This window comes from Oncorhynchus gorbuscha, linkage group LG20, assembly GCF_021184085.1.
Source record: "Oncorhynchus gorbuscha isolate QuinsamMale2020 ecotype Even-year linkage group LG20, OgorEven_v1.0, whole genome shotgun sequence".
Taxonomy (NCBI): domain Eukaryota; kingdom Metazoa; phylum Chordata; class Actinopteri; order Salmoniformes; family Salmonidae; genus Oncorhynchus; species Oncorhynchus gorbuscha.
Window position 1 is genome coordinate 20,538 of NC_060192.1, and position 123,115 is coordinate 143,652.

The 123,115-nt window shown below is 41.9% G+C and overlaps 4 protein-coding genes and 6 non-coding genes across 14 annotated transcripts in view; 3 read left to right on the forward strand and 7 right to left on the reverse strand.

Moving 5' to 3' along the window:
• The window catches only part of LOC124007456 (alpha-N-acetylgalactosaminide alpha-2,6-sialyltransferase 6-like), a 13,970-nt gene extending 2,668 nt beyond the window's left edge, over positions 1-11,302 (forward strand). Inside the window, exons 3-8 of one of the 4 annotated variants that reach the window (XM_046318033.1) lie at positions 778-984; positions 7,140-7,552; positions 7,831-7,938; positions 8,159-8,230; positions 8,345-8,554; positions 10,588-11,302. In XM_046318033.1, the coding sequence (XP_046173989.1) occupies positions 778-984; positions 7,140-7,552; positions 7,831-7,938; positions 8,159-8,230; positions 8,345-8,531 (987 nt within the window). In that variant the 3' untranslated portion in view covers positions 8,532-8,554; positions 10,588-11,302. Of the gene's footprint in view, positions 1-777; positions 985-7,139; positions 7,553-7,830; positions 7,939-8,158; positions 8,231-8,344; positions 10,440-10,587 lie in introns of those variants that run through there. The other 3 variants (XM_046318032.1, XM_046318034.1, XM_046318035.1) reach the window with 3 other exon arrangements.
• Positions 11,303-31,118: 19,816 nt separating this feature from the next.
• Positions 31,119-34,874, reverse strand: LOC124007007 (60S ribosomal protein L7a). Its single transcript, XM_046317239.1, has 8 exons — positions 34,840-34,874; positions 33,935-34,055; positions 33,555-33,704; positions 33,129-33,269; positions 32,849-32,928; positions 32,461-32,591; positions 32,090-32,159; positions 31,119-31,258 (listed from the first exon to the last, which is right to left on the reverse strand). Exons 1-8 carry the CDS (start codon positions 34,840-34,842, stop codon positions 31,154-31,156), a joined length of 801 nt encoding a protein of 266 aa, XP_046173195.1. The 5' UTR covers positions 34,843-34,874; the 3' UTR covers positions 31,119-31,153.
• On the reverse strand, positions 32,236-32,303 carry LOC124007567. The gene has a single exon (XR_006833948.1). It is a non-coding gene; the product is annotated as a small nucleolar RNA SNORD36 (small nucleolar RNA).
• On the reverse strand, positions 32,681-32,757 carry LOC124007600. The gene has a single exon (XR_006833979.1). It is a non-coding gene; the product is annotated as a small nucleolar RNA SNORD36 (small nucleolar RNA).
• On the reverse strand, positions 33,011-33,078 carry LOC124007599. The gene has a single exon (XR_006833978.1). It is a non-coding gene; the product is annotated as a small nucleolar RNA SNORD36 (small nucleolar RNA).
• On the reverse strand, positions 33,395-33,463 carry LOC124007569. The gene has a single exon (XR_006833950.1). It is a non-coding gene; the product is annotated as a small nucleolar RNA SNORD24 (small nucleolar RNA).
• Positions 33,795-33,863, reverse strand: LOC124007570. The gene has a single exon (XR_006833951.1). It is a non-coding gene; the product is annotated as a small nucleolar RNA SNORD24 (small nucleolar RNA).
• Positions 34,135-34,211, reverse strand: LOC124007588. The gene has a single exon (XR_006833968.1). It is a non-coding gene; the product is annotated as a small nucleolar RNA SNORD36 (small nucleolar RNA).
• LOC124007008 (mediator of RNA polymerase II transcription subunit 22-like) lies at positions 34,857-37,921 on the forward strand. Of its 2 annotated transcripts, XM_046317240.1 has the most exons (4): positions 34,857-34,998; positions 35,244-35,392; positions 36,327-36,407; positions 36,737-37,921. In XM_046317240.1, exons 2-4 carry the CDS (start codon positions 35,270-35,272, stop codon positions 36,953-36,955), a joined length of 423 nt encoding a protein of 140 aa, XP_046173196.1. In that variant the 5' UTR covers positions 34,857-34,998; positions 35,244-35,269; the 3' UTR covers positions 36,956-37,921. The 2 variants fall into 2 exon arrangements, with proteins under 2 accessions (XP_046173196.1, XP_046173197.1); XM_046317241.1 differs by lacking the exons at positions 34,857-34,998; positions 35,244-35,392 and adding an exon at positions 35,412-36,215.
• A 16,300-nt stretch (positions 37,922-54,221) lies between these two features.
• On the forward strand, positions 54,222-90,791 carry LOC124006822 (ubiquitin carboxyl-terminal hydrolase 20-like). The gene is made up of 26 exons (XM_046316999.1): positions 54,222-54,366; positions 57,040-57,136; positions 57,553-57,606; positions 58,009-58,071; positions 58,186-58,338; positions 58,832-58,940; positions 59,520-59,589; positions 59,812-59,925; positions 61,987-62,065; positions 62,852-63,071; positions 63,108-63,356; positions 63,513-63,665; positions 63,986-64,098; positions 64,367-64,539; positions 65,658-65,752; positions 65,873-65,906; positions 66,015-66,060; positions 72,248-72,428; positions 72,697-72,823; positions 78,476-78,645; positions 78,962-79,043; positions 79,272-79,380; positions 80,699-80,801; positions 81,401-81,469; positions 83,802-83,965; positions 88,084-90,791. The coding sequence occupies exons 2-25, from the start codon at positions 57,056-57,058 to the stop codon at positions 83,957-83,959; spliced, it is 2,805 nt and encodes a 934-aa protein (XP_046172955.1). The 5' UTR covers positions 54,222-54,366; positions 57,040-57,055; the 3' UTR covers positions 83,960-83,965; positions 88,084-90,791.
• The last annotated feature ends 32,324 nt before the right edge of the window (positions 90,792-123,115 follow it).

Here is a 123,115-nt window from a genome sequence, read left to right on the forward strand (position 1 = left end):
CGGCAGGGACTGGGAGACTAGTCAGTGTCAAGGGAAAGATGGATGGAGCAAAGTACAGAGAATTCCTTGATGAAAACCTGCTCCAGAGCACTCAGGACTTCAGACTGGGGTGACTCTTCACATTCCAACACGACAACGACCCTAGGCACACATCCAAGACAATGCAGGACTGGCTTCGGGACAAGTCTCTGAATATCCTTGAGTGGCCCAGCCAGAGCCTGGACATCTCTGGAGAGACCTGAAAATAGCAGTACAGTGACACACCCCATCCAACCTGACAGCGCTTGAGAGGATTTGCAGAGAAGAATGGGACAAACTCCTCAAATACAGGTGTGCCAAGCTTGTAGTGTCATACCCAAGAAGACTCAAGGTTGTAATTGCTGGTGAAGGTGCTTCGACAAAGTACTGAGTAAAGGGTCTGAATACTTATGTAAATGTAATATTTTAGTTAAAATATAGTTTTTTATAATAACAATTTAATCAATTTTAGAATAAGGCTGTAACATAACAAAATGTGGAAAAAGTGAAGGAGTTTGAATGCACTAAGTCACCAGTTTGCCCTGCAAATGGGATTTGAGCAGCTTTTTAACTCGAAGTCAGATCGACAACAAAGCACTAACATTGATCTCGGCACCCAGAATCGAATACAGTGTACACGCTGGCCAGTTAATTTGATTTTGTTACCTTCCTGTAACAGTCTGTCACTAAAGACTAACAAGCAACACAGCAATAACTATTGATGTATATCATTTACATGTACCCCCCCATCTTTTCCAGCAAGGGCAGCAGAGCCAGAAGATGGTGATCTTCGGAGCCATCTTCCTCCTTATGACCCTCCTCATCCTCTATAGCTCCAACAGTGGCAATGACATCAGCCCCTTATACAGTCCCTTCAGGGCGTCCACGCCTCATCACGCCATCAAGGTCACCAACCTCAAGAAATGGGCAGGGAAGGAGGGTTATGTTGCTGTCTATGGAAACAAGGTAACTCTCACTCAGGGTTGGAATTACAGAGAAATTCTATGGAACGTCTATTTAATCTTGGAGACCTGGTCAAGAAGGCCACCCTAATATAAAACACATGGGAGCTCAACCAAAAATATATATATATTTTTCAACATATTGTACATAGGGCAGAACAAGTATTTAATCAGAACTTGCAGTACACTACAAACCGGTAGTGGAGAGCGGGGCAAATTGAACCGTCTAGAGAAATATAGTTTATAGGTTTCTAACAAAGATATCTACATATTTCAGGATGTTGTGTATCCCTCAGGAATTAATGTAAACATTACAGGTAAGTTGAGCTGTGGAACAGGATAAGTTCAGCCGCCTAGAAGTGTCAGTACTGAATTGAGTATTACCACTACCTTTTTAAATCCATGTATATCTTTATTTCCCAAACAATTTAACACAATCCAAACCACTTTCTGTCTTTTTAATAGTTTGAAGCATATTTTAACACTTGCTTACTACGTAACAAACACTTTGTACTTGGCTCAACTTACCCTATGGCCATTGGCTCAACTTACCCTATGGCCATTGGCTCAACTTACCCTATGGCCATTGGCTCAACTTACCCTATGGCAAACATTTACTATATTAGCCCACACAGTTACAAGTCATACTTGAGTAAAAGTAAAGCTACCTTAATAGAAAATGACTAATTTGAAAGTCACCCAGTAAAATACTACTTGAGTAAAAGTCTAAAAGTATTTGTTTTTAAATATACATAAGTATCAAAAGTAAATGTAATTGCTAAAATATCTTAAGGATAAGTGTAAAAGTATAAATAATTTAAAATTGCTTATACCACAATGTTTTATGTATTTATTGATAGCCAGAGGCACAGTCCAATGCTCAGACAATTTAGAAATCAAGTATTTGTGTTTAGTGAGTCTGCCAGATCAGAGGAAGTAGGGATGACCATGAATGTTCTCTAGATGTGTGATTTTGACCATTTTCCTAAGCATTCAAAATGTAACGAGTACTTTTGGGTGTCTAGGAAAATATAAGGAGTAAAAAGTATATTATTTTCTTTAGGAATGTAGTGATGTAAAAAGTTAAGTATCTACTTAAGTACTTTACACCACTGCAAGGATGCACTTTCATGCTAGGTTTAGGACCTCATATTGAAGCTTATAGAGACCCCAACAGATGTACAGAACAATCTTAAAATGATCTACTATAGTTTTTATACAAGCATCATAAAACCTCTATCAAATTTTTGGGACCTAACTTGCTTATCACTTTTTCCATGTGATCTTATCCTTCACAGACTCTATGGAATGATGACCTCTTCCTAAATATTTGGTCAAATTATTACTTTTATCTATTAACGAGTGGCTCAATGTAGCCCTTTAGCTCAATTTACCCCACTCTCCCCTACAGTAAGCTTACCCACCATAATAGTATGGTTGTAATAATCATATGAATATGCAGGGCCCCCTTGTAACAATCAGTATAACATAGAAATGTACTCTCAACCACAAGCCTAAAAACATTACTATTTGCTTCCCCCAAAGGGTTAAAATAATCTGGGTCAAGTCAGCTATTTTTAGGGCACCTCCAGTAGTCTAGGTGTAATTTGACCCCTGTTCCCGCTCACACTTGCGGCATCAAGTTGTATCGGTGGATACATTCTCTTTTTAAACACTGGTTAAATGTAGCTATGTACTGCGTGATTCATAGACGCGATCATGCACAGCCCAAAAACAAAACATGCATTTATTTTTAGGAACATCCCAAGTCCAAAATGAAGTAAAACTTCACTGTCCCGAGTGGAAAGCTGTTGCACAGTCCATACAACTGTGTTCATGTAGCTGTGTAGAATTGTGGTGTGCTTGTTTACAGTACATGTGCAGTGTATGTTCATATTTGTGCATGGATCTTTCATTAAATGAGTCCCTTCTGTGTCGTATAACTTGGTGGTTCAACTCAACACACATGTTCAATTTAATAATCCAAATGTTTTCCCATCTCAAGAGATACAATAAAAGAAAAGAGTGCCTATAATGTGCCAAATAAAGTAGCAGGGTTGACTTAAAATCAGCCACAAATCCCCTTGTGACAAGGGAATGGAAGCTTCCCAGCTAGCACATTTGGTTCCTTGGAAGTTGTGGGAATGTTTTTTGGTTTCCTGTTGGTTCTGGGAACGAAGCCATACGTTTCCTGACCGGTAAAACATTTTTTTTAATACGTTCTGAGAACGCAAGGTAAATTTCAGCTGTTCTGGGAATGTACATTTTTGGGAGGTTTCATTAACGTTTGAGAATGGAAATTAGAGGTTGTTTTGAAGGTAATTAATGTTCTGAGAACATGTTTCAGTAAGACTTGTAATAATACTGCTAGCTTAATAATACTGTTTCAATGCTGGCTTAGTTTGGGTTAAGTGTTTTGAACTCCAAGCAGAGATAGGACACATGGAAATTAATTTGCTTTGGCATTAATCTTAAACTTCATAACTTTTTTTATTGTGTTCTCTATCCATTGAATTAGTCAACTGAGCCACCAGGATGGAGCATGCCATCTTTATTTAACTCATACAAAGCTGTTAATTTTTGTCTATTCAAACAGACCCTAATTTCAAAGGGAAAAAAGCACTCATTAGGATCAGGTGTGGCTGAATTTAGTGGGCGTGGCCAACACACATGAACACACTTAACAAGAGTTTTATTGAAGCTGAGAATGGAATGTAGGATTTTAACCTTTTTGGGATAGGGGGCAGCATTTTCACTTTTGGATGAATAGCACGCCCAGAGTGAACTATTACTCTGTCCCAGATGCTAATACATGCATATTATTATTAGTATTGGATAGAAAACACTCTGAAGTTTCTAAAACTGTTTGAATGTCTGTGAGTATAACAGAACTCGTATGGCAGGCGAAAACCTGAGAAAAACCCAACCAGGAAGTGGGACATCCTGAGGTTTGTAGTTTTTCAAAGCTTGGCCTGCCGAATACACATTGAGATATGGATGAGGTTGCATTTTCTAGCGCTTCCACTAGATGGCAACCGTCTTTTGAAATTGGTTTGAGATTTCTACTATAAAGGAGGGGCTCATGAGACCTCTTGAGTCAGTGGTCTGGCAGAGTGCCTTGGTCTCATGACGCGCGCTCCCGACAGGGTTACTTCTCGTTCCAGTGCTTTTCTGAAGACAAAGGAATTCTCCGGTTGGAACATTATTGAGGTTTTATGTTAAACATCCTAAAGATTGATTCCATACATCGTTTGACATGTTTCTAAAGGACTGTAACGGAAGTTTGAGTTTTTGTCTGTATGAAGTGCCTGCGCCTCATGAAGATGGATTACTGGGCTGAACACGCTAACAAGTGGCTATTTGGATTCCTGGGAGTGCCTTCTGATGAAGATCATCAAAGGTAAGTGAATATTTATGGTGTTGTTTCTAAGTTTGTTTATTCCAAAATGGCGTATATTCCTTTGGCTGTTTTGGGTCCTGAGCACCGTTCTCAGATTATGCTTTTTCCATCAAGTTTAACAAATCTGACACAGCAGTTGCATTAAGAAGTCTAGCTTTAATTCTGAATAACACTTAGAACTTTTGTCAATGTTTATTATGAGTATTTCTGCAAAATCACTGGATGTTTTGGAATCGAAACATTACTGCACGTAAGGTGCCAATGTAAACTCAGATTTTTGGATATAACTATGCACATTATCGAACAAAACATACATGTATTGTGTAACATGCGTGTCATCTGAAGATCATCAAAGGTTAGTGATTAGTTTTATCTATTTCTGCTTTTTGTGACTTATCTTTGGCTGGAAAAATGGCTGTTTTCGACTTGGCTATGACCTAACATAATCATATGTTGTGCTTTAGCTGTAAAGCATTTTTTTTTATCTGACACAATGGGTAGATTAACAAGATGTTTCTTTCATTTGTTGTATTGGACTTGTTAATGTGTGAAAGTGACATATTTCAAAACAAAACAAATTGAATTTTACGCGCTGCCTTTTCAGTGGAATGTTGCGCTAGAAAGGTTAAATAACATTCTTAGAATGTTCTTTGAATGTTACCAATGTTTTTATGGAACTTTCTCAAAACATGACTTTAAATAGAACCATGAGAGAACGCTATGCTGAAGTACTGAAATTCCCACCTACAGCGCATTCGGAAAGTATTCAGACCCTTTAACTTTTTCAAAATGTTACGTTACAGCCCTATTCTAAAACGTATTACAATTTATTTTCTCATCAATCGACACAGTACCCCACAAAAAAAACAGAAATATCTCATTTACTTAAGTGTTCAGACCCTTTACTCAGTACTTTGTTGAAGCACCTTTGGCAGCGATTACAACCTCAAGGCTTCTTGGGTATGGGTGCTACAAGCTTGTCACCTGTATTTGGGAGTTCCTCCCATTCTCTGCAGATACACTCAAGCTCTGTCAGGTTGGATGGGGAGCATCACTGCACAGCTATTTTCAGGTCTCTCCAGAGATTTTCAATCGGGTTCATGTCCGGGCTCTGGCTAGGCCACTCAAGGACATTGAGACTTGTCCCAAAGCCACTCCTCCTTGGCTGTGTGCTTAGGGTTGTTGTCCTGTTGGAAGGTGAACCTTGCCCAAGTCTGAGGTCCTGAGTGCTCTGGAGCAGGTTTTCATCAAGAATTTCTCTGTACTTTGCGCCGTTCAACTTTCCCTTGATCCTGAATAGTCTCCCAGTCCCTGCCACTGAAAAACATCCCCACAGTATGATGCTGCCACCACCATGCTTCACCTTAGGGATGGTGCCAGGTTTCTTCCAGATGTGCTGCTTGGCATTCAGGCCGAAGAGTTCAATCTTGGTTTCATCAGACCAAAGAATCTTGTTTCTCATGGTCTTATAGTTATTTAGGTGCCTTTTGGCAAACTCCAAGAGGGCTGTCGTGTGTGTTTTTAATGAGGAGTGGCTTCCATCTGGCCAGTCTACCATGAAGGCCTGATTGGTGGAGTGCTGCAGAGATGGTTGTCCTTCTGGAAGATTCTCCCATCTCCACAGAGGAACTGGAAGTCTGTCTGTGACCATCCAGTTCTTGGTCACCTCCCTGACCAAGGCCCTTCTCCCCTGATTGCTCAGTTTGGCTGGGTGGTCAGCTCTTGGAAGAGTCATGGTGGTTCCAAACTTCTTCCATTTAAGAATGATGGAGGCCACCGTGTTCTTGGACTTTCAATGCTCCAGACAATTTTTGGTATCCTTCCCCAGAGCCTTACCTCGACACAATCCTGTCTCAGCGTTACAATTCCTTCAGCCTCGCGGCTTGGTTTTTGCTCTGACATGCACTGTCAGCTGTCTGTCTATGGGTTTCTTAAAGCTTGTGAGGGGCAGCTGTCTATCTATGGGTTTCTTAAAGCTTGTGAGGGGCAGCTGTCTATCTATGGGTTTCTTAAAGCTTGTGAGGGGCAGCTGTCTATCTATGGGTTTCTTAAAGCTTGTGAGGGGCAGCTGTCTATCTATGGGTTTCTTAAAGCTTGTGAGGGGCTTGTGAGGGGCAGCTGTCTATCTATGGGTTTCTTAAAGCTTGTGAGGGGCAGCTGTCTATCTATGGGTTTCTTAAAGCTTGTGAGGGGCAGCTGTCTATCTATGGGTTTCTTAAAGCTTGTGAGGGGCAGCTGTCTATGGGTTTCTTAAAGCTTGTGAGGGGCAGCTGTCTATCTATGGGTTTCTTAAAGCTTGTGAGGGGCAGCTGTCTCTATGGGTGAAAGGCTTGGCATGTTATGCTCGACCCACTTAATTTTACACCACAAAACACCAGTAGAAACAGCTCACCTGCTTTTACACTATGATGTGACTATTAGATGTTTAATGTTTAATTTGAATCTTTCAAAAAATATATATTATAATGAGAGTTTTGGGGGCTACGTGGGTTAAAATCTTCCAGATAAATCGGAGTGCACATAGGGACATTTTGGCAAGTCATTATTCATATAAAAATCAGATGTATTGCATTTCGCTTTGTGGTCTATATTAAAGGGCACTTAATTTAATATAGCGGGCTTTTAAAATCCAATATTGGTGCACAATGTCTACTTAAATATCAAATGGATAAACGGGACTCATTTAATGGAACGACCCGCATGAGAGAGAGAATTATATACTGTATATATTTTCTGACATTTATCCATTCCCTCTCCAGAATATGACCCTGCACTGCCACCACTGTGCTCTGGTGACCAGCTCCAGCCACGTACTGGGCAGCGGGGCCGGACCGGAAATCGACCACACCCAGTGCGTGATCCGCATGAACGACGCCCCCACCACAGGGTTCGAGCGTGACGTGGGCAACCGGACCACTCTCAGAGTGGTGGCCCACTCCAGCGTGTTCAGGGTGGTCAGGCGGCCCACCGAATTTCTCAACCACACGGACCATAACTCTGCGGTCATATTCTGGGGACCGCCCTCCAAGATTGGGAGAGAGGCTAAAGGAACGCTGTACCGTCTGATCCAGAGAGTGAGCATGACCTACAGTAACCTGTCCAGCTTCACAATCACGCCCAGCAAGATGCATAAGTTTGATACACTCTTTCAGAAAGAGACTGGGCGAGACAGGTGGGTGAAAGGGATGAAGGTGGGGATGAGGATGGAACAATGGGGATGATGCTAAATGAATTCAGTTTCATGATATTTCAATTCAATATGGGAATTCAGCTTCAATTGATGAATCAAATTCTAATTGAATTCTAATTACATTTCTTAATGATGATGATCACAACATGAGGATTTTCCTGGAATCTAATGATAGGGGCATTTCTATCAAGAAAAACAAAAGCTTTCTTAATATATATTTTTTTCTCACTAACATTTTATCCTACGGTTTCCTTCCAAAGAGCGAAGTCTCAGTCCTGGTTGAGCACTGGCTGGTTCACCATGGTGATTGCCATAGAGATGTGTGACAATATTGAAGTGTACGGGATGGTTCCACCCAGTCACTGTGGGTGAGTATGAACAAAGGCTAAACATAACGCTAAATCGCTAATAGCAATCTTATCAATCACTTAAATCAAACTATTACATTGTGTAAATCCTAAATGTGTTCAGTGAGCAAATGGTTAATCTATAATACTGATTTATTATGAAACCATTGTCTGCAATTGACAGGATTGCTTTCATATACACAATGTAATATTATGTATTATGATTGTGTTTCTATGAAAGAAGCATGGCGAAGACTTTTGGGTCGAAACGTTGCACTGTAAAACAGCGAGGGGAACATTCGACAGTGTGCGGGTATCTATCTTTCTTGTCTACAAAGGAGCCATAGAGTAATTGCTATCCATTATGTATGCGGATTGTCTTTGAGCACATTGTCAATGCAGTCATTTGTAGCACCCCTTCTCCTAGAAAAAAGCCCCAGCCCAAGAAGATGCCCTACCACTACTACAAGCCCAGGGGCCCAGAAGAGTGTGTCACCTACCTGCAGAACGAGAAGGGCCGAAAGGGGCCTCACCATCGGTTCATCACGGAGAAACAGGTGTTCGCACACTGGGCCAAGCAGTATAATATCAGCTTCACTCACCCCACATGGTGAGATGACTGGTTCCTCTCACAAAGGTATGCCCCCTTCTCTGAATGGTAGTCATTTTTCTTGGGAATTACTGTAAGCCCTGTGATGACTTGAAGGAAATACATGAAGTATTTATTTCACATATGAAGCTGTGGGCTTGGTTTGTAACAAATAATATAAATTAGAAATGTGTTTTTTATTTTCCAAAGCTAGCTACAAAAAAAAGGTTTACAATCTAAGTCTTACAGGAGTTAATACTGTTTTTCTGTGTACCGTAGAAAATTAAATTCCAATGAAATTCCACACAGAAAAAAACTGAAAAGTCCTGGAAACCTTAGATTTTTTTGCTTTCTTTTATAGCTAGTTTGGTCAAATAAAAAACACATTTCTAATTATAGGGCAACTGATGTTTAATGTAAATATAAACAAACAAAAAATATTTTTACATGTTTCTAATGTTTGTTTTAAAAAAGTCCCCAAAAGCAAATGTTATAATATAATATCAACTTTCTCATACTGAGGGGAGATTGTATTATCCTAGACGTTAAAGGAATTTGTTTCAGAGACACATGCTTATAGACAGTATGGCTCAAAGTAAGTGACATGTTTGTTGCATTACGTTATCCAATCAAACCATGTGTGGCTTTCACTTAACACAGTAAAAATACCAACATTAGAACACGTTAAGCTTACATTTATAGCACTGTAGGTTGGCTCGTGCCAACCCAATGGAATCATAACATTCCTGTTGAATGTAGGGGTGTGTGAGATTAAGGCGTTCACACAACTGTGCTGTACTGGATGCAGAGTTTATCCTGTCAAACCATGACACAAACGAACATTGTCTCGTCATCTTGGACCCTTTACCTCTGTGACATCCTGAGGCATGCAGCTGTTGGAGTCTGAACGATCCAAAAGAATGTATTTCGTTATTTATTGTTAGCATTGTGCTGATTGACTTGTTATTCGTCATGAATGTTCTGTAATGTGTCTTGAGAACAAATAACATTTGAAAAAAGATGCATGTACATGACGTTTAAATTTGCATGGAATCCCATACACAGGGGATAGTAGAAACACAGGACAAAATGGAATCCCATACACAGGGGATAGTAGAAACACAGGACAAAATGGAATCCCATACACAGGGGATAGAAACACAGGACAAAATGGAATCCTATACACAGGGGATAGTAGAAACACAGGACAAAATGGAGTCCTATACACAGGGGATAGTAGAAACACAGGACAAAATGGAATCCCATACACAGGGGATAGTAGAAACACAGGACAAAATGGAATCCCATACACAGGGGATAGAAACACAGGACAAAATGGAATCCTATACACAGGGGATAGTAGAAACACAGGACAAAATGGAATCCCATACACAGGGGATAGTAGAAACAGGACAAAATGGAATCCCATACACAGGGGATAGTAGAAACAGGACAAAATGGAATCCCATACACAGGGGATAGTAGAAACACAGGACAAAATGGAATCCCATACACAGGGGATAGTAGAAACACAGGACAAAATGGAATCCCATACACAGGGGATAGTAGAAACAGGACAAAATGGAATCCCATACACAGGGGATAGTATAAACACGGGACTAAATGGAATCCTATACACAGGGGATAGTAGAAACACAGGACAAAATGGAATCCTATACACAGGGGATAGTAGAAACACGGGACAAAATGGAATCCTATACACAGGGGATAGTAGAAACACGGGACTAAATGGAATCCTATACACAGGGGATAGTAGAAACACAGGACTAAATGGAATCCTATACACAGGGGATAGTAGAAACACACCTGCTGACCTGATACAAAAGACAAGGAGTACCACCAAGAACATCTTATGGTTCTTCACTTGTGCTGTGATCTTCTATCCTTGAATAAAAAAATGCTGATGGTACAGAATGTCCATTCATTTGATCCCAGAAGTATATAAAAGGTGTGAACTATTAGTCCTTTTGACTTCCTTTCAGTGATGGTTTGTCAGTGGCCACTTCCTGTTACGAACCTTTGGCCTTGTCTGGAACTGTGGCTGCGATTTTCTTCCTCAGGCTGGACATGGAGATCAAGATGGCCTCCTGTGGAAAAAACACCGGGTGGATAAAGACGGGTCAGGTTGAACTCCCAGCTGATATAATGAAAGATAACAGGCCCTGAGTTTTTCCTTACCATGTATAGAAACCAGTGGAGGCTGGTGACTTGAAAGAGTGAGGAGGATGGAAGACCCACGTTTATAGGCTTGGACCGAACAACAAAGCGCACTTGAAAAATCATCAAAGACAAATGTATTTTAACCGAAAACGTTTATTAAAGACATTTATAGTAAAATATTATGGGGAATAGGAATGAGAGCATCTTACACTGTTGGGAAGGGCAGCAGTGATTGTATGAGGCATGAGTAGGTGTTTGGAGGCTTGACTTCAGTGCAGGACAGGGTTGAGGTGTTCAGAGGCTTCAGTGCAGAAAAAGGTTGATCATGGATGGATGTTGTTGGAGAAGAGCCCAACTCCTCCGCTAAGGACAGGACAGGATTTGACTGGGAGGACAAAAAAACACAATGAGTTCGTTCGTCCAAGCAAGGAGTAAAATCACATTGATGTGTTATAATGTGATTGTGTTTGTCTATGTGATTGACTCTTCATAGTAATTGAAAGACCATGTATAGGGGTACTCACAGTGCTTGGAGAGGAAACATTCAATGTGCCAGTGGATGAAATGGTTCTTCAGAGGAGCACAGGGCTGTCCTGTTTAAAAAAATAATTATTAGGCAAGTCCGTTAACAACAAATTCTTATTTACAATGACGGCCTACCAAAAGGCCAGGAAATAAAATTTTAAAATATAAATATAGGACAAAACCCACATCACAACAAGAGAGACAACACTACATAAAGAGACCTAAGACAACAACCTAGCAAGGCAGCAACACATGTTAGCAGCCCAAAACATGGTACAAACATTATTGGGCACAGACAACCGCACAAAGGGCAAGAAGGTAGAGACAATACATCACTCAAAGCAGTCACAGTGAGGTTTGAGAAGGAAGGGAAGTGAGACTACCACTTGCTGGAAAATATGTTGTGTTCAATTAACTAGGTAGGCCAGACCCAGCTGCTATAGAGAGCAATAGTAATGGCATCTTTTGTAGGCACAAACTCCGCCGTGGTTCGTTGGACAAATCCCATGGCAAAATTGTGAAAACAAGGTCTGTGGTAAACGCAGGCTTGAACCTTGTTTTTCACAGAATTTAAGTTAAATTTAAAAGCAAATGCTATAATGGTCATGTTAACTGATCTCAGGAAATGTATAATCTCCTAAAAGCCAATTTTATGCTAGACCGTAAATGTGATCAGTGCCATATGGATGGTGTGAAGCAGGCGAAGACCAGTACTAAACAGCATGCAATACTAACTGTACAATGCGTTGGGGTTTTTTAGGCTCAATCTGTGTCCGGGAAACTGGCCCCAAAAGAAAAGTCATTTCATCTCAGTAACCATTATTGTATAAGTTACTTTTTGAGGTAGTGCAATAAGAGCAAACGCTGAATTACCTTGTAGTGGTCGGAGCCCTTCAGAGGTGAACAGGGCTGTCCTGTTCTGCAGAGGGCAGAGGACAAGGGGCTTCAGTTCTTCAGAGGACAAGGGGCTTCAGTTCTTCAGAGGACAAGGGGCTTCAGTTCTTCAGAGGACAAGGGGCTTCAGTTCTTCAGAGGGCAGAGGACAAGGGGCTTCAGTTCTTCAGAGGGCAGAGGACAAGGGGCTTCAGTTCTTCAGAGGGCAGAGGACAAGGGGCTTCAGTTCTTCAGAGGACAAGGGGCTTCAGTTCTTCAGAGGACAAGGGGCTTCAGTTCTTCAGAGGACAAGGGGCTTCAGTTCTTCAGAGGGCAGAGGACAAGGGGCTTCAGTTCTTCAGAGGACAAGGGGCTTCAGTTCTTCAGAGGGCACAGGGCTATTTTGTTCTTCAGAGGGCCATGGGGGGGAGAGAGAGAATACAGTATTCGGCATGTATTAAAAACGATGGTTATTTAGAGACCGATGGTGATGTTGGTTTACCATAGATCCTACCCCAGGCCTTTTTCTCTAAGGAGGGAATTAAAGAATAATGACAGTATTGTTCAATAATAACGTGTAATATGTATGCAATTCGGTACTAAAGATTTTTAAAATGTCATTTACATTGAATGAAATATCCGGCTGTCTCTCTCTATGTACCTCAAAAGGTTGCTGTGTGTGTGTGTGCGTGCGTGTTTGAACCAATGTTTTTTTCCTCATCAATTCAGGAGTAGGGGGCTATATGTACATGAGGATACCCAAATAACAGTGTTTTTTTCCCCCTGAGCATCTCACTGAAATATCTGGCTCTCTACCTCACTTGTGTGTCCCGGTGTCAGATTACGAGCTGGGTTTACACACACACAGAGAATCTTGAAAATAATCAAAAAGCCTTCTTTTACATGAATACAGTCTTTCCTACAACAGACAATTATAAATATAAACATTTAATGGGTTTTAAAGTGTAGTACTGTGTGGTATTAATAATAAATGTTCTATACATTTTGGGGGGTTAAAAAAACACTGGCATACTTAAATATTGCATAGTAAAAATTGTTTAAATAATTATAATTATAATGTTTAAAAGGTCTGTACTAAAGATTTAGAATTAAATAAAGCATTTTAAAATGGTATCTTACCTTTAATGAATGGAATCTCTGTCTCTTGCGCTCTCTCTGTCTGTCTTGGTTTCCCAACACAAGAGAAAGGATTCTGGGAAAGGTGTGTGTATGTGTGTGTGTTTGAACCAATGTTTTTTTCTCATCATTTCAGCAGTAGGGGGCTATATGTACTGTATATAAGGATACCCAAACAACAGATGTTTTTTTCCCCTGGGTGGGGATCAACAAGACGTTTTACACCCCAGGAGAGCACCACACAAATGTTCGCAGTCACAGTCAATCACATGGACAGTAAGAGGCTCCTGCCATCCTTTAATAAACACATGGAGAATTTTGAAGGCGAGTTGAAATTACAATCTAAACAATGCCTTTTTTATATATCTAACTATGCGTGTTAACTTGTACAATATATACATATTATGGTTTTTAATAAGGTGTATATATATATATATATATGTATATGTTTCAAATATTTAACAGTAGTTATGTGGTTTTGCAGATATTTTAAAAGTGGATGCCATTCAATTTTCAGGTAATTCATATTCTTACTACTGTATATGTTGTTTTTATGTCAATTGTATGTTTTTTTAAGAGAACCTATATATTTTGTATAAATGCATTTCTATATTATTTAAATGTATATAGGATACCCTACATTTACCCAGCTGTGACCTGCAATAAATTGATTTGGATCATCAACCAGCAGAAGTTCTAATTATAGAAGACGATGATTTGGAGGAACAACCGATTAAAGGTGTATCTTTACTCGGTCCTACACCGTCAAGATGATTTAGACGTGAGTCAAAAAATACAATGCGTAATAATCTTTATTACATTAAGCATTAAACTAATTGTGTACACTATTTTAAAAACCTAATCTTGTGTTTACAGCTGACAGCCCCCAGACAAGAATACCCCAAGGCATTATGGGCTCTACCATTGAATGACTTTGAGGGTATTGAAAATGACAATATTCTACCATTCTGTACGGCCGGCTTCGCCAAAACTCAAAACAGCCCAAGAATCGAAGATTTAGCACACATATACACACCTCCAAGAAGCCCCAGCCCTTCGGTATATAATTCTGCGCCTACACCATATCCTAGTCCTGCACGGTTCCACAGAACAGCAGTTCAAATACACAGAACAGCATCACCTCTGCCCGGGAAGGTCGACTGGTCTGATATGATTGGATTCAAGAGCCATGTGGATATGGTATGAAAAGTTTTTTTCAGACTCCAACGATACCTATACAAATCTTGCAGAGTCTATACATCAAGAGGACATCAGGATAGGAAACGCATCATCAAGAATTCTTCAGGAAAACAGGCATCAAACAACCAAAGGAAAGTAAAAACTCAAGGCCTAACAATGAGAAACAGAAACAGGGAGTTAGGTGTTAAATGTTAAAATGTACGCTTTTCTCTTTTAGTACTATTATTGGTTATTTAATATAATATATATTTAATACACTATTTTGTATATATTTTTCTTTCAGACTTCTCCCAGGCATATACAAACATAGAAGACCCAATAGACCAAGAGAAAGAGGAGGAAGAGGACGCTGATGTCATACAGAGTAAAACATCTAAACCGGTCGATGCTGTTAATGTCAAGGATGATTGATGTTTCTGATTAAGGGTTGAGCTATGATGAGGATGATGTGTTGATGTATGATGCGGCTAAACAGCTTGATACAATCAATTCTGAGGTAGAGCCAATACTCATTGTAGATAGCGTCAATGAGGACACTGATCCTGAAACAGAACTTCAAGATAGGGTTCTCACAGCCTTTTACAGGGCTCTAAAAGCCAGAGAGGTCCAGCTACACACACACACGTATGGTTGCTTTATTAAGAGGTCAGTACAGCCAAGATATATCCTTCTGGCATAAAACCATGTTACGCTTGTTAAGCATCAATCTGATTTTAAAAAACGCCCAAACAAATGATAAAAGCCATATGTAACATGGATACTTCTAGAATACCACCAGAACTGATCTCCTTAATTAACCAAATTAACGAGAGAGCCCCCCCCCCACATCAGCCCTCACCTCCTATAACCCTTACACATGAACGCCCATTGTCACAGGTGAACTTATATTCTTAATTAACCAAATGAATGAGAGCACCCCACCTTCAGCAGCTACACACACCTCCTATAACCTGTACACATCATCCTTAATTGACCAAGTGAATGAGAGCACACCGTCTTCAGCCCCCCCCCCACACACACACCTCCTATAACCTGTACACATCATCCTTAATTAACCAAGTGAATGAGAGCACACCGTCTTCAGCCCCCCCCCCACACACACACACACCTCCTATAACTCCTATACATGATGACAATGAGCAACCACATGATGATTTTGAGGAATTATAAAACTGTGTTTTAAATCAGGGGGGGGGGCGGTAATGATACAATGGTCTGTGTTGTGTACCTCAATAAATGGAACAATACAGCGATTCGTCAGGTTTTAAAATTCACATGTATCAATCTGAGCCATAATTATGCAGTCTTTTATGTGATGATGTTGGATACTCTAGGATAACTTTTAGAGGGCTACCGGTTTTTGCCAAACCTCGTGATGTCTTACAACTTGAAATATGTTGTGATACTGTGTTTAGCAGACTCTCTTGTTGTACCTAATGGCGAAGCAGATCTTGAACAATTTATAGCCCTGCTGGAATGTTTTTTTCAATCTAATTTATCCATCATAGCTGATAGGACCTTAGAACTTGCTGTACAAATAGTCTGCCAACCCCTAGGCGGAGGGGGTCAAAGAAGAAAAATTGATAGTCTCATGCAATCTGAAATCATAAAAAATAAAGCAGGCTATCTCATAAACGTTAACAATCCTGGTAATTAGTTATGCTTTGCAATAGGTCTATCACATTTACTCAACCCTGGATGTACTGACCTAGAAGCTTTACAAAAGGCTAGTGAGCTCCAAAAGGCTGAAGGTCTAGGTATACAGGAGGCTGAACATCAAGATTGTAGTTTTGTGCCATATTAGAGCTAATTCAGCTCTCTTGAAATTCCAGAACAACCCTCAATCTCATCCTCATATTCTGTGCTTTTCTGTGAAAAACAACCATTTTTATGGTATTACCAACATCAGAGCTTTGTGTCCATCATGTCATGCAGGCTACAGCCGACAGGGGGCACTCTTGTCGTTATAACAGTTCAGTGTGTCAGGATGGAAAAATGTCCGATGCAGCCCTTACACCCAACACCATGTGAGGATTGTCATCATACATGTCATTCTGCCTACTGCTGCGAAAAACACAACATTGAAACATGGCACCCCAAGGCATGTAAATCTGTAAGCAGTTGTAACATTAACAAGAAATATCCAAAATGCCATTGCAATTACAAACTTAAAATAGACAACCCCCAAACTCACTTATGTGGTATCATACGCTGCCCAATCTGTAAAGGGCTTTGAAAAGCAGAGACACTGAAGTGATTCAAGAAGTGGAACATGAGTTCTATTTGGCGAACATTCAGAGGGATATGATTTATGACTTTGAGAGTAATCAGGAATCAGAGATTCATTTGCCTATTTTTGTATCTACCATGACTTTGAAGGGTGAATAGTGGCTGGCAGAGGGCCCCAATTGTGCACTACTCTTTCTGAAACATTTCAGAAATCCCCAGCACAAAACTTTCAATTTGTAGCTCACAATTTTAGAGCCTATGATTCCTATCTTCTTTTGAATCCCTTGATACAACAAGGCGTTGCACCCAGGGTCAAAGTTCAAGGTAGTAACATATTGTGTTTTGTAGACTCCGCCTTCAACCAGAGATACATTGACAGTTTCTTACTCCATGACCCCTGGAGTTGTACATGTGCATGAAAACCTATCGTACGACCTTTTTACCTCCAGCATCTACAGCTATTCCATCGCCTGACAACTACCGCCGACAATTCAAGTCATACTCTAGCGGCTCCGTTCAATGGTCGGAGTACTTATCCCAGGCTAAAAACATTTTTATTCAACATAAAAAAGGGGGGGGGGAGATTGGACCCTACCATGTAGATGGTTACACACATTGACGGTGTTGAGACTGTATAAGTACAACGGTTGTTTCTTCCACGGTTGTAAATCTTGCTTTGTGGCCCAGGCCATGTGTGTTGTACCAGGAGTTCCAAGACAGAATGGAATCTGTACAGGCTGCTTATGGGGTGAGCGTTACGGTTATCTGGGAAAGAGTTTTGGGGGATATGTACCAGGAGTTCCAAGACAATGGAATCTGTACAGGCTGCTTATGGGGTGAGCGTTACGGTTATCTGGGAAAGAGTTTTGGGGGATATGTACCAGGAGTTCCAAGACAATGGAATCTGTACAGGCTGCTTATGGGGTGAGCGTTACGGTTATCTGGGAAAGGAAGTGGACAGAACTGTCTGATCCTCATGTCCTTTCCACCTTTGACATACCCGAACCCCTGGAAACCCTTCAGGCCTTGTATGGAGGTCATACCAATGCTTTGGCATTACGGTATATAGCGCAACCGGATGAGAAAATTGGATATGTAGATTTTACATCCCTTTATCCTCATGTAGTGAGTTCCTCTTGTTATACTATGGGTCATCCTGAAATTATTCACCATGATTTACCACAAAACTATTTTGGTCTGATAAAAGCAACTGTTTACCCTCCCGAGGGCTTGTTTCTGCCACTGTTGCCTTACAAGGGACCTCAATGAAAACGTTTCTTTCCCCTTTGTCGCACCTGCAGTGAAAACAACAACCAGGAAAAGCCTTGAGATGATTCAGACCCATACACCCATACACTGGTCCGAGGCCCTGATAGGTGTATGCGTCACTGCTGAATTCTCTAAGCAACTGTTATAGAGAAGGGGTACCGTGTGACCAAAATCTTTGAAGTGTGGAATTTTCCCAGGAAATCAGACACTCTTTTTGAAGAGCACATCGAGACCTTCTTGAGATGCAAGCAAATGGCTTCAGGGTATCCTGCATCGGTCACAGATCAAGAGCAAAGACAAATGGCTTCAGGGTATCCTGCATCAGTCACAGATCGAGAGCAAAGACAAATGGCTTCAGGGTATCCTGCATCGGTCACAGATCGAGAGCAAAGACAAATTGCTTCAGGGTATCCTGCATCAGTCACAGATCGAGAGCAAAGACAAATTGCTTCAGGGTATCCTGCATCAGTCACAGATCGAGAGCAAAGACGAGTCCATTCAGGACTATCACGACAGAGAAGGTATACGTTTTGTCCCTGACAGAAGAGAGGTCAACGAAACCAAAAGAAATTTGTTGAAAATGTATTTAAATTCGCTCTGGAGAAATTATCCCAGAGAGGTTATATGTTGACAATGTTGATTATTAAAGATCCCGAAGAATTTATGGAATTTGTTTTATCGGACCAATATGAAACTTCATATTCTTCATTCTTGAGTCAAGACATTGCCCTGGTGCAATGGAGACATTACAAGAAGTGGGTTCTACCCCCGGGTAATGTAAATGTATTTCTTGCATTATCTACCACGGCTTATGGTCGACTTGAACTATACACCCTCGTGGTGCAGGTTCAGAGGCGGGTTCTTTACCACGACACAGACTCTGTGGTCTATGTAAGAAAACCTGGTGATTGGAACCCCCCTCTTAGCAACTATCTGGGTGGTTTAACGAGTGAACTTGAAGTTGGTGACCATATCATAGAGTGGTCATCCTGTGGTCCCTAAAGCTATGCTTTTAGGACTAACGACAATCACGTGGTGTTGAAAGCCAAAGGCGTGACTCAAAATTATGAAAATGCCTCCCGTGTAAACTTGGGAATCAATCACACGCTTTGTCAGGGGTTCATAAATGACCAGGAATAGTGAATTAGACATTTTTAACTCCTACAAAAAGATTTTTAGAGATAAAAATGGGTTGCATCTATGTAATGCCCCACTTACTAAAATATTCCTGAGTCTATGACGAGATTGCTTGTACCTGACGGGACCACCTTGCCCTTTGGCTACTGACTTATGTTACAAGTCCTGTATGTCTTAACCCTTAAGATATAATGGCTTTCCAGATGTCTAGATGGGACGCCTGCGTGTCAGGTAGGAGCAAGAGGTTAAGATATAATGGCTGCGGTAGAAGGTTTCGATCCCAGGTTGCGACTACCATTTACGGCCTTAATCGCAGGCCCATCCAATAGTGGTAACACTGGTTTTGTAACAAGTATTTTACAGAGTTCTGATGAACATGTATTATCTCAGAAACCTGACAATATTGTGTGGTGTTATTCATGTTATCAGTCTTTGTAAGATGAGCTGTTGAAGAAAATAAAAATCACGTTTGTTGAATGGAACACCCACATCCCTGTCTGACGATGAACTTTTATCTCCTTATAGAAACAATCTGCTGGTTTTGGATGATGTGCTTTTATCTCCTTATATAAACAATCTGCTGGTTTTGGATGATGTGCTTTTATCTCCTTATAAAAACAATCTGCTGGTTTTGGATGATGTGCTTTTATCTTTTATCTCTGGTTTTGGATGATGTGCTTTTTATAGAAACAATCTGCTGGTTTTGAATGATGTGCTTTTATCTCCTTATATAAACAATCTGCTGGTTTTGAATGATGTGCTTTTATCTCCTTATATAAACAATCTGCTGGTTTTGAATGATGTGCTTTTATCTCCTTATATAAACAATCTGCTGGTTTTGGATGATGTGCTTTTATCTCCTTATAGAAACAATCTGCTGGTTTTGGATGATGTGCTTTTATCTCCTTATAGAAACAATCTCCTTTTATATAAAACAATCTGCTGGTTTTGGATGATGTGCTTTTATCTCCTTATGAAACAATCTGTGGTTTTGGATGATGTGCTTTTATCTCCTTATAGAAACAATCTGCTGGTTTTGGATGATGTGCTTTTATCTCCTTATAAAAACAATCTGCTGGTTTTGGATGATGTGCTTTTATCTCCTTATAGAAACAATCTGCTGGTTTTGGATGATGTGCTTTTATCTCCTTATAGAAACAATCTGCTGGTTTTGGATGATGTGCTTTTATCTCCTTATAGAAAAACAATCTGAAACAATCTGCTGGTTTTGGATGATGTGCTTTTATCTCCTTATAGAAACAATCTGCTGGTTTTGGATGATGTGCTTTTATCTTTTATCTCCTTTTATCTCCTTATAGAAACAATCTGCTGGTTTTGGATGATGTGCTTTTATCTCCTTATATAAACAATCTGCTGGTTTTGGATGATGTGCTTTTATCTCCTTATAGAAACAATCTGCTGGTTTTGGATGATGTGCTTTTATCTCCTTATAGAAACAATCTGCTGGTTTTGGATGATGTGCTTTTATCTCCTTATAAAAACAATCTGCTGGTTTTGGATGATGTGCTTTTATCTCCTTATAAAAACAATCTGCTGGTTTTGGATGATGTGCTTTTATCTCCTTATTTTGGGATGATGTGCTTTTATCTCCTTATAAAAACAATCTGCTGGTTTTGGATGATGTGCTTTTATCTCCTTATAAAAACAATCTGCTGGTTTTGATGATGTGCTTTTATCTCCTTATATAAACAATCTGCTGGTTTTGGATGATGTGCTTTTATCTCCTTATAAAACAATCTGCTGGTTTTGGATGATGTGCTTTTATCTCCTTATAAAAACAATCTGCTGGTTTTGGATGATATAAAAACAATCTGCTGGTTTTTGATCTCCTTATAAAAACAATCTGCTGGTTTTGGATGATGTGCTTTTATCTCCTTATAAAAACAATCTGCTGGTTTTGGATGATGTGCTTTTTGCCGGCATGAACCTCCTGAAATAGCATGAGCTTTGAGTCAAAATCAAACCTGTCAGTGTTTTACTTTACATTACATTACATTTAAGTCATTTAGCAGACGCTCTTACTTGGTACAAAATGTGTTTCACCAAGGTAAAAAAAAAAAAGCCGTACCATTAGTTTGAACGCCAATTACTTGGTTTAGTTCAAAACTCTAGAGACAAACTACAAATAAACATTCTAGCCTAGCAGATGTACACTGGAAGGAAATCCTACTTTATGGAAAGGTATGAGTACGCTACCAAAGCACCATTTCCTCATTTCAAATCTGGATTTAAAATCAAATACTCCAGAACACCTGAGGCTCCGAGCAGGATTGTTTCCGTGGGAGTGGCCGACAGTTTACATTCCGATTTTTTTATTTAAATTTGTCTCTGTGTTTAAAAAGAAACCTACTGCTCTTGAGATCCCTAGTTGGGGCTACCCCTAAAGAACGCAAGGCCATCTTGGGTCATTGTTCTTCAGATCTCATATTATCACTATGTGAGATTGCTTTGAATCTTCTCAAAGGCCACATTCCACTCACCCTGACCCAATTAAAAAAATTAAAGAGACAAAAGACTGCCATCAAACTCTTTTCCAATAAAAGGGCCAGTCTTCAAAAGAAAAGACAATCTGGCGGTTTTCTTCTACCTTTAAGTAGAGCCGTGCCCTTCATCACCAGCCTTATTTCTGCCAGATGTGGGGGTTGAACACAGAATGTGATGGCCAATAAAATGTACTAAGTGCCTCAACAAGAGTTGGATAGACTTACACAGCAATTACAAGGTCCTGAAATTATCAGATAAACAGACGAAAATGATTTGGATATGGCCATGAAGGATATTTTGAACAGAAGAGGTTTGAATCCCTATGATAAGGTCCAAAAATACACAAACCTCATGCAAAGGTATTTGGCACTTGGTTAAACAAGGTGAGAGAGAGACCAACCATTTATCGCTTTCCCTACCAGAACCCTTAAAGGATGAAGAGCATAGAGAGAGCAATGTCCCTGTAATGCCTAGACCAGAGATCTTACCGGTTGAAGATAATGTTATGCATAACCCGTTGACACATGTTCCAGCACATAACAGGAAAAATGTTAGATCCATTATGAACTAAATAAAAGACTCAAAGGGGGCCGCTACTTGGAATGACAAAGGAGAGTTTATCTTTCAGGGGGATGTTGTCAGTGGCATATGATGGACTTGCTTTAAAGTACCACAGGATTGCTGATGACAGAAGACCTCCTCGTGGCATCAGTTTCTTAAAGCCCTGGCAGTCCTCACCATTTCACTCTCAGGTCTACCAAACTATAAGCTTCACCAACAGATTGTTGAGGAGAGAAGACCTCCTCTTGGCATCAGTTTCTTAAAGCCCTGGCAGTCCTCACCATTTCACTCTCAGGTCTACCAAACTATAAGCTTCACCAACAGATTGTTGAGGATAGAAGACCTCCCCGTGGCATCAGTTTCTTAAAGCCCTGGCAGTCCTCACCATTCCACTCTCAGGTCTACCAAACTATAAGCTTCACCAACAGATTCAAACTTTAAAACATACACTTCAAAGAGCTACAGCTCTCCTAAAGATGTTCTTGGAACCCCTCCCCCCTTTGAAAGGGCTAATAATAACACATTTATGGGTGAGTCTTCACCCCTGAGCGCCTCATGTTTTTTCATGTTTTTGCTCAATGATCCTTAATATCTTAACTAATAATAATAATCCACTAAGACTTGTCTTTGAGCATTCACATCCAAGATTAAATCAGAGCATGTATTAACAAGCTAAAGGTGAACGGAAACACATTTCCTGCCTGAGGTTACCTTGGGACACCGCAGACAGATTTCCTGAGGTGTCATCATCGGGTGATGAATTGAAACCATACACTTATACTCTGCAAAATAATTTCTGTCAATAGGTAAAGAGAGATCTTTTAGATGCCTCCCTGTAGCCAGGAATAGATTGTAAAATACTCGCACAGATGTTATTGAATTGTGGTTCGAAGACCTTAGCGGGGAGCTGATGTCCATCCTGACAGAGAGCTACATACTCTGCATTGAAATGCTGAAAATTAAAGTATTTTTTAATGTAAACTACCTGTACTAGAGGCGTGATCAACCAAGCCTATAACAATGTAGCGGGGTAATGGGCCTAAAAACAGTTTTTTTACTGCAGATTCTACTCCCCACGGCTATGCTGAATGTTTTCATGGTAATTCTTTGGAGAGGGTAAAGAGAATTTCCTTTCATCAAAGCCTCATCAAAGACCCAGAGTTCCCAAAGTTCATCAAAGACCCAGATGAAGTGCTGGAGATACAGACACGTTTTAATAATAAAAAAGTGTAGCCCCCAACACTTTTAAACTAAAGTCACCGTCTTAGGCAGACATCAGACAAAACTCCTCCTTGGCCCTTGTTAATTTTAGCCTTAAATCAACCGAATTTAAGAGGAAACATTCTTGAAAGAAAATGCCAGAGTGTGTAGGCCCTAGAGTGTATAGGCCCTCGAGATTCTGTACAGTAGCGAGCACTTGCCTCCAGTCCTTTGTTTTCACCGGTGGTGGGATCTATGTCTTCCATAGCTGCTCCTGCAGTATCCTTGTCCAGCCCAGTGCTGAATAGTGTCTTCGTAGTAGTTTAGTAAACATTCCATGATGCCCCTATAAGGATAGGTGGCACTGCTTTGACTGATAAGATGTTCACCCAAAGTCACGTTCACTTGGGAGAAGATGGTGGCCAAGGGGTAATTAATGAGGCTCACCTTGGCATCATTTGCAATATTAGTACCATGTCTTTTGGTCACTTTGACACGTAAATGTAATAAGGTGTTTTTGAGGGCCAGGTAGTTGTCACGATGGCCTGGGATGAAAAACTCTATAGGTCCATTGTCTGTCATGGCAGAGAGTGGGGTTATCTCCACATAACAGGACCTATCTATTGAAAATTGGGTTAAGGGGGCCGTGAAAAGATTGAGCTCTGTCTTTATAGTGTTAGAGGACATGTGGTATGAAAGAGCCATGTTGGTTGTTATTTTAGTATTAGTATTCTTTTTGCAGTTTTTGGTCGAGACCTCCTCACTTTACGTCGTCTTTGACTTACTGGGTTTCCTTCAATGGTTAATGGACTTACTGGGTTTCTTTCAATGGTTAACCTCCAGGTTTCTTTCAATGGTTAATGGACTTAATGGGTTTCCTTCAATGGTTAATGGACTTACTGGGTTTCTTTCAATGGTTAACGGACTTGCTGGGTTTCTTTCAATGGTTAATGGACTTACTGGGTTTCTTTCAATGGTTAATGGACTTACTGGGTTTCTTTCAATGGTTAACCTCCACTTTACATGGTAACCCGGTAATCCATGACCCACTTGGTCAACATAGTATGAGACATATCGGTTAGGGTCGAGATGGTGGTTGTGTTCCATAACCATTTACACACACACACACACACACACACACACACACACACACACACACACACACACACACACACACACACACACACACACACACACACACACACACACACACACACACACACACACACACACACACACACACACACACACACACACACACACACACACACACACACACACAGTCACCAATTGTGCAAGTTCTCCCACTTAAAAAGATGAGAGGCCTGTAATTTTGGTTGTGTCCTCTAAAATTCTGGCCTTCTAGGCAGAGTTCCTCTGTCCAGTGTCTGTGTTCTTTTGCCCATCTTAATCTTTTCTTTTTATTGGCCAGTCTGAGATATGACATTTTCTTTGCAACTCTGCCTAGAAGGCCAACATCCCGGAGTCGCCTCTTCACTGTTAACATCGAAACTGGTGTTTTGCGAGTTAAGTGCTGAACAAATATTTACATTGACTACGTCCGTCTTGGATCACTCATTAATGTCTTAATCGAAATTACGGATTGCCTCAATTGTCAGTAAAACACACATTATATTAATGGCAAGTCAGCCATATAAGTTATGTTTTTATCAAATGGCAGTAAATGTGGCTGATTGAACTGTTTGTCTGCCAGACAAGACTCTGCTGATACCCAGGTGTGGCGGTGGTAAGGATTCACTCCATGGTGCTGAAAAGAAAGCTCTGCTGTTGGGCAGTTTTATGTAGAGCAGTTTGTGGGCACAGTTTGTCACCATTATAGTGCAAGTAATGTATTTTTTAGTGTTGTGTTGAATAGTGGCTTTGCTGGCATGCATCTAAAAAATATATATATATATCTTGACCCACCAAGATTTACATGCTAAAATCGACACTGATTATAGTGACTCTAGTGAATAGACTGGACCCTGGTTTTATGGACACTCAATCAATTGTTTTGCTTGTACAGTGCTAGATATGTACTGTAGTGTCCAGTAGCTCCATTTTAAGCTGTTTGATCACAGTAAAAGTCCAGCAACTCTTGCTATGACCATGCTTTTTGTTCAAACACACTTTTTTTGTATAGTAAGGACTTTAGTGAGAAAACTACTGGACCCTGGTTTTATGGACGCACAATCAATCGTTTTTCCTGTACAGTGTAATTTGTTTGTGCAACACAACAAAAATACAGCAATACTTTCCTTAAACATTACATTTTAAACATTGTATCCTTGAACAATAACGCCAGTTAGTTAACATTAACCATACAATCAAAATAATGTTTTTAAATGTTCATTATATTGTTTCGGTAGCCTATTATTATTATTATTATTATGTTCTTTACATTCCTTTATTTAAGCTACAAACATTTCAAAATGTGCTCCACCTTCTAATATTTGTTATCTTATACAAAGTAGTAATTCTCTTCAGTTGAGATTTGTCCCCCATGTAGTTATAATATATATATATATGTATATATATATATTTTTTAAACATGATGCACTATGCAAAGCTGCAAAAATGATTCTGTATCATACAGTTTTAGCGCAAACTTTTATTTGGAAGGGAAAATCTATAAACCAGAAATCTTGACGTTGCTTCAGGGACACTAATATTTCCAGAGATACTTTTGAGGAGATGGAAACTCTATTGAAATCGCATTAACGCCCATTGTGTATGTTTCCTATGCGTTGTCAATGGTCATTCTGGGCTATTTTGGGACAAGAAGAGCTATCCTTCAAGGGCTGTATTCCAAACACTTAAAAGACACACCCTCTCCCCTCAGCCCTCAAATTAAGTGGACACTCCTGATGACGTGTCATGTCTGAAGAGTTTACACTTGCAGGGTGAGGGAGGAAGAAATTAATTTGAAATGGACCGCCCTTGCCCGGAAATTCATCACTCGTTCGTCCCGCGACGATTGTGTTTTCAGCCGGTAGCTTGTGGGTGCTTTATATGTGCTACAGTCAATTATGATTGCATGTCTACCTGTAGTAACTATATAATTATTAATATACACCTTCTGTATGATAACTAGCAAATTACTACGCTAACTAACGTTAGCCTGCCTAGCTGGAACTTCTGAAGGAACATTTTTTATTTCTACAATTTTCAGAATCTAACCAAACAAAACATTACTTTTACGAGACGTGTTTATGCCGTCATAAACAATTTTCCTCATCAATCTCATTGACAAAACCCCATAATGTCAAAGCGAAAACAGGTTTTTAGAAATGTTTGACAATATATAAAACATTTGAAAAAACATACCTTCTTTACATAAACATTCAGATCCTTTGCTATGGGACTCGAAATTGAACTCAGGTCCATCCTGTTTCCATTGACCATCCCTGAGATGTTTCTACAACTTGGAGTCCTCCTGTGGTAAATTCAATTAATTGGACATTATTTGGAAAGACACACAACTGTCTATATAAGGTCCCACAGTCAGAGCAAAAACTAAATCATGAGTTTGAAGGAATTGTCCGTAGAGCTCAGACAGGATTGTGTCAAGGCACAGATCTGGGGAAGGGTACCAAAATAATTCTGCAGCATTGAAGGTCCCAAAGAACACAGTGGCCTCCATCATTCTTAAATGGAAGAAGTTTGGAACCGCCAAAACTCTTCCTAGAGCTGGCCACCTGGCCAAACTGAGCAATCGGGGGTGACCAGGGAGGTGACCAAGGGAAAGTTCTTGGTCAGGGAGGTGATGAAACCAAAACTGAACTCTTTGGCCTGAATGCCAAGCAGCACATCTGGAGCTAACCTGGCACCATCCCTAAGGTGAAGCATGGTGGTGGCAACATCATGCTGTGGGGATGTTTTTCAGTGGCAGGGACTGGGAGACTAGTCAGGATCAAGGGAAAGGTGAACGGAGCAAAGTACAGAGAAATCCTTGATGAAAACCTGCTCCAGAGCACTCAGGACCTCAAACTGGGGCGAAGGTTCACCTTCAACAGGACAAAGACCCTAAACACACAGCCAAAACAGTGCAGGAGTGGTCTCTGGACTTGAACCCAATCAAACATCTCTGGAGAGACCTGAAAATAGCTGTACAGCAACACTCTCCATCCAACCTGACAGCGCTTGAGAGGATCTGCAAAGAATGTGAGAAACTCTCAACTACAGGTGTGCCAAGCTTGTAGCGTCATACCCAAGAATACACAAGGCTATAATCGTTGCCAAAGGTGCTAAAAAGTATTGAGTAAAGGGTCTGAATACTTATGTAAAAATGTCTAAAAAGCTGTCTTTGCTTTGTCATTATGGGCTATTGTGTGTAGACTGATGAGGGAAAGAAACAATTTAATCCATTTTAGAATTAGGCTGTAACTAAATGTGGGAAAGGTCAAGGGGTCTGAATACTTTCCGAATGCACTGTATGTGTACATGTGTACCTCAGGCAGCAGGTAGCCTAGTGGTTAGAGCGTTGGACTAGTAACCGAAAGATAGCAAGACCGAATCCCCAAGCTGACAAGGTAAAAATCTATCGTTCTGCCCCTGAACAAGGCAGTTAACCCACTGATCCTAGGCCATCATCAACAACGACAGGTAATGTTTGTTATGTGAAAAGTTGTATTAAAAAAGAAGCTTGATAAACTAGTAGGCTAATTTCCCTGCCAAGCAGATACAACTACTAGTGTAATTTTGGATGTGAAGTGCATTAGCAAAAAGCTTCATCCTTCCTTTGAACAAAATGTCATTTACAACTTGGCTGAGTATTATATCACCCTGTCACAGGCCAACCCAGTCAACACCACCTCATACGATTACCTAATGCAGTTGTTCAAGAGATGTTCCATTTGCAGCCAAGCATGAAGCATGGAGAAGACCAGCAAGAGGGCTCTCATCAGCATCATGCAGACATACCCCACAGCGAGGGTATCTTAGTGGTGCTGGAGAGGATGGCTGCCGTTTTATTGGCTCTTAACCGCGCAATTTTTTTTGTTTTTTTCGCATTGTTTGTACATAATGTTGCTGCTACCGTCTCTTATGACCGAAAAGAGCTTCTGGACATCAGAATAGAGATTTACTCACCTCGTCATTCGCTGGAGAAAGAAACTGAAATTTAGAGGAAAGAGATCGGGGTGCCTTGTGAGGATCAGGCAACGAGTGGCTAATCTGCCTTTGCCATACGAAACTGTCAGCCGTTCAATCACTGGAAAATAAGTGGGACGAACTGAAAGCACGTATATCCTACCAACAGGACATTAAAAACGGTAATATCTTATGTTTCATCGAGTCGTGGCTGAACGACGACATGAATAACATACAGCTGGCGGGTTATATACTATCAGCAGGATAGAACAGCAGCCTCTGGTAAAACACGCAGCAGCGGCCTATGTGTATTTGTAAACAGCTGGTGCACGATATCTAAGGAAGTCTATAGGTTTTTCCTCGCCTGAGGTAGAGTATCTCATGATAAGTTGTAGACCCCACTATCTAACTGGGGTTTATCTGTATTTTTCCATAGCTGTCTACATACCACCACAGACCGATGCTGGCACTAAAACCACACTCAATGAGCTGCATACCGCCATAAACAAACAGGAAACCGCTCACCCAGAGGCAGCGCTCCCAGTGGCCCCGGAACTTTAATGCAGGGAAAATTAAATGAGTTTCACCTAATATCTATCAGCATGTTAAATGTGCAACCAGAGGGAAAAGAAACTCAAGACCACCGTTACTCCACACAGAGACATGTGTACAAAGCTCTCCCTCACCCTCCATTTGGCAAATCTGACCATAATCTATCCTCCTGATTCTAACAAGCCAGTATAAAAGCAGGAAGCACCAGTGACTCGGTCTATAAAAAAGTGATCAGAAGAAGCAGATGCTAAACTACAGGGCTGTTTTGCTAGCACAGACTGGAATATGTTCTGGGATACTTTGATGGCATTGAGTTTACCACATCAGTCACTGGCTTCATCAATAAGCGCATCGATGAAGTTATCCCCATAATGATTGTATATACACAATTCCCAACCAGAAGCCATGGATTACAGGCAGCATTTACACTGATTTCAAGGGCAGTGCTGCCACTTTCAAGGAGCAGGACTCAAACTGGGAAGCTTATAAGAAATGCCGCAATGCCCTCCAACGAAAACATCAAACAGGCAAAGTGTCAATACAGGACTGTCACATCTGCTCCAGCAACGCCCTCTGCTGCTCATCCTGTGTCTCCTTGGTCTGCCACCACTCCCCCAGTACTCTACCCCCTCCCCCTCTGTGTGTGTGTGTGGGCGAGACAAGTGTGCTGGAGTCAGAGCAGATCCCCACCAGCTGCAACCTGTTCCATAATCAAGACCTCTACAAATACTCAGCCCTGCCAGATCGTAATCTCTGCTCAGTCAGCCTACGTTTATAGCCGTTTGTTACTATTCAGATCCTGTTATTCTGTTGAGCCCGTTTTCCTTGGCTGATGCGGTTTTCCTCTCCACTACAGTTCTGCCCACTCCAACTCTAGTCTCAGTCTCGTCATCCTGCAACTCTAGGGGGAGGTGACATTCATATTGCACTGTACAGCTTTACCTAAGGTTTGGGGATCAATGAAACAGTCTACTCAATACCCAATATATTTTTCCCAACATCCCCCTCAGAGTTAGACTCCAAAACATGTGTAAATGTGGCTCAATTCAGTTCTTTCAGAGTCCCACAATCAAATCTACGACACAAATGTACTCTGGGTGTCACTGAGTAGACAGACACCATGTCATTGACCACAGGTAAGGTTGTACAGAGAAATAAGTATGCCCGTAATTAAATTCTAAGTCCAATACAGCCAGTGTGATTTCAAATTGTCTTTTGGTTTTATATAACATTTAAAACTCATTTAGCATGATCTATTCAATGTCATAATTATAACATTTGTATTCATTCGCGTCAGTCAATGATACTTTTATTTTGAAGGCTAACCGCAAAGTCCACTATTGTGGCTAATCCTTATTGTGGCTAGATTCACAGATGGGTCCGACCACCACCATTGATCAAATAAGAACAGTCTTCTAAATTAGGGTTATTTTAAGATGACACAGCTAGGTAACTATAGCTACTGAAAAAAAGATTGTCGTTTTGCTATCCTTTTGGAGAACATGCATGCAAACAGCTAGCTTTTTTATTTTTATGACCAGCGCAGAGTGCGAGACACCTTTACCAGCGTAATAGCATACGTAATCGATGAATTGTTGTGACTTTTGAAATACGAGTGACAGTGAAATCAACGTGTGTTAACTACGTAAAACAATAAACACTTTAAATTGTGTGACGCGCAGTCATTCAGGCCGATTGGTCAAAAAGCTTATTTGACACGCCAGTGTTATTTGAAGCATATTTTTTGACATGCAAAGACCCAAATGGCATTTCATACTCGCCTACCTCTTCCTTTTCATTCAAGGGACGCGCAGCTGTAAGTTAACTGGCAAACTGCCATGCCACTCTCCAGCTGTCTTTCCAGAGCACGCGCTGATACTGTGTACTTTGTCTCTTCGGTCGCATGCTGCATTCGGTTATGTGAATGATTGGCTGAGCCACTTGTTCACATACAGCCAAATTTCTCTCATCAGATCTACACGAATTCCGTAGTTCACATTTTGCATTCAAAACTGCGAATTTCGCTGAAAGGGGACTAGTTTGCATTCCTTCAATTGACTGATTTCCTTTTCTGAACTCTGTAAAATTGTTTAAATGTTTTGTTCAGTATACACACAATCCAATCTGACAAAAGACCAGACAAAAACTTGCATATTTCTTGGAACATTTATTTTGATAGCAAACAGTTTATCCGAGCTTGGTGGCCAGTTCCTTGGCCTTTGCCTTCTCCAGCTTTGTGATGCGGGCGGTGGACTTGGGGCCCATGATACCACCTCCCCAGTGACGACGGATCTAGGAAAGGAAGCACATTGTCATGATTTAATTCAGCCTGGTGGGGAATGGCATAAGACATTTTAGAGAAAGGTGACTTGTGTGCCTCCAGATATGTAGCAACAGGATATCGCAATATTTTTGACAATCGATATTTGACTCCAGTTATCAGTTTGTAAAAAGGTAGCGCTAGCTAGAGCTAGTCTGCTGTGCCAAAAGGCTGGTATTCTTAATCCTATAGCTTGTTCTCAATCCCACAAAAAAAAGTGAGCCAACATGTTCAGCACTACCATTTCCCCAATTGATCAGAACTCGTTTTCAGGTCCTCTGTCTCCCTGCAGCATACAGTGAGCAATACGTTTGGAACATAAAAATCACAATACATTTTGTATCGGCGCCTAAGTATCATGTCTGCACAGCAGACTAGCTCTAGCTAGCGCTATTCCCTCTCACCCCCCCCCCCTTTAAGATTTAGATGCACTATTGTAAAGTGACTGTTCCACTGGATGTCATAAGGTGAATGCACCAATTTGTAAGTCGCTCTGGATAAGAGCGTCTGCTAAATGACTTAAATGTAAATGTAATGAAATTGTATCGCGAGGTTCCTGCCAATTCCCCGCCTTGAAGCCACATACAGAAATTAACACATGCAAAGGATTGTTAACAAAAAAATGTGCATTAGTGATCCTAGTGGGTGTCAATATCCCTTTTAAGAGAGCAAATATGTCAAGTCATCTGCAAAACCAAAATGTGAACCCACAAGATGATCCATTCCATCTTCAAGACACCAAAACATACTGGCTTGACTACTTGTCAATATTAACAAAGATGGTGGGCAGACCAGCCACTCACCTCCTCGTATCTGTCATTGTAGTTGGTCTTGATGGCTTCCACCAGCTTGGCAAGGGCACCTTTGTCCTCACTGAAAAGGTAGGAACATGTCATCAGTGCATCGTCACAAAGAACATTTGAGCGCCAGTTAACACTGCACACAATCCTTTGGTTCACGGTTAAAAAGCTCACAAAGCAACATGTTCAGTTGAAGAAGTTCATACATCATCGCCAAAGGATTTAATCAATATTATAAAGCACAAGCACAAATTCCTAGGCCTTAGTGCATCAACACCAAATTCCTAGGCCTTAGTGCATCAACACCAAATTCCTAGGCCTTAGTGCATCAACACCACTTTCACAGATGTTTGGCTATGCCACCTGTTACTTACGGGTTTGTCTGTGTGAAGGCAACTGAAGTACAGGTCTTTCTGTGCACCAGTCGTCCCAACCTGGCCTTTCCCTTGACAATGCAGTAAGGGACACCCATCTTACGACACAGAGCAGGCAGGAACACCACCAACTACAAAGGGGAAAAGAAAATGTCAAGTATCTATTCTTTGTGGACCAAACACTTGACTGTGCTTTTGTTTCTCAACGGCAATATTAGTCTTCGCTCAGAATTAAAAAGATTGTACGTTTTGATCCACATTGAGGATTCAGGTGAAGAAATTCAAGCATCATTGCAAAGAACCACATTAGCCCACGAATAATGATCAAGTCTGAAACAGCTCACCCATAATGAGCAAAATAACCATAGAATAGTGAAAGGAGTCCTACCTCAATAGGGTCCACATCGTGGGCAATGACCACCAGCTGGGCCTTCTTGCTTTCCACTAGAGTGGTGACCGTGTTCACACCTATGGGAGAATTCAACATGGATATCAAAAACATGTTCAACCACAAGTTCTGTTGAACTAGTCAAAAACAATTATTGTGGCTGATGCTCAGAGTTAAAAAGCTCAAACTACATGATTGTTTCAGGTGAAGAAATTCAAACATCATTGCATCAAGGCCAAAGTATGTAATCTAAAAATGACTTCAATCCCTCATGCCTCACCTGCACGGAGAACAGGAGGCCTCTTGGTTGGGGCATCTCCCTTTCCAGCAGCCTTCTGCTCAGCGCGGGCCAGCAGCCTCTGCTTCTTCTCCTGCTTGGTCTCCGGCCTGTACTTGTGGGCCAGTTTGAACAGCTGTGTGGCTGTGGAGATACAGAATTAGTACATCCCACTGGATCTGAGGAATTGCTGAAAAAATCTGCAACTCAAGTTGTCAAAAGTTAGGGATCCAGCCGAATAGCTTGAGGGTCTTTCAAGTACAGTAAGGTGCATCAGTGATCTTGGTGGGTGTCAACATTGCTGTTCAGTTAGCAAATATTCTTTCACATCATCTGCAAAACCCACAATATTACCAGCCATCTTCAGAAACAATTCCCCCATGTCAATACACAACTCAGCAATATTGATAAGCCCATGCACAGACCCACCCGTCTGGCGATCCAGTGCCTGGGTGAACTGGTTGATCGCAGGGGGGACCTTCAGACGCTTGTACAGGATGGAGCGCTGCCTCTGTAGGCGAATGTAGCGGGGCCATTTCACAAAGCGTGTCAGATCACGCTTGGGCTGGATGTCCTGACCTATAAACATGGGGGGGCTGGGGGTTAGTGCATCTAATCACTTTGGAATGAATAGAAAATAGCCTGAAGCCACTATAATCATGAAAGAAGTGCATCGGCGATCTTGGTGGGTTGTCTGCATTGTTGTTAAGATAGCAAATATTCTTTACATCATCTGCACATGTTGACATGGGAAAATGTCTTAACAGTTAGTGAAAATCTAATAGAAATCCCAGGTTGACTTTACTCACCAATGCCATAGTTCTTTGGCCTCTTCTCGAACAGGGGATTGACCACTTTCTTGGCCTCGTGCTTCTTGGCCACTGAAGGGGCGGGTGCCACCTTCTTCCCCTTAGACTTCTTGCCTTTAGGCTTTCAAAAACAGGTAAGACTGGTCAGCATAACGTTAAACGGTTAAATACATCTAACAGAATATAACTCGACTGTGGCTTTGGCTCAGGGTTAAAAAGCTCGTGTTTTGAATCAACATAACAGATTCAGTTCAAGAAATTCAAAGCATCATTGCAAAAGCCATTAATAAAAACGTCTGTGCGAACAGACATCAACACTAGCGTCTTCGGAGGTAACGTTAGCTACGGCTACCTAGTTAGCACATTTGACTACCCAGCTCTCAAAGACATACAATGGTTTACTTGACAACTTCCAATTACTTGATCATTTGATATCCTTCACTACTACTGTTATGGACGATGAGTTAACGCAATCTGGGCGCATGGAACAGGCCGTGAGACCCGTAACCTGAACTGACGCGAAGTTAGGCCTTCGAGACTAGCTACGTTGCAATAGTCCTTTAGTCCCACATCCAACTATACATTTTCCAAGATGCGTAAAAAGTGTAATGCATGATTTAACGTTTCCATAAACTGCATTTCAACAAGTTCCTAGACACAGATGGTGTTAAAATAAACCACTCTGTATGGGTGGTGTTCCTGCGGACAACTTCCAAGTGCCAAGTCTTGGGAGATTTCGGATAAAACAGCAAAACATTATTACCATACCAATGTGAAATGGGTGCTTTGTTTATGTACGACAAGTAAGAGTAACTTTTATGACACAAAAAACATTTAAAAAATAAGATGGTAAGGGATGAAAACATGTATCTTTTCCCCATCAACCGAAATATCCATACACTCACCATGTTGGATCAGACAGAAAGGAAGACCTATGCATTGTGGGTAATTTAAGTTCCGCGATACCTTGATGTGACGTCATTAACAATCGACGGCAAGGTTGTTTTTTTTAACGGGATGTTTCTGTTTTTATAAATAGTTATATTTCAACAATGAATTTGAAGGTAAGTGAGATTTCATGAATAATACTAGACTATATATAGTGTGCACAATCATAGGATATGCCTAAACATATTTGGTTCATGCATTTCTATGCACATTTTTGCAAGTGGAGGAAGTTAATACACTTGTGATAAACTAACGTTACTAACGTTAGCCTGTGCCATGCACTTGCCGTTTTATTTTTCTGGTTAACAACATAACTTTATGATCGTATGTTATGTTATTTATATTATTTATGTGCTTATAGTGGGTTTGTTCACATTCCTGAATACTATGGCAAGCCAAAGAGCGCTACCTCAAAGCAAGGAGAGCCTTCTTCAGAACTACAACAAAAGACTGAAGGATGACATTAGGTCCATTCTAGACAACCTCACAGAAATCATCAAAACTGCAAAGGTAGCTGTAACATTACGATATTTTTGTGTGTGTGTGTGTGTGCGCGTGTCTGTGTGTGTGTGTGCGCGTGCGCAGCATGCAACCTGTGTAAAAAGTACAGTGAAATTCTTACCTTTTAGAGTTCTTTCCCAAAAATGCAGTGACAATAATAGTAATATTATTATAATAATATATATAATAGAAAATAGAGTAGCAAATACAAGTAAAAATAAAAACCACGTAAAAACTATGATGAGCGTTAAAGAGAGTATGTACTGGTCAGTGCCTGTACCTTATTCAATGTGCAGGGGTACTGGAGTGGTTGAGGTGGGTTTATACATAAAAAGTGACTGGTAGTAAGGATATACATGTGAACAGGCCTGAAAAGTTACTGTTAGCAAGAATATATAAATACTCATGGTAATATACCGATGGTAGAATATACATGTAAACATGAGTAATAGTGACCAGTAGCAGAATAATCATTGGACAGCTGCATAATGGAGTAATACATCTAATCAATAATAATTTTAGCAGCAGCGTAGGTTGTGTTTGAGTTTGTATAGACCTGTTGATGGTCTGTGGGAGAGGGAGAGCAGTTGTGGTTAGCAATTTTACCATGTTATGGCCAGGGGATTAAAGCTGTTTAGGAGTCTTTCTGTTTGTACGAGTCTTGATGCACTGGTAGACTGGAGCATGGAGAGCATGTCCCGGGTGGCTGGAATCTTTGGCAATTTCTCAGACACCACCTGGCATGTACGTCCTGGATAGCTGGGAGCTCGCTCCCAGTGGTGCCCTGGGCTGTCCGCACCACCCTCTCGTAGGGCCTTCCAGTCGCAGAGTGGTGAGACATAGTGTGTGTTTGTCTGTGTGAGAGAGAGAGAGAAACAGAAAAAGTGTTGATTTTTTTACTGAAAGAATGACGGTCCAACCAAAATGTGTTGTTTTGCTTCAGGTAGAGGATGAGACACAGGTCTCTCGGGCTACACAGGCTGAGCAGGACCACTATGAGATGCATGGCAGAGCAGCCAACATAGTAAGTACATTCATTAAACTATACACACATACCACACAGACTGCCTTGAAACTAAACAAGCTTGTCTTTAAACCCCAGAGTGTATATTCATGACACTAGTAAAGTAAATGATAAACCCAGAATTTAATCCGGGCTCATATTCATTGGGGCATGAAACAGAAGACATTTGAAAATCTTTTGAAACTACTATGTTGGTAGTCCTTCCCTGTTTCAGTCAGTGCTTTCCCCATTAGGTGCATTAGGTGCATTAGGTGCATAATGAACATGAGTGCATGTTACAAAGCAAAAGCACCAGTGATAATCCCAGTGCTTTGTTGTTGTGTCTAAAGGTGCGTGCGGGCGAGTCCCTGATGAAACTGGTGTCGGACCTGAAACAGTTCCTGATTCTCAACGACTTCCCGTCAGTCAACGAGGCCATCAGCCTGCAGAACCAGCAGCTGCGCTCGCTGCAGGAGGAGTGCGACAGGAAGCTCACCTCTCTCCGCGACGAGATCGCCATCGACCTGTACGAGCTAGAGGAAGAATATTACTCCTCCAGGTACAAGTAGGCTCATACTGTACAGTCGTTGATCATTTGGCCTACTCCATCATGCCCTATAGCCCCAACTTAGCCCCTACATTATAGCACCTATACCCCTCACCGCCGTGCCTTATGAAGGGTTGCTCTTACCCCACCACCTCAGTCATTAGTTTGTTATTGTCTTTGTGTGTTGAGTCAACTTCATGAGAATATCTAAATGCCCGGGTTCAATAGATGATTGATCTATCTATGGTCAAAAATCAATTGCAGTACATTTAACGAAAGAAGTGCCTTGTTTGACATGCCTCTGGAAGTTTTTATCCTCATGTATGATAGATTGTAGGTCTCTACATGGTAAATGTTACACTCAATCATAAGTGTGGAGTTTCTACTGTATCTGGTTGCTATATTCTTCCTCAGTTCTTTGTAATAGGCAAATGGAAGTGATGAATAAGAGAACATGCATAGAGAGGAGGAAAGGGAAATGTCAGACAAATACATGTTAAATGCTTTGTAGCATATTTCTTGGACTCTTATGAAGAACAAAAACTATGATACAATCACAAAATCACTGGAAGATTATTTATATCCAATTGTTGTAGTTGTTCCTCCATTAACATGTCTTTATAACCCCAAATATAAATTATGGATGTATAGGTCGATTAACCATTGTATAATCACACCAGCCATTTGAAGCTTTCTATGTTATTAATTTTCTATAGAATGTTTTTTTGACTGGAAAGTGCTAGACATGTCTCAAATCCAATCTCTTATGAGGGTTCCATAAACTTGTTTGAACAGAATCCAGTATCTCTACCGATTCCATCCCTAGCTAGCCGACAAGTTACCAAGCCAGTAACCGTGCAAACTGTGTTCACAAAGCATACATTGTTGCACGAACATCAACTATGGCATTATGTCTATATCAGTCACCTACATAGATCCACCCTTAAACCCTTTTTAAACTTTGAAAAATAAACTAGAGACAAAACAATGTAGTTCGTTGTCTAATTTGTTTAACTGTGAGAAATCTAGCTGTCTCTCTGGATGCTGCTTTTAGGCATGCAAGGTGTTGGGGCCACTCTTTTTCTCTGCCTTTGCATTTCCTGTTCTTACCCCTGCATCAGGACCTAATACACTTCTGGGATTATGGTTACAAAATTAGGTGATTTAGGTGTTTTAAGCACTCAGTTCACGATGACCCAAAGCTAGTCATTGACCCTTTGCTCCAGGTCATGTTCCATTGATTGTGTTGCATTTGGAAATGGAAAAAATACAAGCTATGAACGTGTTCCATCTTTGAGATCGCATTGAGGCTGTTAATAGCGAAGACGGACAGGAATGAAGACACACTTATATAGGGATATCATCACAGCACCAGATAACATTTCTCTGTGATCCTTAGAGCTTAAGCTTGTCCTTCATACTGCTGTTTACTGACTTCTTGTGTGTATCATACCTGTCTGTCTCTTTTGTGCATGTGTGTCTGTACCAGATGTGAGTCTGCCCCTTCCTCTCTGTGCTTTGCTGATTCTATGCCCCCCTATGGGTTTTGTCCTGGTAAAGCTACAGTCAGTGGGACAGTACGGACCTGCCTCTGTGCGAGGCCTACCGGCACCGGGACAGTTGGGCGTCCCCGGACGGGGGTGACACATCTAGGTCAGCCCAGGAGGGCGTGGAGGACACAGACGGGCCCACCTCACAGGAAACTACCCCCAAACACAACATAAACGGTCACGGGACCACTGGCGCGATAGATGAGCCCTAAAGCACTGGAGCAGACCATATGGATGGGCACAAAGACGGGTTGGGTGACAACGTCAAAAACACTATGCACACACATCGATGTGGCCGGAAGGCATGCATTTTTATGATTCTAAACGGTCAGATAGCTAACAACAATGACAAGAAGCTTCCAAGTGGGGAATTGTAGGTGGCTTGTTTAATCTTTTTCACTAGCTACAGTTCAAGTCGGAAGTTTACATACATTTAGGTTGGAGTCATTTGAAAACTCATTTTTCTACAACTCCACAAATATTTTGTGAACAAACTATAGTTTTGGCAAGTCGGTTAGGACATCTACTTTGTGCATGACACAAGTAATTATTCCAACAACTGTTTACAGACAGATTAATTTCACTTATAATTCACTTTATCACAATTCCAGTGGATCAGAAGTTTACATACACTAAGTTGACTGTGCCTTTAAACAGCTTGGAAAATTCCAGAAAATAATGTCATGGCTTTTGAAACTTCTGATAGGCTAATTGACATCATTTGAGTCAATTGGAGGTGTACATGTGGATGTATTTCAAGGCCTACCTCAGTGCCTCTTTGCTTGACATCATGGGAAAATCAAAAGAAATCAGCCAAGACCTCAGAAAAACAATTGTAGACCTCCACAAGTCTGGTTCATCCTTGGGAGCAATTTCAAAACGCCTGAAGGTAGCATGTTCATCTGTACAAACAATAATATGCAAGTGGGACCACACAGTCGTCATACCGCTCAGGAAGGAGACGCGTTCTGTCTCCTAGAGTACTTTGGTGGGAAAAGTGCAATCCCAGAACAAAAGCAAAGGACCATGTGAAGATGCTGAAGGAAACAGGTACAAAAGTATCTATATCCACAGTAAAACGAGTCCCATATCTACATAACCTGAAAGGCCGCTCAGCAAAGAAGAAGCCACTCCTCAAAAACCGCCATAAAAAAGCCAGACTACGGTTTGCAACTGCACATGGGGACAAATATTGTCATTTTTGGAGATATGTCCTCTGGTCTGATGAAACAAAAATAGAACTGTTTGGCCATAATGGCCATCGTTATGTTTAGAGGAAAAAGGGGTAGCTTGCAAGCGAAGGACACCATCCCAACCATGAAGCATGGGGGTGGCAGCATCAAACATGGGGGTGCTTTGCTGCAGGAGGGGCTGGTGCACTTCACAAAATAGATGGCATCATGAGGAAGTAAAATTATGTGGATATATTGAAGCAACATCTTAATACATTAGTCAGGAAGTTAAAGCTTGGTTGCAAATGGGTCTTCCAAATGGACAATGGCCCCAAGCATAACTTCCAATGTTATGGCTTAAGGACAACAAAGTTCATGTATTGGAGAGGTCATCACAAAGCCATGACCCCAATCCTCTAGAACATTTGTGGGCAGAACTAAAACAGGTGTGTGCGAGCAAGGAGGCCTACAAACCTGACTCAGTTACACCAGCTCTGCCAGGAGGAATGAGCCAAAATTCACCCAACTTATTGTGGGAAGCTTGTGGAAGGCTACCTGAAACTTTTGACCCAAGGTAACAATTTAAAGGCAATGCTGCCAAATGCTAATTGAGTGATGTAAACTTCTGACCCACTGGGAATGTGAAGAAAGAATGCAAAGCTGAAATAATTATTCTCTCTACTATTATTCTGACATTTCACATTCTTAAAATAAAGTGGTGATCCTAACTGACCTAAGACAGGGAATTTTGGCTAGGATTAAATGTCAGGAATTATGAAAAACTGAGTTTAAATGTATTTGACTAAGGTGTATGTAAACTTCCGACTTCAACTGTATGTGACCAACAGCTGTAACGATGTATTTGAGAGAGAAGTGCTCATTGGGCAAATGTATTTGTGTTTTCAATAAACATTTGGAGACTAAATGTAGTTTACAACCCTTTCTGTTTTGCCTTATAGTTGCGCACAGGTCGGTTTGGTTGCTAAACAAATCAACCCTTCTATTGGAACAAGAGAATGGACTTCTCCTTCCATCCCTGCGTATAACTATGGCTCTAACAACACTCCAAACTGCACAAACATCACACATATTTTATGAAATCAATCATGGTAATCAACTGTAACAGTTCATAAATGCTGTAAGATCTGTAGGAACGTATTTGCAATTTTAGTGTTGTTCATTCATGAATAGTTGGGACAAGATTAGATGTAATAATACAACTAGTTTGAAGACTTAATTAGCTGGCCTAAACACCTTAAAATGTGTCCCTGGATATCTAAGATGATAAAGGTTTTGTATTTTGCTCTTTCTGGTGTTAATATGCCCGTTATGTACATTGTTGTTGATATTTCGTTAGGTGAAACACATTTCAGTTAACTCAGTGGCAGAGATGTACAGTATTACTAGATGCCATTTTCTTTCGTTCTGTTAAAACATGTTTAAATGTATGACTATAGGACAGCATGTCATGGACATGTTATTGGATTTCTTTTGCAGCATTATTTTTGTAATTTTGCAATTTCAGTTAGTACGCGTCTGTTAATTCCATGAAGGATTAGACAAGTCAATAAAACATCATTATAAACTCAAGCTTCGGCCTCTTATCTTTTTAAAAATCCCAGACATTTCTGGAAAAATCTGAAAATGTATACTGCTACAACGAAAATACTTTTATTCTAACTTTGACACAAAAATTCTAAAATAGCATGGGACATGTATTGTAGAAACCAAGGATGGAATGACACCATCACATAATTCAGATTTATGACATTTCACATGCTATCTGCAATGGTAAAATACAAATATAGACAATACAAAACATTGATCAAGTCCCAGACAATATAACAATGCTGGAAACAAAAAGGAGAAGGGGCTAAAAAGACAAAGGTGTTCACGAGGAAAACAGGCAGACTTGTTTTCTGAAGAACATTTAGGGCTGGCTTCCAGGACACTGATTAAGCCTAGTCCGAGACTAAAACGCATGTTTAGTAGAGACTTTTCAATCTCCAGTCCTAGGGCCAATCTGTCCCCAGTATCTGTGATTCCTCTTCTTGAACTTCTCGCAGTGGTAGTTATCAGTGGCCTTCTCGTTGTTGGACCTCTTGCGATGTTTGGGTGGTTCCACAGCTGGGACAGACGAGTGCAGATTGACAGTTGGCTTCTCTAATAGGTCAAAATATGTCAGCTAAAAATATAAACATCTCTTCATTTCAGAAATACTGTGTTATCCTATCTGTGTCAGCAGTTGATTCTCTCAAAACGGTGTGTGAATGTTTATATAGAGTACCAGTTAAAAGTTTGGAAAAACACCTAATCATTCCAAGGTTTTTCATTATTTAAATGTTTTGTCTACATTGTAGAATAATAGTGAAGACATCAAAACTATGGAATAACACATATGGAATCATATAGTAACCAAAAAAGTGTTAAACAAATCTAAATATATTTTATATATTCGAGATTCTTCAAAGTAGCCACCCTTTGCCTTGATGACAGCTTTGCACACTCTTGGCATTCTCTCAACCAGCTTCATGAGGTAGTCACCTGGAATGCATTTCAATTAACAGGTGTGCCTTGTTAATTTGTGGAATTTCTTCCCTTAATGCGTTTGAGCCAATCAGTTGTGTTGTGACAAGGTAGGGGTGGTATACAATAAATAGCCCTATTTGGTAAAAGACAAAGTCCATGTTATGGCAAGAACAGCTCAAATAAGCAAAGAGAAACAACAGTCCATCATTACTTTAAGACATGAAGGTCAGTCAATCAGGAAAAGTACAAGAACTTTGTAATATTCTTCAAGTCCAGACGCAAAAACCATCAAGCGCTATGATGAAACTGGCTATCATGAGGACCGCCACAGGAAAGGAAGACTGTACTGACCTCGCTTTCTGGATGATAGTGGGGTGAACAGGCAGTGGCTCTAGTGGTTGTCGTCCTTTATGATCTTTTTGGCCTTCCTGTGACAGGTGATGTAGGTGTCCTGGAGGGCAGGTAGTTTTCCCCGGTTATGCGTTGGGCAGACCGCACCACCCTCTGGAGAGCCCTGTGGTTGTGGGCGGTGTAGTTGCCGTAACAGGTGGTGATACAGCCCGACAGGATGATCTCAATTGTGCATCTGTAAAAGTTTGTGAGGGTTTAGGTGCTGTTAAACCTTTTTCACCACACTTTGTCTCTATACTGACGTTTTGCCTGTTTGATTGCCTTGTGGAGGGAATAACTACACGGTTTGTATTCTGCCATATTCCCAGTCTTCTTGCCATGTTTATAGTTGTAGTCGGAAGTTTACATACACTTGGGTTGGAGTCATTAAAACTTGTTTTTCAACCACTTCACAAATGTATTGTTAACAAACTATAGTTTTTGCAAGTCGGTTAGGACATCTACTTTGTGCATGACACAAGTCATTTTTCCAACAATTGTTTACAGAGAGATTATTTCACTTATAATTCACTGTATCACAATTCCAGTGGGTCAGGAGTTTACATACACTAAGTTGACTGTGTCTTTAAATAGCTTGGAAAATACCACAAAATGATGTCATGGCTTTTGAAGCTTCTGATAGGCTAACTGATATAATTTGAGTCAATTGGAGGTGTACCTGTGGATGTATTTCAAGGCCTACCTTCAAACTCAATGCCTCTTTGCTTGACATCATGGGAAAGTCAAAAGAAATCAGCCAAGACCTCAGAAAAAAAATTGTAGACCTCCACAAGTCTGCTTCATCCATCCTTGGGAGCAATTTCCAAAATACTGAAGGTACCGTCATACCGTTCAGGAAAGAGACGCGTTCTGTCTCCTAGAGATGAACGTACTTTAGTGGGAAAAGTGCAAATCAATCCCAGAACAACAGCAAAGGACCTTATGAAGATGCTGGAGAAAACAGGTACAAAAGTATCTATATCCACAGTAAAACGAGTCCTATATCGACATAACCTGAAAGGCCGCTCAGCAAGGAAGAAGCCACTGCTCCAAAACCGCCATAAAAAAGCCAGACTATGGTTTGCAACTGCACATGGGGACAAAGATCGTACTTTTTTGAGAAATGTCCTCTGGTCTGATGAAACAAAAATAGAACTGTTTGGCCATAATGTCCATCGTTTTGTTTGGAGGAAAAAGGGGGAGGCTTGCAAGCCGAAGAACACCATCCCAACCGTGAAGAACGGGGGTGGCAGCATCATGTTGTGGAGGGACTGGTGCACTTCACAAAATAGATAACATCGTGAGGAACGAAAATGATGTGGATATATTGAACCAACATCTCAAGACATCAGTCAGGAAGTTAAAGCTTGGTCGCAAATGGGTCTTCCAAATGGACAATGACCCCAAGCATAGTTCCAAAGTTGTGGCAAAATGGCTTACGGACAACAATGTCAAGGTATTGGAGTGGCCATCACAGTTTTGTGTGAATGCTGCCATCTATCCACAGTTTCTGGTTAGGATAGGATTTAATAGTCACAGTGGGTACATCTCCTATACACTTCCTGATAAACTCAGTCACCGTATCCGTATATTGGCCAATGTTATTTTTGGAGGCTGCCAGGAACATATCCTTGTCCACGTGATACAAAACAATCTTGAAGAGTTGATTCCGATTGGTTAGACCAGCATTGAATAGTTCTTAGCACAGGTACGTACTACAGTCAACGTGTTGATAGAACTTCGGCAGACTTTTTCACAGATTTGCTTTTTTTAAATCCCCAGCTACAATCAATAGGATATGTGGTTTCCAGTTTGCATAAGGTCCAGTGTAGTTCTTTTAGGGCCGTTGGGGTATCGGCTTGAGGGGGGATATACACGGCTGTGACTATAACCAAAGATTAATTCTCTTGGGAGGTAATACATCGGCATTTGATTGTGAGTTATTCTAGGTCGGGTGAACAAAAGGCCTTGAGTTCCTGTATGTTATCACAATCACACCATGAGTCGTTAATCATGAAACATGCAACCCCGCCCTTCTTCTTCCCGGAGAGATAATTATTACTGTATGCGCGATGAACTGAGAACCCAACTGGCTAGACGGACTAGTATATCCCGAGAGAGCCAAGGGCTATTTGGCCTCCTCCGTAAAGATGATGTTCTTTATCTGAGGAATAAAGAAATAAACAATGCTCTTTATCCAAGCCGTGGGGGATCAAACAAATCCAATCAAATCTGTCACATACACATGGTTAGCAGATGTTAATGCGAGTGTAGCGAAATGCTTGTGCTTCTAGTTCCGACAATGCAGTAATAACCAACAAGTAATCTAACTAACAATTCCAAAACTACTATCTTATACACAGTGTAAGGGGATAAAGAATATGTACATAAGGATTATGAATGAGTGATGGTACAGAGCAGCATAGGCAAGATACAGTAGATGGTATCGAGTACAGTATATACATATGAGATGAGTATGTAAACAAAGTGGCATAGTTAAAGTGGCTAGTGATACATGTATTACATAAAGATGCAGTAGATGATAGAGTACAGTATATACGAACACATATGAGATGAATAATGTAGTGTATGTAAACATTATATTAGGTAGCATTGTTTAAAGTGGCTCATGATATATTTGACATTTTCCATCAATTCCCATTATTAAAGTGGCTGGAGTTGTGTCAGTGTCAGTGTGTTGGCAGCAGCCACTCAATGTTAGTGGTGGCTGTTTAACAGTCTGATGGCCTTGAGATAGAAGCTGTTTTTCAGTCTCTTGGTCCCTGTTTTGATGCACCTGTACTGACCTCGCCTTCTGGATGATAACGGGGTGAACAGGCAGTGGCTCGGGTGGTTGATGTCCTTGATGATCTTTATGCCCTTCCTGTAACATCGGGTGGTGTAGGTGTCCTGGAGGGCAGGTAGTTTGCCCCCGGTGATGCGTTGTGCAGACCTCACTACCCTCTGGAGAGCCTTACGGTTGTGGGCGGAGCAGTTGCCATACCAGGCGGTGATACAGCCTGCCAGGATGCTCTCGATTGTGCATCTGTAGAAGTTTGTGAGTGCTTTTGGTGACAAGCCGAATTTCTTCAGCCTCCTGAGGTTGAAGAGGCGCTGCTGCGCCTTCTTCACGATGCTGTCTGTGTGGGTGGACCAATTCAGTTTGTCTGTGATGTGTATGCCGAGGAACTTAAAACTTGCTACCCTCTCCACTACTGTTCCATCGATGTGGATAGGGGGGTGTTCCCTCTGCTGTTTCCTGAAGTCCACAATCATCTCCTTAGTTTTGTTGACGTTGAGTGTGAGGTTATTTTCCTGACACCACACTCCGAGGGCCCTCACCTCCTCCCTGTAGGCCGTCTCGTCGTTGTTGGTAATCAAGCCTACCACTGTTGTGTCGTCCGCAAACTTGATGATTGAGTTGGAGGCGTGCGTGGCCACGCAGTCGTGGGTGAACAGGGAGTACAGGAGAGGGCTCAGAACGCACCCTTGTGGGGCCCCAGTGTTGAGGATCAGCGGGGTGGAGATGTTGTTGCCTACCCTCACCACCTGGGGGCGGCCCGTCAGGAAGTCCAGTACCCAGTTGCACAGGGTGGGGTCGAGACCCAGGGTCTCGAGCTTGATGTCGAGCTTGGAGGGTACTATGGTGTTGAATGCCGAGCTGTAGTCGATGAACAGCATTCTCACATAGGTATTCCTCTTGTCCAGATGGGTTAGGGCAGTGTGGTTGAGATTGCATCGTCTGTGGACCTATTTGGGCGGTAAGCAAATTGGAGTGGGTCTAGGGTGTCAGGTAGGGTGGAGGTGATATGGTCCTTGACTAGTCTCTCAAAGCACTTCATGATGACGGAAGTGAGTGCTACGGGGCGGTAGTCGTTTAGCTCAGTTACCTTAGCTTTCTTGGGAACAGGAACAATGGTGGCCCTCTTGAAGCATGTGGGAACAGCAGACTGGTATAGGGATTGATTGAATATGTCCGTAAACACACAAAAACACACACAAACAAGATTAAGCTTAAAGATAGTAAAAGAGATCAACAAACACCAAAGCTGTTGTGGTTTTCAGTCACTGGATTTGTTGCAGTAAGATTATTGCTGACATTAATACAGTTTCAACAAGTGAAAAAGAAAAACTACACCAAGCTCCAAAATCTGGGCACTACCACAGCCGTAGAAACATTTTGAGACAACTCACTAAATGCCTAGGTCAACCCCGGGGATCCCATTTAGCATTTTATTGGACAACATCGCCTGTCTCCTTGGTCCGGATGTTCTCCGGCAACTCGTACAGGAGGTCTTCTGTGTTCCTTCAACTTTCTGTTCCTCCACTACCGCCAAGCCCTTCTTCGGCTATGTCTCAATGTACTTCATCCTAGCCAGGAGGACATGGGGAGAGAAAATGCAAAAATATATAGCTTCCAGATATAGAACTTCAAAATTCTGACCAGTAGAGAAAATAGAAAAATACAGAACTTTGAATATATGTAACCTTAAAATTGTGACAGGTAGAGAACATTATAAAAATGTATAGCTTCCTATTGTGCCTAATTCAACCAAGGATGATTGTAGACTATAGAACTAGGAATTAGAATACTAGAATGGACATGATGAACCTTCTTATGATGGCATAATAGACAGCCATTTTGGTCAGGGAGTTGGTCAACCATGGTTTGCCAGTGTTGTGATAAGATATTGTGTAAAATTAGGAATATGAAGAATTGACCTGCACTGTTTGTTTGCTAGCTAGCTAGCCAGTTATACAGGAATGATGCTATAAATGTTTCAAATTAACTGCCAATATGCCAACATTATATTCAAACAATGCAGTCAATCCACAGCCAGACACTGGCTGAAATCAGCTGAAGATTGGATTTACACAAGTTGTAAGTGTAACAAGTACCGCTATTGTATCATATAACAGCACTCCAATAGCACATTCCAAGAAAATAACAATTTAGATATTTATGGTATGTTTACATATATTATAGAGGATATTTATACAGAAAATGGGTATGAAACCTATATAAACTGTATTTATAATTTTTGACAATTCTAGGTTGACAATAAATCCATTACACAATTTCTGATATCACATGCCTTACTTTTATTTTCCGCATTAAGTAAAATCAGGATTATGCTATTAATTCCAATAAGACTGGTTTGGATTTCTTCCTGACCAATATGGCTGCCATTTCATCCCATTCTGGAACTTTGAGAGTTTATGACATAGTCCCTCTAGTAATTTATCCTAATATTGGGCGCATTTGAGTGGCTAAAGCAACCAACTAGACCAAAGAGGAGTGAAGTCGGAGGTAAATCTGCAATTGACAAAAGTCGGACACAAATGCCTTTTTTCCAACAGAAAAGCTCAGATCAACATGGCAGTGTTACAATTGTTTATAATAGGGTTTCTTTATAATGTCTAAAAAAAACAATTATCCAACACCCATTCACAAACTGAAATTATGTGTGTACATTATACAAGCAATTCGTGAGAGAGAGCCTCAATCTCATGTATTTATTCACGGTAGGCTACACATGGTTCTCGTTTCAATCCAGGGATGGTGTTACGGACGGGCCAGGCTACCGGATCTCCTTACCCGTCCAAATAAGATACTGAAATATTTATCATTTATTTGACCGAGACAGAAAGAAGCATCAATCTCTGTTAAAACATCCGAGCGAGCGAAACAGCGCCCCACTGTCTCGTTATGTGTAGCCCATGTATCTGATGCTGTCTGGACCAAAAGAGTATGACATGTCATACTATTTATGGCCAGACCGCACCCGATACATGGGCTACACATTGAGTTGCGCTGTTTCGCCCGCTCGGATGCTTTCTCCAGTGACATAGTTTCAGCAGAGAGGAAGAGGCGAAGCGAGAGGGCTCACTCTCGCCAAAATCTGTCCAGAATAAGACAATGCGTTTTTATGGGCATAATATGCTAACCTAAGCTTGTTGCCTGCCTTCCGGCCTTTGAGACAAAACTCTCATTGTTAGGGTAGAGACATGAGCATCTTGTCATTATATACAGATCTCTGGTTTCACCCTTTTGCGAATTGTAGATTAAAGTTGGCGGGTGCACAGTTAGGATGCTGGATTGCCCTAAATTAAATGGATGTTTCGCCAAAATAATATAATTACTCCTGTCTAAATAAAATAATAAAAAGTACTTCACCAGGAGCATGACTTAGCCACAGAGGATCATTAGCCTATGCCTATTTGGGAAGCACGTAATTTGGGTAGTGCGCGTGGCAATAGGTCTAGCTGATTGAGTTGCGTCTGTCAGTGAAAAGCGTCTAAAATATGTGTGAAGATATGTGTCTTGAGTATAATATAAAGTTGCATCAAGAAGAAGAGGGGGATATGCTGCGTCTTAAGAAGAAGAGAGGAGGGGTTATGGTGCGTAATGTATGATTTCTGATTGTCTTAACTCACCACTTACACCACTAATAAAATTCGCTTCATTTTTTCTTCACTTCACACAAATCAACGAAGTCTGTTTTTTTTATCCATTGCGAATGGATGTATTTGAAAAATCTTTCCAACACTCCAGTTAAGGTGACCACATTTAAAATACCCAAATGCGGGACAACAGGAGGATTTTGCAGGACAGTGTTGCCTACATGACGATTTTTTGGGGGACATCACTATGGCCTTCATGTATTTTGTTTCAATCCATGCACATTCTTTTGGTTGAGTTTTGGCCTAATATTTGTTTATGTTATGCAGAATACTAATTAATTATTGTGATCTTCCAAGACATTGATTCAGCTTTGATCTAAATTTGACTAAACAAGCATCATTGTGAGAAGTGGCGGAGCAACACCCAAGTGTGCTCCTATACAGAACGAAGCGCACCTATAAGCTTGTGCTTTGCCTTGCGCAAAATTTGTTGGTGCAGAAACGAGAGACCACATGTGGCTGTTTGATGAAAATCAGGGAATATTTTGCCAATGAAACATTTCTGGTTGGTCTCAAGGAATGTAAAACAGTTAGGGAGACTTTTAAAATGGGATTGAGTGAAGTAGCAGCAAATATGTTGAATGAGCAACTAATGAGCACGGAGAGCCTCACAAATTACCTTATATTTCAGTCTAATATGGCTATTTAGGCCAACTGACTTTTGTTGCTCTGTCTGAAGCACATTTGTTGAAAGTTGTTAGAACTAACGCTTCGAACACACCGACAGCGTTTATGCATTTTGGTACACCACAATTACATTCATTTCCAATGAAACGCTGCGTTTACCTTACAACATTGTGTTACAGTGCGTTCGGTGTGGTTGTATTTATCGAACGCATATGTTAACGTATACGTCGAACTGTATGCGTAGACGGCTTTACAGAAATGTTAGCAGAAGGTTTTGTGTATGCAACTTTTGTACACTACATATCGAGATGATGCTGCATACTATTTTTCACAAAAACAGGAACTAACTGTCCTCCCTAAATTCTGGATATTGGCCTACGATCTCCTTGTCAACAACGATATAGGGACCTACTGTATATATTTTCATACACGCAATGGGACTGCAAGAGACAAGTTGGAATGTCTGACTGAAATATGGGACAAATCATGCTTTTTTTCTAAATTAGTGGTTTGAATTTGTTGATAAAATATGGGACATGATTGTTTGGTTTTGGGATGCAGGTCAAAGGGCCAAAAGAGGACTGTCCTGCACAATCCGGGACATGTGGTCACCCTAACTCCAGGCCTCTATAATCACCAATCCTCTGTGTGAAAGAGCAAAATATCATGATCTGATGATCCCATATATCCAGTAGAAACCTCGTAAAAACAGCTATTTGTCCCAGATTTGGCTAGTTTATACAATGTTGCAAGTTCGCTAGCAACAGCTTTGGGCTGGACCCATGATACAATGTTACACTTCACTAGCAATAGCTCAAGTCAAGACAGATAGAAAGGGAGACAGAGTAGAGAGACGAATGTGATTGAATTAAGAAATGTAATCAGGATATGTTCTACTGTTTTTATTTGTCGGCTTTAGGCCTACGTATTTTTACTTGATGATGGAAGTTATAGGCCTACTGCTGCATTGGCTATCTCTGAGTCCTATGCTCTCATTTCTTTAGCCGCCAATGGATCACAGTGTGTATCAATGTGTCTGTTCATATGGCTTGTGCTCTAGCCATTGTTGAATTTTTACTTTTAGATCATAATTTTACTTCAGATTTTTATGATTAACCATGTGACAATGATTTTGAGAAACTCAAACATTATTATTGAAAGGAAACTGTTGAAGATAGGATGTTGAAGACAGGAAGACAGGATGCACCTGCTAAAATCGGTTTCCTATTGAACATACTTCTTTCCAAAATAAATATTATAGTTTCATTACATTTTAGGGAATCTGAGGAGAAAATAGAAATGTATTTTGACTTTCAAAAATTAAGTGAATATTTAATCATTATGAAACCTGTGCCGGTGGACAAATATTTTGATGTGGGGCGCCGTCCTCAAACAATCGCATGGCATGTTTTCGCTGTAATAGCTACTGTAAATCGGACAGTGCAGTTATATTAACAATAATTTAAGCTTTCAGCCGATATAAGACCCTTATATATACCTAAATGTTTAAAATCTATAATAATTATGATTATTTATTTGAATTGCGCGCCCTCCAGTTTCACCGGATGTTGTCCCACGCCGTGTTATTCAGAGGGGCGTTCGACTACGCTCCCATTGGCTAGCTAGCATTATCTCACTCACAGGCTATCAGCGAAGAGACAGTGGCTTTAACAATTAGAATTAACAATTGGAAAATGTAATTTAACAATTAGCTGACTACCGTAATGCAGGCCTATTTTATTATCATGTTTGAAAATAAACACATGGGCAAATGTTACCAGAGTTTCAATGAGTTGTAAAAATGTCTCAGAACTCTGCTGAATTCCCTCAATTGAAGGTCAGCTAAGTTTACTACTAGCTACTTAACGTTACTAGCTCTGGTTTTGAAATTGTTATATTATCATTGGTAGTCTATTATCAGGTTAAAGCATATGCTTATTATTCATAATATCTCAAGTATTTATTAGCTAATCATTCAGTCGAATACGCTATGCTACAGCCATTGAATCTGTCTGAGCATTAAGGGATGTTATTGGCTAGCTCTGTCCACGAGATAATGTTATTATATTTTACAATCTTGAAATACAAGGGCAAATGTTAGGGATAGGGGGCAGCATTTTCACATTCGGATGAAAAGCGTATAAAAGCGGATGAAAAGCGTTATCAGTAGTATTGGATAGAAAACACTCTGACGTTTCTAAAACTGTTTGAATGATGTCTGTGAGTATAACAGAACTCATATGGCAGGCGAAAACCTGAGAAAAATCCAACCAGGAAGTGGGAAATCTGATTTGCCTATCGAATATACAGTGTCTATGGGGTCATATTGAACTTCCTAAGGCTTTCACTAGATGTCAACAGTCTTTAGAACCTTGTTTTAGGCTACTGTGAAGGGTGGGAGAATGAGAGCTGTTTGATTAAGGGGTCTGGCTGAAGGCCATGAGCTGATCCATTGCATTTCTAAAGACAAAGGAATTGTCTGGTTGGAAAATTATTGAAGATTTATGTTAAAAACATCCTAAAGATTGATTCTATACATCGTTTGACATGTTTCTACGAACTGTTATATAACTTTTTGGACTTTTCGTCTGAACTTTGACCTGGACTTGCCCGCACCTCATGAGTTTGGATTTGTGAGCTAAACGCCCCCAACAAAAGGAGGTATTTGGACATAAATGACGGACTTTATTGAACAAAACAAACATTTATTGTGGAACTGGGATTCCTGGGAGTGCATTCTGATGAAGATCATCAAAGGTAAGTGAATATTTATAACGTTATTTCTGACTGTTACTGACTCCACAACATGGCGGGTATCTGTATTGTGTCTGAGCACTGTACTCAGATTATTGCATGGTTTGCTTTTGCTGTAAAGCTTTTTTGAAATCTGACACAGCGGTTGCATTTAGGGAGAAGTATATCTATAATTCTGTGCATAACACTTGTATCTTTTATCAAAGCTTATGATGAGTATTTCTGTAAACTGATGTGGCACAGGAAAAATTGTACATTTCTAACATTTATGGTAGAGATTTAATTAATATAACTATAAACTATGCACATTATGATTTTCATTAATACGCGATGCAGGTGTAACAGTATAACTTTAGACCGTCCCCTCGACCATACCCGGGCGCGAACCAGGGACCCTCTGCACACATCAACAACAGTCACCCACGAAGCATCGTTACCCATCGCTCCACAACAGCCGCGGCCCTTGCAGAGCAAGGGGAACCACTACTTCAAGGTCTCAGAGCAAGTGACGTCACCGATTAAAATGCTATTTAGCGCGCACCACCGCTAACTAGCTAGCCGTTTCACATCCGTTACACAGGCGTCAGTAGCGCTTTGAACACACCGACTGTGTTTTTGCGTTTTGGTACACAAGAAGAACATTATTTTGGAATGCTGCGTTTGCCTTGCAGCATTGCGTTGCAGAGGCAGTTGTAATTAATCGAACGTATGCATCAAATTGTATGCGCAGACTTCACAGAAAGTAGCAAAATGTGAATGTTGAATTTCTGTTGCACACATGTCCAGTAAAAAAAAAATTGGGATTACATAATAAAACAGTTTGATTGCATCATTTCTTTACATATTTAATTCATTTATTTGCCAAGTAGCATACATAACAATTTATTGTGAGAGCCTATAATACAATTTCCCTCCAAAATGCATAGTTTTGGAGGGAAATGCAATAATAAGTAGTCAAGAAAGCAAAGACTTGGCTCTTTCAACAATGAGACCAACGCTAAGGAAGGTGGTTTTGATCGCGCTGTTGGGCTGGGACCAGCCCTGTAACACGGAACCCAAACTGGTTGCGTGCATGCGCCATCGTGCATGCATTTATTTTGTCCCCCCACAACAAATGTGATTACGACACACAGGTTAAAATATCAAAACAAACTGAACCAATTACATTAATTTGGGGACAGGTTGAAAAGCATTAAACATTTATGTCAATTTAGCTAGCTAGCTTGCACTTGCTAGCTAATTTGTCCCATTGAGCTAGCTTGCTGTTGCTAACTCATTTGTCCTGGGATATAAACATTGAGTTGTTATTTTACCTGAAATGGACAAGGTCCTCTACTACGACAATTAATCCAAACATAAACCGGTCAACCGAATAATTTCTAGTCATCTCTCCTCCTTCTAGGCTTTTTCTTCTCTGGACTTTATATTGCAATTGGCAACGTTCATAAATTAGGTGCATTAATGCCACCGACCTCGTTTGTCTTTCAGTCACCCAGGTGGGTATAACCAATGAGGAGATGGCATGGGTATTTGCTTCTATAAACCAATGAGACAGGAGAGGCAGGACTTGCAACGTGATCTGCTTCACAAATAGAACTGAATTCTATTTTAGCGCTTGGCAACGCAGACATTCGTTGGCGTGCGTGATTTCTACATTTATTTTGCAACGCACGTGATGCTAGCGGTGTAGTCAGCCTGTAAAGCGTTGGTATCATGTCATGTCAGGTGGCACCGTTGCTTAGGCTTACATATGTCCCTTATCACCCCCCATAGCTCCTGTTCTTGCTGACATTGTGCATAACAACACTGACGTAAAACCAATCTGTACGACGGCAGCACCAGCAGCTAACAGTAGTACAATCACTAGTTAGACGTTAACTTACTGTTTGGCTATCTTTAACGGAAGTTTTCCCGTAAATGAACTGTTCTGACATCGCCTGGTGTTGGTAAATATAATTCCGGCAAAGCATGTATTTGTTGTCATCCTTAATATATGATGCTAGTCTGGAGAGGAAAACAGGGCCTTCAAAGTTTGCAACAGAGCTGTTATTTCGGTGGCTCTGTGGCCAAACCAAAGTGCAGAAAAATGTTGTCTCGTCTTTGATTTAATTCCGAAACAATATGCCTATGTTGGCTGATATGCGGTAGCTAGATGATGAATTAATTGATCATCAATTTCTAGAGTGCGCAAGGAATGTCAGGCAGTTCGCTACAGAGTTGACGTTCTATGACTTCAATCACTTTCTGACTTCACCCGTTTTGATTTGAACGAAATGTTTTTCATGCATGTTTGCCCGGCCATGGGAATAGTGGTCAGAAAGTTACTTTTTGGACCGGAATGCCAAAACATTCATGAGTTCGAGATGCTCAAAGTTGACCCAATTTGGTAACAACAGATTGTACACCAGCCCAATAATGGACTAAAGGAGACTGATTTTATTCCTTATAGTCCAAGGACCTTTTATAAAGCGAATTGGCTGGCAGTCAAATACTCCGTCTACAGTGAATCGATTCTCAAGTGCCAATTACCGTACGGTTCTAGAAACATAAAGGACACTATTTGCATCTTACATCAAAATAATTTCACAAATGCAAAATATACACTTATTGTATACTGTTTTAACACAGTTGCAGCCAATAGTATTTTTCAGCGACATCACTGTTGTTGCATTCCGTCTTCTGTTTACACACAGGTGTTCGAAGACACTAGATGAGTTTTGGGGGATATGTGTTGAATCCACTGTGCCTCCATCTTGGCACTCCCTCACCGCCTTAAAACAATATTTTGGAAGCTATAGCAATGCATTTATTAATGTCTACATCTGTTTTTTCCAAATGTATTATATTACAGACACCTTAATACATACTTTTAAATTATATTATGTGAGCTAAAAACGTAAAACTATCTAAAAACATCATTTCAAGTGTAATTTTTTATTTATTACTGATGTACATGTCATTTTGTCCTTAACATTTAATTGAAATACTGTTCCATTACTTCCAATAATTTCTATGGAGGACGGCTCATACTGGGAATGGGCATAATGGCCGACCGGTGGTGTCAAAGCCTCTCAATGGCCAATACATAGCATCTACAATCCCCGGGTTTATATACAGCATTGGATAAACAAAGACTTTTGGTGTCCATTACAGGAAAGCCCCATACGAACCGCCGACATACATTTGTTTCATCTAACATGTTCTTGGCTATACTCGATTCGGAGAAAAAAAAAGGAGCTTAGAAATGTCAGTTTCCAGTTGCAGGTGGTTCGACAAAAAACAAATTCATAAAGATATTCAATCCATGTTTTGTGTTAAACGACTAGTTCCTGCAAAGAGAATGGGAAATGTGCGGCAGCTAAGATGGCGAGAACCTCCTCGCTCGGAACAAAACATGGATTTCATATCTTTCTGGTTGAGTTTTAGTTTAATAACAAACTGTTGAGTTTGATATCATTTGAAAGTGTACAAACTATTCTATGTTTTCTTGAAATATATATATCTTTTTTGTTATTTAACCTTTGACATCAATTACCTTTTTTTTTTTTTACTCACAAATGTTGTATTTTACATCTGCTCAGGTGTTTGCGATGTGCTCGTCATCAGACATACTCTTGAATACAGGGTGGGTGTTATTTCAATCATTGAAATGTTATTCATAGATCGAACCTATCCCTTCAGACCACTGCAATTTAGCTGGTGCACCATTGACATTTACTCCCTGAAAGATAGCCGTCCATCCACCCACCATTGAATGTACACTTGAGTGTTAATGTCTATTAAATGATAGATATTTCAATAGGTTACCTATGGAAGATGATCAGTTTAATGTACAACAATGGATATTTCATTGCAAGTGAACATACTATTGATGTATGGACCTCCTATCTTTGTGGTACTATTTCAAAGATGACATTTAGTACATTTATCAGCCATATCCTCCCAGTACGCAAGAGTATGCTGTGTCTCAGCCGATGGCGGGCCCATCACACACCTCAGAAGCTGTAAATAGGTTCTAAGCTAAAACATATATGAAAATGAAAAAAATCGGAGTTCACACGTTTTTAGATAATTAACGTTAAAAGTTTTTTTTTTTTAATTACAATGTCAATCAGAAAATAGTTGGACAACCCTGTTTGTAAACTTTCAAATTATATATTTTCCAGTGATAACTTTGAGCACCTCAATCTCTTGAATGTTTTAGCATTCAGGTCCAAAATGTCCCTTTCTGACCACTTCTACCATGGGCAAACACGTATGGAAGGTTTCTTTCAAATGAAAAGGGGTGCAGTCAGAAAGTGATTGGAATCATATGGAACCACCCAACAGTGAATTGTTGCATTGTGCCATATCATTTCAAGTTCAAAGCTTTGTTTGAGTGAGTAGAGTAGCCGGCTAGCTAAATCAAAGAGCTTCATTGTTAGCTGAATTCCCTCCAATCATGAATCCTCCATACATTTTGTAATAGGTGACTTGCAGAGTTAGTAGACACACACCTTGATTGAAGTGTAACTGCTTGTAAACCCTTTGACTCTGTCAGCTTGCTTCCATTTCATGTTTTACCTGCCCATACAAAATGTCATAGATTAATACCTTTTTGTTTATTATTTGATCTTTAGAAGAAGTTTAATAGACATGAGTGACCAGGGGGACATTTGTCCCCACCTGAATTCCATAGGGGAGGTAACCAAGGAGGAGCTTCTGCAGAAATCCAAGGTGAGCATGAATGTTTCAAGAGAGTCAAGCTTCTGGAATATGTATGGAATGCAATTTGTGACAAGTCATGCGTGTCTTTTAGTTTTGAGTCACATCTACTAGATTTGCCTTCGCAAAAGGTCAACATTTTTTGAAGACATTCTGGTGGTCTGACAATCACATAGGAGATGGTGCTCTATGATAGTTTTTCAGCCTAGATTGTTGTCTAATACGGTTTGTTTGAAGACATTGTAGTGGTCTGACAATCACATAGGAGATGGTGCTCTATGATAGTTTTTCAGCCTAGATTGTTGTCTAATATGGTTTGTTTGAAGACATTGTGGTGGTCTGACAATCACATAGGAGATGGTGCTCTATGATAGTTTTTCAGCCTAGATTGTTGTCTAATACGGTTTGTTTTCTGTCCTGTTCTGAAGGGATCCTGCCAGTCATGTGGAGTGGGAGGTCCCAACCTCTGGGCCTGTCTGCAGGTAAACAGGGGTTTTCTGTAGGTCTGTTTTTCCTCAAAATATTTTGAAATAGATTCAAAGGGGCGGTAGCAGCGTAGCCTAGTGGTTAGAGCGTTGGACTAGTAACCGGAAGGTTGCGAGTTCAAACCCCCGAGCTGACACGGTACAAATCTGTCGTTCTGCCCCTGAACAGGCAGTTAACCCACTGTTCCCAGGCCGTCATTGAAAATAAGAATGTGTTCTTAACTGACTTGCCTGGTTAAATAAAGGTGAAATAAAAAAATTTAAAAGGCCATGACATAATTCTCAGGATGTGTTATTATGACACTTTTATAACACTCTTTCAGATGGATTTATACATATTTTAGTTTTTTCCCCATAAATGTTTATTTCTCATGTATTTACTTTATTTCTCTTGGTCAGAGCGAGTGTCAATATGTTGGCTGTGGAGAAACCTTTTCAGACCACAGCACACTACATGCACAGGTGAGTTTTTCACAGAGCTTTTTTCTTCCTTGGGTAGTGAGATATGCCATTTCTAGAAAGCATGCAACAACGTTTTTCTAAGCTTAGCGTGTGTGTGTGTGCTCATCCCCCAAGGCAAATAAACACAACCTGACGGTGAACCTGACCACTTTCAGGATCTGGTGCTATGTGTGTGAGAGGGAGGTGTTTCTGGAGCAGAGGCCTGCAGTTGTACCTGCTATGTCTGCCACACACACTCCCCACCACTGTAAAGCTAAGGAACACCAGGTACGCCATCGCACAAAGGTCAGCTGAATTATAGTCAACTATTCTATGTTTACGTGCCATTTGGGCTCTGGTCAAAAGTAGTGCACAATATAGGGAATAGGGCGCTATATGGGATGGGCCCTATATCAATATAGGGAATAGGGCGCTATATGGGATGGGCCCTATATCAATATAGGGAATAGGGCGCTATATGGGATGGGCCCTATATCAATATAGGGAATAGGGCGCTATATGGGATGGGCCCGATATCAAATATGGGTAACGCTACCATATCTCATTAGTAAACATGAATAAACTATTCATGATTACTGTATTATGCACTATATATAAAGCATTTATTTAATATAACGTTTTACTAAACTATTCTGTTTACAATTTACATTTGTGAGCTGAAATACAGCCTATGTTCTTTTAATTTATTGTGTAATTGGCTTTCCACAGGCAGACACTGATGTCATTATTTGTTGTTTTTAACAATTACTTACTTTCCCAGGATGCAGTTCATCAACCAGTGAGTCACCACCACCCGTTGAAAGCAGTCCCTATCGCGGTAGCCGAAGAAGAGTGGTCAGAGTCAGAGGAGGATGTGCTCAAACCCAGAGGTAACCTTCTCTCAACGTCATGGGATCTATTCAATAACAGTAAAAACCATAGTCCAGCATATCCACAGTTAAACTGATACCCTTAGCGTTACATCATTGTATTTTTTATCTTTATGGATGACACAATCATAGCTATCAAATATGATCTGCAGCTTAAATTAACATATTATGATACAAATGTAACATCAATCAGGCAAAAGACAGCTGTCAAGGTCTAGAACTCTGTAGAATTGGTTCTTTCATCCTTTGACAGGCTTTGCAGGTCTATTCCTTAGTGAATTATGCCAAGCCGATTTGGGCAGAGACCTCCCAAATGATCTGAGAGCCAGATGATCAGGGTTAGGAGAAATATAATTGTTTTTGAGCCTAAGAATAGGTACCAGACCAGGTACCAGATCCATTTAAGTAACGGTAATAGACTGAAGTTCACCATTAACTGACAGGGTCTGTGTCATGCATGTTCTCCAAATGTTAGGTATAAACGCCACGGAGTGGCCTTACCATATAGTCCTAATGTTATAAATATACTTGTATGATGCTATTAGAGCTTTTATTAACCTACATCTCATCCTCTGAAAGGTTTGACCGGGATGAAGAATATTGGTAACTCCTGCTACATGAACGCAGCGCTTCAAGCCCTGTCCAACTGGTGAGCTCACTTACTGTCTTATTTCCTCGTTAGTCTGGAGATTTATGGCAGATAGATTGACATGTTTCTGAGACCTGTCACTAAAATGTTTGAGTGTGTGAGCGAGCATGTGTATGTGCACCTTCATCTCAGCAGAAGGGATTGTATTCGTTTTAATAGATTTGAACATAGACTGATCAGTTCTTTCTGTCTTTCTTCTCCTCTAATCTCTCTCCTCTCCAGTCCTCCTCTCACTCAGTTCTTCCTGGACTGCAGTGGACTGGTGCGGACTGACAAAAAGCCCGCACTGTGCAAAAGCTACCAGAAACTCATCTCTGAGCTCTGGCACAAGAAACGGTACTATACACACACATGACACTATATTTCTTATCTCTGTTACAGTACTTATCTCTCTGTAGAGTACCTCTCAGTGACACTATATTTCTTATCTCTGTTACAGTACAGTACAGTACAATCTCTCTGTAGAGTACCTCTCAGTGACACTATATTTCTTATCTCTGTTACAGTACAGTACAATCTCTCTGTAGAGTACCTCTCAGTGACACTATATTTCTTATCTCTGTTTACAGTACAGTATCTCTCTGTAGAGTACCTCTCAGTGACACTATATTTCTTATCTCTGTTACAGTACAGTACAATCTCTCTGTAGAGTACCTCTCAGTGACACTATATTTCTTATCTCTGTTACAGTACAGTACAATCTCTCTGTAGAGTACCTCTCAGTGACACTATATTTCTTATCTCTGTTACAGTACAGTACAATCTCTCTGTAGAGTACCTCTCAGTGACACTATATTTCTTATCTCTGTTACAGTACTTATCTCTCTGTAGAGTACCTCTCAGTGACACTATATTTCTTATCTCTGTTACAGTACTTATCTCTCTGTAGAGTACCTCTCAGTGACACTATATTTCTTATCTCTGTTTCTTATCTCTGTTACCTCTCAGTGACACTATACATCTCTGTTACAGTCTGTACAATCTCTCTGTAGAGTACCTCTCAGTGACACTATATTTCTTATCTCTGTTACAGTACAGTACTTATCTCTCTGTAGAGTACCTCTCAGTGACACTATATTTCTTATCTCTGTTACAGTACTTATCTCTCTGTAGAGTACCTCTCAGTGACACTATATTTCTTATCTCTGTTACAGTACTTATCTCTCTGTAGAGTACCTCTCAGTGACACTATATTTCTTATCTCTGTTACAGTACGTATCTCTCTGTAGAGTACCTCTCAGTGACACTATATTTCTTATCTCTGTTACAGTACTTATCTCTCTGTAGAGTACCTCTCAGTGACACTATATTTCTTATCTCTGTTACAGTACGTATCTCTCTGTAGAGTACCTCTCAGTGACACTATATTTCTTATCTCTGTTACAGTACAATCTCTCTGTAGAGTACCTCTCAGTGACACTATATTTCTTATCTCTGTTACAGTACGTATCTCTCTGTAGAGTACCTCTCAGTGACACTATATTTCTTATCTCTGTTACAGTACAATCTCTCTGTAGAGTACCTCTCAGTGACACTATATTTCTTATCTCTGTTACAGTACAGTACAATCTCTCTGTAGAGTACCTCTCAGTGACACTATATTTCTTATCTCTGTTACAGTACGTATCTCTCTGTAGAGTACCTCTCAGTGACACTATATTTCTTATCTCTGTTACAGTACAATCTCTCTGTAGAGTACCTCTCAGTGACACTATATTTCTTATCTCTGTTACAGTACGTATCTCTCTGTAGAGTACCTCTGTAGAGTACCTCTCAGTGACACTATATTTCTTATCTCTGTTACAGACACTCAGTGACACTATATTTCTTATCTCTGTTACAGTACAATCTCTCTGTAGAGTACCTCTCAGTGACACTATATTTCTTATCTCTGTTACAGTACTTATCTCTCTGTAGAGTACCTCTCAGTGACACTATATTTCTTATCTCTGTTACAGTACGTATCTCTCTGTAGAGTACCTCTCAGTGACACTATATTTCTTATCTCTGTTACAGTACAATCTCTCTGTAGAGTACCTCTCAGTGACACTATATTTCTTATCTCTGTTACAGTACAGTACTTATCTCTCTGTAGAGTACCTCTCAGTGACACTATATTTCTTATCTCTGTTACAGTACAATCTCTCTGTAGAGTACCTCTCAGTGACACTATATTTCTTATCTCTGTTACAGTACGTATCTCTCTGTAGAGTACCTCTCAGTGACACTATATTTCTTATCTCTGTTACAGTACGTATCTCTCTGTAGAGTACCTCTCAGTGTACACATTTTTGCAATAGAGATTCATAAGATGATATCCAAGAATGCAGCAAGATACTGTCTGACTTATGTAACAGACTTTCTCTTTCCCCTCTCTCTCTATTGTCTCTGCTCCAGGCCCAGTTACGTAGTCCCCACCAGTCTGTCCCAGGGCATCAAGCTGATCAACCCCATGTTCCGTGGCTACGCCCAGCAGGTAGGGGCAAGCTCCCAGCAGGTAGGGAACAAAACAATGCCCCAACCCCTCTCTCTGACCCCTGACCTAACCCACCTCTCCCTATGTCCCCTCTCGTACCCCCCCAAATCACCCCTGTTACCTCAAATTGAATCTCCCTTTGGGGACAATGAAATTGGATTGGTTGATTGATTGTTGTGTAGCTGATTGGCATCTTGTAGTGTGGTGCCAAGATGATGAAATGGTCCTTCTGTAGCTCAGTTGGTAGAGCATGGCGCTTGTAACGCCAGGGTAGTGGGTTCGATCCCCGGGACCACCCATACGTAGAATGTACATGACTGTAAGTCGCTTTGGATAAAAGCGTCTTTGGGGACAATGAAATGGCATATTATTATTATTATTATTATAAATGGTCCCCCCAAATGATGCCCTAGTCTCTATGTAGTGCACTACTTTTGACCAGGGCCATAGCAGTGCAGTATATAGGGAATAGGGTGCCATTTGGGATCCAGAGGTTATTTAACTAACCCACAGTTAACCAGATCAAATCCGTTCCTCAATGTTGGATTGATTGGGATGTTGGAATGGGATTGTGTGTATTTCACTTGTTTGGTTTTGTTTATGGAAAATCCATTTATCTCAATCTAAAATGGTGTTGAGTTAAGCCCGTGTGTCTCAATGTCTGTCTCTGTCTGTCCCTAGGAGCTGCAGGGAATATTCATACAATACTGTCCTCACTATACACACACACACGTCTCAGTGTATAGGACTGCTCAGCACACTCTCCCTCTGTGTTTTCTACTGTAGGACACCCAGGAGTTCCTGCGCTGTCTGATGGACCAACTCCACGAGGAGCTCAAAGAGCCACAGGTAGAGTGTGGCGGGGGAGGGGAGGGGGATGAGAGGAGGGATGGGGGCGACCGCTCCCCCTCTGAGGACGAGTTCCTCTCCTGCGACTCAGGTGCCAGCAGCGACCGGGGGGAGGGAGGGGGACTGGGGGAGCCCGAGCTGCTCATTCAGGACGAGTGTGGGGTGGGGCCGAGAGTTGGAAGAGGGGGGACAGGCACGGGCATAGGGGCTGGCACAGGGGGGCCCATCTCAGAGAAAGAGAGGCTGAAGGAGAAAAGGGTTTTGGGCTCGCCCCTCCACAGGGGCTCCCAGGAGATGGACGAGGACGCTGATGTGGATACGACAGTGGCCGAAGAGGGTGGTCTGGAGAGGGGAGCGGAGGAGGAGGAGGGGACCCCCCCTAGCCCTAGGCCACAGGGTCCGAGTCAGACACAGGGGCAAACGCAGAGCAACAGCACTCCAGGTACGGGCCTGGTGATGGTGGAAGTAGAACATCAAAAAATATATGTAAGTGTGTGTTTCTCTGTGTGTCTGTTTCTGTATGTGGAGAGACCTGTTGTAGAGATTACTCACACATCACTACAAGTCCCCTCTTCCTCTCCTACCCACCTCTACCCAGAGCCAGACAATGAGGCAACGATGCAGAAGCGCCCCCAGTCTCGCCCCTGCAGCCCCGTCTGTACTGTCCAGGAACTGCACCCTAAACTCTCCCCCAGCCCCACTCGCTCCAGCCCCTTCCGCTCTGCAGGGCCCGAATACTCTTTTAAGAAAGGTATGGAGGTTCTGGACAATTCACATACACGTACAGGCACACATTCTGTCACGCAGTCTACCGACACACACAGATACACACTGTCACGTACGCTCACTCTCTCACACACACACACACACACACACACACACACACACACACACACACACACACACACACACACACACACACACACACACACACACACACACACACACACACACACACACACACACACACACACACACACACACACACACACACACACACACACACACACACACACACACACACTCTCTACCCCTTCATACACAAACTACGTTTCCCATAATCCTCCACAGCCCAGCTGTTCCTGGGTGCCAAGAAGCAGAAGCAGTCTCACTACCGCAGCGTCATCTCAGACATCTTCGACGGCTCCATCCTCAGCCTGGTCCAGTGTCTGACCTGTGACAGGGTGAGCTGTGTGTGTCGTGTGTCGTAGCACACGGGTGCTCCATTTACATAACTCAGCTCCACTTCTTCTATTGAAACCTCCCAAAACTGTTACATGCTTTACAACAGTGACGTGTTGTAAGTTGTAGACATTTTACCACATGTTCTTATGCCTAAACTTGATCCTATTTTATCCATAAATATGATGGATTCTACATCTGTGGATTATCACTTCAGATTGTTAAAACCATCTCTCTTCTCCCTCCTCATCTCTCCTCTTCCCCCTATAGGTGTCGACCACAGTGGAGACCTTCCAGGACCTATCCCTGCCCATCCCAGGTAAGGAGGACCTGGCCAAGCTACACTCCTCCATCCACCAGAACCTCCCAGCCAAGACCGGGGTATCTCTGGACGTCTACGGCTCCCAGGGCTGGATCACCTACATCATGGACTCCATACGCAGGTGAGGGAGCTGGGGGGTAGGGGGATGGGACTGGAGGGTTGGGGGGATGGGGCTGGGGGGTAGGGGGATGGGGCTGGGGGTAGGGGGATGGGGCTGGAGGGTTGGGGGTACTGGGGAAGGGGATAGACTGGGAGTGTGTGGTGTAGGACAGATATGATGGTCTGTCATGTAGAACAAGGGAATCGTGTCGGCTCTATTCAATGACTCTTTATCTGCCACATCGGGATTATATTAACTTATTTTCCTGTGAGTGAACTTCTTGTTTGGATCGGTTAAAAAACAAGGACAACATAAACAGTTTACACAGTAGACCCACTAGGACAACATACAACATACACAGTTTACACAGTAGACCCACTAGGACAACATACACAGTTTACACAGTAGACCCACTAGGACAACATACACAGTTTACACAGTAGACCCACTAGGACAACATACACAGTTTACACAGTAGACCCACTAGGACAACATACACAGTTTACACAGTAGACCCACTAGGACAACATACACAGTTTACACAGTAGACCCACTAGGACAACATACACAGTTTACACAGTAGACCCACTAGGACAACATACACAGTTTACACAGTAGACCCACTAGGACAACATACACAGTTTACACAGTAGACCCACTAGGACAACAACAGTTTACACAGTAGACCCACTAGGACAACATACACAGTTTACACAGTAGACCCACTAGGCACAAATAGTAATAGTCTGTCACAGGACACTTACTTGCAGCTTGGAGACGAGGATACACAAATAAACAGGACAATAACTTCATACACAACCGCGAGAGCGATAGAGCAGGACTTCCCCAGCAGAGTTGGGGGACTCCGATCATGCAGACTCGCCACCCGCATAGATGGCAGTAGTTCATAAACATCATAAAGTTCACACAGCAGCATTATGGAGAATCGAGCCTCTGCCTCCCTGTAGTTGACTCTCAAAGAAGTAGCTAGTCAGCGCTGTCTTTCCCTGTCCGGCCGGTTATTCACAGTTCCAACGTCATCTATGTATTCGTCTTGTAACAAGTATGAAAGTATATGTAACAGCCACATTGTGCTTACTATGTATTCACCCCCTCCCATGTCTCCCCCCCCCCTGCAGGTTTGTGGTGTCCTGTATCCCCAGCTGGTTTTGGGGTCCTATGGTCACACTGGAGGATTGCCTCGCCGCCTTCTTCGCCGCCGATGAGCTCAAAGGTAAACTAGTCACGATAAAGTTGTTGTCTAATAAGATGCCTAGATTTCAGCTGTATGCTCCATTCATAATCAGAACGTGAAATAAATGGTCAGTCATTTCTTCATTCATTGTTTTTGCAGGGGACAACATGTACAGCTGTGAAAGGTGTAAAAAGTAAGTATTTGTGGAATTTGTTGATCGTTTTAGCATTAGAAGATCAATATGTCTAGTTGGATAAAACAACACTACATACATTTGAATACTTTTTCACTTACCTTCCAGATTGAGAAATGGTGTAAAATATTGCAAAGTACTTCGGCTACCTGAGGTAACGGCTTCTATTATATCATACTTTGACATCCTGCATAGAAGATAAAACTACCTTATCAAAATGATTGAAGATGCCTAAGTTGTGACATTTCCTTGATTTTTTTTCAGGAAATCTATAGGGTGGTTCTATCTGTAGGGTGGTATAGGGTGGTTCTATCTGTAGGGTGGTATAGGGTGGTTCTATCTGTAGGGTGGTATAGGGTGGTTCTATCTGTAGGGTGGTTCTAGGGTGGTTCTATCTATAGGGCCGTATAGGGTGGTTCTATCTATAGGGTGGTTCTAGGGTGGTTCTATCTGTAGGGTGGTTATAGGGTGGTTCTATCTGTAGGGTGGTTCTATCTGTAGGGTGGTTCTAGGGTGGTTCTATCTATAGGGTCGTATAGGGTGGTTCTATCTATAGGGTGGTATAGGGTGGTTCTATCTGTAGGGTGATATAGGGTGGTTCTATCTGTAGGGTGGTATAGGGTGGTTCTATCTGTAGGGTGGTATAGGGTGGTTCTATCTGTAGGGTGGTATAGGGTGGTTCTATCTATAGGGTGGTTCTATCTATAGGGTGGTATAGGGTGGTTCTATCTATAGGGTGGTATAGGGTGGTTCTATCTATAGGGTGGTATAGGGTGGTTCTATCTATAGGGTCGTTCTATCTATAGGGTCGTATAGGGTGGTTCTATCTGTAGGGTCGTATAGGGTGGTTCTATGTATAGGGTGGTATAGGGTGGTTCTATCTATAGGGTGGTATAGGGTGGTTCTATCTATAGGGTCGTAGAACGTGGTTCTGTCTATAGGGTCGTTCTATCTATAGGGTCGTATAGGGTGGTTCTATCTATAGGGTGGTTCTATCTATAGGGTGGTTCTATCTATAGGGTCGTAGAGCGTGGTTCTGTCTATAGGGTCGTTCTATCTATAGGGTCGTATAGGGTGGTTCTATCTATAGGGTGGTATAGGGTGGTTCTATCTATAGGGTGGTTCTATCTATAGGGTCGTATAGGGTGGTTCTATCTATAGGGTGGTTCTATCTATAGGGTCGTATAGGGTGGTTCTATCTATAGGGTCGTATAGGGTGGTTCTATCTATAGGGTCGTATAGGGTGGTTCTATCTATAGGGTGGTATAGGGTGGTTCTATCTATAGGGTGGTTCTATCTATAGGGTGGTTCTATCTATAGGGCCGTATAGGGTGGTTCTATCTATAGGGTGGTTCTATCTATAGGGTCGTATAGGGTGGTTCTATCTATAGGGTGGTTCTATCTATAGGGTGGTATAGGGTGGTTCTATCTATAGGGTGGTTCTATCTATAGGGTCGTATAGGGTGGTTCTATCTATAGGGTGGTTCTATCTATAGGGTGGTATAGGGTGGTTCCACTTGATTTCAAACATTCTGACTGCACCCCTTTTGATTTGAACAACACTTTCCATACGTATTTGCCCCGTTGGTAGAAGTGGTCAGAAAGTGACATTTTGGACCTGAATGTCCAAACATTCAGGCGATAGAGGTGCTCAAAGTAAATCAATTTTTCATACCCCAACATACCATGAGACATCCATGTCTTCATCACTGGAACATATTAATGATTGAATTTATATTATATTATTTAAAAGCTTACAAACAGGGTTGTCAAACTATTTGATAATTTCTTGAAATGTTTTTTAACCCTCAAGCTGCTGAGATATTTTAGATGCATCAATGCATCTGGTATCATTTTAATTAGCGGAATTTTAAAGTAAATATTCATTTTGTCATATTTATGTGGTAAAAACGACTGCCATTTAATTTAAAGGGGCAGTACACCAAAATGTGAAATGTACTTAATTTTATTGATAAAAAGTGATTTATTCATCTATTGATCCTGAGAGACTTTGACCAAAAATGTGGCTTAGTTTTTATTTATTTATATACCCCACAGTCAGCATTAGCATCGCTGTTAATGAAGAATTGGGAGTGGCAGGCAGTGTTGCCAACTAATTTTCAGGGGAAGTTGCTAGAGGAAATGTTGCTAAAAGTTGCTAAATGACGTTGAGAAGTAATTGCGTGATGACGTCATTACGTAATAACGTAAAACTGCGTCATTACGTAGAATACACAATGACGTTGATCAAATTAACTGGCCATCTCGTTGAAAAATATGTTTTGACATTTGTTAGTTTAGATTGCTTTGTTTATTATCGCATTTTTATTTGTAAAACTAATATAAACACAACACATTTTATATGATCAGATTAAAAAAAATACAACACATTGAATTATTGAACAATTTCACATTATTGAACAATTACATTTTATTTATTTTCTTTTTAACTAGTAAACCTACACATTCTGAACAATTATAGTTTTAAGCAGTGTATTGGTAGTTAACTTCTTACGGCTGAAACGGGATCGATATGACAACAGCCAGTGAAAGTGCAGGGCGCCAAATTCAAATAACAGAAATCTCACAATTAAAATTCCTCAAACATACAAATATTATACATCATTTTAAAGATAAACTTGTTGTTATTCCCACCACAGTGTCCGATTTCAAAAAGGCTTTATGATGAAAGCACGCCAAACGATTATGTTAGGTCAGCACCTAATCACAGAAAAACACAGCCATTTTTCCAGCCAAAGAGAGGAGTCACAAAAAGCAGAAATACAGATAGAATTCATCACTAACCTTTGATGATCTTCATCAGATGACACTCATAGGACTTCATGTTACACAATACATGTATGTTTTGTTTGATAAAGTTCATATTTATATTAAAAAATCTGAGTTTACATAGGCGTGTTACGTTCAGTAGTCCTACAACATGCGGTGATTGTGCAGAGAGCCACATCAAATTACAGAAATACTCATAATAAACATTGATAAAGATACAACTATTATACATGGAATTTTAGATAAACTTCTCCTTAATGCAACCGCTGTGTCAGATTTCAAAAAAACTTTACGGAGAAAGCAAACAATGCAATAATCTGAGTACAGCCTTTAGACAAAGCAGCCAAAAAGATACCCGCCATATTGAGTAGTCAACATTACTCAGAAATAGCATTATAAATATTCACTTACCTTTGATGATCTTCATCAGAATGCACTCCCAGTTCCACCATAAATGTTTGATTTGTTTGATAATGTCCATCAGTTATGTCCAAATATCTTCTATTGTTAGGGCGTTTGGTAAACAAATCCAAAAGCTCGTTCAGATCGTACCAAACGTCGGACAAAAATTTCAAAAAGTTCCGTTACAACTCGTAGAAACATGCCAAACTAAGTATGAAATCAATCTTAAGGATGTTTTTAACATAAAACTTCATTAATGTTCCAACCGGACGATTCCTTTGTCTGTACAAATGAAGTGGAACGTAGCTACCTTTCACGTGAGTGCGTTCCAGACCGAGGCTGTGGCACTCTGTCAGACCGAGGCTGTGGCACTCTGTCAGACCACTCACTCAAAGCGCTCTTATGAGCCCCTCCTTTAAAGTAGAATCCTCAAAACAGTTTGTAAATTCTGTTGACATCTAGTGGAAGCCTTGGGAAGTGCATTATAACCAATATCCCACTGTATCTTCAATGGGGGCTGAGTTGAAAAACTACAATCCTCAGATTTCCCACATCCTGGTTGGATTTTTTTCTCTCAGGTTTTTGCCTGCCATATGAGTTATGTTATACTCACAGCCATCATTCAAACAGTTTTAGAAACTTCAGAGTGTTTCCTATCCAAATGTACTAATTATGCATATTTTATATTTTACGGCTGAGTTGCAGGCAGCTTAATTTGGGCACGTTTTTCATCCAAGCTACCCAATACTGCCCCTACCCCAAAGAAGTTAACCACCTGTGATAAGTTAGACTGCGTTGTATGGTTTTGATTTATTTATATGCTTTGCTGTAGCATAATGTTTTTTGATGTCATACATTTTTGCAAAGCATATCTAATTTGCAGTACGCACATTATGCCCGACAATCATCCCCAATTACTGGCTTCAGCCACCCTTTAAATTCAGGTACAAACTCCCACTCTTTTCTGTACTTCTGGCTGTACAATTTTGATTGAGACATGTTGATTGATGTTGTAAGTTCTGTTCAAGATCAAACATTCGTAACCAACTATATTCCTTGGGTTTGTCTCGTCGAACGCATACTACTGCTGCTAGAGTCAGCCAACAATGACGCGCAATTTGCTGAAATTGCGGCAGGCCTGCTGCTGCCTGTGAACGAGCTGAGCGCCTGCTGCTGGCGTCACTCACAATGCTCTTTTGCAGCTAGGCATGTGTGTTGTGACTGAGTGTGTGACGGAGGAAACCGTTTTTGTGTCATTTAGAGGGAAAATGTGTGCATTTTAGCATTTGTGTCACTTTTTCAAAAGTTGCTAAAAGTTCCAAATACATTTTCTAAAGTAGCTAGGTGCTGTTTGAAAAAGAGTTTGCCAGGGTAGTCTGAAAAGTTGCTTACGGTAATCTAGCAACAAAATTGCTAAATTGGAATGTACTTGTCCCATTGCGCTCTAGCGACTCGGGCCGGGCACACGCACACTGACACGGTCACCAGGTGTATGGTGTTTCCCCTGCTTTCCGGTTCAGCGGGCATTGTGTCAAGAAGCGGTTTGGTTGAGTCGTGTTTCGGAGGACGCGTGGGTCTCGACCTTTGCCTCTCCTCAGTCCGTATGGGAGTTGCAGCAATGAGACAAGACTGTAACTACCAATTGGATACCACAATCACGGAGCTGTGAGGGGAACGAACGGCACCTCAGTACCTCCAGGCTCTGATCAGGCCCTACACCCAAACAAGGGCACTGCGTTCATCCACCTCTGGCCTGCTCGCCTCCCTACCACTGAGGAAGTACAGTTTCCGCTCAGCCCAGTCTAAACTGTTCGCTGCTCTGGCCCCCCAATGGTGGAACAAACTCCCTCACGACGCCAGGACAGCGGAGTCAATCACCACCTTCCGGAGACACCTGAAACCCCACCTCTTTAAGGAATACCTAGGATGGGATAAGTATCCTTCTCATCCCCCCCCCCCCTTTAAGATTTAGATGCACTATTGTAAATTGACTGATCCACTGGATGTCATAAGGTGAATGCACCAATTTGTAAGTCGCTCTGGATAAGAGCGTCTGCTAAATGACTTAAATGTAAATGTAATGTAAATGTAAAAAAAGAAGAAATTGCTGGTACACAATTGACATTTTAAATAGAATAGAATTTTTAAACTTCCAATTACTACCACAAAGATTGCTGCCGGTCCACCAGTATTGAATATCACCTTAAAGAGCGACTGCCTTTAAAAACCAACGAATCACTTCATGGCATCGATATGAGTCGGGAACCGTTATTCTAGTGTCAAAATGTACTACAAAGCATAAACAGAATCATTTTGGTCACAGTCAGTCTGGTCTAAAACTGAGTTTGGAACATCTGTGCATCACAACGGGTAAAATAAGGTTGAGTTTTGATTTGACAATGTCCATTTGCCCACTAACATGGGGGTGAACAGCTGCTGTGATTGCTCTCGATCCAATAGCATAGACCTGCCCAGCATTTCCAACTTTTTTACATAAGACAACACATTGTACTTTTCTTTTTACTGGAGAAATACTGCACCAAACACCCTTAGTTAAAGTAAAATTGCACAACTAACACATCCTCGGCCAAAACCTAAACTCAAGAAATCTGTAATTAATTTGTTCTGAGATTCGTTCTGGGGATTTTGAGAAAGTGAAATAGCCTTCCGTGTCTACAGTGTCTCATGGGGATGAACATCTTTAACCAAACGCGGAATCGGTTAGAAAACACACCTACCAGACTGAAGTCTAGTTTTTCTTATGAGCAACAGAATAACACACGTGCCAATCGGCATGTTCAGTGGTTCTTTAAATGGGAGTGTCTATTCTATTATCTATATATCTATGGTTTCAATAGGTTTCCTATGGAATATTGGCAGTGTCATTTAAAACAACTGATATTCCCACTCAAGTCAACATTCTCTGATGTGTAAACCTCCAATCGTCTTTGTGGTACTTTCCCAAAGTAGAAATTTCAATTTTAGTACATTTTATCAGTTCCAAAAAGTCACTTTCTGAGCAATTATCTATGGAAGGTTTCATTCATATCAAAAGGGGTGCAGTCAAAAAGTGATGGAAATCAAATGGAACCACCTTATTTATATATTTCCTGTAAGAAAATTCTTCATAATGAAAATTCTGTGTTCAGATCCTGTGCATCCACCTGAAACGTTTTCGCCACGAGGTGATGTACTCCTTCAAGATCAACAGCCACGTGGCCTTCCCATTGGAGGGCCTCGAACTCCGACCTTTCCTGGCCAAGGACAGCCCTTCTCAGATCACTACCTATGACCTGCTGTCCGTTATCTGTCACCATGGCACCGCAGGCAGTGGGTGACCCTTGACTGAATTACTAACATTAAAGAATTACTAACATTAAAGACCTCCCTCCAGCTATTTTTGACATGTTTGTTTGGCTGATATTGGTTGTGATTCATTCATTCTTAGTGTGTCGGGTGTTTTCTTCATAGCTTACTATCTACATTTCTGCAATTTCATTAATCAACCTCTTTTTCCACTGCCTCCCCCCTCTCTCTTCTCTCTTCCTCTGTCTTTCTCCTCCTATTTTCTCTCTCTCTCTCTTCCCCTCACTCCTAGGTGGTCACTACATAGCGTACTGTCAGAACGTGATTAACGGTCAATGGTACGAGTTTGATGACCAGTATGTAACGGAGGTCCATGAGACTGTGGTGCAGAATGCTGAGGCCTATGTGCTCTTCTACAGGTGAGACTTCAACCTTCATCATGTTAGAACACTTTAAATGTTTTTGATTTTGTGTGTGTGTGTGTGTGTGTGTGTGTGTGTGTGTGTGTGTGTGTGTGTGTGTGTGTGTGTGTGTGTGTGTGTGTGTGTGTGTGTGTGTGTGTGTGTGTGTGTGTGTGTGTGTGTGTGTGTGTGTGTGTGTGTGTGTATACACATGTGCTTGTGTGGGCCTGTGTCTGTGCATACACGCAGGCAGATGGCGATTTGAGTCTTTTCCATCTTACCGTCCAAATGCATTGTATTCAGCCATCAATCCACTCCTATCCCCCGTGGACTGGTTCCTAAAACATGAACCATTCAGGCTGCAAAGGCGTCAATTTCCTGAACTAGATTGAATGGTTGAAGGTGGTAAAAAAAAACAGGGAAAATATGCATACTTTCTTTATGAAACACCATATTCCACCACCATGCTAAAGTGGCTAGGAATGCTAGTCACGAATGTTGCGTATCGCGTTCAGCCAATCAGGTTGCAGCATTCTGTTGTTTACCCCTGTCTGAACGCAGGGCGCAACATCAGGAAGTAGCATTAGCCACTAGCATGGTGGTGGAACATGGTGTTTCTTAAAGAAAGTACTTTTACAGTTTTTTTTCTTCTTCTGCCTTCTCGCTATGCGATCTAGTTAAAGAGGAAATCGACGCCTTTGCAGCCTGAATGGAGAATGTTTTAGGTACAAACCGGTCCAAGAAGGATACGTGTGTATTGCCGGTTGCATACAATGCATTTGGACGGTAATGATGAAACCATCCATAGCAGATCAATATCGGCATCTGCCAATCTTTGAGCTAACATGTGTAATCAAATCACATTTTATTTGTCACATGCACCGAATTCAACAGGTGTAGTAGACCGATGTCCGCATTGTGGTTTAATACGTTTTATGTACCCACTTTATTTGAATATTTATGAAATGCATATTGTTATAATTGGTAGGACTTTGTGCGTGGAACGGATGTGGGTGTGGCTAGTTTCTACATAAGGGTGCTAAAGCCGTGAGGCCGATACGTAAAGCTTATTAAAGATCAGTGACATGATCAAGTGTGCGGGTTTCTTCTTTTTCCTCATCTTATCCGGCTGTTGCCGTGCACTTGCAAAAAAAAGATAGCTCAGATGTGCGAGTACCTTTTCAATTTTGAATTTGACTTTACAAACCACAAGAGGGCTTAATTAATCCCGTGCTTTTACACCTGCATTGTTTGCTGTTTGGGGTTTTAGGCTGGGTTTCTGTACAGCACTTTGAGATATCAGCTGATGTACGAAGGGCTATATCAAATCAAATTTATTTATTTGAATTGGAGTCTATTTCTTCAGAGTCTAGACCTATATAAAATAACTTAACTGGCTGAGGTAGACTATGAAGCTTAACAGCCTAATAGAAGTAGGATTTTTTTAGGTCTACTTTACAATTGCAATTGGTCAAAAATGTAGCACCCTACATAAAACAATCGTTTAAAGAAAACAGTCTGCACGTTCGAACTAAAACAATGTAACTAAAAAGAAAGCGCACATTGGGAATTCCCAAACTCTAAAAGTAATTGGAAAGGTAGATACAAATGATGTGTGACATTGTGGTTACAATAAAGAATGTGGCCCATCATGCAAATCATTCTTAGTAGCAGGACAATAGACTTTTAACAGCCTGGCTACTGTTATGAAAATCCCTCAACTTGCAATATATTCGATGCTTTAGTACTCTAGAGTGTTACATTTCTAACTCAAAACAGCATTTCTTCATCAACATCTTTATGCTTTCGTTAATCTTCTTGATCTTCTTCTTTTATGTAGCAATTTTGAGCAAGTTGCTCAAGGGCCACGGTTGATTAGTCTGTGAAGATGACGTTATTGAATGTCTCGCCAGCTTTGATCCATGACTGGGCCTGCAGGACGCAGAGTTCTTTGTTTGTCAGACAAATCATTCGGTCGAAACTTCAGAACAGTACAAAACAAGCAAACACACTAGGTTAATGTTCTGAGAATAATGTGTGTGTGTGTGTGTGTGTGTGTGTGTGTGTGTGTGTGTGTGTGTGTGTGTGTGTGTGTGTGTGTGTGTGTGTGTGTGTGTGTGTGTGTGTGTGTGTGTGTGTGTGTGTGTGTGTGTCATACATTTCTTACCGAGTCGTGATGCCCGCAGATTACAGTTTGCCAATCCCTCATCATCTTCATTCATCACTGACTCACTCGCGTGTTGAAAAGGAACGAGATGCCATCACAATCCATACCAGGCACACCTGTGAGCTCTGGAACTCCAACTCCACCGCCCGGGCCGTTATGCTGTTCTGCTATTCCAAGGATGTGTAACCGAAAGAGAGATCCCTCGAGTGGGCACAGAATACATACCCTCCCGCTGTGGCCGTCTATTTCAGCACTGTTTCGCGCTGCTCTGAGACAAGCATGGAGAAACAAAAATGTTCAAATATTCCATGATATTTTTAAGTTATCTTTAAATTTTTAAGTTATTTTTAAGTTATGTGTTGACTGAATATAAGCAAGTGATGTTTGCTAAATAATCAATTTAGGTTTCTCCAGAATTAAATCATTCTAAATAACTGGCTTTATTTACAAATGAGTGAGAATGTCTCACCCCATGTTCAAGAATCTCCAAAATGGTGTTACTTTTTAAACAAAGCGATTATTATCATCCATTCATTTAGATATAAAAGCCCCTTAGATATTCCCACAGATCCTAATGGAAAATGCCCCTTAAATATTAATATATCGTCCTCCAGTCCTCTAAACGTAATTATTGGCGGAGAGTTACATCATTACATATGTTAAAAATGGTGTAGGTCTTATTTATTTAAAGAGCATGTTGAAGTTGGAAGCAAGCAATGATTTTTTAAAATCATTTTATTTACTAAATGTGTTTATTTGTTTATTAGGCTACTGTGCAGTCTACAATACATACTGTAGTTAACATGGGACTCTTTCAAAAATGCAGATGTTGATTTAGTTATGGATCCTTAATGAATTACTATGGGAATAAATATCACTGATTTACAGAAATATTGGAACAAAGTTGTCTCTTGAAAGGTAAAACATTTAGAATCCTCCAATCCTGTAGCCCGACTGTCACATTGAACAAGCCAATCCTGTAGCCCGACTGTCACATTGAACAAGCCAATCCTGTAGCCCGACTGTCACATTGAACAATCCAATCCTGTAGCCCGACTGTCACATTGAACAAGCCAATCCTGTAGCCCGACTGTCACATTGACCAATCCAATCCTGTAGCCCGACTGTCACATTGACCAATCCAATTCTGTAGCCTACTTCCAACCATCATGTTGAACAATCGCCATATTTTCCATTCCATCCTAACGGAATCCCTGAGGGTTTTGTTTTTTTGTTTTTTTCTCTGAATAGAAACTCGAATCAAATTAATTAAGCCAAATTTCTTAAAATCAATCCAATAAACTATGTTATTACAAAAAAACATTTTAAATTCTCTGGTAATGCTAATATCTAATGCTTCTCAAAGATGCGATATCAAACTAGCAATAACTTGCAGTAACTGAAAAAATGTCTTGAGAATGAAATGGTGTGCCACAGAATGATGTGCCGCAGCAAGGTGTGGCGCTGTATGACGCAACTTTTAAAGGAGGAACCACTGTCGGTAGAGTTATTAAAGTGAGCATAGATAATAAACAGAGTGTAGCAGCAGCATAAAGGGGGGGCATTGCAAATAGTCTGGGTAGCCATTAGCTGTTCAGGAGTCTTTTGGCTTCGGGGTAGAAGCTGTTGAGAATCCTTTTGGACCTAGACTTTGACAATTTTTAGGGCCTTCCTTTGACACCGCCTGGTATAGAGATCCTGGATGGCAGGAAGCTTGGCCCCAGTGATGTACTGGGCCGTACGCACTACCCTCTGTTGTGCCTTGCGGTCAGAGGCCGAGCAGTTGCCAACCCAGGTAGTGATGCAACCAGTGCTCTTCATGGTGCAGCTGTAGAACTTTTTGAGGATCTGAGGATCCATGGCAAATATTTTTCTCCTGGAGGGGAATAGGTTTTGTAGTGCCCTCTTCCTATCTGTCTTGGCATGCTTGGACCATGTTAGTTTGTTGATGTGGAAACCAAGGAACTTGAAGCTCTCAACCTGCTCCGCTACAGCCCTGTCGATGGGAATGGGGGGCATGCTCGGTCCTCCATTTCCTGTAGTCCACAATCAAATCATTTGTTTTGATCACGTTGAGAGGTTGTTAACTTGGCACCACACGGCCAGGTCTCTGACCACCTCCCTATAGGCTGTCTCATCGTTGTTGGTGATCATGTCTACCACTGTTGTCATCAGCAAACTTAATGATGGTGTTGGAGTCGTACCTGGCCATGCAGTCAGGAGTGAACAGGGAGTACAGGAGGGGACTGAGAATGCACCACTGAGGGGCCCCCATGTTTAGTATCAGTGTGGCGGATGTGTTGTTACCTACTCTTACCACCTGGGGGTGGCCCATCAGGTAGTTCAGGATCCATTTGCAGAGGGAGGTGTTTAGTCCCAGAGTCCAGTTGCAGAAGGTGGTGTTTAGTCCCAGAGTCCAGTTGCAGAAGGTGGTGTTTAGTCCCAGAGTCCAGTTGCAGAAGGTGGTGTTTAGTCCCAGAGTCCAGTTGCAGAAGGTGGTGTTTAGTCCCAGAGTCCAGTTGCAGAGGGAGGTGTTTAGTCCCAGAGTCCTTAGCTTAGTGATGAGCTTTGAGGGCACTATGGTGTTGAACTCTGAGTTGTGGTCAATGAACAGCATTCTCACATAGGTGGTCCTTTTGTCCAGGTGGGAAAGGACAGTGTGGAGTGCTATAGAGATTGCATCATCTGTGGATCTGTTGGGGTGGTATGCACATTGGAGTGGGTCTAGGGTTTCTGGAATGATGGTGTTGATGTGAGCCATGACCAGCCTTTCAATGCACTTCATGGCTACACATGTGAGTGCTACGGGTCTGTAGTAATTTAGGCAGGTTACCTTAGTGTTCTTGGGCACAGGCACTATGGTGGTCTGTTTGAAACATGTTGGTATTACAGACTCAGACAGGGAGAGATTGAAAATGTCTATGAAGACACTTGCCAGTTGGTCAGCACATGCTCAGAGTACACGTCCTGGCAATCCATCTGGCCTTGTGAATGTTGACCTGTTTAAAGGTCTTACTCACATCAGCTACGGAGACGGTGATCACACAGTTGTCCGGGAACAGCTGGTGGTCTCATGCATGTTTCAGTGTTACTTGCCTCGAAGCGAGAATAGAAGTAATTTAGCTTGCCTTGTAGGCTTGTGTCACTGGGTAGCTCGCGGCTGTTCTTCCCTTTGTAGTCTGTAATGGTTTGCAAGCCCTGCCACATCCGACGAGAGAACCGGTGTAGTACGATTCGATCTTAGTCCTGTATTGACGCTTTGCCAGTTTGATGGTTCGTCAAAGGGCATAGTGGGATTTCTTATAAGATTCTTGCTCCTTGAAAGCGGCAGCTCTGCCCTTTAGCTCAGTGCGGATGTTCAATGTAATCCGTGTGTGTGTGTGTGTGTGTGTGTGTGTGTGTGTGTGTGTGTGTGTGTGTGTGTGTGTGTGTGTGTGTGTGTGTGTGTGTGTGTGTGTGTGTGTGTGTGTGTGTGTGTGTGTGTGTTGTGTGTTTGTCCACAGGAAGAGCAGTGAGGAGTCGGTGAGGGAGAGGCAGAAGGTGGTGGATTTAGCTAGCATGAAGGAGCCAAGCCTGCTGCAGTTCTACATCTCCAGAGAGTGGCTGAACAAGTTCAACACTTTCACTGAGCCAGGGCCCATCAGCAACCACACCTTCCTCTGCCAGCACGGAGGTCAGTACTGTACTGGACCTACCACCACAACCCATCCTAATCATCAACCACACTCAATCCATATAAGAACTGGGCTCACTTCAAGTAGTACTTGTTTTCTTTCAAATACTTTAAGCTGCACTTGATTGAGCTTCCTGGCGCAGTGGAAGCAGTAGAGTACTGAATAGTCCCAAAAGTGCAAACTCTGTCCATCTGGTCTGAGGGCCTTTCCTGTTCAAGGTATTCTATTTCTGTCCTCGCTAACCCCACCTTTAGATCCCAAGCACAACCACTTTCAACTCCAATTGAACTAATCTGCTACTTGTGTTTTGTCCAGGGATCCCGCCCAATAAGTACCACTACATCGACGACCTGGTGGTGATCCTGCCCCAGAACGTGTGGGAGTACCTGTACAACAGGTAAGATGAGTCTCGCTCCTCAGTCTGTCTGACTGGCTGTCAAACTTTTTATCTTCCTTTCTGTCTGACGGACTGACATGGTGAAGGAGTTCAATGGTCTATAAATTCTGTCTTTTCTGTCTGTCTGTCTTCCTGTCTTTTCTGTCCGACTGTCTTCCTGCCCACCTGTCTGTCTGTCTGTCTTTTCATCAGACTGTCTCTCTAACAGACTGTATATCTGTGTCCCAGTTTTGGAGGAGGTCCAGCAGTGAACCACCTGTACGTGTGTGCTATCTGCCAGGTGGAGTTGGAGGCTTTGGCCAAACGCAGGAAGGTGGAAATAGACACCTTTATCAGGGTAAGAGGTGTTGTGTGTCTGTTTTTTTTCTGCATCAAAAAGGGGCTTAAGTGGTTGGCATGGCACGGTCAGTGTGGCTGAATTTGAGAGAACATTTTAGAGCCCCCCCCCCCCCATCTTGCAGTGTATAAACATTTTGGAATTCAAATTTTTTTTGTTTGCAGTTTTAAAGCACATTTCCTGCAATTCTGTACTGAACAAAAATATAAACGCAACATGCAACAATTTCAACGATTTTACTGAGTTACAGTTCAAATAAGGAAATCAGTCCATTGAAATTCATTTATTAGGCTGTAGTCTATGGATGTCACATGACTGGGCAGGGGTGCAGCCATGGGTGGGACTGGGAGGGCATAGGCCCACCCACTGGGGAGCCAGCTCAGCCAATCAGAATGAGTTTTTCCTCACAATAGGGCTTTATTACAGACAGAAATATTCCTCCGTTTCATCAGCTTTCTGGGAGGCTGGTTTCAGACAATCCAGCAGGTGAAGAAGCTTGATGTGGAGGTCCTGGGCTGGCGTGGTTACTCATGGTCTGTGTTTGTGACAAAACTGCACATTTTATTGTTCGCAATACAAGGTGCACCTGTGTAATGATCATGCTGTTTAATCAGTTTCTTGATATGCCACACCTGTCAGGTGGATGGATTATCTTGACCAACGAGAAATGCTCACTTACAGGGATATAATCTTATTTGAGGGAAATATGTTTTTTTTGTGCCTATAGAACATTTCTGGGATATTTTATTTCAGCTCTTGAAATATGGGACCAAGAATTTACATGTTGCGTTTATATTTTGGTTCAGTGTACACATTCTGCCATGGCTATTGCTGTGTTCTTTTGCTGTGTTCTTTTGCTGTGTTTTTTTGTGTTTTTTGCTGTGTTCTATTGCTGTGTTCTTTTGCTGTGTTCTTTTGCTGTGTTCTATTGCTGTGTTCTATTGCTGTGTTCTTTTGCTGTGTTCTTTTGCTGTGTTCTTTTGCTGTGTTCTTTTGCTGTGTTCTTTTGCTCAAACATAATAACTACATCTGTACAGATAAGTTCATTGTTTTTGGAGTTTTCAATTCTCCCTGTGACTGTCTAGCTTTTATTTTTGGTGATTGTTAGTTCTCGAAGATTATATTCTAAAAAAAATATATATAGATCCATTAATATTTTCTAAATATGTTATGTTGTTTAGCCGTTTAAGTTTACACACAGCATTTTCCATTTCATGTTTTTTTTTTTTTTAACTGTTTAGTTATTAAGCGGCCCCGCCCAAGGATATCAATGGTAGAAAAATCCCTGTGTGTTTGTGCCCTCTCTCGGTCTCTCCAGTTGAATAAAGAGTTCCAAGCGGAGGAGGCTCCTACAGTCATCCTGTGTATCAGTATGCAGTGGTTCAGAGAGTGGGAGAGCTTTGTCAAGGGCAAAGACAATGGTAGGATTCTATGAGAATGGATACCAGGCATTATAGTACCAACAGAAGCTAAGAGTTGAATTACCTCAGTACACCATCCTTATCATATTGTATCCTCTGTGCAGACCAGATATGTAATAATAATATATGCTATTTAGCAGATGCTTTTGTCCAAAGCGACTTAGTCATGCGTGCACACACTTTACGTATGGGTTGTCCCGGGAATCAACCCACTTTACCTATGGGTTATCCCGGGAATCAACCCACTTTACCTATGGGTTGTCCCGGGAATCAACCCACTTTACCTATGGGGTTGTCCCGGGAATCAACCCACTTTACCTATGGGTTGTCCCGGGAATCAACCCACTTTACCTATGGGTTGTCCCGGGAATCAACCCACTTTACCTATGGGTTGTCCCGGGAATCAACCCACTTTACCTATGGGTTGTTCCGGGAATCAACCCACTTTACGTATGGGTTGTCCCGGGAATCAACCCACTATCCTGGCGTTACAAGCGCCATGCTCTACCAACTGAGCTACAGATGAATAAATACAGTCTGTTCCTCAGTAACAACACGAAAGCTTTTGTTGGTGTTTATGTCGGTCATTGTTTTCTCAGAGCCCCCTGGTCCTATTGACAACAGCAAGATCGGTGTCATGAAAGGGGGACACGTACAGCTCAAGCAAGGTAAGCAGTGTATTCTCATACATATTCACATTGTGTGGGTTGGTTGGTCGGTCTGTGGGTGCGTGCCCTCCTGTCTGTATTGGAATACACCGTGTGTGTGTGTGTGTGTGTGTGTGTGTGTGTGTGTGTGTGTGTGTGTGTGTGTGTGTGTGTGTGTGTGTGTGTGTGTGTGTGTGTGTGTGTGTGTGTGTGTGTGTGTGTGTGTGTGTGTGTGTGTGTGTGCGCGTGCACGTCTGTACACACAGAGTGTACAAAACATTAGGAACACCTACTCTTTCCTTGACAGACTGACCAGGTGAATCCAGATGAAAGCTATGATCCCATATTAATGTCACTTGTTAAATCTACATCAGTCAGTGTAGATGAATGGGAGGAGACATGTAGATGAAGGGGAGGAGACATGTAGATGAAGGGGAGGAGACATGTAGATGAAGGGGAGGAGACATGTAGATGAAGGGGAGGAGACAGGATAAAGAAGGATTTTTAAGCCTTGAGACGGTTGTGTGCCATTCAGAGGTGAATGGTGGGCACGACTAAATATTTAAGTGCCTTTAAACAGGGTATGGTAGTTGGTGCCAGGCACACCGGTTTGTCAAGAACTGCAATGCTGCTGGGTTTTTTACGCTAAACAGTTTAATGTGTGTATCAAGAATGGTCCACCACCCAAAAGACATCCTGCCAACTTAACACAACTGTGGGAAGCACTGGAGTCAGCATGGGGCAGCATCCCTGTGGAATACTTTTGGCACCTTATAGAGGCCATGCTCCGATGAACTGAGGCTGTTCTGAGGGCGAAAGGGGGAGGTGTCCTTAATGTTGCCTTTTTCCACATGTTGTTACGTCGCTCCACAGCTATTTTCAGGTCTCTCAAGAGTTTTTCGGTCAGGTTCAAGTCTGGGCTCTGGCTGGGCCACTCAAGGACATTGAGACTTGTTCCGAAGCCACTCCTGTTTTGTCTTGGATGTGTGCTTAGAGTCGTTGTCCTGTTGGAAGGTGAACCTCCACCCCAGTCTGAGGTCCTGAGCGCTCTGGAGCAGGTTTTCACCAAGGATCTCACTGTACTTTGCTTCGTTCATCTTTCCCTCGATCCTGACTAGTCTCCCAGTCCCTGCCTCTGAAAAACATCCCTACAGCTTGATGCTGCCACCACCATGCTTCACCTTAGTGACAGTACCAAGTTTCCTCCAAACGTGACCCTTGGCATTCAGGCCAAAGAGTTCAATCTTGGTTTCATCAGACCAGAGAATCTTGTTTCTCATTGTCAGAGTCCTTTTGGCAAACTCCAAGCAGGCTGTCATGTGCCTTTCACTGAGGAGTGGCTTCCGTCTGGCAACTCTACTATAAAGGCTTGATTGGTGGAGTCCTGCAGAGATGGTTGTCCTTCTGGAAGGTTCTCCCCTCTCCACAGAGGAACTCTAGAGCTCTGTCAAAGTGACCACTGGGTTCTTGGTCACCTCCCCGACAAAGGCCCTTCTCCCCCAATTGCTCAGTTTGGCAGGACGGCCAGCTCTAGAAAGAGTCTTGGTGGTTCCAAATTTCTTCCATTTAAGAATGATGGAGGCCACTGTGGCTCTTGGGGACCTTCAATGCCACAGAAATAGTTTGGTACCCTTCCCCAGATCTGTGCCTCGACCCAATCCTGTCTCGGAGCTCTACGGACAATTCCTTTGACCTCATGGCTTGGTTTTTGCTCTGACATGCACTGTCAACTGTGGGACCTTTTTAGACAGGTGTGTGCCTTTTCCAAATCATGTCCAATCAATTACCACAGGTGGACTCCAATCAAGTTGTAGAAACATCTTAAGAATGATCAGTGGAATCCGGATGCACCTGAGCTAAATTTAGAGTCTCATAGCAAAGGTTTTGAATATTTATGTAAAAAAGGTATTTCATATATTTGTTCATTTATTTTATGATCCTTGGTGTTCCTAATGTTTTGATATACTCAGTGTAGTGTATGTTAACACGCCTTGGTGTGTGTTCCTAATGTTTTGATCTACTCAGTGTGTTAACACGCCTTGGTGTGTGTTCCTAATGTTTTGATATACTCAGTGTAGTGTGTGTTCCTAATGTTTTGATATACTCAGTATGTTAACACGCCTTGGTGTGTGTTCCTAATGTTTTGATATACTCAGTGTGTTAACACGCCTTGGTGTGTGTTCCTAATGTTTTGATATAGTCAGTGTAGTGTGTGTTCCTAATGTTTTGATATACTCAGTGTAGTGTGTGTTCCTAATGTTTTGATATACTCATTGTGTTAACACGCCTTGGTGTGTGTTCCTAATGTTTTGATATACTCAGTGTGTTAACACGCCTTGGTGTATGTTCCTAGGGGCTGACTATGGTCAGATCTCAGAGGAGACGTGGCAGTATCTCCTCTGTATCTATAGTGGAGGGCCTGAGATTGCAGTGAGACAGACGGTGCCGGCCACCAACACAGACAGCCTGCATGGAGAGAGGAAGATTGAGGCAGAGACCAGGGCACTCTGAGAAATGGTGAGTCACAGCACACACACACACACACACACACATACAAGCACCTAATACACACGTTGTGTTTACAGACTGTCGTGATAATTTCCTGTATTACCAAATAATGAGAGAGCAAACCACACACAAGTCAGAGTTATCATAAAGTCCATCTTTAATTATATGAGCTTCACCATAGCCCTGTGACTCTCAGATCAATTCAGTGTCTATAAATGAATTCTCTGAGAATCCTTACAAAACAATTCTTAGTATCATTTATAGCCAAGACACACCCATTTCAACTCACATGATGAATAACAGATCTTAGGAACATTACAAAGGAAGACTTTACTTGAGAGAGGAGTATCCCATAGCCAGACAGCATTAGCTATAAATTATCTTTCAGTTTGCTCTCCTAAAATGAGGTTCTACTTCTTGTTCTTGGTACAACATAGTACCAAGACATTACCTCATCCACTAGCATATATCAATTGTCAATTCTAGATATTCCCATCTCAAATACACCCCTCCTGGACAAGATCACAGAGACAGTGAGCCTCTTAGTTCATACACTAAATCAAGATAAGGGCAACTTCAGAGGGGACATAATAGTTATAGACACATTCCCATAAGAAGACAAGCCTCACCTCACCCCTCTCTGGGGCCCAAGTAACTTTTCCCACATAAGCATATATGAACATTGATAAAACATCTTATTTGTCAATGTTACCTAAATAATTCTGATTCTGCCACAACAAAACATATACAGGTAAGCACACATACAAACAAGCACACTCAATCATACACAGTGCATTCAGAAAGTATTCACACTCAATCATACACAGTGCATTCAGAAAGTATTCACACTCAATCATACACAGTGCATTCAGAAAGTATTCACACTCAATCATACACAGTGCATTCAGAAAGTATTCACACTCAATCATACACAGTGCATTCAGAAAGTATTCACACTCAATCATACACAGTGCAGTGCATTCAGAAAGTATTCACACTCAATCATACACAGTGCATTCAGAAAGTATTCACACTCAATCATACACAGTGCAGTGCATTCAGAAAGTATTCACACTCAATCATACACAGTGCATTCAGAACGTATTCACACTCCTTCACTACTTTCACATTTTGTTGTGTTACAGCTTGAATTTAAAATGGATTATTATTCTACACCTGCATTGCTTGCTGTTTGGGGTTTTAGGCTGGGTTTCTGTACAGCACTTTGAGATATCAGCTGATGTACGAAGGGCTATATAAATACATTTGATTTGATTTGATTCCAATTTTTTATTTTCCAATTCACATTTTGTCCTGAATAAAATAAAAAAATTGGGGGAAAAATACAATACAACACATTACTTAACAAGTCACATAATAAATTGCATGGGCTCTTACATTTATTGACTCAGGGGTGTGAATACTTTTGTAAATGAGATATTTCTGTATTTAAATTTCAATAAACATTTCTAAAAACATGTTTTCACTTGGTCATTGTGGAGTATTGTGTGTCGATGTGAGATTATATTTTATTTACTTTGAATTTCATGTTGAATTCAGGCTGTAACACAACAACATGTGGAATGAGTGAAGGGGTATGACTACTTTCTGAAGGCACCGTACACTTACATATTATTGCTTCTCACTGACGGTTTCCCACACACATCCACCTAATACACACTATATGCACGCACGCACGCACGCACACACACACACAGAGTTGAGGTCAGAATACATTTAAACTAATTGTCAGGATAATAGTAGAGAGAATGATTCATTTCAGCTTTTATATCTTTCATCACATTCCCAGTGGGTTAGAAGTTTACATACACTCAATTAGTATTTGGTAGCATTGCCTTTGAATTGTTTAACTTGGGTCAAACGTTTCGGGTTTGACCCATTCCTCCTGACAGAGCTGGTGTAACTGAGTCAGGTTTGTAGGCCTCCTTGCTCGCACACACCTTTTCAGTTCTGCCCACACATTTTCTGTATGATTGAGGTCAGTGCTTTGTGATGGCCTTAACTTTGTTATTTGTTTAAGCCATTCTGCCACATCTTTGGAAGTACAGTGAGGCAAAAAGTATTTAGTCAGCCACCAATTGTGCAAGTTCTCCCACTTAAAAATATGAGAGAGGCCTATCATTTTCATCATTGGTACACTTCAACTATGACAGATAAAATGAGGGAAAAAAATCCAGAAAATCACATTGTAGGATTTTTAATGAATTTATTTGCCATTTATTGTGGGAAATAAGTATTTGGTCAATAACAAAAGTTTATCACAATACTTTGTTATATACCCTTTGTTGGCAATGACAGAGGTTAAACGTTTTCTGTAAGTCTTCACAAGGTTTTCACACACTGTTGCTGGTATTTTGGCCCATTCCTCCATGCAGATCTCCTCTAGAGCAGTGATGTTTTGGGGCTGTTGCTGTGCAACACAGACTTTCAACTCCCTCCAAAGAATTTCAATGGGGTTGAGATCTTGAGACTGGCTAGGCCACTCCAGGACCTTGAAATGCTTCTTACAAAGCCACTCCTTCGTTGCCCGGGTGGTGTGTTTGGGATCATTGTCATGCTGAAAGACCCAGTCACGTTTCATCTTCAATGCCGTTTCTGATGGAAGGAGGTTTTCACTCAAAATCTCACGATACATGGCCCCATTCATTCTTTCCTTTACACGGATCAGTCGTCCTGGTCCCTTTGCAGAAAAACAGCCCCAAAGCATGATGTTTCCACCCCCATGCTCCACAGTAGGTATGGTGTTCTTTGGATGCAACTCAGCATTCTTTGTCCTCCAAATATGACGAGTTGAGTTTTTACCAAAAAGTTATATTTTGGTTTAATCTGACCATATGACCTTCTCCCAATCTTCTTCTGGATCATTCAAATGCTCTCTAGCAAACTTCAGACGGGCCTGGACATGTACTGGCTTAAGCAGGGGGACACGTCTGGCACTGCAGGATGTGAGTCCCTGGCGGTGTAGTGTGTTACTGATGGTAGGCTTTGTTACTTTGGTCCCAACTCTCTGCAGGTCATTCACTAGGTCCCCCCGTGTGGTTCTGGGATTTTTGCTCACCGTTCTTGTGATCATTTTGACCCCACGGGGTGAGATCTTGCGTGGAGCCCCAGATCGAGGGAAATTATCAGTGGTCTTGTATGTCTTCCATTTCCTAATAATTGCTCCCACAGTTGATTTCTTCAAACCAAGCTGCTTACCTATTGCAGATTCAGTCTTCCCAGCCTGGTGCAGGTCTACAATTTTGTTTCTGGTGTCCTTTGACAGCTCTTTGGTCTTGGCCATAGTGGAGTTTGGAGTGTGACTGTTTGAGGTTGTGGACAGGTGTCTTTTTATACTGATAACAAGTACAAACAGGTGCCATTAATACAGGTAACGAGTGGAGGACAGAGGAGTCTCTTAAAGAAGAAGTTACAGGTCTGTGCGAGTATAAAATCTTGCTTGTTTGTAGGTGACCAAATACTTATTTTCCACCATAATTTGCGAATAAATAAATTTAAAATCCTACAATGTGATTTTCTGGATTTATTTTTCTCATTTTGTCTGTCATAGTTGAAGTGTACCTATGATGAAAATTACAGACCTCATCTTTTTAAGTGGGAGAACTTGCACAATTGGTGGCTGACTAAATACTTTTTTGCCCCACTGTAGATTTGAGAACAAACAATTTAATCCATTTTGGAATAAAGCTGTAATACACACACACACACACACACACACACACACACACACACACACACACACACACACACACACACACACACACACACACACACACACACACACACACACACACACACACACACACACACACACACACACACACACACACACACACACACACACACACACACACACACACAGGTCTAAGGAGGAGGCTGCATAAACATTACCATTTTCCCCAAACACTTCAGTACTGGACTTCTTGGCTCCTTTAACTGTCTGGTACCATTGTTCTCACGTAGCTCTGGTCGTTCTCATGAGTTACTACATTCCTCCATTGCGGGATAGGGTATGTGTGGTTAATGGGTGTGCCTCAATTCAAGTCCGTTTCCCTTGATGTTTTTTCCTCTTTTTATAAGAATGTTTTCTTTCCTTCCCTTTATAGGTTGTCTGTGTTTGACACCCCTGTACACTAGTCCTCACTGGAGCTGAGGTGGTTGATTTGCACCTGGGTGAAGAGAAGCCTTATAGGTTGTCTTCGTTTGACACCCCCGTACACTAGCTGCTGCTATGTACCCCTGTACACTAGCCCACACTGGAGCTGAGGTGGTTGATTTGCACCTGGGTGAAGAGAAACCTTATTGTGAGCACTTTGTAAAATGTAGCAACGCGCCTTATTCTATTACCTGTGCAGGAAGACATATCGGTCAATTATCATCATAGTGTAGTAGAAAAGGTGTTATTTATTGAACTCTTATGATGTTTCAGTAAGAAAATATACATTATGTGACACCATGTCTTCAAAGCTATTGTGGTAGTTGCAGTAGGTTGGTGACATCAAAATCTAAATGGCTGCTGTACTACTGTAGTAGGTGGTGTCATATCGTTAATGGTGTCCTGCACTCAGACGAGAGGCAGAGGGAGGAAGGGAATGGCGTGCCGAGGGGCGTGACATCATCAGTGTTAATTGCTACTTGACAACTCGGGTGAACTTGTACTAATCTTTTTTTGCTGCAGGCCCCAAACAACAAACGTTCAGTGACTACACGTTTGTCACTCCGAGACGATGGAAGACACAAAAACAGGCTGTTCAGGCTGTGTTGAATGTTGCGATCTTGTTGAAGTGTTCCACTCCCTTTCCGAGGAGAACTGCAACGTTGTCAGATTGTCGTGACTCGTGGCGTCTCATAGCATAGTCGATTTATTTACGTCATACAGATCGAGGCTTATTCCATCAATAACCCTTAGTAGTGTAAATTTACATACCGTATGAACAAGCAGATTAGGTTGTTGTCTCTCTCTCTCTCCATTCCTTAGGAGAATAGACTGTTCCCAGGTCTATTTGTGCTGTCTTACCAACCCTCCGGTTTCTGCAGCCCCAGTTTAGGATAGGATGTCAGGCTAGGAGGAGACGAAAGAGAGGGGGAGATCCCGTCCACCTGGAAGGGTAGGTGTGGAAGAGGTGTAAAGAGGTGTGTCGGACACCCGTCTAAAGTGAGTGTTGCTCAGATGCCTCATACTTCTCAGCTCAGCAAAACTCCATTTCCCAGAATTCACCACTCCCCCAGTTTACTAGCCTGCACCTGTCTGCACTCGTCCTTCTTGGAAAATATAGGAGGCATGTAGCCTAGCTGTAAAGAGCATTGGGCCAGTAACCGAGAAGTCTCTGGTTCGAATCTCCGAGCTGACTAAGTGAAAAGTCTGTCAATGTGCCCTTGAGCAAGGCACTTCCCCCTTAATTGCTCCTGTGTGTTGCTCTGAATAAGCGTGTCTGCTGAACGACTTAAAACGTCAAATATTATAATCCCCCTCATCCCTCCCAAAGGTACAATTCCCTTTACTGTGCATGTATACACTGCAAGCTAAAACGGAGGTTGTTTTTTGGTAGGTAGGACGATGTTTAGTACTTTGACAAAAGATGATGCGAGTGGTGATGTCATTATGAGCTTCCCCTGAGTTTAATGGTTAAATGTACATGCGTTCAAGCTGTAGTAATGCTATGTAATGGATGCTGTCCAGTCGGTCCAAACAGTGTTTGAACCTAAAAGTAGAGGTTTGAAAAACATCTGAGTGATTCTGTGCTGCCGTGCTGGTAAGTGTAAGTCGCTCTGGATAAGAGCGTCTGCTAAATGACTTAAATGTAAATGTAAATGGTATGTCAGTGTCCAAAGAGTAATTATGTAGTTTTTTAAAAAGATAATGTAATTTTTTCCCCCTTTTTTAAAAATAGATATATAATATATATAATTTTTTTGTACTGTATTTTTGTCAATTTGGTACAGATGTGAAACCTCCAAGAGTGTCTGTTTTCTGGCTGTCTATCTGTGCTCAGACCTGTCTGTGGTCAGACCTGTCTGTGCTCAGACCTGTCTGTGGTCAGACCTGTCTGTGCTCAGACCTGTCTGTGCTCAGACCTGTCTGTGGTCAGACCTGTATGTGCTCAGACCTGTCTGTGCTCAGACCTGTCTGTGGTCAGACCTGTCTGTGGTCAGACCTGTCTGTGGTCAGACCTGTCTGTGGTCAGACCTGTCTGTGGTCAGACCTGTCTGTGGTCAGACCTGTCTGTGCTCAGACACCTTCGAGTTGTTGTTGTTATTATAATTAATGTCTGCTGATAGGTTGCTAAAGTGTTGTACATTTGTTATGACAGTGGACTACAGTGACGATCCTTGTGCTGCAGTATTATTCCAACGTTTTTAAAAACGCTATGTGATACTTATCTTCACCTCACTTCTGAATTCCTGGTTGGTGTGTTTATGTTGGGTTGTTTACACACACACACACACACACACACACACACACACACACACACACACACACACACACACACACACACACACACACACACACACACACACACACACACACACACACACACACACACACACACACACACACACACACACACACTCTCGCTTGCAAGAGTTTTGTTTTCACTTGTTGATGATTTAACATTAAGACATTGAATTGAGATAATAGATAATGACTCGCCTCTGTCTTTATCCAAAAGAATAATAGTAATTAATCAACTTGTTTTGTGTGTCTGTCATGGTCACAGCAATGATGATGCTGTTTGTCTTCGTGGTACATCCAAACTCAGATGGGTGTCTGTAAAACCGATGTAATGATTATATGATTAAAAGGCTTCTTTCATTTGCCTGTGTATTCATATTTTCACACTTGTTTTCACACAAAGCCGCAGTACAGTGTTTAATTTGAACCAGGAGATTTTTTTTGCACTGGCAGGGGCTTGAATATGTACACAGTGAGGAGAACAAGTATTTGATACACTGCCGATTTTGCAGGTTTTCCTACTTACAAAGCATGTAGAGGTCTGTAATTTTTAACATGGGTACACTTCAACTGTGAGAGACGGAATCTAAAACAAAAATACAGAAAATCACATTGTATGATTTTTAAGTAATTTGCATTTTAGTAATTTGCATTTTATTGCATGACATAAGTATTTGATCACCTACCAACCAGTAAGAATTCCGGCTCTCACAGACCTGTTAGTTTTTCTTTAAGAAGCCCACCTGTTCTCCACTCATTACCTGTATTAACTGCACCTGTTTGAACTCGTTACCTGTATAAAAGACACTTGTCCACACACTCAATCAAACAGACTCCAACCTCTCCACAATGGCCAAGACCAGAGAGGGTGTAAGGACATCAGGGATAAAATTGTAAACCTGCACAAGGCTGGGATGGGCTACAAGACAATAGGCAAGCAGCTTGGTGAGAAGGCAACAACTGTTGGTGCAATTATTAGAAAATGGAAGAAGTTCAAGATGACGGTCAATCACCCTCGGCCTGGGGCTCCATGCAAGATCTCACCTCGTGGGGCATCAATGATCATGAGGAAGGTGAGGGATCAGCCCAGAACTACACGGCAGGTCTGGTCAATGACCTGAAGAGAGCTGGGACCACAGTCTCAAAGAAAACCATTATAACACACTACGCCATCATGGATTAAAATCCTGCAGCGCACGCAAAGTCCCCCTGCTCAAGCCAGCGCATGTCCCGGCCCGTCTGAAGTTTGCCAATGACCATCTGGATGATCCAGAGGAGGAATGTGGCCTGATGAGACAAAAATAGAGCTTTTTGGTCTAAACTCCACTTGCCATGTTTGGAGAAAGAAGAAGGATGACTACAACCCCAAGAACACCATCCCAACCGTGAAGCATGGAGGTGGAAACATCATTCTTTGGGGATGCTTTTCTGCAAAGGGGACAGGACGACTGCACCGTATTGAGGAGAGGATGGATGGGGCCATTTATCACAAGATCTTGGCCAACAACCTCCTTCCCTCAGTAAGAGCATTGAAGATGGGTCGTGGCTGGGTCTTCCAGCATGACAATGACCCGAAACACACAGCCAGGGCAACTAAGGAGTGGCTCCGTAAGAAGCATCTCAAGGTCCTGGAGTGGCCTAGCCAGTCTCCAGACCTGAACCCAATAGAAAGTATTTGGAGGGAGCTGAAAGTCTGTATTGCCCAGCGACAGCCCCGAAACCTGAAGGATCTGGAGAAGGTCTGTATGGAGGAGTGGGCCAAAATCCCTGCTGCAGTGTGTGCAAACCTGGTCAAGAACTACAGGAAACGTATGATCTCTGTAATTGCAAACATAGGTTTCTGTACCAAATATTAAGTTCTGCTTTTCTGATGTATCAAATACTTATGTCATGCAATAAAATGCAAATTAATTACTTAAAAATCATACAATGTGATTGTTTGGGATTTTTGTTTTAGATTCCGTCTCTCACAGTTGAAGTGTATCTATGATAAAAATTACAGACCTCTACATGCTTTGTAAGTAGGAAAACCTGCAAAATCGGCAGTGTATCAAATACTTGTTCTCCCCACTGTATATATATCAAGTCCCTGCCAGTGCAAAAAAAACCTGTATATTCTCTCATTTTGAAATATTGTTGACTGCTGATCTATCCCACTGCCACACCCCAAATTATACACTTAAGTAGTGGTTTAATATCTTGTTATAATGATCAGCGCTAACAGCCTGCCATCTTTCAAGATATTTATAATAATGGAAGAGAATATTATGATTCATCATCTCGGTATTAAAATATCATTTTTGATGTTGGAATGATGGCCAGATCAATAGGTAATCTGGAAGACCAGACATTTCCAATTGATTAAGCTTTCAGGGGCGTTAACCTTTTGTAACTAGGGGGCAGTATTTTCATTTTTGGATAAAAAAACGTTCCAGTTTCAGACATTTCCAATTGATTAAGCTTTCAGGGGCATTAAGAGCCACTGATCCCTTATGCTGCATGCTGGGTAATATAATCTAATTGGACACTCCCTTGATGCTTTGGTGACCTTTTCTTGTCTGTGTGTGAGTGCCTGCACATGTTCGCGCACGTAGTTTGGGTGTGTGTGTTGTGTGTGTGTGTGTGTTGGCACGCATGTATGCTTTGTGAAAATTGTGTCTGAGAGAGCGAGACAGAACAGTGGTGTCTCGCTGTGTGAGACTATGATGTCATAGTCTCATCCCCTATGCATGGCTCTGGCGGTATCATGCTAATCCAGACCGAGGCAGATAGAGATGACTAAGGAGAGAAGGGAGGAGAGAAAATAACAGGAGGAGAGAGGATAGAAGAGCACACGATTCATCCTTTGCAGAAGGGAGCAGTGAAACAACATACAAGGTAAGTGGGAGGGGTAATGTATACCTCTCATTCTCTCTTTGACCAACCCAAATAAGACTGCTGCTGGATCGCTCCACTGTTTCAAAACATTGGCATGTGTGCCTCTGACTGCAGCCTCTTGACTACTGCATGTGTGTGACTGTCTACACCAGCTGTCTGAGAGTAATGACATAGGTTCCTGCACAGATTGTGTTTGGGCGCAACAATCCGGTGTTCTGTGCATCTCTGACTGCAGAGGTGCACATATTGTGCGAACGGTGTTTATCACAATGCTACTTCATTTTCGGACACAGTTTTAGGATTAGAGTTTCAGCTGTTACAGACATTGAATGACTCAGGAGAAACCAAACCTCGTGAAATGAATGAGTGATGATCGTTAAATAGGTGCTGTAGAATTACTTTAAGCCTTTGGCTGTGATAGAGCTAAATGAAATCATGGAGGATCTGTAGTAATGACAGGGATGCTGTGCAGGCTACTGTACCAGTAGCTCTGATTGGACCGGGGTGGGGCTCTCCCGTCCTCGCCCCAGCGACTGACATCATTGGCTTATTTGGATGTAATGGCTCTTTGTATGCAAACGAGTTGCCTTTGCATGATGCACACAGGCTGATCATGATGTGACGATAAGACAGAAGGTCACAAGTCTACTGACAGTAGACATCATAATGCACTCTTATCTGGTTAAATTGAAAGGTCTAATTATTAGTCACTACAATGATTACATGGAAATAGGACAATACACACAAGGTACAATGTCCTGTGACTGATGATTACTGTTCATAATTCATGGATGTCTCATCCACCATTATAACTATATATCAACATATTGGATGGTGAACATAAGGGGGGCTGCTGATTATTTAATGAATGAGAGAAATGTTGTTTTTGTAAAGTGGCAAAGTAGTAAAAGCAACACATTTCACCTCATACAGTGCATTCGGAAAGTATTCAGACCCCTTGACTATTTCCATATTTTGTTACGTTACAGCCTTATTCTAAAATTGATTAAATTGTTGTTACCCCATAATGACAAAGCAAAAATAGGTTTTTAGAAATGTTAGCAAATGTATTTTTTTTATAAACATTTACATAAGTATTCAGACCCTTTACTCAGTAATTTGTTGAAGCATCTTTGGCAGCGATTACAACCTCGAGTCTTCTTGGATATTATGCTACAAGCTTGGCACACCTGTATTTGGGGGAGTTCCTTCCATTCTCCTCTGCAGGTCCTCTCAAGTTCTGTCAGGTTGGCTGGAGAGCGTCGCTGCGCAGCTATTTTTAGGTCTCACCAGAGATGCTCGATCGGGTTCAAATCCAGGCTCTGGCTGGATCACTCGAGGACATTCATAGACTTATCCCAAAGCCACTCCTGTGTTGTCTTGGCTGTATGCTTAGGGTTGTTGTTCTGTTTGAAGGATAAGAGCGTCTGCTAAATGACTTAAATGTAAATGTTAAATGTGAACCTTCACCCCAGTCTGGAACAGGTTTTCATCAAGTGTCTCTGTGTACTTTGCTCCATTCATCTTTCCCTCGATCCTGACTAGTCTCCCAGTCCCTGCTGCTGAAAAACATCCCCACAGCATGATGCTGCCGCCACCACCATGCTTCACCGTAGGGATGGTGCCACCACCATGCTTCACCGTAGGGATGGTGCCACCACCATGCTTCACCGTAGGGATGGTGCCACCAACATGCTTCACCGTAGGGATGGTGCCAGTTTTCCTCTAGACGCGACGCTTTGCATTCAGGGCAAAGAGTTCAATCTTGGTTTCATCAGATCAAAGAATCTTGTTTCTCATGGTCTGAGAGTCCTTTAGGTGCCTTTTGACAAACTCTAAGCAGGCTGTCATGTGCCTTTTACTGAGGAGTGGCATCCGTCTGGCCACTCTTCCCATAAAGGCCTGATTGGTGGAGTGTTACACAGATGGTTGTCCTTCTGGAAGGTTCTCCCATATCCACAGAGGAACTCTAGAGTTCTGTCAGAGTGACCATCGGGTTTTTGGTCACCTCCCTGACCAAGGTCCTTCTCCCCCGATTGCTTAGTGCCCGACCTCACTAGTGCTCTTGTGGCTGAATGGAAGCAAGTCCTCACAGCAATGTTCCAATATCTAGTGGAAAGCTTTCCCAGAAGAGTGGAAGCTGTTATAGCAGCAAAGGGGGGACAAACGCCATATTAATGCCCATGATTTTGGAATGAGATGTTCGACGAGCAGGTGTCCACATACTTTTGGTCATGTAGTGTACATGCTAAACAAAGATCAAGCCTGAAAATGTAGCAGTGTCCCAGTGTATGTTCACCTACTGTACAAGCATTACAAATCAACCGTACAGCAGTTTGTGTTAGGAGAGACATGAGTAGTTAGTAATGTGAGTATCTGAGTCTCCTGTGTGTCAGCATGTAGGCTAATAAATACGTACAGTAAGTGATTTCTGTCTGTTGCACTGCCACTGTCCATTCAGCCAGCGGGGTTTTCTGTCCATCACACAAACAGAAAGAAAAAACTGTCCGGGAAAAAGAAAGGCAGAGGGGTTTGTTTGATGATTAACAACGAATGGTGTGATTGTGGTAACGTACAGGAACTCAAATCCTATTGTTCTCCCCATCTGGAATACCATCAAATGCCAAATGCCATGTATATACTGACTGGGTTCAACAGGAAGTGCATAGAGGATGTTGTTCCCACTGTGAAGATTAGAACTTATTCAAACCAAAAACTGGAAAGACACGGCAGCATTCACGCAAAACTGAAAGGCTGAACAACAGCATTTAACAATTGCAAGATGACTGGGAACATGGACGTGGACAAACAGACAAACTGTGACCTCCGTCAGGCAATCAAAAAGGCAATATAACAGTACAGGGACAGAGTGGAGTTGCAATTCAACGGCTCAGACACCAGACGTATGTGGCAGGGACTCCAGACAATTCATGACGGATTATCAAGCGAGAGCCAGACACGTCGAGGACACTTTGAGGAAAAGCACATTGGGCCGACGACGCGGACCCCCCGCCAATCACGAGGACTGTGTGCTCTCGTTCTTCTTGGCCGACGTGAGTAAGACAGTTAACCCTCGCAAGGCTGCCGGCCCAGAAGGCATCGCAGGCCGCGTCCTCGGAGCATGTGCAGACCAGCTGGATGGAGAGTTGACAGACATATTCAATCTCTCCCTATCCCAGTCTGCAGTCCCCACATGCTTCAAGAGGGCCACAATTGTTTCTCTACCCAAGAATGCAAAGGTAACTGAACTAAATGACTACTGCCCTGTAACACTTCTGTCATCATGAAGTGCTTTGAGAGGCTAGTCAAGGATCTTATCACCTCCACCTTACAACGAAAGATGAGAGCCTACAGGGAGGAGGTGAGAGCCTTGGCGGAGTGATGCCAGGAAAATACCTTCTTCCTCAACTTCAACAAAATGAAGGTGCTGATCGTGGACTACAGGCGACCACAGAGACTATGTCCCCTTCCACATCGATGGGGCCGCAGTGGAGAGGGTCAAAAGCTTCAAGTTCCTCGTCATGCACATCACTGATGACCTGAAACATCTACAGAACCTGGTGTCACAGGAAGGACCATCAATATCAGGGGTGGGCATCTCCAGTCCTCGGGGGCCTGTGTCACACAATCTCCTTCCCTAGCAAACACAGCTGATTAATCAAATTGCATTAGAAACTGAAGATCATGATTTAGGTGATTATTGGAGTCAGGTGTGTTAGCTGGGGCTGGGGCAAAACTGTGACGCCAAACAAGCCCTCGAGGACTGGAATTGCCCACCCCTGACCTATATTGAACAAAAATATAAACTCAACTTAAGTGTTGGTCCCATGTTTCATGAGCTGAAATAAAAGATCCCATAAATGTGCCGTATGCTAAAAAATATTATTTCTCTCAAATGTTTGTTTACATCCCTGTTAGTGAGCAGGAATGTCAACCAGAGCTGTTGCCAGATAATTGAATGTAATTTTTTTCTACCATAATGTCGTTTTAGAGAATTTGTCAGTATATCCAACCGGCCTCACAACTGCAGGCCAAGTGTAACCACGCCAGCCCAAAACCTCCACATCCGGCTTCTTCACCCGCGGGATCGTCTGAGAACCAGTCACCCGGACAGCTAATGAAACTGTGGGTTTGCAAAACCAAAGAATATCTGCACTAACTGTCAGAATGCCATCTCAGGGAAGCTCATTTGCGTGCTTATCGTCTTCACCAGGGTCTTGACCTGACTGCAGTTCGGCGTCATAACCGACTTCAGTGGGCAAATGCTCACCTTCACTGGCATGCTGGAGAAGTGTGCTCTTCACAGATAAATCCTGGATTCAACTGTACCAGGCAGATGGTGTCAAGTGGGCGAGCGGTTTGCTGATGTCAATGTTGTGGACAGAGTGCCCCATGGTGGTGTTGGGGCTATGGTACATAAACTACGAACAACAAACACAATTGCATTTTATCGATGACAATTTGAATGCACAGAGATACCGTGACGAGATCCTGATGCCCATTGTCGTGCCATTCATTCTCCGCCATCACCTCATGTTTCAGCATGATAATGCACAGCTCCATGTCGCAAGGATCTATCCCAGGTGTTCCATGGCCTGCATACTCACCACACGTGTCACCAATTTGAGCCTGTTTGGGATGCTCTGGATCGACTTGTACGCCAGTGTGTTCCAGCTCCTACCAATATCCAGCAAAATTCCACCGGCCACAATCAACAACCTGATCAGCTCTATGCGAAGGAGAGATAGATGTGTCATGCTTCATGAGTCAAATGGTGGTCAGACCAGATACTGACCGGTTTTCTGATCCACTCCCCTAACTTTTTTTTATGGTATCTGTGACCAACAGATGCATATCTGTATTCCCAGTCATGTGAAATCGATAGAATTAGCATCTAATTAATTTATTGCAATTGACTGATTTCCTTTAACTCAGTAAAATCTTTGAAATTGTTGCATGTAGCGTTTTATATTTTTGTTCAGTGTAGGAGGCGACAGTACAGGTGTATCAAAACTGGGACCGAGAGACTCCAGGCTATTAGACTGCTAGCCGGCCTCCTCCCAATACCCTGCCCTGAACCTTAGTCACTCTTACTAGCCAGTTACCACTCGATACTCTATCCTGCACCTTAGAGACTGCTTTGCCCTATCCACTGTACATAGTCATTTAACACTGGCCACTTTAATAATGTTTACACACTGTTTTACCCACGTTATATGTATATACTGTATTCTAGTGATGGCTCATCCTATATAACTACTGCTGTACAAACGTTTTCTATTCATATACTGAGTCCATACTGTCTGCACACCTTAATACACTGAATATACCAAACGTTAGGATCAAATCAAATCAAATGTTATTGGTCACATGCGCCGAATACAACACCTTACGGTAAAATGCTTACTTACGAGCCTCTAACCGACAGTGCAGTTTTAAAAAATACAGGTAAGAGAGAAAAGTAACAAATAATTAAAGAGGAGCAGTAAAACCATAATAATATATACAAGGGGGTGCCGGTACAGAGTCAATGTGCGAGGGCACCAGAGATAGTATGTAGGTAGAGTTAATTAAAGTGACTATGCATAGATGATAACAGAGAAGGGCAGTGGTGTGGAGAGGGGAGGAGGGGGGGTATTTGTGAATAGTCTGGGTATCCGTTTGACTAGATGGTTAGGAGTCTTATGGCTTGGGGTAGAAGCTGTTTAGAAGCCTCTTGGACCTAGACTTGGCGCTCCGGTACCGCTTGCCATGTGGTAGCTGAGAGAACAGTCTATGACTTGTGTGGCTTGAGTCTTTGACAATTTTCAGGGCCTTCCTCTGACACCGCCTGGTATAGAGGTCCTGGATGGCAGGATGCTTGGCCCCAGTGATGTACTGGGCTGTTCGCACTGCCCTCTGTAGTGCCTTACAGTTGGAGGCCGAGCAGTTGCCATACCAGGCAGTGATGCAAATGCTCTCAATGGTGTAGCTGTAGAACCTTTTTGAGGACCCATGCCAAATCTTTTCAGTCTCCTGAGGGGGAATAGGTTTTGTCATGCCCGCTTCACGACTGTCATTGTGTGCTTGGACCATGTTAGTTTTTTGGTGATGTGAACACCAAGGAACTTGAAGCTCTCAACCTGCTCCACTACAGCCCCGTCGATGAGAATGGGGGCGTGCTCGGTCCTCTTTTTCCTGTAGTCTACAATGATCTCCTTTGTCTCCTTTGATCAAATTGAGGGAGAGGTTGTCCTGGCACCACACGGCCAGGTCCCTGACCTCCTCCCTGTAGGCTGTCTTGTTGTTGTTGGTGTTGTCATCGTCATATTTAATGATGGTGTTACGCACGCCTCTTGGAGGAGGGAACGCAACACCCTGCTACACTCAACTCCCCGCGGAGTGAAAGAGGTATATGACTGTAGGTGCGGGTAAGGATGTCAGAGGCAGAGAATATTACTGTTTACAGGGAATGTATTCTTCCTTCACATGGTAATTTGAGGAAAAGGGGCTGGACGGAAACAAAAAAATACAATTTCAAGAGCCCCATCTCCTACCATACCTACCTACCCACTACTTACTTATACTTAACGCCACCTGGTGCGCTGGCCTTTATACAGGGGGTGGTCCGCCCAGGTCTTACCTAGTGTGCGGAGGACATACTACGGGTATATGTATGCCCGCAGGCCTCTTGCCTTAACACTCCCAAGGTGCCTTCTCCTTCCCCCTTGGGAACAAAAACAGAATAATTACTAATGTAAAGTGAGCAATTTCCATAATCAAAAACACAGTCCTTTTGACAAAAACATATCCCTGCAGGACCGGCTAGAAAATATTTTACAACAAATTAAACAGACTCACAACGAAACACAGGACACACAAAGAATCTCTCTCCCATAACAAAGGAACACTGGCTTTTCAAGTTGCATAAGGAGTCGGTAATTGCAGAAAGCTGTATCCCTTGACGAAAGGGCGGGGTCAGAGCTCCAATTTGCAATGGGAGGCCGTCCAATCAGTTGCTTGGGGTAATCCAGGAAGAAATTTCCTGAAATACACACAACACAGAAACTGGGAACGTAACAGATGGTGTTGCAGTTGTGCCTGGCCGTGCAGTTATGAGTGAACAGGGAGTACAAGGGTGGGGCATCAGGAAGTTCAGGATCCAGTTGCAGAGGGAGGTGTTTAGTCCCAGGGTCATTAGCTTTGAGGGCACTATGGGGTTGAAACGCTGATCTGTAGTCAATGAATAGCATTCTCACATAGGTATTCCCTTTGTACACGTGATAAATGGCAGTGTTTCTGGGATGTAGTGTTGATGTGAGTCATGACCAGCCTTTCAAAGCACTTCATGGCTACAGACATGAGTGCTATGGGTCAGTAGTCATTTAGGCAGGTTACCTTAGTGTTCTTGGGCACAGGCACTATGGTGGTCTGTTTGAAACATGTTACTACAGACTCAGACAAGGAGAGGTTGAAATTGTCAGTGTTGGTCAGCACATGCTCACAGTACAGTCCTGGTAATCCGTCGGGTCCTGCGGCCTTGTGAATGTTGACCTGTCTAAAGGTCTTACGCACATCGGCGGTGGCTAGCGTGATCACACAGTCTTCCAGTACAGCTGATGCTTTCATGCATGTTTCAGCGTTATTTGCCTCGAAGCGAGCATAGAAGTAATTTAGCTCGTCCGGTAGGCTCGTGTCACTGGGCAGCTCTCAGCTGTGCTTCCCTTTGTAGTCTGTAATGGTGTGCAAGCCCTGCCACATCCGACGAGAGTCAGAGCCAGTTTAGTATGACACTATCTTAGTCATGTGTTGATGCTGTTCCTTTTTGATTGTTCGTCGGAGGGCATTGCGGGATTTCCGGGTTAGAGTCCCGCTCCTTGAAAGCGGCAGCTCTAGCCTTTAGCTCAGTGCAGATGCTGCCTGTAATCTATGGTTTCTGGTTGGGGAAAGTACGGTCACTGTGGGGACGACGTCATCGATGCACTTATTGATGAAGCCAATGACAGATGCGGTGTACTCCTCAATGATATTGGGGGAATACCAGTACATATTCCAGTCTGTGATGGCAAAACAGTCCTATAGCTTAGCATCTGCTTCATCTGACCGCTTTTTTATTGATCTAGTCACTGGTGCTTCCTGCTTTAATTTTAGCTTGTTAGCAGGAATCAGGAGGATAGAATTATCAGATTTGCCAAATGGAGGGCGAGGGAGAGATTTGTATGAATCTCTGTGTGTGGAGTAAAGGTGGTCCAGAGTTCTTTTCCCTCTTGTTGCACATTTAACATGTTAATAGAAATGAGGTAAAACGGATTTAAGTTTCCCTGCATTAAAGTCCCTGGCTACTGGGAGCGCCGCCTCTGGGTGAGCATTTTCTTGTTTGCTTATGGCGGAATACAGCTCATTCAATACTATCTTGGTGCCAGCCACTGACTGTGGTGGTATGTAAACAGATACAAAAATATAGATGAAAACTCTCTCGGTCAGTAATGTGGTCCGCAGCTTATTATGATAAACTCTCCTCAGGTGAGCAATGTCTCAAGACTGCCTTAGATATCGTGCACCAGCTGTTGTTTACAAAAAGACATAGACCACCGCCCCTTGTCTTTACCAGATGCCGCTGTTCTATCCTGCCGGTGCATAGCATAACCAGTCAGCTGTATGTTGATATTGTCGTCGTTCAGCCACGATCCGCGAAGCGTAAAATGTTGCAGTTATTAATGTCCCGTTGGTAGTTTAATCTTCCCGTTTACTCGTCCAAAGATTGCAAGTTTGCGAGCAGAATTGAGGGGAGTCGGGATTTATTAGATCGCCTCCTACTCCTCAGAAGGCAGCCCGCCCTCCGGCCTCTCTTTCGCAGCCTCCTCTTCAAGCAGATCACTGGGGTCGGGGCCTGTTCCCGAGGGAGCCGTATATCCTCCACCTCGGGCTCGTCAGTGTCGTGAAAGAAGAAAAATTATTCTGCTAGTCCGTGGTGAGTAATCCCAGTCCTGATGTCTAGAAGTTATTTTTGATCATAAGAGACGGTAGCAGTAACATTATGTACAAAAATAGTAAAAAACAGAAGTTCTACAATATATAGTCCCGACACAAATCTAGGGTTGCTAACCAAGCCGGCTGGCCGTTCATTCTATCAGTTCTGTTGCCAGAGACGCGACCCAGTCGTTCTGTCTTTTTGTTCTGTATCTATGGGCTGTATCCGTTCGTTCGTTCTAAAATACTTGCTGGCCACCTTCTTATGCCTTGCTTCCTAGCTAGTGTGAGAGCAAAATTACAAGATTATGTTATAATACTGTTTATGCGTCAAATAAGGTTTGAGCACTCTCTCGTCTGTGTCCATGGGCCTGAGTTGGGCCTCTGGGGCTTGTGCTGGCAGTTGACTTGGTGATAAAACCTAAAGACTGCCTTCCATAGACAAGATGTGGTGGGTATAATTGAGATAGAGTGAGCCTGGAGGAGTAGAACAGGATCCCTTATTGTCTCAAAATCATGGCATCTGGGAAACTAAGCCCGGGTGGGGTTAAAACAACACAGGATGAACCCAGGATGGCTTGTGGTGCCCCCCGATCAGCATGGGAGGGGTGGAACCAGCCATGACTAAGCGTTTTTTAGTGTTCACTATATAAGAACTCTGCATTGTCTGTAAAGGTTAAGCTCTCGGCAACATACTCAAGAGTGCTGGGTCAACAGCTTCATGGGGTGTCTGGTAGCCTAGTGGTTAGAGCGTTGGACTAGTAATCGGAAGGTTGCAAGATCGAATCCCTGAGCTTACAAGGTAAAAATCTTTCATTCTGCCCCTGAACAAGGCAGTTGAAAATAAGAATTTGTTCTTAACTGGCTTGCCTTGTTAAAAAGTGCAGCCAGAATAACAGCTAGCTGCATTTGTTTAAGCTGTTTTCTAGTGACATTTATTTGGGTACATCCATAGCAATGAGCTAATGAGGTGTGATTTCGCCTGACCTAGAAAATGTGCTCTGTTGTTCAGAGGAGCTAGCCAACAGCACAGCTAACACAATCACTTCAAACGGAATCTGGAAAGACTGCAAACTAGCTGCATTTTGTTTCAATTGATTTTTAATTTTTATACATCCATTCAAATTATGCCACCTGATTCATGATCTCGACTGGCTGACAAATTCATTACTATGGGACAGCAGAAGATCGAATTTGAATACTGAAACAATGTTGCAAATGTTGGCGAGATGAGGTTTATATAAATCTAAATGTCTAAATGATTTTTAGATGATTAAGCTTATAAAGCTTATAAATTCCCTAGCTGGGCTGATGAGACTGAGACTGCGCAGTCAGATGGAACAAACTAAATAGGAATTTTAACGTTATAGATTTAGCCGGCTGAAATGCGGTTTTAACCAATCAGCATTCAGGATTAGACCCACCTGTCGTATAAACAGTATAAATACATTTCGCACTCTGACATTGCTCGTTCTGATATTTCTTCATTTTCTTTTAACTTTTAAGATCATGTGCATATTATTTTATTATTATTTTGTTTTCTAGGTATTATTACCGCACTGTTGGAGTTAGAAACAAAAGCATTTCGCTACACTTACGATAACATCTGCAAATCCGTGTACATGACCAATACACTTTTGATTTGATTTGCCACATTGAGCAGACTGAATTTGGCTAGCTTGGCGATGATTATTATTATATATATTTTTACATTACTAAAACTTGGGTGATTTTACCAGGCAGTAACCATTGGTTTACTGGCCTACTCCCAGTGTGTGTAGGGCAGGCCAACAGTATGCCAGTAGATGGCTTCAGTATTATTAGTATTACTGGCATGGATCAGTTTGACCTCGGGTGGGTCAGTCTGTCTGTCCAGAAACGTTGTATGAGTGACAGATGACAGAGAGAATATAAAATTGATAGTCAGCATATTGTTTTGGATCTCTGTGTGTGTCAGTGACGTGCAGTCAGATCGGTGGCTGGGTAGGCACTGGCTATTATCAAAGCCAGATTTACTCACCAATAAACCTTGATGAAGCCCAAGTTCACCATGCAACAGATAGCTCCAGCAACCACAGTGACAAAGGCTATTCACCGAAATTGACAATCATTATTCACCAAATGTAAATACCAATGTAGCCAAGATACACAAGCGATGGCCTACGATTGCTGGATATTTCATATCAACCGACAAAATGACACACTGCTCAGCTCAGCCATAGAATGATGCAAACCATTCAGATGAAATCAGTCACAAGGTAGCACGTAAATACCAATATATGTACACATTTCATCTGAATAGTTTCCAAACTCCATGTCCTTTCACAATGGATTTACAATTCTTCCAATGCACTTCACCCAGCCCGCGCAAATACACACACACACGCACACATAATCATATTTTTAAGTGAAATATTATTACACACATATCGACAAAATGTTCATATCAACAATCAAAATGACTGAAAAATGCAGTTCACAACATCAAAAAAAGTGTCATCAAAATGAAAATCGAGCTTGATAAATCATATGAATGTTGTCTATTCTCATGTCCATTCAACAGTAGCCTAGTCCTCAAATTGCAAAGTAAAATGCATTTAGACCTTCCTTTACTTGTGAATGAAGTCAATTTGTCTGTCCTTCAGGGTAAACCTCTTGGTGACAGACAGCATTGTAGGGCCAAGGATGACAAAATGATCAAACCTGGCTTTCATTTGAACACTGATATTGTAAAACATTCCTCTCATCTGTGATCAGATGTCTGCTCCAGGTTCCTGTGTCTGTCGGGCAGTCTGGTGCCTTCAAACAGATGCTTTTCTGCCTCTTTCTCTGATTTATGGTCAGGAAGCGCTACTGTTGGTCTCCCTCTCTGAATTTATACCAAGGTTTTTCTTGGAAATCCAACTTTGTTTGAGGTGCAGCAGTTGTCAGGTAGTTTTTGCTACAGTAGCTAGCTAGCTTCGTTCAGTTCAAGGGACAAGCCCAAACGTGCAGGGTTTACCCGTGGCTTTCCCCACAACATGTTTATGCAATACGCACGTGCAAAATATGAAATAGGCTCGATGCAACAAATGGAGCTCGGCAAAGCAGCGAGGCCTATGCCGACCCTGTCCATTAAGTCACTGTAGTAAGGAATAGCTGCTCGCATCAATGGTTTGAATGAATGGAAAGGAAGACGTGATTACCCTAGTGCCCTTCCTGAGGTTTTGACGCAGTTTTAGCACATTTGGAGCATAACAATCAACAGAATCATTGAGAGAGAAAAAAACCATTTTCATAACAGCTTTTTTCTTAGATTATCACAGGGTAAGCATTGCCTATCCCGACTGCACGTCACTGGAATGTGTGTGTTCGACCCCGGCAGACAACTGTGTCAGATAGCCTTGTTGTGTCTGTGTGACTGGACAGGAAGGACTGGGAGGCCAGACTTATTAACCCCTCGTTTTCCTTTTCTTCTCTCTTTCTTTTCAGGCTCGTCTCTGTTCGACAACCTGAGCTAAAACATTCACTGACCTGAGGACCTCGCACCGAGGACAACCCTTGCATGACCAAAGACTGACCAAGACCACGTTTTTGGATTGAAAACACGAGTTGGAGCCAGAGTAAACCGTACTGCAGATGCACCATATCCTGGATTAAGGGGAGAGGGGGACAAATATCGAACACTTGTTCCATCACTCTCCCTCCCTACTGGCACTAGAGAAAGACTTTACAGAACAGACTAATATCTGATGTAAATATTGACATTGTGTTGGACGCCTGTCCTCATCTGAATTGCACTAAGAGAAAGAGAAGGGAAGGTTATGGGAGCTCACCCATAACCCTTTGACTCCTCAACTGGCGGTGACCTCAGAGATGCCCTAGGGGTTCGATGTGAGGCAGCTGTCTGCTGCGGTCGACGTAGAACCCACGTCTGACTTCTCTTCTTTTTTTTACTCCCTCTGTTTTCTTCTCTTGTTGTAGCTACACACCTCTTTCTCTCTCGGCCTGGGGCAAGGGTTCAAATAGTCCTCCTGTAAATGCATTCCGATGGAAGACACACACACTCGCTCACTCACTGGAGGTCTGAGTCAGACTGCGCCACTGAGAGAGAGTTGTGTGTGTCAGTGAGTCTGTCATGTCTGTTTCACTTACTTACCTGTCACATCTGTCCACCCGTCTGTCTGTCCGTGTGAATAAGTGTGAGTGATATCACATGCGTAACGGTTCGCGGTGTCTGTCTCGCTGTCTGTCTGTGGGATTCAGTGACTTCATGTGACAAAGCGTGTGTGTGTGTGTGTCTATCAGCATTCAACGATACGAGCCAATTCCACTCTGTGTGTATCGCTCTCCATAAACCCACAATGGGCTGTGCCATGTGCTCACAGTTGATTGATGTGTGGAGTCTGTCGGTGAGGAGAACCAGCCGAAGGGCCATGGAACTGACTGCCCTTCCCGAGGCTCTCCAGGGGGGTTACCACAGAGTCACTGGCCTCCACTACATGTCCTCCTTCTCCGATGCAGAGGACTGCTGCGATGACAACAACAGTCACAACAGCACCACCGGCAGCTCCTTCACTATGGACTGGCAAGAGACAGATGATTGACACTGGGGTGACAGGTAGCCTAAGCAGTGTTTCCCAACTCCAGTCCTTGGGTACTTGTCAACTAATCATCAAATAAAATCACATTTTATTAGTCACATACACAAGATATAACAGGTGTAGCCCTTACAGTGAAATGCTTACTTACGAGCCCCTAACCAACAGTGCAGTTTCAAAAAATACTGATAAGAATAAGAGATGAAAGCAACAAGTAATTAAAGAGCAGCAGTAAAAAAAAAAATAACAATATATACAAGGGCGTGCCGCTACAGAGTCAATGTTGCGGGGCACCAGTTAGTTGAGATGGTATGTACAGTTGAAGTCGGAAGTTTACATACACTTAGGTTGGAGTCATTAATACTAGTTTTACAACCAACTCCACAAATTTCTTGTTAACAAACTATAGTTTTGGCAAGTAGGTTAGTGCATCTACTTTGTGCATGACACAAGTCATTTTTCCAACAACAGTTTACAGACAGATTATTTTACTTATAATTCACTGTATCACAATTCCAGTGGGTCAGAAGTTCACATACACTAAGTTTACTGTGCCTTTAAACAGCTTGGGAAATTCCAGAAAATGATGTCATGGCTTTAGAAGCTTCTGATAGGCCAATAGAGAGTGGTGTTGGTGTGGGGGGGGGCAATGCGAATAGTCTGGGTAGCCGTTTGACAAGATGTTCAGGAGTCTTATGACTTGTAGGTAGAAGCTGGAAAGAAGCCTTTGAATGAGGTGTTCTTGTCCGGGGCTACAACGAACATGTGTACTGTTGGAGGTACTGGAGGTTAAAAGGTCAGAGAGGCGGTCCAGAACCGGAGGGTCGGCAGTTCAAATACTGAGTTTGACGAGAAATCTGTTCTGGACTAGAGTGAACTGGCAACCTGAGTCTAATTTGTACCAATATCCTATAGATGCCATATCCTGTCCTTGTTTAATGGTACAACCCAGGGGATACCATGATAAAAGTATTCCACTTATTTTCAACGTCGTCCCCGATGGAATTCAGACAAAACAACATTAATCCCTATGCATCACATAGCATAGAATAAGTAAATAAATCCAATGAAAATATACAAGAAAATCTAATAAAATACAGTCAACTTATTCTGATCCCACCATTTTGTCTTCCTGGACGCTATACACGTCCTACATCAAAACATCTACATCTTTAGTGTGGCTTGTGAAAGTGCCACTTATTTATACATTTCAGTATTCTTTACAAGGCTACTCCTCTTACACATTTTTAAGATAGAAATGCCAAACTTTAAAACATGCAAACTGATCGAGAAATATCATGCTTACATACACTTTTAGAAACCATTTATACTTGTTAAACGATTGAACTTTTATTAAACTTCATACAATTTAATTTAACTTTAATGGGATTTCTTCAACATTCCAAAACCTCCCATTATTAAATAAATCCCATTCTGAAGCTGTGACTTCCAACATTCTAAACCTCCCATTATTAAATAAATCCCATTCTGAAGCTGTGACTTCCAACATTCTAAACCTCCCATTATTAAATAAATCCCATTCTGAAGCTGTGACTTCCAACATTCTAAACCTCCCATTATTAAATACATCCCATTCTGAAGCTGTGACTTCCAACATTCTAAACCTCCCATTATTAAATACATCCCATTCTGAAGCTGTGACTTCCAACATTCTAAACCTCCCATTATTAAATAAATCCCATTCTGAAGCTGTGACTTCCAACATTCTAAACCTCCCATTATTAAATAAATCCCATTCTGAAGCTGTGACTTCCAACATTCTAAACCTCCCATTATTAAATAAATCCCATTCTGAAGCTGTGACTTCCAACATTCTATTCACTGTAAACATTTGACTACTTTTCCAACAACTTAGACAAACACATAGAGGGAATGAAATCTTGATATACTTCTCTGCTTCTCAAATCTGAAATCAGAACAGAATTATCTTCTATCAATCAAAAACAGCTGTTTTAGTAACTGCGTCAACTTTTAAAAACAGACATTTTGACCACTTTCCCAACAAGTTAGACAAAAACTGGGAGTGTATGAAATCTTAGTCTACTTCTCTGCTTTTCAAATATAATATCAGAACACTTCTCCCAGTACCACAAAAATACAATTTTCCTTCATGTAAAATGACCATCTACTTATCAATAAAGCTGTATTCCAGCTAGGATGGTCTCGGGGCCAGACCTCTGCTTTCACATTTGATGTAACAGAGGCATAGATTCCTGTCTGGCCACGTTTCCACTCTACAAAGAAAATCGTGCAGGTTCAATATCAGAAATGTTGACAGACAATTTCTTCATTTTACAAGGTGGAACTTTTTGTGTCTGTAAAATGAATTAAAACGAACTAGACCTCAAAACGAACTAGACCTTAAACGGATGTCTGTGCCCAATGGGGATTATCAATAAACGGTTTGGTTTGTGAGACCACTTTGAAATAAATCTTGGCAGCAAAACAGAGTCCGCTCACTGCAAAACAGTGAGCGGACCATCTCCTTTTTTATCTATGTAGGCTATTATATTATTTTAGCTCCTGCTATTATTTTGGATGTCTGTAAAACCCCTCCATGTAGTCTATATGCCCATCATGGAATGAGAGATGAGATCATCCGGTGACACTATTTTCCTGTAACTATTGCTTGTTTTCCATTTCGTTTGTTAAAAAAATCAAGCCCTTTTGTAGTGTTAAGTTCTTATTTTTCAGAGTAAATGACTCACGGACACTAGAGAAGCTTTAACCAAGTTTAATTCTTCCCAAAGGTTCTGTACAGCTGTATTCAGACACCCAACAGACACCCAGATATTTATATCCCACTTAAGACACTCCTTCTTTCTCTCCAATCCTTACATTTTATGGTCCTACAGGAAGAGAGTAAAGAGGGTAACAGGATACCAAACCTTTATTACTCCCTTAAGGGAATTTGTCCTCACCTCGTGACCTCAACCCCTCCTTCCTCTAATCCATCTGTCTTTCCTGTATCAACACCGCGCTCTGCTCACGTCCCCCAACATATTCCACAGCTATCTGTCTTTCTACTGAGGCCCAGTCTCTTTCTCCTTTGATTCTTTGCTTCTTTCCAATCATTTATTTGATATCTCAATGTTCAAAATGTCGACTCCAACAGTAGGCTGCCCTCACACTACCATAACCAAAGCTGGTTCAACAGCAATGCGACTGATGTCTTTCTTATCCTGGCCATGTATTGGCCAAGTAGTCTATCCATAAAAGGTTTCTAAATGGTATACTCGCGAGGCTTTTGCAGACATGCTTTTGCAATAGTCTCAATTCACATAGGCGTATCTGTAGTGTCATACTCCATTCCACTTGTATCCATCCCATTTCTAAAGAGCACCTCTTGTCCCGTTACCAAAGACGACCTCCTCCAAACACAGGCTATTCAACATTTTCAGTCCTATAATGCCTTATCAACAGTAGGCCTATGATATATCTTGCTTATTGAGAATGTGCCTCACACATACAATACCATTTAAGGGAGCCTAATATTTTTTTATTTGAGGAGAAGTGCGACGCTTGAAGGCCTATACTCATTGAAACCAATTACAACAATGTTGACTGTCAACACATAATGAGTAAACACTGGATGTTTGTTTTTACTGTTACTGTCACACGTTAATGTAGCCAATGCTATTTAATAAACTGCAGTATCAATCCACAATAGACTAGGATAGGATGATATTATTCGTCCCCTCAGCCAAATGGGAGTTGATGAAAACTCAGACTGTCAATAATCTACAGAATTTGAGACAAACACATGCAGTATTAAGCAATGGAACTGCTTGACTGGCCAGTGACTGGCCAAGGCCTCCTCACACCTACAACTTGATTGGCCAGTGACTGGCCAAGGCCTCCTCACACCTACAACTTGATTGGCCAGTGACTGGCCAAGGCCTCCTCACACCTACAACTTGATTGGCCAGTGACTGGCCAAGGCCTCCTCATACCTACAACTTGATTGGCCAGTGACTGGCCAAGGCCTCCTCACACCTACAACTTGATTGGCCAGTGACTGGCCAAGGCCTCCTCACATCTACAACTTGATTGGCCAGTGACTGGCCAAGGCCTCCTCACACCTACAACTTGATTGGCCAGTGACTGGCCAAGGCCTCCTCACACCTACAACTTGATTGGCCAGTGACTGGCCAAGGCCTCCTCACACCTACAACTTGATTGGCCAGTGACTGGCCAAGGCCTCCTCACACCTACAACTTGATTGGTCAGTGACTGGCCAAGGCCTCCTCACACCTACAACTTGATTGGTCAGTGACTGGCCAAGGCCTCCTCACACCTACAACTTGATTGGCCAGTGACTGGCCAAGGCCTCCTCACACCTACAACTTGATTGGCCAATGACTGGCCAAGGCCTCCTCACACCTACAACTTGATTGGCCAGTGACTGGCCAAGGCCTCCTCATACCTACAACTTGATTGGCCAGTGACTGGCCAAGGTCTCCTCACACCTACAACTTGATTGGCCAGTGACTAGCCAAGGCCTCCTCACACCTACAACTTGATTGGCCAGTGACTGGCCAAGGCCTCCTCACACCTACAACTTTATTCATCAAAACCCAACCCTTTCACTCCACTGCCAGCTCTTGCACTCATAATAAGGGCTGTGAAAATATTGAAAATATTTATGACACACCCCCAGACCTATAGCGCTTCCGCCAACGCTTAGATTTACAATTGCGTAAGTTTTATTTTAAAAAATTGGGTTGAAAGAAATATACAGATTTCTGTCATCTGAAAAGAAACTGGACAACAAATATTTCTTCACTCAGATGAACTTTCTTGCAACAGGATTGACAGTAAACATGACAATGAGTTAACACAACTGTTGGCTAATACTTGTGGGAATGTGTGTGAGATTGGACAACAGGATTGACAGTAAACATGACAATGAGTTAACACAACTGTTGGCTAATACTCCTTGTGGGAATGTGTGTGAGATAAGGGGAACTGTTTGGGTTTATGAACCATTAAAATGGATCAACATTATATTCATTGTACAGTATTTATTATTTCACGTCTGTATCCTTTTGACTATTTGCTTGTTTCTTTTGTCTTAGATTTGGAAAGACTTTCTTGGTACTGTCAAAACATCCCACAATGATGTCAAATCAAAACAAATCCTTTTTTTTTATTTGTCACATACACATGGTTAGCAGATGTTAATGCGAGTGTAGCGAAATGCTTGTGCGTCTAGTTCCGACCGTGCAGTAATAAGCAACGAGTAATCTAACCTAACAATTCCACAACTACTGTCTTATACACAGTGTAAGGGGATAAAGAATATGTACAAAAGGATATATGAATGAGTGATGGTACAGAGCGGCATAGGTAAGATACAGTAGATGGTATCGAGTACAGTACATACATATGAGATGAGTATGTAAACAAAGTGGCATAGTTAGAGTGGCTAGTGATACATGTATTACATAAGGATGCAGTCGATGATATAGAGTACAGTATATATGTATGCATATGAGATGAATAATGTAGGGTAAGTAACATTATATAAGGTAGCATTGTTTAAAGTGGCTAGTGATATATTTAGTGATATATTTACATAATTTCCCATCAATTCCCATTATTAAAGTGGCTGGAGTTGAGTCAGTGTCAGTGTCAGTGTGTTGGCAGCAGCCACTCAATGTTAATGGTGGCCTCTGATGGCCTTGAGATAGAAGCTGTTTTTCAGTCTCTCGGTCCCAGCTTTGATGCACCTGTACTGACCTCGCCTTCTGGATGATAGCGGGGTGAACAGGCAGTGGCTCGGAATAGGCCTTCCTGATGTGGCCTTACCATCATGGCTCACACTGTGTCATAAACAACCCAGTATTTGTTTCTGACTAAGTGACCTGACAAGGAAAAGAGACTCGAACCTAGAGTTCTGAATTACTTTTGTCCCTACTCAAGTGAATTACTCTGGGCCCTGATCATAATGTATCAGTCTACATTAAATCTAACATTGGAATACTGTCAGTGTCTTGGCTCAAAGATGTAGTACAAGCTTATAATAGATTTCTTACTGAAATAGCTTGATTATACAGTTTCTCGTGTGTCAGTCAGTCAATACACTGCTGATGATTTCCTTGACATTGGTCTATTAAAAGATGGGTGCAGGAAAAATCTGTTGCCTATTATACAACACCAGCCCCTATTTTGGCAAAGACATGGACACACACACAGCGTCAGACACTGTGGACCCACGCACATAACTCTGTTCTGTAGGAATCTCTCACCTGGGTGAGATCCAGTAGCCTGGATCTCACAATGCTGCGCTCACCATTGTTTTACCTGACTTGAGCAGAGCATTCAGTCTGGTTTAACAGGCAGATCCAGAGCCAAACGGCAGAGAAGAAAGGGAAAGGGAAACTCTCTTTGAAGTTTGGTGCTCCCACCTACACATTTTCCACACCACCTGCATCTTTTCAAACAATCCGAACGCACGCTTTCTCAAAATGACATGCCCGGGGGAGAGAAATGGTTAGGAGGACTGACATGCTATGGGTGTTTACCTGTATATAATACCTAGTCAGTTGTACAACATTCCACTTAAATGTGACAAACTCCTTTCATGCACAGGAATATTTCTCATAAAAGGATGATAAAAGAGTCCGTCTTGCCAACAGTAGCACCATGGACATTATCCAGGAGTTGACATGGACACATCTGCCTTGTGTTAAAACTGAGCAAATGAGGCTATTATTGTGAGGATGTATTAAGAGAGAACAAACAACAGAAACTGACACCAAATAATCTTTTTTCTAGGTCAGGTTGTTGTAAAGGTTATGGATACATTTGAGAAGTCTAAGAACAGTTGCATATAAGGATTTAAGTGCCCTTCGTGGCAGGAGAAACTGTCACCATGAAAAGCGAACTGTAAATTGGAGAGCGTTTTGTTGACAAGTTTGACATTTCTGGTAAACACCAGTCTATTAGCACTCATTGGACATTGGCATTGGGAGGATTGTACAATTGTTAGTGCTATGATGTGGAGGACATCTGTATCTATATATTTTACAGATGTAGGATCTTACTTTGATCACCCTGTTACAGGTGACATTTCCTGCAATCCAGGAAATGCTCAACTTGGAGTGTTTAAAAATGCTTCTGAAGTTTATCATTTCCACTTCGAAATTTCAGATCTTCCTTTAGGAAAAATGTCCATTAATTATAATTCACATATTAATTAACATGTCCTGGAGCTGCAGTATTATTTTCCTGCTGTAGCAAACTGTCTCAAATTAACATCTTACATTTGTATATTTCTGTCTGGGCCTCTGATGCTGATGATAAACGGGACAATCCAGGAAGGATATAGAAACCTCTCTTTCGCTCTCTTTATTTCTCTCATTGTCAACCAAGGGTTTTCCAAGTACATTTTAGCTAATGCTGCACTGCTTTTATGGCACAGTGCTTCATAACACTATGGAGTTGCGGGTTCAAGTCCTGCTCCTCAATGGAAGCTGACACGTTTCATAGTACCTATCCCCAGCCAGTATCCTGGCGACAGTAGGCTTAGCTATCCAGCTTTTAAATTCTGAATTCGTCCCTGGCCCTTTTTTCATCTCTGATATCTGAGTAATGATTTAATTAACTATAATGACAGAGTTCAAATTGACTGGAAAGTTTTATTACACGGAAAGAGGACGTTCCTAAGAGGTAGACTCTCTTTGAAGTTTGGTGCTCCCACCTACAAATTTTCCACACCACCTGCATCTTTTCAAACAATCCGAACGCACGCTTTCTGAAAATTACATGCCTGGGGGAGAGAAATGGTTAGGAGGACTGACATGCTATGGGTGTTTACCTGTATATAATAAAAATGTCTCTGTTTATAATTGAGGTCATGACAAATGTTTTTCCATGACAAAGTGTGACATTTCAATTAACGCAGGGATGGGAAACTCTGGAGGGGGTGGGGGCCACACTAAACATGAACTCATCATGAGGGGCTGCAGTTTATTGCGGATCTGCAAGCATTTTGCCATAGGGTGGAGAGAAATGTTTGTAGTTTTTAATATGATATCTGAGTGAGACTGACTAACAAAAATTAATGGGGGCCCATCAGCCGGTAATTCGACCCTGATAGGCCCCAGGCCGCCAGTTGCCCATCCCTGAATTAAGGACGTGAGATCTCTTTAATCTATTAGTAGGCCTTTAAAACGTCCTCTATAGCCTTACCCAGGTAAACAATTCTACTTTCACCCCTGAAAAGAGGACACAATAGGCAATCCAAAGTAATAATAATTTATTCATATAATGAGGGTAGTATTTTAGTGCCTATAAATTCATATTATTTTTGAAAGAAAATAACCCAACGGGCAAAAACTGGTTGAATCAACACATCATTTCAACAAAAAAAATGTAATGTGATGAAGTTGAATTCATGTTGAAGTCATCAGTGGAATTTCATATTTTTTTCACCCAATTTTTTTAAAATCTAAATCCTAAGACATGGTGAAATATTTTGTTGATTTCTGTTGAAAACTCAACCAAATGCAAATCAAAACTAGATGTTGAAATGATGTCTGTGCACAGTGGAAATGTGGACACAGTAGACGCTGTCAAGATCAAGTAGCATGTTATTTGTCACATGCTTGGTAGTAACAGGAGGAATAAATACACAGTGAGTAATGTCTACACAGGACAGGGTTTCTGTTATGAAAATGTGGCGCCGGACACAGCAGGATTTTAATTAACCGACATTTGAGTAATATACCGAACCATACAGGCATTAGGTGCTTAACCTGATGAGGAATGACAGAAATCCCATTTCGATGGAAGGTAATTCATCTTAACAGAAGATGCAAGTCGAGGATGCAATGGCGTGTCATTACCACACACTTTGAAGATGTTAGAAAAACTCTCCACATTGAATTTTCCACAGCTAGCAAGACGAGTAACCAACAGCTAAATCACTAGGCTATGCATAGGCAGCGTGTGAGATTCAAGTTTGCGGGAGCACATTTTCACCGTAAAAATACACTTTTATAATAAAGCGTTCCATGCATCATCGCATTTGCTGACTTATGGAAGATACAGGCAGTTCGGAAAGCAAAAAAATTGCATCCTGTAGCACAAACTCCAAAAAGTTCTGGGACACTATAAAGTCCATGGAGAATAAGAGCACCTCCTCCCAGCTGCCCACTGCACTGAGGCTAGGAAACACTGTAAAGTCCATGGGGAATAAGAGCACCTCCTCCCAGCTGCCCACTGCACTGAGGATAGGAAACACTGTAAAGTCCATGGGGAATAAGAGCACCTCCTCCCAGCTGCCCACTGCACTGAGGATAGGAAACACTGTCACTATCGAATAAGCATTTTTCTACGGCTGGCCATGCTTTCCACCCGACTACCCCTACCCCAGTCAACAGCCCTGCACCCCCCACAGCAACTTGCCCAAAAACTCCCCATTCCCCCTTCACCCAAATCCAGATAGCTGATGTTCTGAAAGAGTTGCAAAATCTGGACCCCTACAAATCAGCTGGGCTTGACAATCAGGATCCTCCTCTCTTCCTAAAAATATCCGCCGCAAGTGTTGCAACCCCTGTTACTAGCCTGTTCAACCTCTCTTTAGTATTGTCTGAGATCCCCAAAGATTGTTATTATCTCTCCTACCCTGCCTTTCTAAGGTCTTCGAAAACCAAGTGAACAAACAGATCACCGACCATTTCAAATCCCACCGTACCTTCTCCGCAATGCAATCTGATTTCTGAACTGGTCATGGGTGCACCTCAGCCACGCTCTAGGTCCTAAACGACATCAGAACCGCCATCGATAAAATAATATACTGTGCAGCCCTATTCATCGACCTGGCCAAGGCTTTCCACTCTGCCAATCAACACATTCTTATCGGCAGATTCAACAGCCTTGGGGTCACTAGTGACTGCCTAACCTGGTTCACCAACTACTTCTCAGATAGAGTTCAGTGTGTCAAATCTGAGGGCCTGTTGTCCGGACCTCTGGCAGTCTCTATGGGGGTTAAATTCTCGAACCGACTCTTTTCTCTGTATACATCAATGATGTCGCTCTTGCTGCTGGTGATTCTTTGATCCACCTCTAAGCAGATGACACCATTCTGTATACATCTGGCCCTTCTTTGGACACTGTGTTAACAAACCTCCAGACGAGCTTCAATGCCATACAACTCTCCTTCCATGGCCTCCTACTGCTCTTAAATGCAAGTAAAACTAAATGCATGCTCTTCAACTGATCGCTGCCCGCACCTGCCCGCCAATCCAGCATCACTACTCTGGACGGTTCTGACTTAGAATATGTGGACAATTACAAATTCCTAGGTGTCTGTTTAGACTGTAAACTCTCCTTCCAGACCCATATCAAACATCTCCAATCCAAAATTAAATCTAGAATCGGCTTCCGTATTTCGCAACAAAGTATCCTTCACTCATGCTGCCCAACATACCCTCGTAAAACTGACTATCCTACGTAAAACTGACTATCCTACCGATCCTTGACTTCGGCGATGTCATTTACAAAATAGCCTCCAACACTCTACTCAGCAAATTGGATGCAGTCTATCACAGTGCCATCCGTTTAGTCATCCGCGCCCCTTATTGTCACGAGTCCTACCGAAGGTCGCTCCCCTTCCCGTTCGGGTGGCGCCCGGCGGTCCTCGTCACCGGCCTACTAGCTGCCAAGGATCCTTTTTTCCCCTTTCTGTTTATTGTTTCACCTGTTGGTGTTTTAGGCTGATTAGTCCGGCTGTATTTACCAGTAGGCCCACCTGCTCTTTGTGCAGGATTGTTTTGTGTAACGTGTGTGCACGTCTGTGGGTTACGTGTTTCCCCTTTCATTGGGTTTGCCTGGACAGTTTAAGTCCCCGTGTTTGGGGCATTTGTTTTGTCGTGGGGTTCGCGTATGTTTGCCGTTTTTGTGCATAAAATATAGCGCTACCCTGAACTCTCTGCTTCCTGCGCTTGACTTCTCACCCACTGCACCCAGTCCGTTACAAAATCCCGCACCCTGTAATTGAGTCAGCAGGAGCAGCTGCCAACCCCCTTCCATCGATGGAGGAACGTGTCCTCCATCATACCACCGTCCTCCATCGGATATGATTGGCGATGGATCAGATGATGGAGAGAATGGACCGATGGGAGAGGAGTGGCCTCCTCTCTTCACCTCCGGTTCCTCCGACGGATCCACCTTTTCCTCCCTCCGCATCCGGCTCTGGCGCTCTCCGTCTTGCGCTCCCGAGGGCATATGATGGAGTGGCGGCTGGGTGCCAGGCGGTTTTTGCTCCAACTTGAACTGTACCTGGCTACCGTGAGGCCAACTCCCTCGGGGGAGGAGAGTGTGAGTGTCCTCGTCTACTGCTTATTTTCCACCATACTTTGCAAATAAAATCATAAAAAATCTACAATGTGATTTTCACGGATTTCTTTTCCTCATTTTGTCTGTCATAGTTGAAGTGTACCTATGATGAAAATTACAGGCCTCTCTCATATTTTTTTTAGTGGGAGAACTTGCACAATTGTACATATGAGATGCAAGATATGTAAACATTATTCAAATGACATTATTAAAGTGACTAGTGTTCCATTTATTAAAGAGGCCAATGATTCCAAGTTTGTATGTAGGCAGCAGCCTCTCTGTGCTAGTAATGGCTATTTAACAGTCTGATGGCCTTGAGATAGAAGCAACTATCGTAACAACTTTTGATGTAAGATAGCATTTCTTAATAATGCATTTAGTATTACCCTGTGCTATGGGCAACAAGGTGGTAAAACACACAATGATAATCAGATATGTTATGGGTGTGCCAAGTAACATGTCCATTTAAAGCCTCTTGGTCCAGAGTATGGGTGTGCCAAGTATCATGTCCATTTAAAGCCTCTTGGTCCAGAGTATGGGTGTGCCAAGTATCATGTTGGATAAAGTCCATAGAGCTCAAAAGATTCATAAGTTAAATGGCTTTGGAGTCAGTCTCTTTGTCAAGATGAATATTAAAATCACCCAACACAATGATTGTATCATAGTTCTCAAGGCAAATAGACAATAGTTCATATAAAGCAGTAAAGAATGTGGGGCAGTGCTTTGGTGGCCTATACAGGGTTATGGCCAGCACCGGTGGCTCACATTTAAACAGTATAGCATGATGCTCAAAAGACCCAAAATCACCAAATGAAATGTCCTTACAGCTGATAGCATTAGTAAAAATAGAGGCTGTCCCTTTATACGTTTTCTGATAAACGGTGAAAAGCTGTAGGCCGAGGGGAAGCTTCAATAAGAGCAGCATTACAGTCTGATGACAGCCATGTTTCAATGAGAAACATGCAATCAACTTTTTGCTCAGTAATGAGGTCATTCACGAGAAAGCTTTTACTTGTGATTGCTCTAACATTTAAAAACTTGGTTGTAAAAATGTGCTTGTTATTCTATTGGTTAAATTGAGACAGATGCCTCAGATGCCCCAGGATCAGAGTGGCCCACACCCTCTCTTCCCCTGGGGCATCTGTCTCGTGGTAACCAATAGAATAACAAGCAAAGTATTAACGTTACAACCAAGTTTTCTGACAGTATCGAATCTACCAGAATGTTAGGAGATAACATTTTGTATAAACTCACTAGAAGGTGGAGTTAAAGGAACATAAATGAGGTTACTCACAATAACCATAGTGCCATTTCTACAGGAGTTTATATGCTTTCCAAGTCATCTGTTGCTTATTCTGACACAGAGAACTGGAGCACTACCAGACCATGCCCATCAGTCTCTAAAACAGTTTGCAATGTTGCTGGAAATAATCCTGGAACACCTGCAGATAGGGTGAATCCTGTCTCTTTTAAAATGTGCTGCTTGCTCCCACAGTCGGTTGAAACGTTCTGAACCCCTTTAGTAGTAGGGGAGGGGGCCAGAAATGATAATTATCTTCCCTGTACTAGCGAGGGTGTTTAAATGGTTTTGTAGTTGTTCCTCAGATCGCCTAAAACGAAGGTCGTTAAAACCTAGGTGAGTGATGATGGTGTCCATATTGCAGTAATTGGCCAGAACCGTGGGCCGGAGGGAGGTGATGTCATGGACACAGGCTCCTGGGTGACAGTGGACCTTGTTCGGCCACAGATCGCAGGCAGACCAAAATCTTTCACCATCGAGCTACCCACATGATGGTGGTCGTGATGGAATCCGATGGGGAAGTGACCGACTGAACTGCGGTGGCCATGGGGGAGGTGCCACTGGACGGCCACCGGTTGTTGGTATACACCCAGGATCCGGGCTGATCCCCAGTGCTGGTACTGTAGGTCCATCTCATGCGGGGCAAAGCTGTTTGATAGCTGAATCGGATCTTCTCAGATAGATGAAGAGTGGCCAGACTGACTACCCGATCTCTTATGCCTTGCGAGTGTCCAGTCTCCCATTGGGCTGCGGAGTTGAGATTAACATCTGTCTTTGGATTTGGACAGATCAACGCCGCCCGACTAATCTACAGCTTTGCTATAGCATGTATTTAAAACTGAGATTCGGTTCGCCTGCATTACAGCAAGGTAGGTCTACTTAGAAGCAGGTTATCCTTTTCTCGCAACCGAGCTAACAGCCAGAGGATCTCTTCCCTAAACTGCTTGAAGGGCAGGCAAATCCCCGTCCATTTTCCAGTTCCACGTTATCTTCATCTTGTGATTGTATGGAAAACATCTCACACCTGACACATTTGTGCCCAGCTATGGATAAAAACACAGGTGGGCTAGAACTGCTAGCGTTAGCCTGCTCCGTTTTCATGATGGCTTGCAGCTAACTGTTACTTAACAGGAATCCGGAACACAAAGTTGCGACCCCAGCCGCAAAGGCTGACCACGTCGCAGAATCCATAGCAATACAAACTTTAGCTATGATTAAAAACTATTTAATTAAAACCATTTCATAAAAACAACAAACAATACACTGTTCTGTTGCTTGCGGATGTTGCCTGTCATCCAGGCAACATCCGCACCATCACCGTGGGGAAGACATCATCGATGCACTTGTTAATGCAGCCGGTAACTGAAGTGGGAAACTCTTCAATGCCATCGGATGCATCCCAGAACATGTTCCAGTTTGTGCCTAGTGAAACAGTCCTGTAGCTTAGCATCCGCTTCATCGGACCACTCCTGTTTTTAACATATCACTGGTGGTTCTTGTTTGAGTTTTTGCTTGTAAGCAGGAATTAGGAGCATAGAGTTATGGTCAGATTTAGGGTTTTTATGCATTTCTGTGTGTGGAATAATGATGAAATATAGTTTTTTGCCTCTAGTTGCACAGGTGACATGCTAGTAGAAATTAGGTTAAAAAAAACTATTTCAGTTTTCCTGCATTAAAGTCCCCGACCACTAGGAGTGTCGCCTCTAGATGAGCATTTTCCTGTTTGCTTATGGCCCTATATAGTGCGTTCTTTGTGCCAGCATCAGTTTGTGGTGGTAAATAGACAGCTATGAAAAATATAGATATAAACTCTCTTGGTAAATAGTATGTCCTATAGCTTATCATGAGGTATTCTAATTCAGGCGAGCAGAACCTAGAGATTTCCTTAATATTAGAGATGGCGCACCAGTTGTTGTTGAACAAAGAGACACAAACCCCCTCCCTGGAGCTTCCCTGACGCCACCGTCTGTCCTGCCGATATATAGAAAAAACAGCTAGATTTATATTTACCATGTTCTTGTTCAGCCACAAAACACAGGATATTACAGTTCTTCGGATCCCATTGATAGAATAGTCTCGAATGGAGCTCATCCAGTTTATTCTCCAGTAATTGCACATTCGTCCATATAACGGAGAGTAGAGGCGAATTTATCCACTCTTCGATGTAGTCTCGGCAGGTGTCCAGCACGCCAACCTTTATAGCGCCATCTCTTCCTTCTTCGAGTGTCGGGATTTGGGTCTGGTCTGGGATAATGAATATGTCTTTGGCCTCTGTCCAATTGAAGTAGATGTCCTCGTCCAACTGAAATCAAATGTTATTGGTCACATACACATTTTTAGCAGATGTTATTGCAAGTGTAGCAAAATGCTTGTGTTCCTAGCTCCAACAGTGCCGTAGTATCTACAATTTACAACACACAAATCTAAAAATAAAAGAATGGAACTTAGAAATATATAAATATTAGGACGAGCAATGTCTCATATATACTGTATGAGATGAGTAAAGCAGTATGTAAACATTATTAAAATGACTAGTGTTCCATTATTAAAGTGGCCAGTGATTCCATGTCTATGTACAGTTGGGCAAAAAAGTATTTAGTATTTTATACTGATAACAAGTTCAAACAGGTGCCATTAATACAGGTAATGAGTGGAGGACAGAGGAGCCTCTTAAAGAAGAAGTTACAGGTCTGTGAGAGCCAGAAATCTTGCTTGTTTGTAGGTGACCAAATACTTATTTTCCACCATAATTTGCAAATAAATTCATTTAAAATCCTACAATGTGATTTTCTGGATTTTTTTTCTAATTTTGTCTGTCATAGTTGACGTGTACCTATGATGAAAATGACAAGCCTCTCTCATCTTTTTTAAGTGGGAGAACCTGCACAATTGGTGGCTGACTAAATACTTTTTTGCCCCACTGTATATAGGGCAGCAGCTTCTACGATGCAGGGTTGAGTAGCCGGGTGGTAGCCGGCTAGTGATGGCTATTTAACAGTCTGATGGCCTTGAGATATAAGCTGTTTTTCAGTCTCTCGGCTTTGATGCACCTGTACTGACCTCGCTTTCTGGATGATGGCGGGGTGAACAGGCTGTGGCTCGGGTGGTTGATGACCTTGATGATCTTTTTGGCCTTCCTGTGACATTGGGTGCTCTAGGTGTCCTGGAGGGTGGGCAGACCGCACCACCCTCGGGAGAGCTCTGTGATTGCTGGCTGTGCAGTTGCCGTACCAGGCAGTGTTACAACCCGAATTTCTTCAGCCTCCTGAGGTTGAAGAGGTACTGTTGCGCATTCGCCATCACACTGTCTGTGTGGGTGAACCATTTTAGACAGTGATGTGTACGCAGAGGACATTTTTGCTTTCCACCTTCTCCACTGCTGCCCCATCGATGTGGATAGGGACGGGCACCCTCTGCTGTTTCCAGAAGTCCACAATCAACTCCTTTGTTTTGTTGAGAGTTATTTTCCTGTCACCACTCTGCCAGGGCCCTCAGCTCCTCCCTGTAGGCTGTCTTATCATTGTAGTTAATCAGGCCAAACAACTGCTGTGTCTTCTGCAAACTTGATTGAGTGGCCACCCAGTCACACACAAAATAGCACAATTGTTCAG

Coding starts and splice junctions, on each gene's coding strand:
- LOC124007007 (XM_046317239.1), bottom strand. Junction 33,270..33,554: donor GGCACTGGATCGCCAGACGG/GTGGGTCTGTGC, acceptor GTATCTCCACAG/CCACACAGCTGTTCAAACTG. Junction 32,929..33,128: donor GCCTCCTGTTCTCCGTGCAG/GTGAGGCATGAG, acceptor ATTCTCCCATAG/GTGTGAACACGGTCACCACT.
- LOC124006822 (XM_046316999.1), top strand. CDS start 57,056: ATGAGTGACCAGGGGGACATTTGTCCCCACCTGAATTCCATAGGGGAG. Junction 57,607..58,008: donor ACCTCTGGGCCTGTCTGCAG/GTAAACAGGGGT, acceptor TCTCTTGGTCAG/AGCGAGTGTCAATATGTTGG. Junction 65,907..66,014: donor AGCTGTGAAAGGTGTAAAAA/GTAAGTATTTGT, acceptor CTTACCTTCCAG/ATTGAGAAATGGTGTAAAAT.
- LOC124007008 (XM_046317240.1), top strand. CDS start 35,270: ATGGCAAGCCAAAGAGCGCTACCTCAAAGCAAGGAGAGCCTTCTTCAG. Junction 35,393..36,326: donor AAATCATCAAAACTGCAAAG/GTAGCTGTAACA, acceptor GTTTTGCTTCAG/GTAGAGGATGAGACACAGGT. Junction 36,408..36,736: donor ATGGCAGAGCAGCCAACATA/GTAAGTACATTC, acceptor TTGTGTCTAAAG/GTGCGTGCGGGCGAGTCCCT.